Source organism: Tinamus guttatus, unplaced genomic scaffold (assembly GCF_059628265.1).
Source record: "Tinamus guttatus ecotype Peru unplaced genomic scaffold, ASM5962826v1 Tinamus_guttatus_pri_ptg000287l, whole genome shotgun sequence".
In the NCBI taxonomy this organism is placed as follows: domain Eukaryota; kingdom Metazoa; phylum Chordata; class Aves; order Tinamiformes; family Tinamidae; genus Tinamus; species Tinamus guttatus.
The window spans coordinates 6238321-6378974 of NW_028288821.1; the positions used below are offsets into that span (position 1 = coordinate 6238321).

A 140654-nucleotide genomic window follows, 5' to 3' on the forward strand; every position below is an offset into this window, starting at 1 on the left:
CCTAAGCCTTAGAAAAGAAAGAGGCAGTGGTATTTTTTCTTTCTTTTCCATTCTTTATCTTTTAATGTAATGCTTAATTATTTGCATTTTAACTTAATCTAATCCACTGAGTGTCTTGCCAGCAGTAGGCATTGCCCTAAACTGCTGTTTCTCTGACTCTGCTGGTCTCTTCTGGATTCTCTCAAAATTAAGCGACTGAAAAGTAAAAAGCATCAACACAAAACTCTGTTTTAAATATTCAGCTGCCAAGAGGCAGATTCTGAGACTAACAAAAAAAATCAGAACATCTACTGCAAGGTTGCTTTATTATTGGCCGGTTACAGAAACAAGCACCAGGCTCCTCAGCACATCTCTAATGACAGAACCATAAATGCGTATCAGTCACATATGAATCTCTGCAGATGTAGAAAAGATTGCCATCTTCGGGTGGTGCTTAGTCATAGCACTCTTCTTTTCTGATAGAGAAATCATAATCCACACCCTGGCTATAAGGTAGCCAGGAGAGGATGGTTGGAATCCATCTCGGCCTTGAGCTAACCATACTTCTGGGCTGCAGTAATCAGAGTGTGCTTTCTGAGTGCATGTGACCTGTCAGCGCCTTGTTCTATCTTTCTCGTGTGCGTGATCTAAAGCATTTGCTTGTGCCTTAGACCTTTCGGACTTTACAGCTTGGAAATAGAGAAACCTCAAAAAGAAAAAATTAGCTTCATCTCAAAATACTGTTATCTTCTCCTGTTCCTGTAGTCATATGGCTAGCAAGAAATCGTCCAAGGAAAGGGTGAGATTTCTTACTCTGACTCATGTCTTACCTGAAATTAAAATAACTCTGCAATCTTTCTTTACCTGAGAATGCACAAGGCAACTTTTAGGAGATCACTCCTACCCTGAGAACAGTACTCTGAGAGATCACACCTGGATAGGGTAGTTGAAAATGAGTTTGGGAACATGGCACACTGACTAATTTTTCTTGTATATTTAGGGTAGACCAGGACCAATTGGAACTCAAGGACCAATTGGTGCCCCTGGACTTACTGGACCAGAAGGTTTACCAGGAGCGAAGGGTGAAAGAGGAGCAGTGGGCTCCCCTGGACCAGCTGGTCAGAAAGGCGAAAAGGTAGGTTCAACAGAGGCTTTTTATTTCCTTGCAGTTGTTCTATGGGCATGTATATATTTTTGAATGAATAAAGATACTCTTGGCCTATCTGTCAAAAGGTAACAAGAGAAGAGTATTTAAGTAATATCTGTAGAGTTTCCCCTGCTTTTACTTTGAAATGAGAATGCAGTTGCCAAGCTGCTTGGGAGAGTCTGTACCTTGCAGCCGTCCTGGTTGGGTGAGCAACAGCCAGATGAACATTGCTCTTGCTTGTAGAATCTTTTGCTTCACCTGCCCAGAGACAGATGGGTGTTAGTCATAGAATCTATGCTATCATGGGTGATAGCATTTCCACATTTCTAACAGATAACACCAAAATCAATAAATGCAGGTTTTGGAAGAGGCAGATGCTCAGGATAGGAGCTGGCCTCCAACCCTTGAGGTTTATAAACAAATTGTCATTGAGGCAAGTTTTTCTTTTTGCTGCAAGCATTGCTGGTTTTGCACCTCTATTTGAAATAATAAAATCATGGACAGTGTTGGAAGCAGTTTGCATTCACTGAGGAAATGTCTTTCTATTCCATAATTGCAGTTTTTATAGATTGAAATTGATGCATATGCAATACCAACATACAATATTTCTACCTCCTTAGCTCTATACTTAGCAATATACTTCACCTTTCCAATGGCTGTGGTTTATGCTGGGTATTCTGCTCACATGGCCTCTTCTGCTTTTATTTACAAATGTATGTGTATGTACAAAACAGAACCAGCAAAGCAGTATTTTTTTCATTTCAGTATTCATGCCCAGCCGTGGGCAGTCTGAAGCTATCCTCCATATTTCTGGGTGGTGATATCTTGGTACAGACAAAAAAAAACCCGTAAGAATAGCTAAAATTGCTGGTTGATTGGGTGTAACCCTGAGAGTTAAGCTTGTACCAGATTGTTTATTTTCTTGGCACCTTGTTTTTTCCAGATGTAGGAAATTATATTTTTCCTTTAAATTGCCTGATGAAAGCATTCCTGAAACACTCATTTGGCATTCAGTCCCGTTCAGATGCTCAGCTCCTCTCTAACCTCAGGGGTCAGTGAAGATAGAATCTGTGTAACATAGTTTGTTCTTGTTGGTGTTCATAGTTAGTCCAAGACAATAAGTCTTGCTGTAAAAAGCATCTCATGGATGTCTGAAATGTGCAGATTGATAATGGGAAATGTAATGTATACTCTTTATTTTTTTTCCTCAGGGCCCAATGGGAGTTCCTGGGTTTCAAGGCATCAACGGAATTCCGGTGAGTTTACCTATGTAAATATATGAGTATCAGTCACCAGAATCCTAGTCACAACCAAAAGCATGTAAGCACAACAAGACTGTGGCAGCACGTGTAAAATGTGTCTTGCCTGTCTGAAAGGAAATGGCATTTTTTTATTAGTCTACCTGGTGGTTTCACGTTGTTTGGTAGCAGGTTGGGACCCTAGTATGGGATGACAGGAGGCTGAGAAGTATCAGAAGGTAAGCCTGAGCTGCATGGGGATCTACTTCATCTTTGATAAGATTTTTCTTCCAGGATTATGTCTAGAAGACACTTTATCAGAAAATCCTAGACCTAGAGAATTAGGAGGTCAATCAGTTAAAAACAGCAGAGTCTACTGGGTTGAAAGCTACTCGTAATTTATGTTCAACTATCCTATTCTTAAAAGCTGTAGCTTCCTTGATGTCTAGCATGGATCTTTCTTTCCTCAGTATAAGTCTCTTAATACTTACTCATTATGGACATAGAAAGCAAGTTATTCCCCTTTTCTGTGTAGCCGCCTTCTCTGTGATAATTTATCAGGTCTCCAGATACTAGTGCTAGGTAACTCTTTCTCTGATCATCAGTTTGTTTGTTCAGTATTTATTTGTCTGTTTCTTTCTTCAGAACTTGCAAGTTGTAGTGACAGACAGTTGTTTCCTATACCATAGCAAAATTATGTGCCCAGAGTATTATGACCAGCTCCATTTGCTCTGCTTTTCCCCAGTGACTCTTGCAAGGATGTTTTCTGGTCACTTCAGGGGAAGTTTAGCTGCAGCTGCTTTAGAAGCTGCCCCAAACTTTGTCGCTCCCTTGATACCTTTTAGCTGTTTCCACTTTCTCCTTCTTGCATTAGAGCTCTTTTTTTTTTGTTTCTTGATGTCATTTTTCTATCTTCTCTATCTTTTCCCTTCTGTCCATGCTCATGCTCTTTCCTATCTTCCCTACTTCCTCCGCTGATGGAAATCTCCAAGAGTAGAGCAATGTTTTCTGACTTCTTTTCCTATCAGAACCTGAATTGTTTTGATAGACTAGCTGAAAATGCAGTTATCCCTGTGAGTGGGTTTGCTCGAGTCCAGTTCCTTCCTGGCCCTTGTCTTCCCCTCCTCTTATCCTTGCCTGTTTTGTCCTGCTCTACTCCCTTGATGCTATTTTTTTCTTTTCTTTTCCCACCAGCCAGCCCTCCAGCTCTGAAGAGAACAAGCTGTTCCCATAACACTTAATTTATTTGAACACATTCTGGGAACATGCTGTTCTCAGGGTGTTTTTTCAGATGAGGCTCTGGAGAAAGGGGATTCCCAACAATAAGGAGAGGGAAGAGATATGGCAGCAGCCACTGCCAGGTAGTTGGCAGGGGGAGGCTTTCCAAAGAGAGAGTAGTGGGGAGGTGAAGGAAAGGATAAAAGCCTCCTACATATACAGATCTGCTCTGCTTGCTTTATGGTATTCTGCAGGTGGGAAGGAGGCAGATTTTGCTGATTGTGCACAGCAAAATGCTTGCTACCATGGCCCTCCTGTGCCACAGCTGCAGGAAAGGCAAACTAATGCAAATTTGTTTTCATTCTAGATGATGTGATAAATGCCTCCATTCCAGGGTGAAAATAGCAAACACCACTGCTTGAGAAAAATATGACTTTGCTAGCCGCATTTCAGGACAGGGAGTAGTTTATCTTGATTGTGAAATTCATACAAACATACAGACATTATATGAATGTGTGAAATGCTGAACAAAGGAGACAGAACTCGCTTATTCTGATACATGTAAAAGATAAGTAAAAATACATTGGTATCTCTGCACAAGAATCACCAACCCGCTATGAAGAGAGAGTCCTTGGAGCATACAGGTTAGCGTGGGCTGCTCTATTTTATTAATGGCCAGAAGGCTGCAAGGCCATGAGTCAGATGGGAATCCCACTATTGACCTTATGGGAAGTGGTGTACCACAGAGCTCCCCTGGGGAATGCTGGTGGCAAGTAAATCATGTTATTGCAGCTGGCCTGACAAATCCCTTTGACCTAGTAAATACAGCAGCAGCCTGTGTTTATTGCTCGCCTGTCTGCATCACATGTAGAAGAGACCCTCAAATCCTTAGCCCTGTTCAGGAAGTTTATTTTTTCCCCAAAGGAGAACATTCAAGCACACCTCTGGCAAAGGCTGCAAGTGGAGACAGGAGGCGTATATAAGTTCAAGCTATCCTAGGAGGAAATATTTCTATAAGCTGTGAGCCCTTGGCTGCACCACAAAATCTTACACTACATGGCAAGACCAAGTTCTCTATTTTTATGGCTCTCTCGGAGAAGATGCGGGTGCTGTAACAATGCATGAAATGGCTTATGAAATTTGCTTTGTGTTCATCCTTGATTGCATTTATTTCTCTGATTTTAAATGCTTGTTGAGCTCTCCTTTTGGGCTTACTTTTGCGTTGAGCCTTTTTGATTTAGGAAACAGACCCCTCGGGGTCATGATGTTGGTATACAAGCAGGAGTCAGGTAAAGCAAGCTGTTCAAATTGCCTTAGCTGTCTCTTTTTGTAAGGACAGAGAGCACAAGTGATCACTCAAGCCTGTGTTTTAGCTCAGATCTATAAATTTCATAATATAAACTTAATTCTGCCCATAAGTAAAGACTGTAAAAGTCTCTGCCTTGATCAGTTGAGCTGCTTGTGCTGAATTGGCACATCTGCCAAAACAGGAATTAGGGGAGGTGAGAGCAGTGAAACAATTAACCACTGTTTCTCAAATCAAAATAGCTCTTTTGATAAGTGTTTCAAAATTCCAAGGAAAAGCTTCATTAAGGCCAGACCTTGCAACTCTCAGAGAAGTCAGCTGGGGGTGCTCAGTATCTTCTCTGGCCCTTTAAAACAGGACCTCATAAATTCTGATTGCAGATTGGCTGAAAAGTAGGAAATCCTGTGTTTTTTTCCTAAAGCAAAAGAGAGAACATAGGTAATGTGTGTGTATTTGTACGTGCGCTTGTGCCTACATCATGCTTTGACTCAGAACCACAGCCATGGATTTAAGAGGCAGGGTCCTAGACATATTTAATACAGATAAGGAATGGCTGTGGTCAGTGTGAGTTGTACACCCTCCTTGCGAGCTCAGTGTTGCCCTCACACAGTGAGAGGACACCAAAAATCTCTAAGCCGCTTAACTCTGACCCAAACAGCCTCTGGGAGATCTCATCCGAGTCTTTGCTGAGACCTGAGGCCCACCAGCAGCCACTCTGCAGCTTGGGGCAGATATTGGCCCTTCAGCTGGTCAGTTTACCTTGTAACCAAATACCTTGTTCAACATGGCGTCTGTTTCTGTTTGTGTCCTAATCCGAGCAAAAGACTTGGTAGACACTGGCTGTGCTGGCCTCCATGTGCTGTCTCTGCAGGCCTGTCCCATCGGGTGCTTGCTATTCTCTGCTGTGATGTACCCCATGATATGGGAAGGGGGATGGCTGTTGCTTTGTTCCAGCTTTGGGAACCAAATGAAATAATTTCTAGGAAACAAAGACAAGTGACAATAACTTGCTGCTTCAGCCTCCCCATATCACTTACCTGGACCCCGCAAGTCCTGGCTTGCACAGCACATAGGGATATTTCCATAAAGGGCTTCAATTACCCAGGCAGCTGCTGCTATCTAAGCAGCGGTGCCCAATGCTAATGCTTTAGCATGATGTCACTCAGTGTCCTGAGACCCTGCCTAATCTCACATTTGTACATGTCTGGAAGAACTACTTTAACACTGTGGTACAGACCTGCTTTTCATTGGTTTGATTTGCACCTTATTGACTTAAAGCTCATCTGAAAGTGACACTTCTGTCTGCAGAGGTGGACTTTCTCAGTAAGAAACAAAACGGTTCTCAGCTGTGTTGGTTTCCTGTTTTGCCTTGCCTTCACTGCCTGTGCTTGTGCTTGTGCCAGCACAGGGATGGGAGCAGCCAGGAGCATGAGATGGCCCTTCTGGCAGCCTCTGAGACTGCCGATCGCTTTGTGTGTTTACGCAGCCATGGCCCAAGTTGCTCTGCCTCCTTGGGCAAGTCACTCTACTACTTTGTGCCCCCAGCTTCTCATCCGTGAAATGAAGATTATAGCATTCTCACATATTTACAAAGCATTTTAAGATCCTTAGATAAAAGGCTTTACGTTACTGAAAAGTTCTCACTGGATTTGGTCAGACAATGTGCTATTGGCTCAGGCTGAGAAGACCTTTAGCAGCACAAATCTGATTTGTTTTAGGTGTCAGGCATGAAGGACTGCTAACATTCTGCTTTATCCCCATTTTATCCTTGTTTATTTTTACTTTCTTTGTATGAGTCATAGCTTGCTTAATGCCATATCATAAAGACGAATCTTTGGGATCAACCAAAAGTACTTCTGGAATAATTCCAGATCAGGGTGTGAAGAGAAAAAATAATGACAGTTACTAATACTATGTCCATAAATTTCATTGCTCTTCCTGCCACAAAATGCTGCCTTTGAATGCCACAAAGCTTATTTCTGTCAAAAGAAGGATAGAATCAAGAGAAACCCAATAGTCAGGTAGTATGATTGACACTTCTGCCTTTTACCTGCACATACATATATGTTACTGAACCAAAAAAAAAAAAAAAAGGTCAAACTTTGGTCTTTTTCACACCAATATAATGCAAAATAAGACCAGTGAAGTTAATAGAGCTATATCAGGGCAAAATGGATATGAAATCAGAATTCAGTGCATTTTTTTCTACTCTGATTATTAACTGAACATTAAACGTATATATTTTTGAAGACAATCAGTACCTTCTTTAATTCGCTCCTTCTCCCCATTGCTTTGCCTAAGATTTTGAGGCAAGTTTAACATCAGGAGAAAAATTGGTTTTGTTGAACAACCTGGTGCTGGAGCTGCAACATCTGCTGAGCTTTTAAAGGAAAGAATTCACACTGGAGAGGAAGAGAAGTCACTGAAACGTTGACTAAATTGTGTTATAAATGCTCAGTATTGTTGATCCTTCCTTTTTCTTGTTTTAACATGAGCAACTCCCAGTAATGGTGTCGGGAGACTCTCTCCCTGGCATGCTGCTTTACACTGTTGTATGCTGCATAGCTCAGATTGCTGTGGAATGAGTACTGCCCTTTCAGGACCTGCTCGTGCACGAGATACATACTTCATAGAACTATCACTTGGAGAAAAAGATCCTTAAGTGAATCAAGCCAAAGTTTCAGGATTTAGGCTTCAGGGAGGATAAACAATGCTGGCTAAAGAGGCGAGTTTTATTGCAGTTTGCCATGCACCAGACTTAGTGGGAGTTCTCTTTCCTTTGTTTTCATTGCCATGTGGAAGGTACCAGCTCTCTGAGGACAGTACTACTAACAAAATGTGTCCAGTTAGTCATACTCTTTTTTTTTTTTTTTTTTTTCACCTTTACACAGGGTCACCCTGGCCAGCCTGGCCACAGAGGTCTGCCTGGCGTCGACGGCTGCAATGGCACCATCGGGAGTCCTGGCCTTTCTGGATCAGATGGTTTTCCTGGTGTACCTGGGCCACTTGTATGTCCCAAGATCAATATGGTGTTTTGTGGTCGCTAAACCAGGAGTTGCTTTTCTTGCGCTACAGATGGAAAAGCAACTTCCAAATACTTGGGAAGAACCCTAGTAACCACAAGGTTATTAGCATTGTTAGAGCTTAGTATCATTTGCTCACTGAAATTCACTACATAAGTATCAATCTCCAAGGATAAAATAGAGGTCACATTTGTATGTGACCACATCAAAATATACGTGGCACTCCTCTGGCAAAATTCAAGCTAACTAAGAGGCGACCACAATCAAGTCTTTAAGGATCATGAAGTGGCACCTTTCGATTAGCAGATGCTAGTTCAGAAAAACATATTTGATTGTTCATATCTAAAACCTGATCTTACAAGTTATATGCGTAATCCCACACACAGTGGAACTCCTTTTTATGTATGAGGTTCTTTTGCAGCTCCATGAAGAAGAAAGGATAACTGACAGATATGAGTAATGCCATTTCTTTCAACTTTTTAAACTATACTGAAAAAATCTTTATATGTTGTCCAGACTTGAAGCTCATATGATATTGAAACTACCTAAACAGTAAGATCAAATTTAAGTACTGCTTTCTAAAGTAACTGGTTTAATCATACCTACTGGTCAAATGTTTGTTTTGTATTGCATGTAAGACTACATTTTTGGCAATGAAAGCTGCTTAGATCAGCTAAGCGCTCTAAATTAAATTGGCATTAAATTAAATGAAATCACCACAGATAAATTGGATGTGATCATTAAGATTAAAACGAATTGGGTAAATCTAGAAATATAGTGACAGTTTTTACTGAGGATTTGTGAAGCCTATCATTTTTTTCTCCTTGAATATTACTCTAAGTAAAATTGAATTATTTACAGTTTTATAAAAGAGATGTATGTAATCAGAAGGGTTGCAGTATATCAGACAGATTCAAATAGGATCTGGAAAGTTTTTGACACTCTGAAATAAAAGGGAAGTCTAATGTAAATAGGAAAATACAGGAGAAAATATTTGCAGAACCATGTTTTTCTAAAGACTCAGGAAAGTTCTTATAATACCACAGCTCCGTTGAGAAAGCTGCTGCAGTACTTTTGCAGCTTACTGGAGCTGTTAGACTGCCTCATTCTTTATGTTAAACATAATTTATCTCAAAACGGAATATATATTTTTCCAGACATTTTTTTTAACATTTATTTTTAACAGGGTCGTCCAGGTCCTAAAGGTCTTAAAGGAGAACCAATTTTTGCCCAAAGCAGCCTTAAAGGAATGAAGGTAAGACTTGTCATGACCTAGGGGAAAATCCTCATAGGAAAACACTTGGATATCCTGCAGGGCTGATGCTTGAGGTTAGGTTGCTCATGATGGTAGATGTGGATTGCCTGGTTACATCTGAACACAGAGCTGTGAAAAAAAGGCTATAACTTCATTAACAACAACACAGAATACTTTCAAAACTTGGAATTTCTTAGTTCTTGCAGCATCAATATGTCTTGTTCATCCTATAGTGAGATGTAAACATGCATGGGACATTGCTCATCACATTGTATGTGTTTCTAGATGCAGACGTAGCAGCATAAAGGGCCCTCAGCTACATTCAGAGCTTTCCTGTAAGCTGGTATCCTGACATGTGCTAAGCCTCTTGAAGTAACAGCCCCATGAACTCTCAAGTGCTTGCTAAGATTTCTCCTGCTATGAGATCCCAGATGCCTCCCAGTGTTTTCTGTGCTGGAATGGACTAGTAAATAATCAGTTTTATTCTGGATTTAAACATCATATCCTTTCCATAGTGTTCCATCATTTACCATGGTGAAGTAAAGATATTGCTCTTTCAGTTTAATAAGGAACTTGCATTGAAATTTCTGTATCATAGCTGTAATTTTATTTCCTGTATGTGATGCCCACTATGGAAAGATGGTCTTAGTTTACTGTTCAGAACAATTGTGTTTTTGAATATTCTCACATAACAGATTTAGTTCCTTGTTGCTTTGAAATAAACATTCAACAACTTAAAACAGTTTTGATTTTTGCAAGAAGTACTAGATTTAGGATAGAATTATATATGATTCAGTACCTTTGTGGTGTATTTGGCAGCTTATCCTTAAATAATATGGTTGTAATTTCTGTGGAGTTTTGGAATCTCTCCACTGCCCGTTTTAAAAATGGAAGCATATTTCAAAATATTTTCCTTGTATATTTGATCTAATATTAACAAAGAGCATTTTTTATTTACAAAATTTTAACATGATTAATGTTTTTTTTACAACAATGTGTATTTTTCACCAAGATATTTGTAATTTTTAGGGAGAAAATGGTCTTCCTGGGTTGGATGGAATTTCTGTAAGTTTCTTAATTTGAGGAATAATGATTTTAAGGAATATTATATTAAGTAGGATTTTTTTTCTGGTCACTTGAATTATGTAAATTATTTCCTAGTATTAATTCTCAATTTAAATTAGTGGGCCATTTATTTACACATGATACGAGTAGTGTGAATAAATCCAAGTTTTCCAGTAGTATGAGAAGATCTAAATTATGGTAGAGGAAATCTTTTTTTTTTTTTTTTTTGCTAGTACCTATTTTGGTTTTCCTTTTAAAATCGAGTGATTTATCTCTGTAACTTTGACTTTCAAAATAAATCTAAAATTAATCTAATGATATTTAATAGATTATTATAGAATTTAAATTGGGATACCTAATTAGGTGACATTGTTTACATTTTCTGAAACTCAATTTCTCTTTGTCTGGGATTTGATGAGGCAGACCTTAGGTCGCCTGTGTTCTTTGCAATTACTTTCCAATCATTGAGGCATTTGAAGGGACATTGCCCCTGACAATTCATATTATGCAAAAAAAAAAAAAAAACTTTACAAAAATATACAATAGAGAAAACCTCTTAGCCTTGTTATTGTTACCTCCAGCAATTTTTGGAACACCCTAGTATGCTGATTCGGCGGCTTCTAAGTATTGAATCTCTCAAGTACTTTCATAACTCTTTTTTGAAGCCAGTAGATAGAAAAATGCCCAACAGCTCGTCCAAGATACTTGCTATCTCATGTGAACCTCTCAAATGAACAGAATTGATTTTGATTTGGTATACTTCACATGAAAAAAGAAAAGTGGAGGTAGAAGTTAACAGAGATTAGGGACCAGTGGAGTGAAGGTGACAATACTGACTACTGACTGAGAAAAAGAGTTAAAATTTGAAACTTCCTCTTACAGGGACCGAAAGGTCTTCCGGGTCCTATGGGTTCTATAGGCCCTATAGGTTTGCCAGGTTTGCAGGTAAGAAATTTGTTGCACTTGTTGATAGAACAGTTCAAGATGTTAGTGATTTTCCACCCTTTTCTATATTTATGTCATAATAAGGAGCAAGAATGTGTGCGTCTAAAAGGTTTGTGCACAATTGACTTCAAATGTAGAATACTTCAATTGCAAATTTTGAGCTGGTTGCAAGAGTGGAAGTTCCTTTCTAGAGTAGTGGTCAGAGCAACACTTGTGAATGAGAACTGCAGCAAGGCCCTAACATGCCGACCCACGGCACTTGGCTTTACTGTCCTGAGCGCTTCCAAGTCTCAGGAATAAAAAGAATATGCTGAGTTCTGCGTGCTTGGAGCCTTTGTCCTCATGACATGTGCTGATGAGTGGTCTCTTAAAGATACCAGAAAAGACTTTCCACTGGGCAGAGGTAAAAAAACACCTATTTGAAATGTTTGTTGTTTTTAAGTTGAGGCTTACTTTTAATTAGGCACAGTGCCAAAGGAGCATGCTCTCTGTACTAGTTATGAATGTTTAAAGATATGCTTAAAATGTATCACTTGCTTTGATCTGTGAATATGAGGTGAGAATTTGGCTATCGTTCCTATTGTGCACATACAACTTAAGTCAAAAGAAATAAAATCTTGATCTTGTTCACACTTAGGGTCCTATGGGTCCCCCTGGGCCACCAGGTCCAAAAGTAAGTACCTGCCTTTTCTCTTTTCTTTCTCCTTTCCAAACTTCCATGCCCACCCCTCCTCCCCCCACCCCCGCACTTCCAGTCAGGGTTGTGGCCCTAGGTGACAGAGATGCTGTTGCTGTGGCTGTTTGCTCATGACTATTTTTTCCCATAGGGTAACATGGGATTAGGCTTTCAAGGAGAGAAAGGAGAAAAGGTAGGTGAAATGTGGTATGAAATAATACTGCACAGTTCTACATGTGTAGTCTAGATAGTGTTCCATCATAGCTAGGCCCTCCCTGGTAGATGGTTTAATCCTATCATTTTCTTCTTCTACTTTTCTGCTTTTGGACAGAGTGACAGCCCAAATACTGACCATTTTTGCTGGTTCCTTATCTGTTGTTTTACAAAGAAGTGATGGGAGTTTTTCCTGAGCGAAGGGGTTGAAAAAAAATTCACTACAGCTTAGTGTTCCCATAGCCACCCAAACATAAGGTCCTTTGCCTCCTCTAAGATCTCTGTCTTTCAGTTTCTTCTGCTCCTTGCCTTTTTCTACTAACTTACTCTGTTTTTTCAGAATACTCTTTAAGTCAACTGGTATGTAATTTTATAGTTACAACCTCCTAAATGGAGGTCCTGTGTAAGGACTTATGCTAGCATAGTGGGACTTCTTGCAGTTTTCACTTTGGAGCTTGGTTCTGCTGGTGTTAAAATCAATCCTCGGTATTCTGTATCTTCCATATGTAATGAAGGAGAGGAACCTTGTATAAGTCAGGACATTTTCCTGCCTCTCTTGATTTATTAATTAACTTACATTATTTATTTCTTAATATTTTATGTCAATTATGTTCATGTCTGTCTAGCTGTCTCTTGCTTCCTTTACATTCATATTTTGCCTCAAAGTTTCTCTGGAGATTTCTTTGTTTTCAGAGTTTCTCTGTTGATTCAGAAGCAGAACTCCCCCCTGCACCCTCCCCTCCATGTTTTATCTTCAAGGTATAAGGGTATACATATAAGAGTTAAGGGCATATATATATATAAGGGTTAAGGGTATAATTAGAGTGACAATCTTCTGAATCAGAAGCAACTTTTATAGGAAAGCCAAACATGTTCTGTCTGTCTTAAAAGCTGCTTTTCTTGCCTGCAGGGTGATGTAGGACTACCTGGCCCTCCAGGTCCTCCACCATCCACTGGAATACTGGAATTCATGGGTTTCCCAAAAGGGAAGCAAGGGGAAAAGGTTTGTAAATTCAGTTTACCAACCCTCTACAAAGGTTGAATGAAGTTGCTGAACAGTGAGGACTGTTATGTTCCCAAATTACAGTAGTGGTCTGTGAAGCCATGTGGGCCAAGTGGCCCCAAACAATCTGTTGCACATACTAGCTTTTTGCTGAGACATCATATCTGGCATGTAACAAGATGTGAATCAAGTATACGTGCTGCTAAATAAATCACAAGACCTTACTTTAGGAGTTAGAAGCATGATGGGTGATTGGGGCAAATGTTGCTTTTATGAGTACAGTGATTTATTGTGTTTATCTTCCTTTTGACAGGGTGAGCCAGGCCCTCAAGGCTTCCCTGGAGAAGAAGGATTGCCTGGCCTGCCGGTGAGGATGGAGAATTTGCCTTTTAGGATTTGCCCCATAAAGAGTAGACGCTTGGCAGTTTATGGATAGCTCATGGAATGTCTACAGGAACTTCTAGGCACGAGCATACTTTTAAAATCTGATACAAAAGTTCCCAGGATTTCTCCATGAGTATATAAGTTATTGGCTTTTATCCTGGAGACACAAAGAAGGTACTGCTGTTCTGCAGCAATTATTACACAGCAAGACTCATTTCAGTACATTTCATTTGCAGTTTGCAGAGGAAAGCTGCAATACACATAACCTTTATGTAGCCACTTGATGGCAGTGTTTCTTGATTTCTCATAGTGAGCTTCATATATTTTTAAAATCCTATATTTTTCTCCTTATTCTGTTTAAACATACTTATTTGTTAACTAGTCCATTTTAAAATGGTGCACATATAGGTAGACAGACAGAAATGCATGTGCATTATAATGTCAAAGAAAATAATTACTCACAGACTCAGGATTGTGTAGCAATTTTCCTGTATAAATTACAAATAACAACAGTTTATCTATGGATTCCAGGGAGCTACTTCCCAGCTTATAACCTTTGTAAACACCGATTCTTCAATTGAATTTATAGAGTAAATATTTTATGGAACTACTGACCCGTAAGATAAATTGTTTACTGGTTTCTTCAATATACAGATGTACTCAGTAGAATGACGTGCAAGAAAAAGCTGGGCATATTCCATTATATTTAGCTTTATGCCTCACGAGGCCCATTTAAGCTGGCGAGTTTGAATGTACGTGTGAACTTAACCACAAACATTAGATATTTCACGATTGTAACCTGAAATTTGCTTAACTAATGTAACTCTCACCAAAATTAAAGCCGGGTGTTCTATCTCTGGATTTGATACTTCTTACTTCTGAGAAATTATCAAACGTTTCCAAATGTCAAGTGTGAAAATGTTTTCATGTCATCCTTATGCTTTAGAAATGAAAAGGCCTTTAGCCTTCCACTGAGCTGCTTTTAAATGGGGAATGTGAGATGGGCAATGGCAGGACTTTGCTGTTTCTAGCAGGGGGTTACTTGTGTTGTACCATGCTCCAAATGAATGGGATTCATGGGGAGTGGGGAAGACAATGTACTACATATACTAACAGCTCTCTTTGAGATGAGTTTTCTTTCTGGGGCAAAAGAAGTCCAGCAGAATGGGTCAGTTCCCCTAATGCCTCTGTTGTGCTGTTTACATTAACACATGTGTTTGTGCTCATCCTGACTTAGGGCTATTCAATTCCAGACCAGATCACAGATTTAATGTGTTGTTTTTTTTGTTGTTGTTGTTGTTTCCTCCCCCCCCACCCAGGGCTTTGGAGGTGTTGGAGAAAAAGGAGAAAAGGGTGTTCCTGGCTTGCCAGGTGGCAGGGTAGGTAACTTTACAGTCTTTAGTCTTTAAACTTAACTTTTAGTCTTTAAATTCATGTTCTCAAAATAGTTGTATGAAGTGGAAATTTCATCAATGAAGGCATTTCCTTCTGAAGGGATGTAGATACACCAGCCAAAGGTTTTGGCCCCATAGTAGCTAGCGCCATACAGCAACAGAAACAACAAATCACTCTTAGCTCAGTAAAAGGCTCAGACTAAGGTAAGTTGAAAGATGAATACAAGCAAGACAGTCCAAGAAAATCATGCAGAAATAGTAGAGTCTTGATACTGCAAGTCTAGTATTTTTCCAGGTTTTTTGAAGGCTTCCCAGAAAAGGAAGTTTCTAGGCAGTCCAAATAAAGATAGTAGGAGACTTTTCAGAAGCTTTTAGAGAGCTCTTACTCATTGTCAGAACAGGTCAGGAGAAAACACAGGTAGGTGTTTGGAAAAAAAAACAGGCAAGCTGGCAATGTAGACCAACTGGACAGTGAGGGTGGAAATTAACAGCATGTTCAATTACTCACCAGTCGTGGAGAGATTCTTCAGACCATGACAACTCTGCAGAGACCTGATGTTCGTATGCACACGGGGGACCAAGATATTCTGTTTAGCATGTGCACAACAAATAGTCAAGATAGAAAATAATTGCCTGCTTTTTAATTTCATGGCTTTACACTTAAAAACTACCTAGCTAACTTTTCAGGAAGGTAAGACACCAAGACTTACTTAACTTAAAATGCTTAATTAGCAAGACAATGACTAAAGATTGTGTGAGGTGTTTTATCAGTTACTCTGTGGCATTCTTTCAGTGATGTTTGCTAGTGTTTGTAAGGTATATAAAATCAGTGGTAGTGTCTCCTTTTGCAACTTCTATCGTTTCACTCTTTTGGGCCTGATAAAATAAGAATGAACTGAGATGGAAGTTCTGAAAGTTAAGTAATTCTTTTTTTTTTTTTTTTTTCTTTTTTCTTCTCTCTCCTCTCTCTCTATTTTAGGGTTTGCTGGGACTGGATGGATCTGGTGGGATTCCAGGGAGAAAGGTAAAACACTGTTTTGAATTTGACTATGTTTCTACCAATTACAGAAGTCATCTAACTACTTAAGACCTACCGAGTTATTTACCTAGTGATTCCAAGTTCTCTGCTTCACAAGTACAGACTGCCCCGAAAAACTAGTGAAAGCTAGCTAGAAAGTCAGCAATATACAAAAGATTTAAAAATAAGGCTTCCTGCTGCAAAGCTCTTGGAATATTTTGTTTTGTCTGCAGTGCCTGCAGGTCTTAGAGTTCATACTAGATGAGGTTCAATATATTACTCTGTGGAGAACAACAGTTCATTTCTGTGTGGATTTCTGGTCACACACTTGGAGTTTCTGGTGGCCCTGGGAATGCTACAGAGCAAATGAATAGCTGCAGGTTTGGATCTCATAGCATCGTTTTGAATGTTTGGGTGCCAGTGTTTTGTTGGAGGAGGGAAAAAATGAAGGGGATTGTATGAGGGGGCAAGGCAAATAGCGTACTAAGTTCCTCACTCCTCAAGCATCTGCAGTTCTGAAAGCTCCAAGGTGCCCTCCTGAAGTACATGCTCTTATACATGTTCCTAAGTTCTCACTATTTTTACAGCACAAAGGGAGGCCTAAAGGACCTCAAGTATTTTGCAAACTAAAAGAGTATTGACAAATGTATACCTCAAGTTCTCTCTTCCCTTGTCATGTGTTTCACAGCACAGTGAATTCGGTCTGGGATTCAAGTCCAGGCACTGTCAATGTCTCAGCTAATAAGTAGCCACTGCCCTATTGTTTCACTGTATAACAGTGCTCCTGTGTGTCACTTTGCAGGGGCATCCAGGTGTTCCAGGCTACCCTGGACATGATGGAGTAGAAGGCATGAAGGTAACTTCTTGTATGGAAATACTAAAGCACTGCTTTTGTAATGACATTCGCATATAAGCATCATTGCTCCAAATCTTTTTTTTTAAACCTCTGTATCACTATAATTTTTTGTGTTTTTCAGTTCCTCGTTTGCTGTCTTGTTAGGGATGAACATGAATGGTTGCTGAATTGTGAACACAGATATCTTAATGCCTTTGCAACATTCAGTCATGTAACTTCATGACTTATAGTTTTATTTGTAGACTCTCCTGTCTTCTTTATCCCTACACCAACACCGTATTTACTGGAGAGGTGAGGCAGTAGTAGCAGTCGATGGAATTAGGTGGATGTGGAAGATAATTGCTAAGGCTACCTGAAGTCTTGTGTCACTACTTTTCAAGTGTTAACAAGTCTGAGAAGAATGGATCCAACTCACCCCCATATTCCTCATAAGGGAGATATGCAAGAATGAGTCCAACCCATACCCATATTCCTCATGCTGGAGATATGCAATGCACAACAGCCACTTTTGGATATCCAACAGCTTAGACTGCCAGAGACCTGGAAATTGAGTGATCATTGGCCAAAATAGTGGGGTAATATTTTGCTGTGAAAAACTGTGCTTGTAATCTAACACTGAGACCAGTGTATGGTTGGCAGGCATGAGAAATGCAAGTCTGGACAGGCCTTTTCATGCCAAGCACATGGAAAAACTATTCCTGTTTTATGCACACAGCAGTATTCCTGGAAGAAGCAATAAAACGATCACACCCTCAGTAGACTGCATGGTGTTTATATTATAAATTTGATGGAGATTTTGACAATTCTTCTGTCAAAGGATTTAATTCTGTGTTAGAGTGAGAGGCAGAGATGATACTGTGGTTTGTCACAACTCACTTTTTACATATGATTGATTTTATGGAGGAATCCAGCAATTTCCTGGAAGTCCCTGTTACTAAAATTCAGGACCTAAAGGCATTAGGTAACTGCATTGTCGAGTGCTTCAAAACTGTGTTCATTTGTAGCAATTCATTCACTTTTACCACGAGATGAATAAAAAAAATTACCTACCTGATGTGGATCAATATCATAATATATGATAGCTGGTCTCCTGTAATCATGATATGCCCACGTTCATGCTTCCTGTGGAGGTAGCAGGATGCATTCGGAAAATAGATAACAGCAAATACTCTGTTAATCAGCCATTAGTTTCATCCTATAGTAAGAGCTGATAGTTGTGACTGCAGATGATTGTGAATAGCTAAAGAAAGTGAATCCTTCACTGAGACAAAGAATGATGCTTATGTTGGTGAATGACAACAGACATTGCCACGGCAACCCACCTGCTTTCATGACAAGCAATCCTCCCCCTCCCCACCAACTTTGAGATCTATTGGTCTATGAATCTGTTTTCTTCTACAGGGTGAATTAGGTGACATTGGTCCTCCAGGTCCTCCTATCGTTATTGACAGGGAAGGTGTAGTCATTTCAGGTATTTGTTTCTACTTTGTTTTGAAACTATTTTAAAAAACTTTTTCTCATCCAAGTTTTGTTGTTGTTATACCTTACTCCTTCTCCACACTGTGAATTGGGTCTAAGCCATCCCTTGTTCTACTTCTTTTCAGTTCTGTACTGTTGTCATATAGATACATTTGATTTGATGTATTTGACTTCGGGTTTGCAATAAACCTTTCACTTTCAGTTTGCGCAATATGTTTCCAGGCAGAATGACATGTTTAATGTCTGGGGGCTGACTGTAGATGAGCATGGGGATTATATGTCACCTGTGTGTCTTACTTATCTTTACTAAGAAAAAAAATGGCTTCCTTTTGTCTCTTGGAGGTAGGTAATCTGAATGTCCTCCTTTTAATATTTGTCATTCGGTGTGGTAATCTTGCTGAGGAAAAAAGCTTAATGCCACAGCTGCATCAGGCCTGAATGGGAACAGTCTCTGAACCTATAAAAATGAGTAGACAAGTTGTATGTCCTTTCGCTTCTTCCTCCTTTGCATGCCATCAAGCTTGAAAGAATGTCTAGCAGGGGGAAGTTTTCCTGTCATTATTAACAGTAGCAGGTTCACTGCTAGTGGATTTTGCAGCTTTCATTGTCCCTGAGATTCATAGTCACTGGACATGGTTGACTGAACTGTCTGTCATGGGTTTCTTTCCCTTGTTTTTCTGTATTTGACTAATAGGTGCTCCAGGTGACCCTGGCGCTCCAGGAATTCCTGGCCCTCCAGGAGATGAAGGAATCAGTGGTTTACCAGGCCTTCCAGGAGCTCCAGGTTTTCCAGGCCTGGAACAAGGTAAAGTATCTGCTAGCAGTGTCCTTAACAGTCTATCTTCTGTGTGTTTGTTGCAGATAAAATTTCAGGTGGCAGCCTTGATGTGCTGAAGATTTATCTTTATTTGAGCTATTGTCTCTCGTTCAGATAGCTGATTTGCAGTCTGTGTGAGAGACACGGGGAAGGGATGACAGGCAAATCAAGTTTATAGGTTTGGATGGGAGCAGAATTAGTCCCACACAATGAATAGACTTCAGGACTATTCAGGACTTCAGGTGTGACCATTTAGTGCAATGGTGTATACAGAAGGTTGGGTTTTTTTGATTTCCATTTTTAGATGAGTTGATTGACAGAACATTTCTGGAAATGGAACTTCCTAAATAATAGAAATTGGTTTTGACTTTTTTGAATGAATTCTTACACTGGCAGATAGAGCTAACGGCTTGGCTAGATAAAACCACTATAAATGGTTTGTCCCATAAGAGGTCTCACTTGAAGAGGTCTGTTTCAGTCAAATGTCATCTGTGAAATCCTGGCCTGGATCCTAGTAATCTGGACCCTAAAAATTGTTAGGGAAATGAATTTGCTCAGAGGCAATCTCTGAACAGAAAAAAAAAAAAAAAAAAAAAAAGAAAACTAATTAGGATTTAAATACTTCCCCTGTGAAGGCAGTATGTGTACAGTTTGGAGCAGGATGGTGACTCTGGTTAGTAAGTGTTCTTCTGTATGTGTTTGGAAATTGTCCGGGTTAACATAGTTACGGTTCAGACCACAGTGATAAAATCAGAATGTTAAAACCTGGATGCACTTGCTACTGGAGAACTGCTTATTTTGTCCTTGTTGTCTAGATGCAGTGGGCCCTGGAGGATCTCCAGGTATTCCAGGCGTTAAGGGTGAAATAGGAGATCCTGGAAGAGCAACGATTGGTTTACCAGGCAGTCCTGGCAGAGCTGGCTTACCAGGCCTGCCAGGAGCACCAGGATTGCCTGGTCCATCACGTATGTATATTTTTGTATATATTTTTACATGGGTTTCAGGATAAAATCATACAAATAATCATTAATTATTTCTTTGACAGTGAGGATTATTCATCTGTTTCTATTAAAGGCTTAACTCATACCCCATTGTGGTTATGAGTAAGTCTAAGTCTTAAATATATATGTTTAAGACTTTATATATGTATTTATATATTATATTATATATATTTTAAGACTTTATATATGTATTTATATATTATATTATATATATTTATATACATTTATATATATATTTAAGACTTTATATATATAAAGACATAAATATATATATTTAATTTTATATATATATATATATATATATATATATATGTTTAACAGCAGATACTCCTCTGAAGTAAGAAAATAGAACTAACCCTGTTAGAAAGGTGGCCTGAGTCCCAGAGCACAGTTTTGTGGCACAGAGAACTTTGTAGTAGTAGGCTGGTCTCCTAAACACCGAACTAACACTGCCAATCAAACGTGGTATTTCATAGATTTATATTTACTAGTGACCTGCATCTCTGCTTCTTCCAAATGAAGTGCCAGTTCTGTCTGTTCAGTTTTGATTATTTATTAACTAGCAATCATCTAAGTAGGTGGTCTGTAGGGAGGATGTAAACATGAAAACATAGTAATTTAATTTCTCCCAGGGAATGCTGGGTTGCCATGCAGCAAATGGAACTTAATAAACTAACCCAACACTAGTATCCTCAGACATCTCCCATTATCCATCATTATCTGTTTTAATATGATGAAAAACTGAGACAACTCAGATATTCACTTCCAGCAAATATGTAACAGTTGGAGGGGGAAAAAAGGTCGTATAATAAAGCACACAGGGTCGTGGGAGGAAAGTTGAATGGAGCTTGCCATGATATCATGACTTAGATTAAAAAAAAAAAAGAGAGAGAGAAAGAGACAGAGATCCTGCCTTTATGAGTGCCTGGGGTAAATGACCCTAGAAGAACCAATATCAGTAATGTTTTGATTACCAGGTTGTCTTCAACAATACATTGTTCTGTTTTCCTCAGAAAATTAATTATAAATGTAAAGGGGCTAATTTTGTACAAACTCTGTGTTTTAACACTCTGCCATGAACCGAGTTCAGCCTGTCTCATTCTTAAGGGTCAAACTTTCAAAAACATGTCACACTGCAGTAATGGAGCCAATGAGCATGGACTGGGTAAATGATTTTATGGAGAAGAAAGTGTTCCTTTATCAAGAGCTGTTTGCCAGGCAAATCCTGTGTATTCTTTCTTGGAGTCTCTGTGGCTCTTGAAGCTGTTTTTAGCTGATGGCTGCAGTTTGTTTCTGTGGAAGATCAGACACCTGCTGGTCAACACTCCATATTACTGCTGTCACGGGGGAAGGTCTTTCAGCCTTAGTAGTCACAGATTATTTTAGATCGCTTCTCTCTGCTGTATCTATCTTGGCTCACGTTTCATTGGATTTACCAGCATATAAAGACATGTAGAGAATAATCCTACAGTTATAAAGCGAGGGAAGGGGGAAGTCCCCATATCCAGTTTGCCATTTAGTCTGTTTCCTGAGCTGCAGTAACCTGATGCGATGCTGCAAATTCTGTGGAAGGCAGGTGGCCATAGGGATGACTTACTACCATGGCAGCTGCATAGATGGTAACTCCTGTACCAGCAAAATGGGCAGCCACATCCCTTTCCCAGCTTCTTTCCAGAGAAGTCCCCATGCATGTGTGTCTCAGCTTTTCCCTAACAGTGCAATGGGGACAGGCCATGAACTAAGTCATTTGTCTTTCTCTATACACTTGCTTGCAGTTTGCTTAGTTTAGTTCTTTGGGCAGCTGTTGAGTGTTTGAAATAAGTGCAGTGGCAGAGCAGTGGAAATTCATCTGATCATGTAACTTACACAGCCCTGGTCTGATCCAGGGCCATTTCTGCCAGTTGAATAGCTGATACTGTATTATAAATAGTTAATGAACTTGAAAAAAACTTTCTCATGGTGTTTGCTTCTGTTCTTTCCACATATAGGCCCTTCATACCTCCCGGGTACAATCTTGGATGGAAGGCCTGGGACACCAGGGGAGCCTGGACAGAGAGGGCCACCAGGAGCTTTTGGTCCAAAGGGGTACAAAGGTAATTGGCTCTTACTTTAAGAGGGCCTTTAAGCAATCACTGAAAAATATTCAGAAAAATATTTACAGGTAGTTAATATCCTAATGAATGAGGTGGAAATGTATTTATAAGAAATCACATACACCACAACATGGATTAAAGAAGTTTACAGCTGTTATAATTTAGAGATAGTAGCACCCAGCATGGCTTGCAGAATCCTATTTTCTCCTTCCTGCTCAGGCTAATAAGCAAATGAACATCCCATACCTAGATATTTAGTTAAATATTTTGCATGTAAAGCCATAAGGCGTAGCAAGATGTAAAAAAAAAAATCTAACGCCCTGCTTTGCTTTTAGTAATGTGGGCTGGAAGTGACAGAGAAACTTTATTTTACTCTCCTCAGTGCTAAAAATGACAGAATTGGCAGCCAAAAGCAAGATGTATGCAGATTCACTATGCTTTGTGATTGTTTGGATCCATGCTCATTTTCTGTTCCAGGAAATGTAACAATATCCAGCTGAGGGTCATTATAACCTACTATGAGTGGGAGTATGGATCTGCTTTCTCTGACATAAAACCATCTGTTCATAAAACTAGAGAGAGAGACTTCTGTCCGAGAACTCCTCTAAAACCATCTGCTTAGCAGAGTCTGAACCTTTGGGAAGACTTCAAGAAAACTAGCAGGATATGATACCATGTTGAGGATCATACTGCATGTTGCAATGTGCTGCTAGGCATTGTGAAAAACTGAGCCTGGACAGAACCTGAGCTCTGCTTGCTTGCCACCTGCCTCACCTGAGCACAGGAGACAAAATCATTGCAAGCCAGAATGTCTATATCCCAATTAAGTGAAATACTGATTTTGGATCTCTTGAAATTGAAAAGAATATTTGTACCAAAGAAACTGAGTTTGGGGTTTTGACTATGTTTTCCAGGAGATGCAGGTGATTGTGCTTGTGATGGAGGAGCTACAAGAACTGGTCAAAAAGGCATCTCAGGCCTGCCAGGTGCACCAGGAAGCCATGGTGTGCCTGGGATTAAAGGCATCAGAGGAGACCCAGGCACTGTGGGGGCTCCAGGACTGCCAGGCCTGCCGGTAAGGCAGGCAGCATTTACATTGTCATGAACAGAATGAGAAATGCTCATGTGCTCTTTGTTGGTGTTGATCACATTCAAACCAGAACAAATGTTTTCCATGATTTCTTCTACTTGTTTTGGTTAAAAAAAAAAAGGGCAAAAAAAAAAAGAAAATGATTTATGAAAGGAAACTAAAAGTAGAGAAATTACCACCTATTCAAGACTAGGGAAACAGATGGTTTTTAAGTTCTGAGAATTGCATATTAAGCAGTGGAAGGAAAAACAGTAGCAGATTTTCATCCCTGAGCCTTTTGACATGCATGTAATCAACTCACGTTTCTCTTTGAGCAAGGACTTGCTGGGGAAGCAGGTATACAAATGTATGGAAAGAAGATCTGAAACTGAAGAGTGAGATCTATCTATATCTTTGCTAGTAGCTGAAAAAACCACATGCCATAGATGCAGTTTCCTTTTCAGCTGCTGTTTGTGCATTAAAGTTATGAATTGTGTTTTATGAAATAACAACCATATGAAATAGAATTTTCCCAAATGCTAACCATGGCCCATTGGCAGTACTTAGATTTGAAAATCCAAAGCTGAAAAGATACAAGTCTCTGTCTTCAGAGTATCTTTATCAGTGTCAGTAACTGTGGCACACTGAATAGTAAGGGAGAAGGTTAAATACTTGGGCCTTGCTGTACCTTGAGCTGCCAAATGCCCTCCAAGACTGCTATTAGCATAGTTCTATATACCAGGGTTTGGCTGGCCATTATACAGCTATAGTGACTTGATGGAAACATATGGAAATAATTAGATTTCTTTTTCTTTTTTAGTGTAACATATATAAGAGGAAAATATTTTGTAGATTCTTTCTAGCTTCATGTTCATATGCCTGTGTTTTTTGTTTTTTTTTCTCTTTTGTCCTGTAGGCTTCAGCTGGTCAGCAAGGTCTTCCAGGCCCTAAGGGAGAAAAAGGAGAGCCGTCCTATGCAACAGGCAGAGGTGCTCGTGGGGACCGTGGTGCAACAGCACCCAGAGGACCCTCAGGCATCCCCGGAACTCCTGGCAGAGATGGACTTCCAGGCTTGCCAGGCCCTCCAGGCCCTCCAGTAAGTTCAGATTAATTTAACAAGAGTCAGAGTGCTTCAGAATTGCAGTAGGGAGCACAGGCAATAGAAATGCCTGGCTTACTGGTCCTGATTAGCCCTTTGTTAGTCTCTAAGTAGGTAAAAATGCTTTATGGATATGATAGCTAGCTAAGAGAAGGCCTGTGATGGCAGGAACGTAAAAAGACATGGCAGGACAGAGTGATACATGAAGAAGGTCTCCAGTGTGAGGTGACCACCATCATCTCATAGGATAATAATATCCTGTCAACTTTGTCGAAACTAAAGCAATTATAGTGAGAGGTTGCACAAAGAATTGACAATCTGGGGTGGAAGACAAGGGTCCTAAAACTTTCAGTGTTCTCTCTTGGCCTCAGAATACTAACAGCTCTTGTCTATAGGAATTGTTTTTATGACAGTAGTCATTCTTTAGCAGTGATAGAAGACTTCAGTGCTAATAAGGATAGAAAGTGTATTGGTTATGGCCTAGGATATGATATTTTCTTTGCTCTTGTTCAAAGCAAGTTTTGCAGCTCGTCTATAGCACAGCTTCTATGTGCTCTGTAGCATATTTCTGAGCTCCAGGGGACATATCTTTAGCAAACTGTGCTGCTTTCTACAAAGTTTTGCACAAAGTAAAGCTGATGGAGAAGGTCAGAAAGTGAGAGCCATGAATGGTTGAATTTTAAGTACTCATCAGGATGGTTAATGTAGCATTTACGCATACTGGCAGCTAAGTAGTGTTGAGCAAGACACTGTGTTAAAGGAAACCTATTTTGAAAACTTTTGTTCCCTGAAAAGAGGGAACTTGAGGGAGATCAAGATTAATAACTGGCATTCATTTGCCTCTCATTACCCAATCAAAAGATAAACTTACACTAGTGGGGCAGGCATCATCATTGTTTTACATTTTGTTCTAAAGGAAAAGCCACTGTAGGCATAATTGTGTGTCAAGTCTTCAACCAGATAAAGCACACTAGAATCATTTCAATTCAAAAGAAAATATATAGTTTTCAGAGTATATAATGCTTACATTTTGGCAAATACAATATGAAGTATTGTTTCTAGTAGTAACTAGGCTTTCCTGCATTTTGAAATAGTAATGGATGTTTTACAAAGGTTTTCTTCTACCTTCCCAGCCACATCTGAAGCCTGCAGAGAACCATCCAAATCCATGTGTTTGTTACAATGACCGTGGTGTACATTCTTTCCACCTCTTAGATTTTCAGCTGCTTTTTTTTTTTTTTTTCCCCTCCTGTGTACAGGGTGATGGTGGGCTAGGTTTCCCAGGTGAAAAAGGTCTGCCAGGATTACCTGGCTCCAAGGGCCATCATGGAGAGACTGGTTCTCCTGGCGTCGGATATCCAGGTCCTAGTGGAACTCGTGGGCCACCAGGTGACCCAGGGATGGATGGTTTTCCAGGGCAGCCAGGTCTTCCTGGCGCTGCAGGTAGGTGTTGCTAGATCTGCTCTTATTTTTAAAAGATGCAAAGCTGCTACAAGTAAGATTACATTCAACATGCTGTGCTTGTAGCCAGGCCAAAACTCTGCATTAGATGTCGCTCTAAATTAACTGAAATTGCTCTGTGGGCTGGTCGGACCTCACACGTTAGTCCCTGCTTTTTCAGATTGTTCTGGTCAAGAGAGCACAGATAATAAACAGCAGATATTTGAGTGGACTAGTTGCATACTGATAGTGTTGGAGGAAGCTACTCACAGACTATTGCTGGAGAACCACTTTAAAAGTAATTAGAAAAACAGTTAAAATTTAAGTTTTTAAGACACACAGCCCACTTCACCGTCAAGTTAAAAACAGTCACTCACTGGTATTTGGGACTTCTAAATTAGTTTTCAAAACTATTCTTACTGAAATTAAAAGATTTAGAACTGAGTTAGTCTCAGTTGCTTGATCCTTCAGTGTTGGGCTTTTAAAGATGATTTTACCGAAAGCAATATCTTTGCTTTGCAGTTACTGCTAGATTTCAGTAAATTTTCCATGTGACTATTCAGTGTTTTAGATTTGTATTTCTGTCAGTAACAGCAGGCATAATATCATTGCATGTATTTCCCCACTTACAAACTGATGTTTGAGTTTAAAAATGTTGGAGATAAAAACCACTGCAGTATGAGGAGGTTGGCAGAGGAACCTTAAACTCAGAGAGAGGTGAGAGCTAGGCCAGAATAACAGTGGGAAGGTTGTACAAACATGCTGGATGGCATGTTAGCTCACATCGGGTTTTGTAAGGAGGCGAGGAGACAGCTGGCATTAACAGGCCTTTGGAACAGACTACATAAGCTTTTTTTCCAATCCAAGTCACATGCTAAATGATAAAAACTTTGCTAGTTCATAGCTAGGAATGCTTACATCTTTGCTTCGTAAAATGTCTCTTGCAATATCTGTTAAATCTAGATTGCATTGTAAGATAAGTGGAAGTAAAATGCCCTGTGCATGAAAACTCTAGGTATTGTGGAGCACATTGCAAGTCAGCTTACTGTGAATGCTACATCACAGCTTTTCTAACAGTGAGTGACCTTCTGTAGAAGAGCATCTACAGTCACAATATGTAGGAAAGTGTGAAGTCATTAGCCAGTTCAGAGATTTGTGACAAAACTTGTGAATGCAATGTCTCCTCTAAAGGAGGAAATCATTTGTATATATTAAAAAGACCCTTTGATAATAACCTTCATATAATATTAAAGAATTATGTGTGGGTGGCAGAAATAATTCTCATATGGTGCATATAGAAAGGCCTTATTTGAAAATGAGGGGAAAAGTTTTAAAAAGGAACTATGACTTATTGAAGCTATTGTGCCAAAGACTCTGATAATGCCACATAAACTTTATTCCTCTTAAGAAGGGTTGCTAATATTAACAGATTCATCCTATGAGAGGTGGAAGTCATGCAAAGAGCTTTGCAGTTTCTGAATCCTGTTTGTTACTAATAGTCCTGTGGTTATTGCTTAGTCTGACAGACTGTAGAAGAAGCATTTGAAGAAACAGGCAGAAATTACAGTCCTCGCTATTGCACATTTCTCTAGCTAAACCTTGTGGGTGACAAGGGTTTTCTAACACCAACACCTATCTAAACAGTTTCTCTAAACATCTATCAATATTTTGTAAATAAGTATTTTATTTTGCATATGTATATTTATTTTAGAATTTTACACTCTAATATATTGTTTATATAAAGCTAGGGAACATCCTCAGTTTTCCAAATTAGGAACATCCTCTCCTGCAGCCCTCGAAAGCTTTTTGCCAGACCGTAACCTCTCTGAACTGCAGAGCTGCATAGTCCCTAGCACTGCGGGGCCTGGTTATTGAGGGGCAGCTGGGGATATCATGCTATAAGCAGTCCACAGAGCAATTACTGCCCTTTGCAGGTTACAAAGCAAATCAGTAGGAAGGCTGAGATTAGGCAGTCTCCAGGCTCACAGTACATTTTCTTTTCCTTAAAATCAATCCATCTGAGATGTCAACAGGATTTCAAGTACATAGGTTCCCCCACAATTACTTGTGATCTGTTTTTTAAAAAAGCTCTGGGTATGAGGTGTTCTCATGCTGGCTATCTCTCTGAAGGGAGTGTGTGCAATCTGTCTTTTAGGTATCACCTTGCCTTGTGTAGTTCCTGGAGCATATGGCTCACCTGGGACTCCCGGCTTTCCAGGATTGCCAGGTATGCTGACAAACTGTAATGCCTTGGCTGACTGCCAAGAAGCGCCTCTTCCTCAAGGAAGAGAGTATCTGTATGTTAATCCCCTCTGGGTGATGTATGTTCCCCTGGGTTCACTGACAGAAGAGTATTCTTTCTTTTCAAAGGGGCTGGGATTCAACCCTGTGGAGAACCATGCCTGCAGCATTTTTTCCTTTTCAAATAGTTTGTCAACACAAACCCTTTTCCTTTGTGTTCATGTAGCTGATGAAACAATCATGGATTTGAGATGTTAGCTTAAATAGGTACATCCAGTGAGTTTTTCAGCAAGAGAAGTTCTGACCTTGTGTTATGGTGCTATATTTGTGTCTTCTATTATTCTTCGATTAATAGGATTTTTATCCTCAGGTTCCAAAGGCAGCAAAGGCTTTCCTGGCATTCCAGGGCAGCCTGGATTACCTGGATCAAAAGGACAGCTAGGGTCTCCAGGAATAATAGGCTTGCAAGGGGGACCAGGTAAGAGGGAATTTACTGTAGTGCATTTTATTGTCTGATTGATGTCAATACATTCCAGGGCTGCCAGTGTTTTCTGCCCCACAGTGACAGAAGTTGTCTGACATAGAGGACAGAGTAAGAAAACTGTGATAAACATAATGTCTTTGCAGCTTGGGTGCTAGTGAAATAAGGCCTACCTGCACCCTGAAATGTCCATCCTTCATTTTCCCTTTTGCCCTGTCTGCCATCTAGTGAAACCCAGTGCTGAGGCTTATAATACAAGCCTCACAGGTACAAGCTGAAGCTTGTAGTTGCAGCTCCAAGGTGTTACTATACTATTATTTAATTAAAAAAAAAAAAAAGTACTTTGATATTTTGTTTTAAGCTGTTTCATCACTTCCTGTCTCTAGTCATTTTTTTTCTTATTCGAAACAAATATTTTGCAGGTCCCCAAACTTTTTTTCTTGCATGAAAATTGTGAAAAATGTTGCTTTTGTTAGAAATGTTACTGAAAGCAGATATCCCAACCTATTGCTGAGGAACATTTACTCTTTTACTCCCTAAGGCTTCCCTGGGCCTCGAGGAGAGCAGGGGTCACAAGGACTTCCAGGACTGGATGGGACAGATGGGTTGCCTGGCAAGATGGGTGCTTCAGGCTTAGCTGGAACTAAAGGAGCTCCCGGAGACGTGTTTGGTGCTGAGAGTGGAGCTCAGGGAGAACCCGGCAGACCTGGATTCCCAGGTGATAAAGGGCTGCCTGGGGATCTTGGATTTCCAGGACCAAAAGGTAAGGCCTGGTACTGTTTATTTCTGGAAATATCAGACTGTTTTTCTTTTCCCTTCTTTTTAAGATACTGTGCTAGCAGTCCTTTAAGCAGCTCACAGGTAGGGATTTGCTGGCTTTCTGTTAGAATCTAATGCAACTCAAAGGCTTTTATTAAAATGTGCTTTTTAATTAACAGAAACAATTTTGTTTTATGTGTTCTGTAACCTCTTGCCTCTCTGTTCCCAGGGGTAGATGGGAGACCAGGCCTCCTGGGCATTAAAGGCGAACAGGGTAATCCAGGATATACTGGCATCCCTGGATTGCAGGGACCTCCCGGACCTGGAGGTCCTTTTGGCATTAAGGGAAAACCAGGACCCATGGGATCAGTTGGCCTTGTAGGAGCACAAGGTATGTAATGTCTTCATACAAATGCAAGTAGCTGAGCTAAACACTGCAATGTCGAGGAAGTGCAAGAGAGATCTGGCAAGGAGGGAGCTCCTGTCCCTGGTTAGGGTTAACTGAGTGCAGAATCTGGGCCTTTCACCTCCAACTGTTAGACTTCTGCCTAGAAATGACGCACCTGGTCTATAATAATTCCTGTAATAAGGAAGACAGGATAAATGAAATGTCTTGATATTAACATTTCTACTTTTACATGCTGGTTGTATCGTTGATAAATCTTCCTTTTCCATTGTCATGATAATTAATTTCTAATGTGTGAGACTGCTTGAAATACAGCTTAGGCAGATTGGCTACTGGCTTTCTCAGCGCAAGCTTCTTATTCTGTCTTCTGCAGCCATGAGGGTGAAGGCAAAATTACTCCCTTTCTCTTTATGGAGAAAATAAACACTTGATAGAGCAGTATCTCTCAAGCCACATTGACTAAAGTGTTACATGACAGCAGCATATACAAGACTTCAGAACCAAGCAAGGAGAGACCTGGGAATTAGTGAATCATGGTCTGTGAAATAACCCCTTCCTTTTCACAGAAAGACAGTTCTGGAACATAGTGACAACAGACAAATAAATGAAAGCACTAACCCCATTTGAGATGAACATCATCAAATTAATGTCTTAACCTTTTTATTTTAATGTTAATATGTCTTTTGTTTATTATATTACAGTTTTAGGTTGCATGAGATATATGCCTTTTCCCTCAACTGTTTTTAAAAACCTTCAATTGCTAGGATGATAAACTCCAAATGACTAAGATTTTTGCATCTGTATTCTCTCTAAATCATTAATTTCTTTTGTATCCTTGTTCTTTCTGTTTACATATTTTATCTGTTTTTTCCTTCACCATGTTTCTATTTCATTTATCATCAACTCTCCATTTCTGATGTCACACTGTTTGGTTATGGGTTCTTCACATAGGCTGTCAAGGTGAGAAAATGCAGTGTAGCATAAAAGCTCATGGACTAACAACCTAGCTTTCAATGCTACAAGAATTGCATTGACTGTAGGTGATACCCCTTATTATTTCTAATCAAATCAGAAGACAAGGAACCATTGTAGTGAGAATGCTCAGATGGTATCAAAGTTTGAAGCCCAGAAGGAAATCCTTAAATGCATACATCTTAAGTATACATTTTCTTTTTCTTCTTAAATAAAGCAGCTGTTTCACCTTGTACTTAAAATATATTGTGAAGTATAGCTTAAAATGTCTTGGGTACAACAGAGCTCATATATTCAGTACTACTGATAAACATGCCAGAAGCCACTGGCTTTTCTTTCTCTCTTCCTCACTTTGGATCTGAGCATTCTGTTTCCAATGGTTTGAGCATTTAGTTAAAATTTAGTTAAACAGCTACAAATGCACCTAGATACATTTTGAATTGTTCAGGGGAAAAACTGAATGCACATGGTGTTGGTTTTATGACAGCACAATCAGAAGCTTGTTCTATAACTAAGCAATTTGCTTTTGAGAAATAATGTTTTAACTACAGAGGTGGGAAAGAAACTTATTTTAAAAAAGCCTCTCCAACTGATCTCTCTGGTTCAGCCAGAAGATGCGGTAGGTAGTGGAAGTTGGCATTAATGATACTCCCCATCCTGGTTTGTCTACCTGGATGATAAAGGTAAGACATGGTGCTCTACACCTAAGTATCTGGTAAAGGAGACAAAAAAAAAAAAAAAAAAAAAAGGCATCATCATAAGGGGTTTCACTCTTGCTGGTTGTGTAGTGATGTAGGCAGTAACCTTCCTCATAGGTATTTTATTATTAGATGACTAATGCTTTTGCAGTTCTAAACTTTATGCCTTAGTAGGCTGCATGTGCCTTACAGTCCATTTGTCATGTTAAAAACAATGCTGTGCTTAAGGAGTTTGGAGAAAAAAAAAGCCCACAAAAGTCCTCCAGTGTTTGTTTGAGATAGTCTATTAAGTTCTTGCTTATATTTATTCAGGACTTCCTGGAGTCAAAGGACTGGCTGGAGATATAGGTCCACAAGGCCCTGCTGGGATGAAAGGCTTCCCAGGTCCCGATGGTGCTCCAGGCTCTCCTGGGGAACAAGGATTCTCAGGTCCACCTGGACCTTTTGGTCATGATGGACGTCCAGGGTTCTCTGGGCCAAAAGGTATGAGTATCCATATCCATTAGGAGAACATATTATCATGCCCATAAGAAATCTTATCACGTCCGTAAGAAATAACAGTTGGCATAGGTTTTAGTCCCTGCTTGTCAGAAGTGACAAAGTTCCAACACTAGTTGGGGTGCATTTGCTTCACTACTGAGTGTGGATTGTTAATAATGTATTTAACTGCTAGATCATGATTATGGCTGTCTTTATAAGACAAGGATCATGAAAATCAAGGTAGGAAGACTGGAGTATTGAAAAAATGAGGAATGGTGAATGAAAATGAAGAAGTAAAGGGAATATCATGGGCAGGAGAGAATGTAGTCTGAATGAGATGGGAAGTAAATCTTTACAATATGTACAGCCATTCAGCACCCAATACAACAGTTGGTTATTTTGTGTTATTTTGAGGGAGAGTAATAGACCCATGTAATTGGAAGTCATTCTTTTGGAAATCAGTTGAGTTTTGCACTCCAGTGGGAGCAGGACCTTGCTCTTGATGGTAGTGCTGACTGACAGTATCATGAGAGAAGGTCCCCAGCAGCAGTGGTTGTGCTGTGCTTGCATCTTCAAGATTTTTTTTGCCCAGGTTTGGGTGGGTCTCCAGATCCATTTTGCCTTTACCTGGCAGCTAGGTGGATATGCAGAGTACCAGGAGAAACTGATTTTTTCTTTTTTTTCTCATCTTTTCTGTGCAGGTGAGAAAGGATCTCCTGGACTCCTTGGTTTTCCTGGCATGCCAGGCCTGCCTGGTGTCCCTGGGGTGAATGGGTTTAAAGGAACCACTGGCACAGCTGGAGGAAGAGGAAGCCCTGGGATTCTGGGACTCCAAGGTCAAAAAGGTAAGAAACAGCTGAATGAAAATTGCTGCCTATGTAGCAGAGGGGTTAGGAGGCCCTTTTGAAATGTATACATATTTAATGTTTTCTTCTAGACAATGTTTTGTATTTTCCCCTATGAAATACTTTACCTGGTTTCCAAAGGTTCTGGGCATCAGTTGATTATCTGAGACTCTGATATCTGGAGACATGAAAGATGCTCAGTAGTTCTGGTTTTGTCTGCCAGCTTCTAATGTTACACACTTTCTCTGTTAGACAATCTTATTGCATCTGACTTTATTTCTTCAGGTGACAGAGGTGATGTAGGTCCCCCTGGCATCCCTGTTCTTAGGCCTTCAGAACAGGCACTGCAATTCAAAGGAGACAAAGGGGAGCCTGGATTAGCTGGACTTGGAGGATTTCCTGGACCTAGAGGTATTTACTAGCGTTGTAATAAGTTGCCAATATTAGCTATTCAGGAGCTATGCTTACTCTTGGTGAAATGTGGTCTATCATTTTGGCAGAGCCTGTTTTCCATTCTGTCATTCACATTCCAGTAAGGTTTGCGTTTGGCAACTCTGAGTTGTGAGAAAACAGTTGTTGTTTGATGTTTTCCTCTGCGAAGCTAATGCCATTTCCACCTTCTCTTTAAAGGAGCGTGCAAAGTTAATTGGCCAAATGAGCCAAATATCTGTGTTATGAAGTGGAATCATATTCTTGCATGTATTTCTGCAGGTGACAAAGGATTCCCAGGCAGCCATGGACAGCTTGGTCTCCCTGGTCCAACTGGGTTACCAAGCAGAGAGAGTGGTTCTCCTGGTGACCCAGGTTTCCCTGGTCCATCTGGACGTCTTGGACTGCCAGGACAGAAGGGTTCAACTGGCATCATAGGATTCCCAGGAATGCCAGGAGAGAGGGTAAGTATGTCTCATCTTCTCTAAACTTGCTTAGGAAAATCCTGTGCTTCAGTATCAGAGTTGCAGAGGTTGGCAGGGTTTTTTTTCTTATAAAGCTTTCTAATAAATTTGCTTTTGTTTGGTTTATACTAATGAATGACAGTTTGGATAACCTTCCCTCTGTCTTTGCTGTCTGTTATCTCACATGACCCAATCTTGGGACAAGAAGGAACAATAAGCAAAAGCTAGTCTTGGGTTTTTAATTTTAGGGTTCAGATGGCATTGTAGGAACACCTGGATTCCCAGGAACTATTGGCCTTCCTGGCCCAAAGGGTAAGAAATCTTCCACAGTTTTTGTGCACTTTCAGTATACACAGTCCTAAGATTTTTGGCTAAAATTAATGCATAGTCCTCTAGAAATGTATGTTGCTCTCCAGCGACTGTCTCAGAAATAGATGTCTCCCTACTAGATCTTTAATTCAGATGAGACTGGTCCCAAGCCAAGTGCCTAAAGTGCCATGGTCCTTTGAAATCTTGGCCACAACATGATATGAGACATGTCAAGCAGTACAAGAGGCACCTTCTCTGTGATGTGCTTGCATCAGAAGTACAAATGGCAGGATGCTGTGAAATCACCTGTAAATGTTTGTCTTATTACGCCCTGTGTGCATTTGCATCCATTGCTATTTAAAGGCATTTCTAAACTCAGGCACATTATTTACTTTTGTCTTTCTTTACTCCATGGATTTGAAGTGCAGTGAAAGTGTGTTATACTGAGCAGCCCTGAAAGCTACACTCCACAATCGGTTGTGGAATGGCCGCCTTAACCTTTCTTTCTTTATATGTTTTTTTCCTAGGTGACCGGGGAGATTCTGTTGGTGTTCCTGGCAGTGCTGGAGCAAAGGGAGAGCAAGGGGACCCTGGATTTCCAGGTGAAGTAGCCCTTGATAGCTCACTTCAGGAATGCAGAATTCTAGGAATCAAGCTAGGATGGCATTGCCCAGTTTGAGGTGGTTGTTAATCTATACACAGAAACCTTTTAATCCTGTCCTTTAAGTAAGATTTGAGGGGTCTGCGCTCCAGACAGCGCAAATCTGGATGATAATTAACATGTCTTAGAACAGCTCAATTGTAGTGCTGGGTCCCACTTCACTTCTTGGCCAGAAACTTGGTACTGGCAATGGTGTTTGGCATCAGGGAAACCTGGTCTGGATTGTTCCAGACTGTGGTAGAGCTGCAGCCTGAGATTAAAGAGTTTCTCGTCAAGCCTGCCTCCAGTTTCTCTCTAGCATGCTGTATGCTTTCATGCTGTATGCTTTTATCTTTACAGGAGAGAGAGGGAGAGAAGGGCCCAAAGGTGAACCAGGATACCCAGGAAGCACTGGGGTGAATGGACTCAAAGGTGGCCCAGGAGATCTTGGCCAAGAAGGACCAGCAGGTACTGGATTAGGCACTTAAATCCTGCAGTTCGTGCTGTAGAATAGCCTTGTCATTTCATTAACTCTGATCAGCCTGTCTCAACTGAAGCTTAAATGAGAAGATTGGCACTGCATTTTCAATCCTGTGTGTCAATTGTTGGTGAATCCTGCATACTCCAAACTCAAAGGAATTCCTCTTAAAAAAATAAGACTTAAGGAATAGCAGCTTCTATGCAGTTGCCTGTGAACCAGACTGCTCTGAAATTGTCTACTGCAACACTTCAAACCTACCCAGGAGGACAGCTACTAGTGTCTTGGGTTGTGGTGTAAGGAGCAGGCAAATTAAAGTTGAAAGAACAGTGAAAAATTCTATTGTAATATTTTATTTGGAAATCAGTTGATATAATTATTCAGCATGTAAACTGTTCCAGTCTATCACTTGGTGGATGATGGAGAATGTCAATCAGAAGTTGCGGTGTGAGCTGTTCCAGCTTGGGTGCGCTGTACGGCAACATTTTGCTTCTTGTTTTCAGGAATCCCTGGAAATTCTGGACCGAGAGGAATTGCTGGGCCACCAGGACCTCCAGGGCAGCCAGGATCTGCCGGATTCCCTGGAGCTCGTGGAACAGCAGGACCCAAAGGTATATCTGGAGTCTGCACATGGGAGGAAAATTTGGGTCAAAAAAGCAGTGCTTCGGCCAAGTGTATCACAGCAGGCAGGCAGCACACTGTGTGGGCCAGCTGTGCGTGGGAAATTGGCTCAGTTCTTTGCAAAGCTAGTGCAGGCACCAGCTGCTAGAAATGAGCAGAGGAGTGTTTGGAACGGGAGAGGCTATCACTAGATTTGGATCACTAGAGGGTAAAACCAGCGAGAGCAGGATGAAGAGTTTCCATGAATCCCTTCCTGTGAAAGAAGATATTACATGCTATATTCCCCTGGGTGCCAGGCTTCTAACACATGGTGTAGTCTGCATGAAGTATCTTAGTCATTTCACCTAATGAGATTATTTGCTTATTTGTTCACTTACATGAGTGTTCCCAATGTTTCTACAGGATTTCCTGGATTTCCGGGCTTAAATGGTCTGAATGGCTTGCCAGGCACAAAAGGGTCTCCTGGAACACCAGGTAAGAGAGATGTGCAGTGGAAGGGTCGTAGCTGGGGATGTGCATGCAATGGTCCATCGTGAGAACAGCATTCCTCACAAAATTGCTTCATTTTACCCAGTTCTGGATTTATTTAAAATATGAAGAAAAATCAGGATACTGGATGTGTGTGACCATCTTCTTTAATGTCATTAAGAACAGGATGTGGCCCATGAATAGAAGAGTCTTTTCTGGTGCTGGTTCTTCTTGAATTTCTGAACAATAAGTTGCTACTGGAAATCTGATTGGATGAGATCATGAGTCTTCAATTTCTAAAGGATATTTGATTTTAAGGGGACTGCATCAAAGATTGTCTTTGAGTTGAGCCTAAGAATGACATGTATTGCTGTCCATAGCTCTCATATTGCTGTCCATGGCATAGATAGCATAAAATTGCAACAGGATTTTTATGTATGACAGTGGTAGTTTCTTACTGTACAAACAAAAAAAAAATCGAGGATGGTCTTTGCTTACTAGACAAAATAATTTTGGTTTGTAAAATTGAAATGATACCCATGTTTTCTTTATTTCAAACATTGCCTTTCAGAAGGTAATGATTAAGAGTATAGAGATTCTCCACACTTTTCCTACCTGGAGTTGATTAGTATTTGCTCTTACCAGGTGCCATGCTGAACATCTCCCTGCAGCCCTTCCCCGGAGCCTCTGTCCTGCACTGCTCAGGCCTGAGTGTAGTCCTTCTGCTGTTTCAAGATCTTACCATCTTGAAACACAAAGCCCACTAGATTATTTAAAGACCAGAGGCCTGATTCAATGCTCTGCTCTCATGAGAGGCACAGTACACAGAATGGCTGGCAAATCCTGTCATGGGGGAGGGTTATATTCACATCCTTGTGCAAGATGTGAAGCCTTCCCTTGTGGGAAGACTGTAACAGTCGTGTACCTCTCTCTCACCAACTTACAGGTTGTTTAAATTTACTGTTCACAGCCAGAGTAGCACAAGAACTCTTTCTGGTGCTCTACTGAAAACAGCAGAGGGAGTGGTGAATAACTAATTTCATATTTCAGTTCAGTTTGTAGAAGATTTTAACTTACATTAGGCAATTTGAGTAGGCTCTCTTACCTTCTTTAACTATGTGTAATTAGGTCTCAGTGAACCTGGACTGAAAGGTCCTGCAGGTCTCCCAGGTCCAAAGGGTGAAGAAGGTTCTCCAGGCTTTGGCAGAGGAGCTCTTGGATTCCCTGGACCAAAAGGATCATCAGGAGACATGGGTAAATATCAATGTTCTGGAAGCCTCATGGAAGATCAGGGTAGTGGGTTGCCAAGTCAACATAGGTACCAAAGAGCACTCATGAAGTCACAGAGATGGTCAGGTAAATGTTAAATGAGTGATGTAGCTATGAATCTGAGAAACAGATCATTATACAGTGCTTACAGTGTCAGTACTTCTTCCAGACAGCAGAATGTAGTATTTTATGTATTACTTCTTCGCTCCTAGGTAGTGGAGGGTTTTTTATTGCCTGAATCTCTGTATTATTTTCAATATAAATACCAGTCAGCCACCAACAGTTCTGTCCACATCTCCAAGATCATCACAGAGCTCACTTTATATTTCTGATTCTAGGTCCCCCTGGTCCTATAGGATTGCCTGGCTTGCCAGGAACACCTGGAATTTCTCTTCCTTCTGATATACCTGGGAGACCTGGAGATGCAGGCCACCCAGGAATTGATGGAAGTTCAGGTATGGAGAGAGGCATCTTATGGAGCATGGAGTACCTAAGGAAGGTTGATTTCTGTGTTTCCTTTGAAGACCTCTGGGTTGAGGAATGTAGAGTGACATTTTAATCATCTGTGGTGCTCTATATCCAGGATATCTGGCTTGTGTTCCTGCTATTGAATCCTGATTTGGTTCAAGCCTGTTATTAAAGCTCTCTGATCCACATTCATATCATCTACTGTGAGTTTTAAGACAGATACTTATGTCTGGCACATTATGTCTGAATTTGGATCCCAGCTCCATTTGGACAGTTTTATAAGGAGCACCTGCCCTAAGTTTGATACCACGTATAGTTGGGGAGATTTGTTATGATGACTTTGGTGCTCGTTCATTGTCTATAGCCCCATGGAGGAGGTTGGAACTCTAAGACTTTCCTTGGCCTGATGGTAGATTTTAGGCTAGGTACCAGGTGTGACACAGAGCTCAGGCCAGTAATTTGAAGCAAAGGGAACGTAGTCAGAAATATTTAAAGGTTTCTGGGACCTAATTGGATATAAGCAAGTGGGGACCTGGTTTCCTCCCTACTGGAGTAAGACAACCTTGATAATACAGACACCCGAATGGTGTCTGTCACCTAGAATGACAAAATGGGGATAGCAGCAGCATTTGCTTTGCTCAGGAACTGTTTGTGCTAATTATTGCTGTTGTATCTAGGTCTCCCAGGTCCTCCGGGTCCACGAGGGGCCCCTGGCCCAGCTTCTGATCAAGGTGACACAGGCAATCCAGGCTTTGCTGGTGTTCCTGGCTTACGAGGCATTAAGGGCGACATGGGACCTCCTGGTCCAGTTGGGCTCCCTGGAGCATTTGGATTCAAAGGTACTCTGGTCTTGAAAGGGTCTATTTGTGGTTTGTCAGCTGTCATGGTTCCTCCATCTCAGACTTGAAACGCTGTTCCTGCTACCACTGTCGCTGTGTTTCTCAGAGCCCCCAGTTGTGGCTCAGAATCAGGACCCCATGCTCAGCCTCTGAGGTCTTTTGCTGTGTATTTTTGCAGGTATAAGGGGTGAGCCTGGCCTTATGGGGATGCCAGGTAAAGATGGGCCTCCAGGAGACCCTGGTTACCTTGGGCTGAAAGGTGAAACAGGTCTTCGAGGTGAGTACCAGAGGATTTGAATAACTGTACAAATGGTTCATGCTGGGATAAATAATATCCCTTAGTGGGCATATCTGGGGAAATCTTGGGTTCCTAGAGATTGCAATAAATTGATAAGAGCTTGACACAGCACTTACATCAGAACTCAGAATCTTTATTTATTAAGGTAATCTTAATTCAGTATGCTTCTCCTTTGTGTCATTATTGTAATCAAAGATGTGAGTATTCTGGGGAGTGCTTATGCTGTCATTTATACTGTGCAGGTCTCCCTGGCCGGCCAGGAGCTCCAGGTATAACCCCACAGCCAGAAAAAATCACAGCTCCTGCAGGCTTACCTGGTCTGCCAGGGATCGATGGGGTCCCTGGCTTTGATGGAGATCCTGGATTCCAGGGCCCAGTTGGGAAACCAGGTAAAGAGCACCTCATTCAGATCATCCAAAATGCAGGGGGGTTTCTACATGGGGAATGGTACTTTATCAAATCTACTGGGAAGGTTTACAGGTATTTCTAATTATGGAAAATTATTTCATCAAAGTGCATACAATGAGCATGTTTTATTTATTGGAATATGTTGCCTATATTTTCTTCTAGTTTCACAGTGATTTTAATTAGGTATTCTAAATTAGGAGCAGCAGCCTGTACTGTAACCACTATGATACCAGCTTAGGAATAGGCAGATGGAGTGGTCCCAAGGATGATTAACCACTCGGAATGGCTTAGATTGGCAATGAAATACTGTAACCAGAGAAGTGCTGAGAACTTCAGTTTGCACCGTTGCAGTTTATGTTACTTTGCCGGTGACTTCAGTGGTTACAGGATCAGGTCCTGCAGCAGTAGGATCCACTAGGCCCAGTAAATCTCAATGAATCCTTTCCTGGTGCACAATTTAGGTAGTTATTAAATGTTAATATTCTCTTTCATTCATGAAAACTCCAACAGAGAATCCCTCACTTAGCATCAGTCCTTCCCCCTAGATGCTACTCTGGTCCCCATCATGGTGAAGGGAGCTGTACTGGTGCCTGGCTCTCAGTTCTTACAGTGAATAAAAATGCAGGGAGTCAAACCTGAGAGAGTCTTTATTGACACCGCCAGCCAGGTGATCAGGTCGCAGACACTGTGGAACAGTGTGAAGAGGGAAGGTCACTGGGAAGTCTTATTGTGGCCTTTTACACTACTTTTAGTGCTTAATCATTACAAAAGCATTTTGTAATGTAAATATACACCCATATGTTTCCCAATCGCATGTTTCTCTATACTGATATTAGCCTTCCTCGTTACTGACTGCTTGTTAAATGTCCAGCCCTGTGCAATTGCATAACCCATTCTGTCTATATAAACTACTACGGTATTTTTTAATTTACTCATACATTTCCAAACCCTTACTTTATCTATGATCCTTGTTTTTTCCATACCAAACCTTTCTGGTTTGAGATCAAGACAATCTTGAGTGGATTTTAAATGTTCCTAGCCAGGCACCTTCTGTGATCTCCCACTGAAATCTAAGCCTCTGTATTTTTAGCACCCTTCGCTGTCCTGAGATTTTTCAAAGATTTGTCAGTCAAATGCTCATAATTGAATTTTGGGCTGAGGAAAAAGGGGAGAAGAATTCAAGTTAGAGGTTCTAATTTTATGTAACATTAAGACTGAATGTCATCAAAGCCATTTTCTTAGTTTATAAAAGGGTGAAAACAAGCAAAAGGAGTGACTTCAAGTCTTAACCAGGACATAAGGAAGGTAGCCACTTTTCTTCTGCTTGCAGCGGCCCGCAGCAGACTGTTTCCACTGTGGCAGAACTCTTGTGACGCAGAAGTGAGAAGAGTTCCACAGCCATCCCTGTAGCCTTCCCCTGACCTGAGTGCTGCATTTTCACTTGATCATTTGACTAACAGTCAGAACATGTGGATTGCCTGTATTGAGTTAGTTGTGTGTAACTACAGCTGCTCACAACAATTCCTATTCTGATAGTAGGAGTGAAGGCATTAGAATGAGGAGACAATGATGGTAACGATTGTATTTAATTTCAGGTGCAAAAGGTCTGCCAGGCAGATCGGGTTTGAAAGGACGCGATGGTTTAACTGGATCACCTGGCATAGTTGGGGATCCGGGACCTTTGGGTGCTCCAGGACCACAGGGATTTGAAGGTAATTTTATTATTTAGAGAGCACAAATCAAAAAAGGAATCAGTAGAATTCTTTTTGCCCAGTGGTTCTGCAGAGACATTCTGCAGCACTAAAGTAATAATCTTAGGAAGACCAGGGCATGCACATCATCTTCTGTCTTGTACGATCCTGAACATCTGCTGGTTGTAATGCCTTGTGGATGTGGGAGGCATCCTGAAGAGCAGTATGGTATTCACAGTGAACATGGCTATGAGGGTGGGATGGCAGAGGAGAGGCACGAGAGAGTGAAGGTTTGGGTTCTGACGTAGATTTGTTGTACAAGTTTTAACTTGTCAAATAAGTATCACCACCAAGAGCACTACATTGAAAATGAATTCATTAGGTTTGGCTTTGTTTAGTGCTTTGAGATCCTCAGAATTGTTACGCTCTGAGATAGAAGTTACTGCTTGGATACTAGCATTGGGGAAAGACAGAAAATTAAATGAGATCAGTTAGATATTAGGAAAAAACTCTACATGGAAAGAGTAGTGAAGCATTGGAACAGGCTGCCCAAGGAAGTGGTGGAGTCACCGTCCCTGGCATTGTTCAAGAAATGTATAGATGAGGCACTTAGGAACATGGTTTGATAGGCATAGTGTTGGACTTGATGATCTTAAAGGTCTTTTCAAACCATGATGATTCTATGATCCTGTGAAAAGGGGATGAAGTGACTGCTTTTGGAATTAGAAAAGTCTAATCAGTTATATAACAGCTATCAAAACTTGAGCTCTTCACTGTACAGGACTGACTTACAATGACAGCACTGCCAAAGTCAGGTACAGAGCTAGCTGGTGTCCATGCTGCCTGCCTATTACTAAGTCAGGGACTCCTCTTCTGTTTTCTAGGTGTTGCTGGAAAGCCGGGCTCCCTTGGTTTGCCAGGAATGCCTGGTCGGAGCGTGGGCGTTGGATACACTTTGGTGAAGCACAGCCAGTCAGAGCAAATCCCACCATGTCCCATAGGAATGAACAAGCTCTGGGATGGCTACAGCTTATTGTATGTGGAGGGGCAGGAAAAGTCACATAACCAGGATCTTGGTGAGTTGGCAGAATTCTCTTGGGCACAAACAATGCCACAAAATCTTCTTTCTAAAGAACAATCGTTACTGGTACCACAGGCAGTTGTGGAGCACATGGTGGAAGTGTGCTTGGTCAGAGTCTGTAGTATACGCAGTGTTACTTGTACTACGCTCTGCCATTCACATCTAAGTGTTTGCCAGGTGCTTGGATCAACCATTTCATCTCTTCTTGCAGGTTTTGCGGGCTCCTGTTTGCCTCGCTTCAGCACCATGCCCTTTATTTACTGCAACATCAATGAAGTGTGCTATTACGCCAGCCGAAATGACAAGTCCTACTGGCTCTCCACCACGGCACCTATCCCCATGATGCCTGTGGCGAGCATACAGATTGCCCAGTACATCAGTCGGTGCTCGGTGTGTGAAGCACCTTCCCAAGCTGTGGCGGTGCACAGCCAGGATATCACTATCCCACAGTGTCCTGTTGGCTGGCGTAGCCTGTGGATTGGATACTCTTTCCTTATGGTAAGAAAACTATTGCTTATGCAAAGTCAACTTCAAGCATTTCTAGATCTCGTCTTTATTTGGGCTACTGAAATCGATGTCCCTGAATTTGCTTTTAGGAAACTAGAGTGCTATAGCTTCTTGCCTTAATGTGTTTCTTCATCAGCTGCCCTATATAAGCTGAGTTTGTTGCCACTTAGCTTCTCACGTGTACTGTTCATCAGTAACAGTGAAGCAGTAGTTCTTTACTGCCCAAGATATTCACTGTTTTGCAAACCTTTAAATGCAGAAACACTGACTGAGCTTGAGCATGGTCTTAATCCCCTATCTCTGCTGAAATGTTTTCTCCATTACACTCTATGCAAACCAAGTACTGCCTTGTACTTCACCTCTAGCCTGAATTCACCTCAAGGTGTATTTTGGTTCCCTTGTTTTTCTCCTTGCAACAAAGGAACTCAAGGATTTCCCTGTATGACTGCCTGTTCTGTTCCTCTGAAGGCATTTAAATGTACATCTTTCTTTCAGCACACGGCAGCTGGGGCTGAAGGTGGAGGTCAGTCCCTCGTCTCACCTGGCTCTTGCCTGGAGGACTTCCGTGCTACTCCTTTCATTGAATGCAATGGTGCTAGGGGATCATGCCACTACTTTGCAAACAAATACAGCTTCTGGCTGACAACAGTGGAACAGTCACAGCAGTTTCTCAGTGCACCTCCCTCAGAAACTCTGAAAGCAGGACAGCTTCGAACACGGGTCAGCCGTTGCCAAGTGTGTATGAAGAACTTGTAGGAATGAAAGTGCAAAGATCAATAGATGTGTTTACTGTGTAAGTGTTTAGACATCACTGATTTGAGGAAAGATAAATACATAAACTTGTGTGTGGTTGACGAATGAATCAAGATGGCCAGAATCCTACCAAAATCAGGTGTCCACTCCGGGAATTTGACTTCACCACAAGGCGGGAGAAACCAGTTCTCTGAAACCTCTATTTTATGAAACATGGTGCTATGCTTTTACTTTTTATGTTTTGATTTGTTTTCCATTCATGGCTACCTCAGAAAGTCTCTTTGAGTTTCATACTCAGATCGAAGACTAACTATAATGCCCATTATGTGACTCACCTGTCACAGGCACATGTCAATTGTCAACAGAGACTTTTCAAAAGTGATATTTTACTTAGAGTCTTTGCAAAAAGTATTTCGTCTAGTGTAAGGGAATGAAGATTCACTTTTCTACAAAGTACAGACTAGCTAAAATTAATTAAAGCATCACAGGTGACTTAGAAATGCAATGCATTCAGGGTAACTGACTTCTGTAGGAAGACTCAAAGATGAATTTGTTCTGCTTTGCATAATAAGCAGAGGTACCAGCCTTTGGCTCCACTGATATGTGATAAGTAGAGTCATATCCCTTGTCCCTAAAGAGCCACTCCAATTAAAACCGCAGTTTGCGGTGCTGAGTTCAAAGCCTCTGGTGCTCATTGGAGCTTTCAGTTGAAATACATTGTAAGTAAAAGGCCTGCCTCAAGGTCTGTGCTTACCTCCTTGCAGCCACATGATACATGTAATTACATGAGTATCAGCTAGCTTTCTGAGGTAGCCCTGGCACAGTTACTTTGTAATTATCCAAGCTGTGTATATTTAAAAAGTAAGGTCTTTACTAGATAGCATGCAAGCTTTATGCAAACATAGAAACAAGCAGTTTTAGGATGTACATTTTTTTACTTCTAAAATACTTCTAAAATATGTTATATTCTTTTTCGGACTTCAACTCTATTAAGTTTTAAAAAAGAGGAAAAAATGTTTTTTTTCTAATGCACTGTCACATTGTCACACTCCTTTGGGTCATTATCAAAAAGAAGTGCCACTAGTTGTATTTTCCTAGTATATTTTGAAAGAGCCATGAAAAAAGTATGCTAATATCATGAATTAATTCAGTTAAGATGCAGTTGTTATTATCAACTTATATTTCTACAGTGAAGCATATGAAGTTTTTTATAGGAACATTCCAAGACCTTTGAAAAAACAAAAAGTGCCTTGCAAACACACTAGCACCTTTCTTTAGTTCTAGGGGTCACTGTCTATCTAGCAAAGTACTTAAAAGAACATGCTTCTTTGAAGGAGCTAATGTGATGTTTTTACTTTTAACAATTATTTACATGCATAATATAACAGTAACTTCCTGAATCAGGGTTGGTGCTCTGCATGTACTAGACTTGAGCCACAGTGGAGACGAGCAGAGTATCTGTGAAGAGCAATTTAGTCTTTCATTTCTTTCTACTTGCAAAAGATCTTCCATCATCTGCATGTATTTTGCGAATATCTTTAAAGTGTATTAATGCTACAGAGTAACGATGTATTCATGCAGGGCATGGAATCTGCCTTTTAGCTGTCCCTGCACAGAAAGATCATACTGCTTTTACAGCTTGGCTTATGCAAGTGCAACTTTAAATCAGTCGGCACCACTAAGGTCGCTGCTTTCTCAAAATCTGCACAAATAACTGGCTAAAAAAATCACTATAGTTCCTACACTGTGCTTCCTTGGTGCCATCAGAAGAGCTGTCAATCACGTATTACGTTAACAGGGACCTGGAATAATTTTTTTGAACTTGGATACAGGGAAATACAAGTTTATATTCTTTCCAGGAAAAGTTCCCTGAGAATTTCCTTATACATTTCACGTGTTACTCTCCTCTACGGAATTGCTTCTAGTGCAATATCCTGGCTTCCCTGATACTGGTGCACAAACTTCCATAAAGTTCAACAGATTTGGCCTCTTTTCCACCTTGTTCAGATACTGAGTGTGATAAAACTCCCATCTCCAACTACTCTTCCATACAGCCAGAGGGGTCATCTGAATTTCTGGCTAGGAGGGAGGAGCAGTAATTCAACCTGTTACATGAACAACAGGTAAGGAGTAAAGCTGAGAGAAAAAAAAAAAAAAAAGGTAGCTAATCCCTAGAGAGGAGAAAAAAATGACATATTTTGTGAGTGTTTAGTTTCCAAACTGTGGTTAATAAACAGTGATGGCAAACAAGAAGTTACCTGTGGTCTGTTTAACTGTTCTCTTTGTGACCATCCTAGCGCTGGTCAGGAGGTGAGTGAGAGGAGACGGCATTCAGTGTTTCTGGATGTTGTCATTTATTGGTAGACAAAACTTTGTGATTCATTTTCATTACACTAACATGACAAAACTGACCATAATGGGGACTGTTTGATAGTAAATACTTCAGATTGGCTTAAAAGATCTTTGCCTTTAAATCTTTTTAAGTGTTTTCTAATGGCTACTAGAGAGAGAGAGACTGCCTTAGAAATAAAACTGCAAATGTTCTTCTGTTAAGCCTGGAGGATTAAGGCACTTTTACCAAAATAGATCTCAAAAGGCAACAAGTCAGAAGGCAAATGTGTATCTATATATTACATTTTAAGATAACCTGGTTTATATTTATTTCACACAAATGACTTAATAAAATATAGCAGCATACCACCTATGAAAAGCTTAAGAAATTTATTAGATGCACAGATAAAGTGCTGTAACAGAGAAACTTGTGTAAATCTATTTTTAAATAAATAAGGTACAGTTAAACCACTTTTGACTCATTTTAGCTCTGAAAGAAAAATCAAACTAAATATAATTATTTGAATCTTAAGGTCAAGATGAAATATATCATAACTATAGCAGTGGTTGTGATGTACAGCAACTATTTGAGTCTCCTGTTCTTCTTGAAATCTCCCAGAAACAGGAAGGCTATTGCAAAATGTATACATTAGATATAGTTCCTTTTACAGAAACATTTTTGTAATAAAGTGTGTTTGCTCAAATACATGTTAAAATATTTAACAAGGAAACAATTTTCTCCTGATCCAGCCGATCTTTTAAACAAGACAATGTATTTTTCCTATGATGCAACCCACAGGAGGGAACAGAAGTAAACATCCTCCTTAACTCCAGATTGTTTTGCTTTAAAAACTAAACTATTGCATTATTATAGGAGAGCAGGAACTATCCATTTGCGTTATCCCTTTCTCCAAAAACACAGCCTAACAATATACTGTTTTTTGCCTTAATCTGAGGTCCGTTGGTCTTCAAATAAGACACACACTAAAAAGAGATTCCCTTTAAGTGTCTTATTACAAGATCTTTTACTGTCTTTCCATCCAGGGAAGCTCCTGTTAAACTGCCACCGTCAGAGTTTTGGACACTACTAGGCTTTTGTGCTGTGTTACCCATAATTTCAGGCACTTTGGGGCTAGCATGGCTGTTTGCTTTAACTCAATGCAATAATATTACCAATATAGTCAACACACAGAAGAGCCACCATGTTGCCTTCATACACTCAGGATCTCAAATTCTTCTTCTAATTCGAATAGCTTGTCAGTAGATTCAATGAGCTCTGCAAAAAGAACAAACAAAAAGAATTTTTTTTTTCCTGAAAGAAAGAGAAGCATTGAAGTTTCCTTTAAATGAAACTTTTGGGCATGGTGTTTGGTGAGGAGTTTAAAAAAAAAATCTGTGCTACCAATCACATATGGCTGCTTGCAGAACCAATACTCTGTAAAAATAAATCTCATCTCATGCTGACTGCTTGACACTGAGCAAATCATAGTTATTCCACCCAGAATTATTCTTCTATTTCACTAGTGAGGGACACGCTGCTGCACAATTGTATTTTCAAATCAGTACTGTACCTGCTCCTGTTGTTGTCACTTCTGGTTTTGTTGGAGGTATGAAAGGAGGCCAGTGTGGTGGGTGCTTCTGGACTAGCTCAAACATCCGTAGACTCTGTTGTTTCAGAATCTCCTGAGGATGGGATACTCTCTTTTTAAAAGATGCCTCAAAAAACCTTCAAATTCTAAAAGTGTCTGCTTAATTAAAAACATTTTTTTAATTAAAACTCTTTAAAATTATGTATGTTTATCAGAGAACTGAGGCTTTATGCAGAAATATAGTGAAATCCTGTTACACTTTAACTACCTGCCATTATGAATCAGCACTTCATAGATTCTGTAATATAAATTTTTCCATCTCAAGGAAACCTGAAAGACAGATCTTTTCACATTTGCTAGAAGTTATCAGTGTGTTGTAAAACACCACTTTTTTGTTTGCAAACAGGCACCAAAAATATACAACATTTTTAGCCTTTTAAAATCACATGCCTGTGACTCTCTGCTTGTTTGCCACTGGTCAGTGGGAACACAAGAATGATCCATCACCTCCACAAAATGACAGGTTTTGAAGGACAGGTTTTGATCAAGAGAAGCCACATTTCACTTCAATCATATGACTTCAGGTTCTATATCTCAGGGATTTTGAAACCGCTTTACTCAAGATACTGTTACCTATTCAGTGTTCAGTTGGGGTTTTTTGTCAAGGTTTTTTGTCCAATAAATGCATTACAGGTTGAGGCTGACTTTCAAACTTCTCTTGCTTAGTATGCCAACTGCACATGGCAATGACTAATAAACTGCCTGTCTCAAGTGCTTAATCTGTGGCAGAAAGTAGTTCCCCGGATCAGCAGAAGCTGTGGGGATTCTGCATGTAACAGAATCAGATGTTTATAGGACCAAGAACTTATGTTCATAATTAGAACAATAATATATATAACAATTAAAAAGTATCATGAAGCAAAACAATCACTACAAGATAGCAGTTAAAATGTTAAGTAATTTAGTGAGTAGTAAATTTTTTAAGCAAGTTTTACCATTAAAGAAATAGTGTTTAAAAAGCCTTTTTAAGGGTGTATATTTATACCCATTTTCCAGCTGGCAGGGTATGTGGTGTCAAAGTGCCAAATAACCCTCTTTTAGCATTTCGGTGGCTGCTGCACTAATGCATTCCTCTGTATGGCTCATTTAATTAGCAAACAGGGAAAGCTCTAATGAGAATTTTCATTTTATATTAAAAAAAAAAGTTTTATATAAAGCCAATGGAGATAATAAGACTCTATTGTTACCTTTTGTACAAGACTGCACCAATTATCAAAATCACATTCTTCTTTGCAAAAGAAGCCCTGCAAAAAAAAGAATTAGGTACTTTTTAATCTTGTGAGTTATAAATATGTGAAAAAAGTCCCTGCTGTGTGAAACTAGCAAGTGCCTATTTTCACCACTGTTTTGTTAAGAGCTCATATGAACATTAGCATAAGAGCCCAGATATATTGCAGCTCTAGGGAGAGGTCCCAAGAGTGGAACAAGGCCCTGCCAAACTGAAGTTAATGCACAAACACCAATGCCCTTGCGTGCTCCTGCCTGGCGCCACAGCCCGTTCCAACAGCTCAGGGATCAGCAGAAGTCGACACCACCTACAAGATGAACTGCTGCCTATGGCACAACTTCCTGGCGGTGCCTATGTTGTAAATGTGGACTCTTATACTTCAGTATGGTTATGTCTGATCCACTGTGTGCTTCCCATTTTGCAAAATTAAATATTAAGGAAAAGAACACACTTTCCAAAAGGTAATAGTATTAAATAATAACGAGTGGTTGATGAATGAAGGATGCCAGTACCTTATACATTACTTTTAAGATTTAACAATAAAGTTTATAGGAGAGGCTCTCCAGGAACCCATTCAAGGGAAATTGGCATCAGATCAGAACTAGTCTCTTTAAATACAGTTTCCCTGTGACGTATATTGGATGACTTCTACAAATAATTCCATTTAAAATTTTGCTAGTTATGTTATGTAAAAGAAGTAACTTGTCTGGAGTGATCATGCCTAAGTGGTAGTGATAGAATAAAATAAGAAGTATTGATTAAGTTCCATGCTTTGGCTAATAATACCTCCTGCAAAAGGTAAAGGCTGCACAGTAAAGAAATTGAAATATTTCCCCTAAGGTATAACCAGACGGTTCCCTACTTGACCTAAGTTTAAATATCTTATAGTTACTGTATAATTTACCACATTATAGAATTCTAGATTGCAGGAAACTGCTCTGTGATTTTGTTTCTGTTCAAGGAAATGCATTAGTGCCCTTATCAGTATACAGAGATATTACTTTGAAATAAAGTGTAAGTATCTATTCTTGTTTAACACCTACTAAAGCTACTGAAGGATCCAAATTCATGATCTTCATTCTGTGTGGGGCTTGCTGGCAGTGGAAGCTCTGGTCATCAACTGTGCCATTTTCTTCTGAATCCACAAAGCTTTGAGTGGTATGAGGGTCCAAATAGATCAGCTCATTGCCTGCATGGGTAGAATCAGTTTGTTGATTATATTCAGGTGAATTATATGTACTTGGTACAGTGCAATACCAGTTACATTATCATTACAGGCAACATTATTCAGACTTTCTAGGTAGCTGTTCTATAAGAAAATTAGAAAGTTTAGACACAAATTTCTCACAGTGTATTTGGTATAATTTTCTATTGTTAAGTATTACTGGTTTTGGTAGTTCTACCTTTATTGCGTACTTTCCTTTTTCTATGTGAGATTCAATATTTTAAAAAAATAACTTAAATGTTGTAATCCCCAACACTGCACAGATCAAAAAGTACAGGATGGCTACAAGTGAATGCTCTAATTTCATTAGGCATTCAGTCAGAAAATCAATCCAGATTAAAAAAAAAATGCATAACCTTATGGGTCAAACTGGGGTGAGAGCTGAAAAAAGACTGACTCTAGTATTAAATATTACTGTAAGTAATAAAGAAAGACATGCAAGAAGGTAAAAAAGAAACTGCTCTAAGAACCAATTTGAAATACAAGAAAATCATTTGAGAAAACTGAGGCAAAAGAATAAAACAAGAGAAGATTCATTAGGAAGCAATTCAGGATTAGGAATTGTAATAAGATTTTGGTCCTTACCTAAAAATCCTATGAAATAATAGGCATTATTTGGTTTCCCTCCTAATGCTCCTAAAGACTGTGGCATCTTAAAGCATTCCTACATGTTACAAGGGAGGAAAAGGAAATTGTAGTTGATTTGTCCACTGATACTTAGATACCTGAATTGATATGACAATCACAAGCAATTCATTGAGGGAAAAAAATGGAAAAAAAAAAAAAAAAAAAAAAACTTACTTTAAATGCATCGATATATACTGGATTTATGTGATTTATCCCTAGTCGTAGAGGTATAATAAGTAAGAGAGGTTTCCAGCCAGCACAGAACCCTGCTGTGTTCTTGTTTCGGCCAAGAGCACTTCTGTGTAAATGTGTGCTACTGTGGGCAGCACTGCTGCTCTGAGGAGGGGACCAGCACATTTTCTCTGTGGGAACACAAAAGAAATTGATCAGCGCACAAATGAACACAGGGATATTCCTTCTCCCTACTACTGCTCCCTACTCCCTACTCCCTGCTACTTTTTTTGTTGCAACAGAAAAGGAGCAGGGCATGGAATGCAAGTAGTGAGCAGAACTAATCACAGCATATGCTGGCACATGACAGTGAGCTATTAGCTGAACGACTGGGGGCTGAAAATTCAAGGCTAAAGTTACAGCTACTGTTAGCATTATTAATACTGTAAAACTTGGCTTGTTAAGTGTCAGGGAATTAAACGAGAGAGATGATAACATTAGAAACTCCTCAGGAACCTCTTTGTGTGTAATGATGTGAGCAGGAAACTAATATTCTGTGGGACTAAAGCAGAAGTAGGCAGTGGCTAAATATCACTTGTAAACCCACCTCTGTACAACTGAAAACAAAGACTGACCCAGTGTTTCTAAGTGTTGGCATCTGATACTTTCTTTCTCTCTTGCCTGACAAAAGCACATCTCTCAGCAAACTGCATTAAAAACAATTACTTTTATTTCTACATGCTGCAACCTCATTCCACTTCTGGAATAAGTGGTTAAATAGTACAGAGCACACTCAATATTCCCCCAAATTGTATAGTATGCATCACCAAACAGCTGGCCACTGAAAATGCCCACACCACTTTGTTCTAGCTTTACTTTTGGACAAAACTTGATATTGCTTTTTTTTTTTTTCTCTTTTCTTGCCCTTGGAACAAGGAAAGCTAATCCATGCTGGCCTAAAAGTATTTTGTTCGTGTTCAGACATGGGAAAAAAATGTAACAAATCAGAAACTCTTGATTAGAAGACAGACGTTTCACTTACTGATGTCTTCAATGACAACTGTGTTATCCATAGATACATAAACCGCCAATGAATTCCATTCATCAAATAAAGCAAGCTTCCTAGAAAACAGTAAGGTAATAATTATTTTAAAGTATTGAGGACCAAGAGAGTAGCTTTGCACTCAGGACAATTTGATGGCTCTTGAATAAAACCAAACTATTTCTTAAACAGAACATATGTGTTGGATTTTGGGGCATTCCAGTGAAATTAAAAGATAGGTTTAAATATATTTAAAAATATAAATACTAGATATTACCAGGAGGATAGACACCATGTGCAAACTGCTTTGTCCCAACTGCCAATTACATTAACAGCTCAGATATACAATAAAGTTTATTACTTTTTATAGCACTTATGAGCGTCATCAGTGGAAACTTGCACATTGTGTCTAGCACTGCACAAAGAAGGAAAATATGCCCGCTCCAAAACTTTCTATCATTTTCCACATTCTTTTTTGCATAAGAAGTTCCATAAAGTTCAGTGAACTATTTCTGTGCATTCTGGACAGCAGAACAGGGCACTAAAAGCACGATCAGCTGAAGGTTTGGGGCACCTAGCAATTAGACGAGAGATATTATAGCACCGACATGCCTGTCCACGTATGTGAAATCCAGAACTCTGCGGAAGGCAGCTATGCTGCCTAAGCTGCACAGGCAGAGTTAAGTGTCTAAAATAAGCCAGAAAAAAAACGTATATGAAGCCATGAAGAACGTCTCAGCAAACAGAGCAGGAGGCCAGGGCATGTTTTAGCTCCACTGTCTAGAATCTGCACCTGACCCCAAGTTGCAAACACACTGCTGACCACTTGGGACCTGGAGCTGAGGTTAGACACCTCTAAATCATCCTTCAGAGAACTGCACAAAGGCAACCCTATTCTCTTAAATGTAGCCCCCGTCTTCTATACAGCTGCCTTGTTAGGCAGAAGAGCTATTCAGAAAGTGAGAAATGCAATTTCCCTCCTTGGCCTCTCTGGCTTCATTCTCATGTTTCACACCAGCACTCTAATGTGAGGTGTAGCACTCGCCCACTGTGCTACGGTGCTGCAGTCCTCACGCCCGGGGTAACCGCACGCTACACGTTCACGTTCCCACTCTGAGACAAGTGCAGCCCCTTAATGATACCCAGCCTCACCCCAGCTACGCGGTGCAGGGCAAGTATGTTCTGAGAAAGCCAGTAAGATTTGACTTACTTTAGCACTTGAGCAACTGTATTTGGTCCAAACCATTCTCCAATTGATTTCCCCTCTCCAACACCCATCTGCGCTGTTTGTACAAGGGCAAAAGCACACATACAGGCACACACACAGAAAAAAAGACCACAAAGAGTCTGGTAACAATGTATATTAAAGAGTGTTGTCATACAGCAATTGCAAACTCTATTTAGCAATAATTACTTTCTCAATCTATTCTCTTTTCAAGACTTCATGACTGCTAGTTCCTCTAACAAATGAACAGTTTACAAACTGGATAAAAATCACAAATATTAGTCATCTGTATTACAAAATGCAGCTGTAACATACAAGAATGTCTATTTTAGCATTAGAGTTTGGTATCCATGATTTATATACTTTATCAAGAGCTAGTATTTGGCTTTATATCTCAGAGAATAAAACATACGTTTTATTTTACTTTCTACTCATTGGCATGCATTTTCACTTCTATATAAACTTCTATATACTTAATATCACAATTCTAATATTATGAATTAATGTATTATAAAACTAGTAAGTTTCAACATTAGAAATTTCTATGGCAAAACAAAAAGGTCATACGTATTCTTACCCATCTGGTGAATAGAATAACAGCAATCCTTTCTATCTAGAAAGCATCGTAAGATTCTGTGATATTCTTCTGGTTGTTTTTTGTGTTTCTCCCACTGCCAATCTTATGGGAAAAAATTAAAGTGGATTAAAAAATATAATGCTTCCACCACTTTCATCAAAATTGCTGGAGAGCAGTAGAAAACCATATAGTGAGATATCAAAAGATTCATATACAATTTATTCTAGGAAATTATTTATTATTCCTAGAATTCATGTCTTGTCTATTCAAAAGTTCATTCGGTAACAGCACTCACCTCTTCCTAAATGTCTGCAGATCAGTGCTTGTGCCAGCATCATTTGTCCACACCGCAGCATACATCCCCAGCCTGCATCAGATGAAGGACCAGTGCCCCCTGATAAGAAAAGTTCATCACCATATCATAGAATCATAGAATGCTTAAGTTTGGAAGGGACCTCTAGAGATCATCTAGTCCAACCCCTCTGCACACTCAGGGTCACCTAGAGCACGTGGCACAGGACTGCGTCCAAGCGGGTTTGGAAGATCTCCAGAGAAGGAGACTCCACAACCTCTCTGGGCAGCCTGTTCCAGTGCTCTGGCACCCTCAAATAATTTATGTCCTAAAATTCCTGCAAGTCCAACATGAAAATAACATCCACACCATTGCAGCTCTCAGTTTAGACAACACCAGTGTTACTTGATATGACTTGCTCAGGAACAGAAATCATCTTAAATTGACACTGGTAGTTCCCCAAGTTGACAAACACAAGTTGCTTGTATGCTTGATCTTTTCTAGTGAGCTATGCTTGAAACAGGAAAAGGGGTCAGATCGGAAGGTTGAAGAGATTAGACTGTAATTTTGTGTGTATGGTCTTTAAATTGAACGTAGCATCCCACAGAAAGTTTTGGAGCGCTAGAATCCAGCTAGCCAGCTGGCAACCTCCGAGAACTGTCCTATGGATAAAAGGCCCTGCGCAAGACCCTCATTGTTGGTCTAACTTCTAATTTCTAAATTGCACAAGTAATCCTATTTAATTTATTCCTTGTACAGATTACTTGGTTTTCATTCTTAAAGTAACTGTTTACTGCTTGCTACATAAAGACCTGATTATCTACAGATACCATAAATGGGGTTTAAATATGAATACTCAAAACGTTTTAGCATTGTAAAAATCATTTTTTTCAGTGCATGAATCCTGCAATGCAGTTTTAACAAGGCAGCAGTTCTGCAGTATACTCACCAATAGGTGAAAATTTTCTTCTATACGTAAACCAGAGACGAGCACTTACATCCAACAATAACTTAGATTTGTCTGCAACATTTTAAAAAGGAAAGAAACTATTAAAAACTTTCTAAGACTGAAAAAGAATCTAATTTCTTCTATATATTAACTTTCTTCTAGCCATTTTAATACTGAAAAAACTTTTAGAAAGCTAATTAAAGTGAAATTACTAAGGAAGCAATAACTATTAACCAGTGAAGGCTTTTAAAAACGTTTGGAATTAACTACGCTGAGATTGAATGAAACAACTATGAAGAATTATGTCCTCTGGAAAGAATCAGTATAGCAAGTTAAGAAAGCTAAATAATTTCTACATGCAAAGAAATGTGAAATTACACATTACCTCTGAACCCAGTATTATAGCATTTTTAGAAAATGTTAATAATAAATCTAATTATCTCTTTTTAAAAATATAAACTGTCAGAATTCTCTCAAAGGCTCTCAAGAATTCTTTAGGATCTAATTGACTGCATCTTCTCTTAAGTGTGGATCAGACTGACTGACCTTCTAAAGAACCTTCAGCCAACTAGGCCTATCTTCAATACCCCACCTGGCTGACAGCCACTGTCTTTGACATGGGTACAAGACGATGTCCTCAAGGGAAGGGACAGGGCATAGTCAGCGCTTCTCAGGGGAAAGTAACACTAATAAAACTGAATTTTCTACGAGACTTATTCATTTTTTTCTGCAGCAACTGATCACTAGAAATAAGCTGTCTCATGACCAGCCTTTGTCACAAGAGCAATCTCTTTGCACAAACCGCTACAGAAAGTCTTTTGGAAAACTTCTGGTTTCCTATTAGAATTAATATCACTGTTTATATTGTGTTTCTTGTTTACAGAGAAAAACAGATTCCTTTAATGACACATTCAGTGAACCGAAGATACAAGGAGCTGCTGTTGCATGTGAATTTATGAATGCTCTGTGGATTTTACTGAGGAGTTTTCCTTTTAAAGGATACCTGCTTTTAGGTGGTGTTGCCTTCCCAGGATCCAAACTGGCTCATCGGTTTCTGGAAACTCTTCTAAGTAGTCTGATAAAATAGTGATCTGGTTTTCATACCTAGACAAAACTGAACAGGAATACACAAAATTCAAACTCCCTTTTGTCTCAATATTGAGTACTCAGACTGGACTAGCTCTGGCTGAGCTTTTCAGTCTTTAGATCTTCTGAACCATTCTACCAGCTGCATTTACTCATTTCCTTTAATAATGTGTTCTGCCACTGAAATACCTAATGGTTTGTTTGTTTGTTTGTTTGTTTTTTCCGATCCTCAGCAAATTCCAAGAGAATAATATTGCTGACTTGATGTGAAGCATGTGAAAAGTGTTAGCAAGACCCTAGTTTACTTTCCTAAGTGGGAATGTGAAACTCTTCAGAAAACATAAATGTATGAATGTTATTATTCAACTTAGACCTATTTACAGTAAAACTGTAAATGACAGTACAGCAGTTGATGACAGTTCAATCAATTACATAACTAGGGCAGGGTTTGTTGAAAGTGAAACAAGTCTTCAGTTGTAAAAATGCACATAAAATCGTTTAATTCTTTTAAGTAACATAAACTAAGGAAATACGCTGCCAAAGAACCAGAAATTGGATATAAAACCAAATACAACTGTCTTTTACTATTTGACTAAGTGCAAAAATAGACAGTATAAAGAGCACATAAATCAGGAGCTAAATATACAAAAGGCTCCAACTTTTGCTAAAAATATCCACGATGACAACCAAGCAAAATCCAGGCACGCTCCCTTTGGACGGGAGCACCCAGGGCCCCGCGAGCCGGGGCAGCGCCGGCGCCTCCGTGCTGGCTCTAGCCCGGAGAGCGGCAGTCGCCCGGGGAGGGAGGGGAGCGGGGCAGCGCGGCCCCCGGAGCCCGGCGCGGGGACAGAGCTGCGGCCTCTCCCGGGCTGCGGAGCCGCGGGCCCAGGGGTCCCGCAGAGCCGCCGCCGACCCCCTCCCGCCGCTGTCACCCCCGCCCCAACGGCCACAACGGCCGCGCGCGCCGGCCCCTCACCCCCCCTGCCCCGCCGCCGGCCCCGCGCCGCCGGCCCCGCGCCGCCGCCCCTCACCGGACTCCATCCTCCCGCTGTCACCATCCTCCTCCTCCTCGCCCGGCGCGCGGCGCGGGGCGCGCTGGGAGCCGTAGTCCCGCGGGCGCCGCCTCCCGCTGCCCTGCGCGCCGGGCGGACTGCAGATCCCAGCGTGCTGCGGGGCCGCAGGGGACGCGCGGCGCCCATTGGCCGGCACGGGGCAGTGGCGCGACCGCGATTGGCCGGCGGGGAGTCGGTAGCTCCGCCCCTGTCGGTAGGGCGAGGAGGAGGCGGCAAGATGGAGGGCTCCGTGTCGGACGTGGAGGTCTGCAACCTGGCTTACACCGGCCGCCTGGACGAGCTGCGCGACTGCCTGCAGCGCGACCGCGGGCTGGCCACGCGCGCCGACCAGGTGAGCGCGTCGGCCCGGGGCGGCCCTGTTGCGCGTGTCCCCTTCCCAGGCGGGCGCCCGTCGCCTCACGGCACTCTCCCTCCCGCGCAGGACCGTCGCACCGCGCTGCACTGGGCCTGCTCCGCCGGACACAGCGCCGTCGCCGACCTCCTGCTCGGACTCGGCGTGCCCGTGGGCGACAAGGACGACGTGAGTGGCTAATTGTTACTGGCGACGTGGGCGCGGACCGGTCCGCATGGGAAGGGTGTTGGGGCCTCGTGCTTCTCCTCCTGAAACTCCAGGTGGGGATAATCTCTCTTGGGATAACCTCTCTCTGGGTAATGCGTGTCCTGCAGGCTGGCTGGACCCCGCTGCATATCGCGGCCTCGGCGGGCCGGGATGAGATCGTCAAAGCCCTCATCGACAAGGGAGCGCAGGTGAATGCTGTCAACCAGAACGGCTGCACGCCTCTGCACTACGCCGCCTCCAAAAACAAGCAGGAGGTAGGGCTGCCCCCGCGCCCCCGGAGCTGGCGCAGCACTTGTAGGAGGTGCTTGACTATGTTAACCTTCATCCATTCTTTTCCCCTTTTTTTTCTCTTCCTATGTGTTCAGATTGCAATCATGCTTTTAGAGAATGGAGCTAATCCAGATGCAACAGACCATTTTGAATCCACTCCCCTACACAGAGCGGCAGCCAAAGGAAACCTGAAAATGATTCAGATACTTTTGCGGCACAATGCATCTGTTAATATACAGGACTCGGAAGGGAATACTCCTCTGTAAGTTATCTTCGTGTCAATTTTGGTTGCTCTTTAATCTCTCTGAAGCCAAAATTTCATTAGTTCAATCATTACTTCATTTGCAAGCCTTTTTTGATGTTTGTCTCCTTCAGAGCGCTCCATTGCTTCATATCCCTGTATAGCTAAAAAGGATTTGGGGGTATCGTACTTCGTTTCGCAGAAGTGTGTGTGCATACATATTTTGTGTTATCATATCTACTTAAACTTAGAACACCCTTTATAATAACTTGGGTTCATTCATTTGCCACCAGAGGATAGAATACATGCTAATAAGATCAAAATTGGAGGAACTTGGGCTTGCAGGCTGGCCTGTTCAATCTTGTCAGGCAAGAACTAGTTCGGAAAGCTTTTCTTCATTTCTCTGTGGAAAATAAGTTGAAATTTAAATGCAGTTCATGCAGTTTTTCTTGTCATGTTACAAATTGATTTGAACCTTTGGGGATGGAATCTTACGTGTTTTGAAACTGGTGACAGAACTCTTTCTTGTTTACAATGCAATCTATATTTATCTAAAATACAGTTTGATCTTATGGCAAAATCCTAAGACTGATATTATAGAACACATGGTGTACTCAAAATTCTATATCAAATGGAAAAAAAAAGTTTGACATATTTTAGTAATTCTTTATTTCATATTTCTGTTGAACATCATTTGATTTAGTTCGTCTTTTCTAATTCGCACAGATATTACCATTTCCAATTTCACTGTGGATTTTTACTGCTCCTTAGCTTTGCTGACTGCAGAGCAAATCCTAATCTAGATAAATGCTTTAATTTTGTGAAGATAACAGAATAAGAAATATTCTTGAGTTACTTAATAAGAACAAACTGACTGGATAGTAGACTTGGAAATCTGTGGAGAGAGTTGGTTGCATGTCAGTTTTGTTGCTTCGTAAATCTTCTCCCCCCACCCCCAGCATTCATACTGTCATTTTGACAAGGCATGATTATTGCTGTTTTTAAACGTGGACTATTTAATAGTGGTCGTGGGTTTCTTCTTATTATTGCAGTCATTTAGCCTGCGATGAAGAAAGAGTGGATGAGGCAAAGCTGCTGGTGTCTCACGGTGCAAGTATTCACATTGAGAATAAAGAAGAACTGACCCCACTGAAAGTGGCCAAAGGTGGCCTGGGAGCCATACTTAAGCGAATGGTGGAAGGCTAGTGGGGACTTCTCACTTGACTCTTTCCTGTTGCACTTGAGACTGGAAGCTTCGTATTTTCAGTGTTCAATTATGCTGTCATATAAGAGCATTGCCATGATAATAAAACGTGTACCTCGATTTCTTCAACTTTGCTGCCCGAACAGCCACTTGTGACCTGTTTAATTAACAGAAGTACTGCTTTTAAAGTCTTTTTCAGTATCTTGCAGTTTTTTGGTTTACAGTGTGATCTGTATAAATTAGGCTGTTCCTTCTGTTTTCAGAGCCTCATGTAGGATTGTGCCTGTCGAGCAACAGGACCAAAAATGCTTTAACCTCTTAAAACTAGTTTTTATTTGGGAAACCTATTCTAGAGTTGACTTTGCTTTCCCTTAACCCCTGTATTTGCTTATGTTTTTATAGGTACTGATTACTTTCCTTCACATGATTCTAAATTACTCCCTTTATAATATGCTGTTTGCTCAGGTACTTCTAGCTGTGCCTATTTTTACCCTTGTCAGTCTTCTGGACTGAGCTCTGAGTCCTTTACGCTTTTCTCTTGTTATCCGTTCTTACCTTGATTCTGCAAATCTTTAAGTGTATTCATTTAATGGAGCTCTGTGGACTGCCTGCAGAATGCAGATTTAGTTCCGTAGTTACCTCTGCAAAGATTCTGCTGCATAATCATTTGCTCTGGAAACTTTTCAGGAATATGCTTTGCGTTTTATTTTACTTCTTGTTTTTCTTTCTATAAATACCTCGTTCATTGCTATTTGACTCCCGTTGTGTAGTACTGAGACTTCTACATGATTTACCTTTTTATTTAATAGCAGAAGCTTATGTCAATCCTTAGTCGAGCCAAATATTGCTATTAAGCTATGAAAATTAGAGTGTTTTTGACTGATATAAAATTAGATTCATTTATAAACTTTCCTTTCCTTTATGACTTTTACCATAATCTTCCCATGGCTTAACCTGACAGACTCTTAGTCAAAACTTTGTTTCAGTGTTGTAACATTTGTGCAATGCACAGCAAAACTTTTGCAGCAGTTACAGGAGAAATTCACACCTGCAGTCATAGCAAAGCCCCCTCTTTAATCATCTTCCTGTGAATTTTTCATGCTATTAATTTCCATGTTATTAATGCTTTTAAAAATCTATAGTTGGAAGAAACACCTCTTAAGTATCCTAAGTATCCTGAGACACCGTAAGTGTTGCCAAGACAACTGTGGGGAAACTTCTTCTCTGGAAAAGTCATCTTGCTTTTGGGAGGACAGGAAGAGCCTGAGCTCTAGAGCTGAGTTTTCTTGAAGTAGTTAGGAAACTGAAGATGATTTTCTGCAGAAAAGAGTAAGCATCTTGTTTCCAGAATGACAAAAATGTTTTCCTGCTGTTGGTGCATCAGGCAAAGCTGAGATTTAAGGAATAAAGCAGGGTTGTAAGATGACTTCCCATAGAACTCTCCCAAAACTTGTGCATGGGAATAAAATGGGAAGTAAACATCCTTATACATAGGTTCTTAGCACATAATTTGCCAGAAATGATTTTTTCTAACTCTGGTTAGTGGAGTTAACGTTTACAGTGCTTTTAATCACAATCTTGAAAGCTTTCCTGCACTTAGCACTTGTGCATTCACCTCTTGCTTCTGTACTAGTGATTTCCAATTGGTGTGTGTGCAGGTGTTTTATGTTCTGCATCTGTTTTTGTGTTTTATTAAAAATGGGTGTTAAGTTCAGCATTTTAACACTTATCAACAGAGCTGAAAGTGCTTACTACATAAAGAAAGGTCAATACCAAGCATTTCTGTGGGTTTTTGTTTGTTTGTTCTGTTTTGTTTTTTGTTTTTGTGAGTTCAGCTGTTGCTCTGATCTTGGTGAGATCACTTGGGGCACTCATGGACTATATTTTCCCCTTTCTTTAAATGGGTAATGCAGATAAAATTCTGTAGAATAAAAACATTTTTCAAAACAGTCATTGGTGTTATAAAACTTTATTAAACTTACATGTAACAAAACCAGTATTTTCTAAATAACTCTTATGTTTGTGATAGGAGCAAGTCTGCTGAAAAACTGCCATCCATTACACTGTACAGAAACATGTTTATTCATCAGCTGCAAGGAAGGTTTGAAACAGCAGATGACAGTTTCTATAGTCTGACTTGTCTACAAAGGCATGAATGTGATTTACTTCAATAAGCGAGACAAACTTCAAACAAACATCTTAATCAAATGCTTTAAGTCTATCCTAAAAAGCAAAATGCAGGTTTAATTTTGCTGAGAATACCTGAAAACAGGGAAAAAACTTGCCTTTTGAGCTCTGGCCTTGCAAACGTTGCTCAAAGGCACTTGAATGACTGTTACTATTTTTTTTTACATATTATGCAAGCAGTGCTGAAGACTTGAAAAAAGCTGAAGGCAGAATACTGTGTTGATCCTTTCTAGCTTTGGAAATCTCCTTCCCATGGAGATGGTGGCTTGAATGTTGGCATAATGTTTGCTTTCCATATTAATGATCTGTACTCCCTCAGGAGGAAGTAAATGGGCTTGTGTAGCAAAGACTGTAAAAGCATCTGAGGTAAATTCTGAAAAACACTTCTGTATCTTGCACATTCCTGCAGGGTTTTTGAGCTACACGTCATAGATCAATATCAAATTTTATTGTGCCTTGCTAAGGAGATCAGTAAAACGTGAGGAACAGGGCCTCATCACAATAAACTGTTTTACATGAGAAACTTCATAATGAGAGCAAACATCTGCCAGAAAACTTACAGAAATATCTCAGATGTTAAGAAACTTCAAGTAACTGTATTTGGGCTTTTCTGTACTTTCTGCACCACCAGCAGTGTGTGGTGGGGTTTTTTCTTTTTTCTTTTTTGTGTTTTTTTTTTTTTTTTAATAGTATCTATTGCAAGATAGGGGCTGGAAGTGCGGGAGGAACTGTTAGCCACGCACTGCCATTCAGTTCTGTTTCTTTTATGTAGGAGCATTAACATTGCTTTGGCAATTCCCTCTTTTTTTCTTTTTTTTTTTTTTTTAATTCTAGGAATGTCTAAACGAACTGTATAAGGTGTAGAAGGTAACTACTTCTTCACAGGCCACAGGCTTTAGCTTACTAAGCTGTGTAAGGAATGCGTGCAGAGAAATTTTTGGAAGTGAGATTAAAGATGATGATGGCCACATATTGTCTCCCCCTTCATCCAAGATAATACTGTTACAGGGGCCTCAAAATTGGAAAGCTGTCAATGCCATAAAAATATAATTCAGATATATTTATATGTGGAGTTTGTTTTAGAGGAAATAACTACAGCAGTGTTATGAAGAGAATTGTACGTGTTTTCCATGATGGGTCAGAGCGGCAATTACTCAAAATTAGTAACACTACCAGGCAGGCCCAATAATTAGCTCAAATTACTTCATTAGGGAACACCTTTGAAAAGAAATGGCAGGCTAGCAGGAGTAGGCTGTGCTTCCTCTGCTACTGAGCCTAGTTAGAGTTGCAGGACTATCGTGCTTATGAAGTGTAGCACAAGTTGTGTAGTGAGTAAGACAGTTCCCTGGAAATAGATGTAAATTATCTCAAGCAAAAGGGAAGGGAAGAATATAAGCGAATGTGTTACAGCAGGCAGTAGCAATATTTCTTTGTGAGTTCTGAAAGCAGTTGTACCTGCTGAGAAATCTGGTACTATGCATATCTTTTATCAGAAACCTTGTGAGGAATTTATGTTTCCAGCTCCCATATCTGGAAACCAGACAGTCAGGATGCGAAGTGGGTATCCAACTGCTGATTTCATTAAATTGGAGAAAACAGCTGAAACTTGCACTTCTAGAGCTCTGGTGTCTTGGGAACTTTAAAGCCAAGAGGGACACTGTTAACAATGTATAGCCCATGTTAGGCAGCAAAAGAGTAAAGGATTCCAGGATTTTTTTTTTTTTCCAGTGGAATTCAGACATGTGAGATTCCATTGGACCAGGCCTCAAAATTTGTTTCTATCTTCTGATCACATTGATGAAACTTCTATTGATTCCTGAAGTGCAAGATCAGATCTTTGAGCATTGTCAAGTGTCTGTAGCTGCACAGGGAACAAGACATTGGCCAGCCCTGTGTCTGGAGAAGGTTGCTGTGGTTCAGAACTGTGTATGGGTACACACAGCATCACAAATAGTTGATTGGAAAGCTCTTACTTTGTCCAAACCATATTATAAGTATGCCAAAATAGGTTGGATAAGTGGGGATGATAGTGGTTTTAGGCTTATATTTTTATATTACTAAATAACAAATGAAAATTGGTTAAATGTGAAGGTTTGCTAATTGAATGTTTGCTATTCATAAACTGTGTATGTGTAGTGGATTCTTTTCAATGTCTTGCCCAGTGGTTCACAGTACTAATGCAGGTTTAAATTTTGGTCATGCTGCTATGCTAATTCGGTAACTTTTTTTTTTTTTAATAAAGGAATCCCAAAGCCAACAAGAAAAAACGTATTAAAACTCTAGGCTAGTTCCTCTTTTTCCACTTCTTGCTTCTCATTGTTTTCAGGTGCCCCAGATGCTGCTGTTTCCTCAACATTAGGATACTCATTTGTCGCATTGCTTGGTGGAACTGTGGTTGCAGGTATGTTTTCTTCAGTAGGTACCTGAGCGTACTCTGCATTGGGTTGTTTCTGAGTCATTACTCTGCAGGAAGACAGGATGAGGATTGTGATTTCATGTGTTGGTATCCCACCTGTGCTACAATCTTTCAAAAGAATTAGTCTTTATAATAAGGTTTTGCTTAAATGGTAACCCCCATACTGTTATGATTCTCTTACTCTAGTACCTGAAAGCCCTCGCAGCCTATAAAATCACAGTTGCTAAGACACAGATTGACAGTGTGTTAAGTAACAAGATGGATCTGCATCATCAGGTTAGCCGATCCCACTAGAATAAAATAGATTTTGATATGCCTCAGTGCAAGGTTACAGGAGCAGAATGGGAAACTGTATTGGCTGTGGTTGAGAAGTTGTTCAAAAAACAAAATGCTGGTCTTGAACTTTCTGGGAAATTGCTTGCAGATCTGGTATGCCATTCAAATATATAAATAATATAGTGAAGTGAGAAAAGAGCTATGAAAAATAACTGAAATCTAGGAAAATATTTTTAGAATGGATATGAATTCTATTTAGCCTGTCAAAGCAATAATAAATCAACTCTTGGTATTTAAATAGTTTCACATGTACAAAATATCAGATGCTAGTAGATTAATTCAATGCGGTAAGGTTGGTCAGGATCCGAGCATCAAAATGCTGCTGCAGCAGTTGCTACATCGGTTCAATGCAGAAATCAGGTACATGAGTGTTTGGCCACTGGTTTGGATTAACGGAATTCCATGTCAGGAAGACTTAGACCTGAGCTGTGGGGAAATGTCCCAGAGGATGTAATATCTTTTCTGTCCTCAACTGCATGTATTAATTTGTCATTAACATCATGGGGCTAACTCTAGTCTGCATGTAGCACACAAGATTATCCCTGTCCTGATGATGCGGCAGTTTAAAAGATAAGCGAGCAAACAAAACGTGGAGGAGGTCACTTTGCCAGAGCAGGATCACAGTGGACATTCTGGCTCCATTCTGTTTCCTAAACCTCGGCGTCCCCTGCCTTTTGAGATATTTTAGGGTATCAGACCTGTCTTTCAGCTGCCACTTTAGAAGAGCACAGATGTCCCATGTCTTTTGTCACATCTGCCGGTTCAATCTTGGACACCATGTAGTGTTTCTCATAGTACGGAACTCACCAAGGGCTCTGTATTTAAATCCAGTCATGTGCAATCCCAGTATAACTGCTGAGTGAGCCTTTAGCTGCAGTCCCTTTTTTACTTTCTCTGTGTGCCATTAACAGTAACTGTTAAATACTGCTTTTTCTAAGTTGTCTCTTTTCATTATGGTGTTTGAAAATCATTTGTTTGCTATTGTAGATATTGCTAAGTGGTGGCTACATGTAAATATGAATCTAATGGCAATGGCAGCTTCTGTTACATGAGCTACAGTTTAAGTCACACACATAAATAGTCTTTCAAAATTTTATCAAATCCCATGTTACTTATTCCACCATAAACATATACAGTAAATATATTTCAACTTAGTTCTGGTTTATCATCATTGCTTTACAGAAATTAATGTCTTAAAATCAAGCGAACAACTTCTTACTGCATTTCATTACTTGATGACTTCTTTTTCTTTCTCTTTTCCCTCCTGGTTAAGAACCACACAATAACACAAATGATAACACCTGCCACAATTGCTCCAATTAATGCTCCAGCAACAATACCACCCTCTGAATCTGGAACGAAAAAAAAAAAGTATTAGTTGAATTATATAAAAAAAAAAACCCAAGGTATTAATGCAGCAAAACACCATGGGAATTTAGAAGAGAGGTTGTTAGCAGAACGAAGACACTAGGTTCAAAGAACAAAAGCCTAAAATCCAAGAGGGGCCAAGGATTCTCTGGGAGAGAGAGAATTGTGCTCGTATGATCAACAAATGCCATATTTGTGACTGCCATGGTTAAGTGTCCCTGTCAATCTGTTTTGAAATTCAGCTTGCCTGTATGTCCTGATTTCGTGGCCAAGAAGGCCAATGGAATCCTGGGCTGCATTAAGAAGAGCGTCTCCAGCAGGTCGAGGGAAGTGATCCTGCCCCTCTACTCAGCCCTAGTGAGGCCGCATCTGGAGTATTGTGTCCAGTTCTGGGCTCCACAGTACAAGAGGGATGTGGAGCTGCTGGAGAGAGTCCAGCGCAGGGCTACAAGGATGATTAGGGGCCTGGAACATCTGCCCTATGAGGAGAGGCTGAGGGAGCTGGGCCTGTTCAGCCTGGAGAAGAGAAGGCTGAGAGGGGATCTAATCAGTGTCTATAAGTACCTCAAGGGAGGGAGTGCAGAGGACGGGGATGGTCTCTTTTCAGTGGTGGCCACTGATAGGACTAGAGGAAATGGCCGGAAACTGAAACATCAAAAGTTCCACAGGAACTTAAGGAAAAATTTCTTAACAGTGAGGGTGCCAGAGCACTGGAACAGGCTGCCCAGAGAGGTTGTGGTGTCTCCTTCTCTGGAGATCTTCAAAACGCGCTTGGACGCAGTCCTGTGCCACGTGCTCTAGGTGTCCCTGCGTATGCAGGGGGGTTGGACTAGATGATCTCTAGAGGTCCCTTCCAACCCTAAGCATTCTATGATTCTATGATTTTGGCTCAGATGTAAAAAGATGTTCTGACCAGCTAGGAACCTTAAAAAACTACTGTTTCACTAGTACAGCTACTAGCTCTGGTCTGCAGTTTTCATTTTTTAGATGACTGAGTAATTGAGTGACAAGGGCAGGGACACATTTTGTGGCTGGCTATACAATGTATGCTTGGCTCCTGTTAGATTTTACTGGTTACCTGAGCAGTTGGCATGCAGGTGTGCTTGGCCCCTGCCTGACATTCATCAGGATAAGGTATTTTTCCATGATTGCAGTCCATGGTCCCAGCTGCAGTGCCCCAGTCCATGTACTAACCCCATTCACAGTTTGGTTGAGAATTCTGGAGACAACCCACTGAGACTGTTGGCTGGAAGAAATTGCTCTATATTCCCTATCTGTGAGTTCCCACCGAAGGCCTCTGCCGTCACAGCAAAGTTCAGTTCCTACTGTCTGGTGACAAAAGAAGCTGGAGGTGTTAAATGAGGTGCCAGATCTCAGGATGAACCCTGGGCGCATCTGGATGAAAACTACCTAATGCCAATACAGTTCTTGTTTTAAACAATCTGTGTTTTAAAGCTGTTGCAGCATTTTTTTTTCCGCAAACAAGTTGTGACGCACATCAGGTATGTGATAACTTTCATACATTAGACTTACGCTTTATAGTCAGGTCAAGCTCACAGCTACTGTTCCCCAGGGTGTTGCTCGCTATGCAGTGGTAATATCCTGTTTCAAAGGTGGTGAGATTGCCAATGAAAAGAACTCCGGTTTTTGGATCTGTGACAAACAGAGAACATGTACACGGTGACTGTGCGCTGTGCAGGCAACAGATTCTCTTTAGTTAGTAATACTGAGAGCTGTTAAAAGATGAAAAGCAGGACAAGCTAAAAGTTTTTCCTATTACTCATTTATTTGCTTTCAATTGAAAGAGTATAAAAAAAGGCTTACTTTCAATTTGATGTTATTTCAATTGAAATTTTTTAAGAAATTTACTTTCCTTAAAAGTTATTACAGAGAATTTTGTATGTGTTTATTAAAACATGAGAAGTAGACACCTACCCTGCAACCACATATGTCTCTCTGGTGGTTTTAGTATTACTGTCAATATAAACTCATAAATAAAAATGTAATCAGGTACTGAAGTATTTCCAGGATGGAGATCAGCAGTTGTATGGCAAATTGAGTCATTCTGAGAATAAATGCAGTCATAATCTCAAGTGAAGGGAGGTGCAAAGGCATAATATTTTCTCCCATTTTAATGATTTAAGGTAATGTTATAGATGAGACTTTAACATGCATAAAACAGACCTCCCCAAAATCCTGTGTTTGTGACAGCTGTCATGCAATCTGAGTAGTGAAGATACCGATTAGTGATGTTGAGCATCAAAAGAAGTTTTGACTACCCTGTATGGTACAAAGGATTTGAAATCAGTGGCTGATGCTGTTAAACTGCAGATCTTGACTATTACCGGGTAGTCCTTATTTACATACCAAATTGCTCAGTCACGGGTTTGAGGGTGTCCTCATCTAATCGGTACCAGCGGTAAGTGGGCCGAGGCAGTCCTACTTCGCTGTGGCACGAAAGAGAGATAAGATGGCCCTTCTCAGGGGTTCCTTCTACTTTGCAAAAAGGCTTTGATGGCTTCACTGTAAAATAACAAGAGAGAGAATAGATATCATAAGAACACAGGGAGGCTGAGGCTTCCACATCAATTTCTGTTCTTGTGCTGCTGGAAGTGAAAAATTAAGCCCCGGTTACAGAGTTCCATTTCAGAACAAAGTCTTGTTTGTGGATCTGAGAAAATGTTCTCCATAAAGGTTTAAGCAATTTTAAATAAATATATACACATACATATAATATATATACATACACATATATATGGTCCAAGATACATTTTTATTATCTTTTCTTGCATCTGCATTGTAAATGCTATTATGATAATGGGGAGATGCTAGATTGGAAGATTATCAATTATTTTAATTATAATGGGCCAATCACTATTTATCATAGATCATTTTCTGCCACATATGTGGCAGTGCCTTTCTTCAGAGGTAAAAGGCATTTTCCACATAAAGAGAGAGAATCAAGGCCTTATTCTTCAGTATCTTGCAGTAATGATATCAGCTGTGAATATGACCCAGTTTTGTGTGAGTGAACAACCTTTCTTGGGTTTGCCGTGAAAAAGAGATTACAATCTCTTACTTAACTGTTTTAAGAATTACTCTTCTTTTGGGGATTTTAGCTGAGAATTAATATTTATGTTTTGACAATGTGACTTTTCAGGGGGTGTATTTATACATCTCTCTTTTTAATCCCTGGCAGATGGACAAATGATATTACTGGAATCACTTCCTCATACCCTTTTGACCTGTCGCTCTGACCAGGTATGAATTCTTTATTTAAATACAGTGATTGGATGGATTTAATACAAACATTCATTTTCATTTGCAAGTAAACTATTTCATTCCACTCTTTTCATATATTTTGCTTGGTCTTCTCATGGTTGAACTATTGCTTTTTTCCACCCTACTCTGTACTACGTCTAAAACAGGCTAAGCTTTTGCAGTGTCTAGAAAGTAGGAGTGAGCCAAAATTCTTGGACTGTACTGCAGCCTGTCCCTCCGTTTACTGTGATCTTCGTGCAGGTCCGTTACCTACCAGGAGTGTCAGTAAATTTTTGGTCTTTGCTGGGATTGGGTTATGCTAGATGTAATGGCTCTAGAGAGTAACTGATGCTCCCAACTAAGACTTTTCAATCAGATACCAATTTGTGATGTTGACCATCAAAGAGGAAGAAAAGTTTTGACTATCCTATAGAGCACAAAGAATTTGAAATCAGTGGCTGATACTGTTAAACTGCAGGTTTTGACTATTATCTGCCACTTTAAAGCCACTTTGTGTGTGTGTGTCCTAGTGATGTTGAGTAGTTCCAGCTATGCGCTCCCGTGAGGTAGCTGTAGGTACCAAAGTGAATCTAAACATAGATTGTCATAGGACAAATAGGTGTGATTGCTAAAATCAGGTAGGGTTTGCTTTGTCTGGAAGCTAGAGGGCACCATGAGCCCTGTTTCCCATCAGAGGGCCTTTGGAAAAGGTTTTCTCCGTGTTGACTTATTTCTCTGCTTTATGGGTCTTGTGCATCAGAGCTGTATTAATTTCTCTAGTCCTACATATTTCGAGGTTTGAATTTGTTATTTTATAATAAAACAAGAATACTGCAATGACACAAGACAGAAGAAAAGCACATACCCAGCACATTGACAATCATTGATTTTTGACTCTGTCCAGCATCTTGTAGACTGAGAACTTCACAGGTGTAAGAACCAGTTTCTGAGGGCTGCATGTTGGAGATTGTTATTGAGGCATTCCCTGGATTTGTTGCGGCTGTGATCCTGTTCTGAAATCCTGAAGAGGAATGACCCTGTCCTCCTGAAGAATAATAAATCTGTGACACAAAATCAATTGTAAGATTGATAACAAAGGATTCAGTTGCCACTTTTTTTTTGTCATAACTGGCATAGTTGAGTTTGAAAAAGCTGAGCAAACTGAGCAAGTCCCTGTCTTGCCCCTTTACCCCAAAACGTTGAGATAAAAAAATGGATATATTTAAATATATGTTTCTATTGGTTCTTAGAGGACAGGGATTTTTTAACAGTGTAAAGGACAGTAACTAAGCAGATACTCCAAGTGCCTTTGAAAAAACAAAGGGTGAGACCATTAACTGTCATATAACAAATCTGTGTAATAATGCCAAGTCATGCGTAATTAACATTGGCACTAATTGAAGACTAGATAGTTTGTGATATATTAATAATCAACTCAATAGAAGCATAGGACTAGGGTGGACCTGGCAGTGCATGAAGTGGGTGGCTGCAGAGCTTTCCAAATACAGAAGCTAGCAAACAGAGAAGTGAAAGGAATCCCCAAGACATAGTAGGCCTAAGCAAACAAGGCATCTTATCTGTTTGAAGTAAATTTGGAAGCAATAAAAATGCTGCACAAGAGCACCAGCAGAATCATCACACATGCAGTTAAAGCAACCATGCTCTTCTCCTTGTTTGTGTAATCAGAATCAGAGCCAGTGTCATGGACATCTTGTGGTTTTTCCTGATTTCTACTGGAGATAGAAGAGCTGTTGGCCTTCCTGCTTTGATGGGCACCTGTTCGGGGTCATGAATAAAAGCCTGTCTCTGCAGAATACCATATTTCATCACAGATAAAAATTCACAAGTCTACACTGACTGCTTTCTCTGACTTCAGTAGCACTATTTCTGATTAGCAGCATTGTGAGAGTAGAATTTGTTCACTTAATACATAACTACCTTATAAGCCCAAGCCTGCTGTCTGTTGGCACAAAGGACAGGTAGAACTGAGATCACTGTGGAGACTGGCTAATAGTTTGAGACTTGGGACTTGAGTCTGCTTACAAGCTGTGATAGCTCCCTTGCTGTAGGGATGTATCTGAATAGGTCTCAAAGAGTATGTATACATTTCTGCTATGAAACTGAGATCTGAAAGAACAAGTTAGTGTGCAAAACTATGGAATGCTAATTACTTTTCTCAGACGTTTTACAATATTATCTCAAATGTGACTCAAATCATAGTATTTGGGATAGGCAAAATGATCCCCAGTTCCTACATGCACAAACTCCATCACCTAGGAAAAGTGACCAGTTCCAGCATATTCAGTGATTTTTCCATCCTGGGTGGGGAGTGGTAACCGTATGGAATTACAGGTTGAGACCCAGCTACGTCTACTGCCTTTCCTACTGACAGAGTTTCAGAATCAGTGATATAAATATACTTATTGAGGGCTAACTGACAGTTTGTTTTTAATGCAATAGTCAGAAAACATTTGTAGAAAAAAAAAAAAACTTCACAAATGGGAATGAAATGTTATTCAATTTCTATTGGTTTCAAAATTTCCTTTTGGACTGAGTTTCCTCCCTTTAGGGACACTGCAAATCCCCAGGCAAGAAGTATAATTTGCTTTACTTTGCAAATCAGCTGATTGCACCAAGAATGTTCATTCTTAACTCCAGTTATCCACCCTGATACAGTGTTGACTGAAGTCTTTAAGCAATGTTATCTAAAAGCCTTTGTTAGCTTAAGTTGAGCTACACCCCAGCACTGCCAGAGCACAGCTGGTTTATGCAATGATAAGGTTTTGAAATGAAGGGCAGAACCTGGTGCACAGAAGCTCCAGTACTGCAGCCTGGCCCTGTCTCAAGTGCAATGGCATCTGCTTTCCAGGCAGACTTTGCTTTTCCCTACGCCATGGTTGCAAACACTGGATCCAGCTGATGCAGAGACGAATGTCAGAGCTACACAGCTACAGCACAAATGCCTGAGAAGATGGTGTTGCGCCGAGGATGTGTAAGGGGTCTAATGTTAGCACAGTGACAGACTAGGTCAGAAACTCTGCAAACCAGCTGGAGAGGCTCTCCAGTTTCCATTTTTTTTTTTTGGCATTCAACTACCTTAAATTTTGTTGTTGGTATATATATTTTAAAAGTGCATATATACATTGCCATCATCTGCAGATAAACCTCTATTGCAAAACTAGTGTTTGGATGCCCACCCTTATATTCCACAAGTGCATGGGGCTGTTCAAAACAAGGAACTTGTTTAATACTCTCTCTCATGAAAAGGGATATATTGAAGTCTCTAACTTATATGCCAGTAATTACAAAAGTGTGCCAGCTGTACTTGCCTCATTCTGCAGGTATCCTAGTATAAGCAACAGCAAAATTTCATACACTGTTTTCTACAAGAATCTGAAGTTACAAAAACTGATGTCTGACTTCAGCGTCCTTTACACTGAGGTTGCTCTGTAGCTCTCAGTGCTGATAGTCTAGATATGCATCTCCTCTCAGTCCAATGTCCATTGTATGGATGAGTAATGGACATTACATATGAGTAATGTCCATTTGGGTGGGGACGAGCTGCCATCAGCTATTCACACTAATGTGAAATTAAGTATAGTGGCTCAAATGAACTCATACTGACTTCCAGCAGCTTAAGAGGGGAGGCAGATCCCTTATATTCTGCTAAAAGGCCTTATTACTGAAAAGGGGGCTAATTTCTACTCTGCATCTACCTCAGAGGGATTCGGGATTGATGCACTGAGTGCCAACTCAGCGTACATCTCTGCATGTTCCTCGGATACAGGCCTGGCATTGCAGTGAGTTTTAGATGCAGTCAAGATGTGCCAGTAAACAAAATAGAAGAGCAAGCGTGCCGCCTGGATGCGGTTTACTTGGTCTGGAGTCAGGGTAAATTATGTATCTCGGCCTTGTATAATGCTCCGAAAAATGAATTCCGTGTGTTCTTTCTTTCTGTTTGAATGTACGCAGAGAAAATATGTTGCGTACACTGTTAAATTTGAGACAGCTGTCAGTATTACATAGAATACTTGTTCTATTTATTTAAACAAAGTCTTTGTGCTTTTTTTCATATATATATATGTATATAAAAATACATACTATGAGCGTATAATTGCAGTGGAACATCGTAAGGAAATGCATTCATATCCTCTGCAGGCTCCAGGCTATTCTCTATTCTTCTGCTACTGTATGATACTTATCTCTCTGGCTCTGGAGTTTATTGCCTAAAGGAAGGTGGTAAATACCACAAGGGCTGAATAATGTGATTAATTACTGAGTATGTGTCTTGTCCCAGAGGTATGACTGGATTGTGTACACAGGAAATTTCATTTAGGAGGAATACGTTTCACTGAACTGGCTGTGAATTCATAGCCTGTTTGCAACAATATCCTGAAAACAGATATTTTAAAACTTTGTGTAGAGGATTATTTCTATACTATCTTTGAAAAATGCACACTTGTACTTTACAAAAAGCTGAAATTAGTATCCTTGCAAAAATGTTTATATTCGATTCAATAGTCAAAAGGCTATTTTCTGTTGAAAATGTAGACCTTTTTTTTTTTTTTTTTTTTTTTTTTTAGCAACTGACAACTATTGTCCCCTACCAGAAACACAAATTTCATTGACATTTCTTTCAATTTTACCGAAAATATCCCTAAGATACTTATATGGGCTAACTGTAAATTTGATCAGACTTTTGCTGGAGGCATTTTCAATTAGATATAATAAATCTATTTTAAGTCTAGTATCTTGAAAGAAATCTGCCATACTTTTCTGAAAATATACACCTTATGTCCTCAAGCAAATCAGTAGCAGCTCTAATGAAGTTGTTGATTTACCAGTGTAAAAACCATGTTAAGGACACAGTAATGGCTACAACTTCTCATTACCAACTAGCTTTGCTCATGCAAGCTTTTCTATAATGATGCCTTTCACATTTCAGGGGAGCAGGTGTCTGGGATGACTAATCAAATAACTGATAAAAAAAAAAAACCCTGCCATGCTATCACTCCTAAAATGTTGATCCTAATAATTCCCAATCTCATACACTCATTTCTAGAAAACAGACAAGTTGCCCATAAAGCGTCCCTCTGACTCGAGAAGGAGCTGTATGAAATCACAGGCCTGTTGCTTCTCCTTCCCCCGACCATGGGAAAGCTGCTCTCCTTCTTGTGTTATTATGAGAACAATATTTGCCTGGGATTTTCAGAAGTTTCCAGAGGTTTGGCAGAGAATAAGAAATCCACCTGCAGGTTTTCCTTATACAGCTTCTCACTCATGGAAAGTTCTTCTTTCATGGAGGATGACAGGGACATATGAAAAAGCAGGCAGTAAAATAGAAGAGACATCCCTCCATCTGCTTCTTCTGCCTTCTTGGGACAGGGCTATGTGTCTTTTGAATGTCTTTGGAGGGACTAATACATAATTTCCAGGTCGGTGTCTCTCCTATCCCCATCTCCTGTTGTTGTTACATTGCTGTTTAGCCTCATACATCTGGATATAAAATCTGTAAAATGAGATGTATTTGGAGATGAGTTTCATAATGTTTGACAACCTCCACGGTTGTGTGAAATTCTTGTTTGGGGACGTGACTCCTTCTTGAATACCTGTCTTCCCTCCTCCAGCCCCTTCTCACTTTCCTCCACTGGCAGTCGCAGAGCTGCAGCATCCTGTCTAGAGAGATTTCTGCAGGCTGATGCATTCACCATCTGAGTCTGATCCACAGTGTGAATTGTCCCGCAGAGCTGCACAGCTCAGGCTTTCAGAGGGCCCCACTATTGAGCATTAGCTGTTTGACGTTTTCTCAAACTAATAGAAAAATAACTATGAAAGGATAACGATAAATGCAAATGGGAATGCTAACAGCTTTACTAGTTTGATAACATCTCTTCCTGAATTCTGAGTACAGGTAGAATTTATAAAATAATGACAAGGGAAAGAATGTGTGTACATCCCTCCCTGAAACATCTTCTTGTCTAATTAGAGAGCAAATGCAGCACAGTGAAAGTGTTAATTAAAGCCTAAAGCCTGGTTTTGAAGTCAGCCAGATAAGGAAGCAAATGCTCCCACATGCCTTGGTTTCTGTGGCTTGTGAAATGTGGCTGAGTCTGGCCTCAGCTGCCTTTTTTTCACCTGGGGCTTCTTTTCACCCATTTTTGTTGAAACTGCTCTGCCAGACTATAGCAGGAAAATTTATGCCCTGCAGTACTGGCACTGGGATTTTTGCATGGGCAATTGAAGATGTTAATAATGACTAGAAGCCTCTTGTCGCCGTTGAGCATCAGTGGAAGGAGAAAAGGAAGGAGTCAGAAGCTTTTAGAGAACTAATCATTTCAGCAGCTTCCTGTGCAATCTGCTTCTGAGGATCAGCTCTTTTGCGTTCTCACTGTATCATCCTTGCGGCCGGACTATTAGTGAGTAATTTCTACAGCACATCAAGCAGAAACTGTCTTTCTTGATACATTTGGTAAAGCTGCTCCGTAGTAGTTATTGCTAGACCTTTACTTGAGATATACCCTACTTAGTGCGGAGACAAGAATCCCACTAAAATCAAGGTTTGGAATGGCTCGGACAGTGGTCAGCTCGCAGCTAAGAGGAAACCAATGTGGAGTCACCTTTGGTTTTCTCTGTATCCATCACATATCAAAATGCTCTATTCTAGAAACAGGATCCAGGATGAGTATTTTTTTGCATGTAAATATCTACCCTCAAAAATTGGGTTACTCAGACTTGCTCACATCCAGACCCAGAGGCTGCTGATGTGGGGACATGCCCTTCAGATACCCTTTGGGGAGAAATGCCAAAAGCTTCAAGCGTTCAGCCACCTAGAAGAGCTGTGCGAAAGGACAGCAGCTACATTCAAATAATTTTGATTGTGGAAAATGCAATAAAATATAGGGCAAGATAAAAATTCCGATTCAATTCATTTCAGTCTATGTGCTTGTTTTAGGATTTTAATCCAGAACAAGATTTCATTTCTCATAGCAGTATAAATCTAGCAGAAGCTATTTAGCTCTTTTTTTTTCCCTTAAGATAGTGGGTATTGTTTTTCTTACCTTGTATGTCCAGCTACATCTTCCCCGCGCATCTGTCACATACACCATCTTTTGACATTGACTGACTGACTTTTCATCCATACTGTGAATATAGGCACACGGGGAATGCTGTATTTGAGTAGAAATGCGCTCGTCTGAGAGTTGAATGAAACTTTAAATGTTCCCCCAAAGCCAAGAGCCCGCTCTGCACAGCTCCCCTGAAGTGAGGGCATGGTGCCTCATGTTCAGGGGAGTTGCAGAAGATGTCTCAAGCCCTCAGAAAGAGCATGAGGATGCAGTGCAATCTTACTTTCAAGTTTTATCTAAAGTGAAACAAACTAAGACAATGATGTAATATTTGCCCCAAACACACCAGCTCCAACCTGATCGCTTTCTGCTCTTTTCCACTTTCCTTGCATCCTCGCTCTTGTCTGCTTCGGCATAACAGTGTATTTGATTATCTGCAGACCAGTGCTAGGAGATTCCAACAGGCAATGGATAGTAATTCCCTGCTCAGCGTGTACTGGGATCTCTGGAAAGCTTGGCCATTACTGTTATCATGTGTGGAGACATTTGTTCTTCCATTGATTTTTAGGAGAACCCTGCACTGTCTCACAGGACTGGGTGGCCCGTGGCCTTGTCCTGTGGCAGGCAGCAGAGCTGTGCTGGTTTGGGGACTGCTGGTAATCTGGATTGATCAAGCTCAGAGTTCCAGGTGAAAGGAGCAGAGGGCTGTGCTCAGGTCACTTTCTTCATCTCTTTTCAGACTAAGTTCCCCACCATGAGCTGTTCCTTAGGACTCGCGTTGTCTCCCCCCTTCCTGAGCTGTAGAGCACAAGATGGCTCCTTCCCATGAAGATTTTGGAAAGTGGTCAGGTCTTAAAGCCTGGTTAGAAAGATCCAACTGTCCTTCTCTTTGGGGAAGAGCTGCATGTGGCCCTTGTTCACTGGAAAACACACACAAGACCCTCCTTCCCTCTGGAAGCTGGGTGATACTTGCTTGGTAGTATAGCTAGGGGGAAAATGCAGGGCTCCTTCAGGATGAAAGCTACTTTATAAATTAAATAGAAGATATTATTGCTGTTGCATACTGTTAACACTCTTTCCCTTCCAGCTGTCCATCAGTGGCTTTACTAAAGCAGTGTCAATATCACCATATGCAAATATTTCAAGCCTGCTTTTTTTAGAAAACATTTTTGTGACAGGCCTGTCAATAATTAGGTTCTCTTACAAATTATAGTAGTTGATTTCCTTGACTTGTCTAGCATTTAATCTAAAACTTCTATCGGGAATCCTGCCCAGGCGTATTTTGGCCGGCCGCATAGCCGTGGGGTATTTCCCTTGCTGTCACTGGCGTCGCCAGCCGGGCTCTGCCCAGTGTGGGGAGCCGTGTTCAGCTTTGCAAGGCTGCAGCAGCCTCCTGAGCCCTCTGCTGTGTGCCTTACACTCCAGTCAGCCAAGCGACTCACGGTGAATAAAATGAAGCACGGATGTAAATCTTGGTAGGGCTTGGGACTCCAGCTTACGAACCAAGCCAGGATGAGATGCATTGCGGTACCTGGCAGGAAACAAGTAACTACTTTTTGCCTCAGTTTGTCCGTAGGTAAAATGGGGATTGTTCAGTATTTGGAAAGTTCTCAAGATCCTTGGCTGGGAATTGTTATTTAAAAATAAAATATGCTAATTGAAAAGACATATTGCTAGGGAGTAAATGGGAAGAAGGAAAGACTACGCATGGCGTCCTACTTTCCATTTGCTGATATTTACAATATTTATTTCAGATAAGGGAAATGGAGAAACTTCTCAGGAAGAGAAGTTAGGCTCCAGTTAGTGGAGATGTGCTACACACACGTATGCACACACCGTATCTAGCTGCATGGAGTGCAAACTGCTGCCTCACGCCTCATCACCCGCTCTGCAAACAGCGGCTCTGTGGTATTTTGTCTTCTCCCTTGTAACTGTCAGTGCTGAGCACCTGCCCCAGCACTGTGCAAGGTGGGCACAGCAGCCGAGGATCTGAAAACACCAGAACAAACAGCAAAGAGCACCCGCCAGCTGCACAAAACCAGGGCTGGAAATGGGTGCTGCATCTGGCCTGCGAACTGCCATGCCTGACCTTGAAGCAAGGTAAATACTGTTACTGAAAACTCCAGGGCATTAAATTAATGCTAGCACCTCCTCTGATTGTCATCTTATTAGTTTCACTCAAGTCAGGATCGTAGCTGAGCTGACATATTTCAAAGCACTGCAAAATCTATACTGTAAGTCCTGTGACACTTTTTAGAACGGGTACCTATGGCCTCCATGCTTGTTACATTTTATGTCTTAAAATCTAGTAATTTAAGGCTCAACTTCAGTAGTGCTTCGGCTTAAAGCATTTTAATGACATAAGTAGGCCTTAATTAATCCTAATAGCTTGCACTCTTGTTTTCTGTCTCTGTGGAGAAAAAGGGCTGTATTGCCAATTCTGTAAATAAATGTTTTTTATTAAAAGCAAGATTTTTCTCTATTATAGGGAATATCTCCTCCTTAATCATATTGCTGCAGTCATACCTATCACCTGAATAACAGCTCATTGAGACAGGTGGAATAAGTATTTCTTGCTTTTTTTTTTAATCTAAGTTTCATCCTCTCTTCAAAATACTTGGCAGAAAACATTATACATTTAGCTGTTGAAAAAAGGGCAAACTATGAACAAAACTAGAATTTTCAACCAATCTTTTCAGGGAAATATAGGCTATTTGTAAGACAATATCTATGTATTTACATTATTTTAGGAAAAATATCTAATAAAATTAAATAATTTTCATTACACCTGAAAGGCAAGCTACTGTTTGGTATTTAGAAGACTTACTTTTATTCAATTCAGATGTTTTTGTCAGCTAATCAGTATGTTAGATATATTTTTGATTTGCCATTTTAATATACTTTAGACAATGTGAGCCATAGCAGGCGGTCTCCAGCACTGCCATGCATTTTTAGGCCTGGATTTTCTACTTGGAATAAAATAGGAAACTTCAGCTTCATGCCAAAGAACCAAGACAAGGCCAGGTTTATAGGGAGAGAGATGCTTTTTGGTTAGAGCTCCTGGCAGAAAAAACAGACATGCTTTCACCCGCTCCGTCCCTTCTGAAGCCCAGAAAAGCCACTCGCCTGGAATGGAAATAGCAACCTCCGATTGCTCTGTATTTAAAGAGAGGTTGGATATCCGGTTTCATGTTCAGCCATATTGAATAATTTCCTCACATGGCTGTTTTCCACAGGCAGGCCCTGGCCTTCCTTAGTGTTTGTATGAACGCGGTTAGTTTTGCTGTGAAGGGATTCCACGTGGTGAGGAGTTGCCGTGCTGGAAGCAGATGAGGGCTATGTGATAGGGGGGCTGTGGGGCTTTATTCAATGAAAACACGACCCATCCATTACAAATGCCTGCGTGTTGTGGTGAGCAAGTCAATTTAGCATGAAATGAGTTTCACGTGGCAGTTTTCCCCCCATAGGGTTTACTGCAGCCCTCCCGGGCACAACCTTCCCATTGGCCTCTGTGGGAGCTGTAGCTGAGGGCGAGTGCTGAAAGGATTGATCCATAGCGTTTCCCTGACATTTAGTTAGTCCTTGCTGAAAATACTCTGAACCACCCATGGTGTTTTCAGCTTACAATCCTCACAGGGTGTTCTCTCATCACTGGTCACAATTTACAAATAGTTTTCCCCTCCTGGATCTCTTGGTTCTCCCTCCAAGCTGTCTTGCAACTGCAACTTGCTCTGTCTGCTCATCGGTCTTGGTTGTAAACAGAAAATATATTTTATTTACTCCCTTGCATCATGGAAAATTTGATGCCAGTAAAACGGAGAGAGCCTAAGCAAATCTGTAGAAGATAGGCTTGATCCTCTCCCAACCTGAATGAGTGATTAGAATTTATGATACAACACAGTGGACCAAAATTAGTCATATTATACTATATGTGTAAGAATAATAGTATAATTACATTATACTATGTACAACTTAACTAGAAAATCTGAAGCTACCACCCTTTCATGAATATTTCACTATGAAAATAGTTTTGACTTGAAAAAGCCAACTATATGAGTAATGACTCTTCATACAATTAGTCAGGCAAGGCGTCTGTGTATCAGGCCGGCATTCAGTTAGAGTCAGGTCCGGGGTGGGCCCACAGTGTGCACTTATCAGGGATACAGTCCTTAGCAAGGGCTCAGATATGCTGCACTTGGGTGAGCCTTCAATCTGTTAAATTGATATTTCTAACATTTTGGCTGTTTCTGTCTGATGCCGAAGACATTTTGTATTGTACATTCTGCAAATTACAGTCTCATCCTACCATGATTTATAAACCAAATCAAAGGTGTGAATCTGTGACTGACAGCAAACCTTCTAATGTAATATCATTAGGAAGTTCTTATCCTGACAGGAGTATCATCCGTGTGGAGCACACCGCTGGTGTAAGTTATTCTGATTTGTTTATACCAATTCTCAGGGTAACGTCAAGCAGAAGCTTGAGCTTTCCAAAGAAAAGTGTTAGCTGCAAGGTGGAAACTAGGAGAGAAAAGGGAGGGATGGCCTATCTGAACAGTGCCAGTCAGCACTAGGGCGTTGAAAAAAATCACAGTCATCTTGAAGGATGTAGTAGCACTTCTAATCAGCATTTCTCCTTCCAGAGGAAGGGTGGTGCTGATTGCTCAGCACCTTTCAGGCCTGCTGACATGGTCTGCATATTGCTCTTGAGGCGAGATTCAGGGATTTGATTCACCACAAAAAACATGGGATGAACTGATATCTCTTCAAATCTGGGCACTGCAGTGAGTACGTTCTATAGGAGGTTGCACAGCCCATCCTGACTTCTCCCAGGTAGGACCGGGCTGCTCTTTGCAGCCCCAGGCACCACTTCAAGGCACGTAGCTCTGGAGTGCTTGGTGCCCCTCAGAGCACAGTGCCGTGTCTGTGCTAAGCTCCATCCTACTAGGTGGTACAGATATATATGTGGTATATATCTGTACTTGATATATAGTTGTTCTGCTGCCGCAGTGCTATCCGTGAGGATGCTACAAGCCCTGATGCAAGTTTGCTGTGGCTGCTTTCCTGGCAGAACACATTTCTGGAGAGTCTGTTGTTACCTACTGTCCCTGTCACTGAGCTGTGCGATGTCGATGGTAATGGCTGAGCCAGGGAGCTCTTATTTCACCCTTAAATGGGGATTGTAGTGTCAAGGCAAGACTGTTTTACCCGGAAAGTGATCCTGGCAATAGAGGAGTTATCTCTGGGGCAAGAGAAAAAGGAGCTGGTCTGGGAGCCAGAGCACGAGCATGGGTTTTGGGTACCTGCTCTTTGCTGCACTCCAAGTTTCCTGCCTAACTTGGAGCAAGGTATCTAAGCACCTAGATCCTCTGGTAGATGTGGCTGTACCTTCCCATAAGTTTCTGTAAGAGTTCAGGCATGCCAGGAGCCAAGATACTTTGTGCATCTGGCCCTTAATTTCATCGTCCCTTGTCTTTAAGGTAGGAATATCAATGTTACCTGCCTCCCAGGTTTGTAGTAAGGAAAATTCTATTAAATGTAACAATATTCTTGGCAAAGGTAATATAAAACAGGCCCTTATAAGGACTTAAGGGATGTATTAAATATATCTTCATATCAATAATAAATAAATATCTTACTAAATGCAGTTCGCTCTCTTTGGCACTGTAAAAACTCCACTGAATTAAGACGTTTCCCTGCGGCTCATAGCCCGTGAACGTGCAGAGGAGAGTTGCGTTGCTGCCTGCCGTGACATTCACCGTCTGCTGTGGAATGGTCACCACGATGCTGCTGACACCGAGACCTGCCAAAACGAGGATAGGGGAGAAGCATCAGCAGGGCTGCCCCATCAGCTGGGCTGAGCTTCCTCACACCCGGCCTTGGGAGAGAAACCTGTACGTGTCCAGCGCTGCTCTGTTCAGAACGGCTGGCCTTGGGCTTTGTGTGGAAATTTCAGTGATAACAAACTGGGAGTGAGTAAAAGCTAACAAAGAAATAAATCTCCAAGAACTCCTGACCCCTTAAAACAAATAAGATTTCAAAAAAGAGAGACCCTAAAAGATACTTGTTCTTACCTGCAGAGACTTGTATTTCTCACTAAGAGACTGCAGCCAAACCAGACCTTCATTCCACACTCCTAGTGAGCTTCTGAACTTCACATTCTCATTTGCGCTGTCTCTAACCTTCTTTTACACCTTTCTCGCCCTCTTTTTTCACAGCTATCCTTCTGAGGTCTCATCTTCTCTACCATCTGCTGCAGCCAGCTACTTACATTCCTGTATCCCATCTCTGAGTTATCAATGCTGCCATGTTCCCCCAGCCTGGGATCCTGCAGCTTTCCCTGTTTTCCTTTGCCATTCACTTTGCTTTTGCTTAGGCTTCTTAGTGCTCATATGCCCAAGTCTTTCACTTCTGATGCCTCTGTATCGCAAATCTCAAGCTAAACTTTTGGAACTGCTTTTACTGTGTAGGTTATGAGAAATTTGAGGGAAATCTGATCCACCCTTTCTAGCGTGCTCTGAACAAAAAGGGAGCAAACACATAATGCTCTGATCGGTCCTGCCTACAGAGCCATGTTAATGACAGGAATTGTGCATTAGTCCCTTTCTGTTCTCCACTGATGTTAATTGAATTGGTGACATGACTCAGTGAAAGTCCGAATTTCAGGCTTTTGCTGGAGTGTTGAGTCCAGTTTTAAAGCTACCATCGAAAGATGCTGAAGGTGAAAATATTTCATGTTGGAAAATATAAGTCTTTTGGAACTTTCTGTGGTGAAATATAACAATAACTGAGACGACAACGTCATACTAGGTAACTTCCTGTGGATGGATGAACGACAGAGGCAAGACATGCAAAATGTTCTTATCGTAATGGAATATCTGTGCCTCTTAAGGCACTGCCTTTGAGAGCTTCAGCAGAACTTTCAGTAACATCAAAAAGAGTCTTTTGCTCGGATTATCAACCATATGAGAGGAAACATTGTTTACAAAAGAAATATCAATTATTTCATTTTAAGCATTTTCATTGTAATCATTTGAACCCTGTAAATATTCCAGATTCATCGGCTCCTAGAACATGTAAATCTATGTCTTTGGGGCAGAAGCCTGTTTTCCTTGTTTTATGGCTCAAATATTAGAAGAAGGGAATAACCCACTTTTCATGACTGTGGTGGCTAGGCTGAGAGCTAGTGAGCTCAAACTGCAGCAAGTAAGCTTCAAGATACACATAAAATTAGTCTCCTGAGAATGGCTGCGTGCTGGTGTGATTTCGTGTTGATTTGCCTTGGAAAGAAAGATCTCAGCGCTGTTGGAGGTCTTGCCTGTCCTGTGAGTTCACAGTAGCTTACTCCGTCCTGTTAATACAATATCCCTGTGATACTATTGCAGGTGTTGCTCTTCACTCTTCTCCTCAACTTTAACAGTCATTGCTGCCAGAGGATGATAGTTTCTTGCCACGATAGTACTTCCAGGTTTACTGGAAGTATTTGTTTTCTGTTCTTCATTGAAATAAAGCTGTGAGTGCAATGATATTCTACTAAAATATTCATTTTTCAGTCATTTGCACCATATATTTCCTTCATCTTTCTATGTTTCTGAAGACAGGAATGCCATAGAGCCTGAACATTGCAAGCTTTCCCCATGGAAAATAATTTTAGTGTAAGTGACTCCACAAAACAGGCTAGTTACCGTGAAGCCGTATATTGGAATCAAATACGTTTAGTTGGAATAGGCATAGTTTTGCTCAGCTGTAGTGAAACTGTAAAAGTGTCTTTGCCCATCAAGGCTGTTGAACGCTCTCACTAGCAGTAAGGAAGTGCTTTTGGCTACACAGGGAGCAGACTGGATCCGCCTGCCCATTCCTGCACTGATGAAGCTAGTGGGAGTTTTGCTTTGCATTTAATTCACTATTTGCAGCTTCAGACTAATAATCCCATCTCATACATATTGTCCTGTTGACTTAAAGGAGAGAAAGTGTATGACTAGGAAATAGCTTAGGGAAAAAGTTAATTTGAACAGGACTTAACCTGTTGCTAAAAATAGTTGATATATCTCCTCATTCTTCGATATTACCATAAGGCTGATGCTTGCTACAGGGAAAGTTACTGCAGGTTTTTAATGCTAGCAGAGTAAATATGAATTTAGTTTTAGTAAATATGAATTTTGCTGCAAAATCCCCAGTTTGTGGTTCCCCTCAGTATGGGTGCAGTGTTAGTCTTAAATCCAGAACTTTAAAATTAGAGGTTGCTGTTTGTCAAATATCTGTACTAACACTGAATTCCTTTTCATTTCTAAGGCAAAAAGCTATGGGTTTTGTGTATGTGTATGTGAGAGACAGAGAGATCATGCAAACCACAGGAACAACTGCTTAAAATATTTCTAAGAAATTCCGAACAGAAAATTCCCTCTCGAAGAGAAAGTGTGGAAACCAACTTCCATTTTCTTTAGCGACTACAGAGTCCATTCACCTTGTACCATTAGACTTAAAATTCCTATTTCTGTTCATATTAGAAAGGACAGAGAAATGTCCTTGAAAGAATGAATAATGTATAATCACCACAAATCCTTGATTTATATGATCTGCCTTATGCCATCTAAATGCTCGCTTCCACAGTGTGTTATGTCCTTGCTTAACTTCATTGAAATCCAATAGATTATTTTCATGCTAATATTTCCCTGATTTTTGATGAGAGACATCACATCAGAAGGCACCATCACCAAGGCATCATTTCCCATGCTTATTATCAAAAAAAACCCAAAAGTGAGAAAGCATAACCTTGAAACTTGCAAAACAGTTTAGGTCTAGGCATGAGCTCTTTGCCTCTTCCTGGCTTTAGAGCAAAGCATTAATTTACTGTAAGCAAAGCTCAAACCATATTCCTGAGCAAAAAACGCATCAGTGAGGGATCTTCATTTCCGTGAGATGGTATAGCATTATAGCCATAATTTTCATTCCCTCTAGAAATAAACATTGAATGTTCTTCTGGTTTGCCAGTCAGGTTTGCCTGCTCCCTATTTTTGACCCGTTTCTCGAGTAAGTTTGTTTTCTTACCTGCAAGAGTTGTTAGAATGAGGAGTACCTTCAGCATTGTTGCAAACATCTCGAAATGTGGAAAGAAAATGGACTAGATGCTGCTTCTGACTTAGCTGCTTCTGACTTTGACTACAACTCAACTATTGGTTTTTTTTTTAAGTAGGTTTTTGTTTTCCTTATCAGGCATGTATCAACACGTCAGTAAGCTTTTTCATTCTCTTTATCACATGTGTGCTTTTCTCCAAGTAGTGGTTTGACTGTTCAGCTGAAACCATTTTGTGGGGTGTGAGTAACTGAAGGTTTTGTTAATAATAAACCTTGGAATCAGAGAAATCTGGATTCTCTCACCTCTAGCTAGGCTATATTTGCCTGTCCTACTGCTTCCAGTAAATACAACTAAAGTATTTGTGTCAATCTGATTACCAGTGTTGGAGTCAGGCCTAGCATGAATAAGGAATAATCTTTATTTCCTATTAATTCTTTTGTTTTCTTTTTTAAAATGGGCATGTGGAGATAACTGTTAGTAGATTTCTATTTTAAAGTATATTTAGTAGATTTATGTTTTAAAGTATATTTCTCATGAGCTTTATACAGAATGATTGCATCGAACTCTTCAATGTCTTGAAGTATCTGTACTGAACTCCCTCGTAAGATAAACATACTATAATGCACATGGGAAACTTTCTCATCTAAACTCATGAAACAATCAGTTTTATTCAGTTTTAATCCATGTAGCTGGATGCTATTAATACAAAAAATACAATGTGAATTTATTGATTTTTATTGAAATGCTAATATCTGATTTATTTTATGGAAAAGTAGTGAGTGAAGTTTAGGGCTTGGAATACTAATTCTGGTCTTGCCTACTGTAGGAAAAAGTGTGGTAAAAACAGGGAATGTTTTTCTTATGATAACTTACAGGAGATTAGTTTGTCTTTAATGAATGCAAAAGACCTTCTGTACATCAGTGAAGCTCATTAGGAACCAAAGGTCCCCAGCTTCATGTAGGACCCAACTTTGCTTTCCTTATTCTGTGTCATTATAATGAGGTGCTCCAGCTAGAGCTGGAGAGCTGAGAGTAGCTGGCTGAGCACGTGCAGTGGTGTATGAGTAGCTGAAGGGCAGTGTTGCTTTTCAGGAGTGCGCCTGTATCTACGAACAACATCATGAAAATGGTCTTTTTCTCTGCCTGGCGAAAAGATGAGCCTAGCTCAAAGCTGATGATCAGTCTCTCTAGTGGCAGGCAAGCAGGCCCTCCTTCCCTGGCTGGGTTTGTCAGGGAGCTCGGGAAGACCTTTTGGATAGGAGGCTCAACACCTGGCCATATGCAATGGGAAGGGAGAGGAATTTCTAGGCTCGTGCTCACCTCCAATGTGATGTGGTGGTTGGTTCTTCAAAAAAAACATGGTGAGTTGCTACTTGGGTCAGTTAATGTTGAGTTCAGGTAAAGGACTTAAGTGGACATTATTCTGTGTCTGGTATTTCGGTGGATAGCAAATGCCCAGATAATCTCTGGGTGGGTGTCAGGGTTTGATAGCAGCATATGAACCATCTCCAAAAGCAGCCTGCAGAGCATTAATCCTTGTGAAAACCAGCAGTTCACAAGAAGATGCAAAAAATGTTGCCATCCCCATCTGCAGGTCATCACACACCTGCATGGTGCTGTATCTTTACCACAGTATCAGTGTGTACTCTAATTCCCTCTCATTTATCAACTCTGAAATCCTTTCTCTGTTTGATACTTAGGGCATCCTTAGCCCATATATATTGTCTCTCTTCTGTTCATGTTTCGTTATTTTAGTGCTTTGGAAGATCACAGAACTACATTCCTAGAGGGCGAAATGCTCAGTTTGACCAAAGAGTAGGTCACACAATTCTTCACTAGCATGGACCCACTTAAGCCTGAAACGCTGGGCTGAGGTTCCCGATTATGGAGTGGGTGTTTCTTGTAGTGGATGATTACAATCATCAGTCCTGTTTTATGAAAACTGTCAAAGACCAGTAGGATTAACTTTTGACTATTAAAAGCCTGGGGCTAATTTCACACCAGCAAGCCAGAAGTGTGTCTCTTAATGCTGATCTTCCAAGCCATCCAAGGTTATTCTTCTATGAAGGTGATAGATGGTACCTGTTGCTTGCTATTACATTTCTAGCTCATTGCTCCTAGAGAGCAGCACTGAAGTCACCTTAGAAAGAGAACTAAACTCAGAAAGCAAAATCTGGTTTATCCTGGATTGATGATGAATAGAGTTAGGCATGACAAGGATGCTCTAGCTTACTCTGCAGTCCTGCAACCTTCAGGAAGATGGGGGAAGAGCCCAGCGACACCAGCAGCAGTCGCTTTGCCCCAGGTGGAGCGGGAACTCTTATCTCCAGATAAAACAGCAGAGGCCGGTACCAGGAACTGTATGTTAACAGACGTTGTGACTCAAATGTATGTACACCCAAGCACGGTCAGGCAGGTTCCCGTCCAAACAACTCCCTTGTATTCGCTCTATAAATAGAGGTGGCCCATAAGCACCCTCCAAAGCTGCATTGCCCGGGCAAGCGCTTCGGTGATACTTAGAGGTTGCTTCTGTCTGCTTGAAACCTAATTAAAAGACTTCCTGTGCAAGTCCACATTTAACGTGACTAAGCTTGGCAGCACCTAAAGCTCTTTGTGTTTCTGAAGTACACTAAATGTGTGATTGTTCAAAAGACACCAAACCCAAGGGCCAAGTGCTTTTCTTGCCTGAGGCACGCGTACGGTGTTGCTGAAGAGTAGCACCTACAGCTGGCTGCGTGACGGGTGAGGAGGACAGCTTTTGGAGGGTACTTTGGTTTTGTATCAATCACTACTTTATACATCAGTGTTAGTCAGGCCGGGTTTGCCAGCACTGCTCTCCCAGGCAGGCTGTGAAGCAAGGCTGCCTTGGACAGCCCTGAAGTGTGAGCGGTCCCTGAGTCCCTCCCGCACAGCCTTCTGCTTCCTGGCTTCTGCTTGGCAGGAGCCACAGGCTTTGCAAGCCAGACAGAGGCAGGATTCATGGGCAACAAAAGGGACTGAGCTCCTGCCCCTGCACAATGTCCCACAATCCCAGTCTCACAGGCCCAGCACAAAGTCACACAAATCCATCCCAGTCATGTAACCCACCTCCAGGACCGCAGCTGCATTCACCACCTCGCAAATACCTCTGCCATGCTCGCAGTAGGAATTATTGCAGCAATTATTGCTGTCCACAACTACCCGTAGAGAAACACTTGTAAGGTCTGTTCGTGGAGACATCTCATGCAAGTTTTAGGGAAAATGAGCTATCACATTCCCCTCTGTCTTGCAGAGGGCTGCAAGCCTGAGGCTTGTGTGTCCCTCCAGCTGTGAACAAGCAGGCAGCCGAGCCAGATGCAAGCCCAAACCAAACAGGGGCTTTTTCATCAAAGAAAACCAGCAGCGTTAACAAATACAAGGTTTGTCCTGGCAGACAACGTTCACCTTCAAAAGGGAACAAAAGGAAAGGAAAGCAGCGTGGCACTGAAAAGCGCAAGAATAACTTAGAAGTGGAAACAAAGCGACTCGCAGCAGGCCAGAGCCTTAATGATGTGCAATAAAGGTTGCCTGAAAAAAGCTAAGAACATTTCCTTCTCTTGTGGAGACGGTTGCATCCTTGCAAAAACTGCAGGTGCAAAATGCTACCCAGCTGCAAAACTACAGTTTTGTACTGCCATCATGGCATTTGTATATCTGAGATGGTCTCCCCACCGGCAGGTAAACGGTGCGTCGAGAGGGTGACGCAGGCTGAAGAACAACTTTCTGGCACAAAGGATCTGCATGAAAGGGACCCATTTGCATGTAGTGGCTCAGGTGCAGAAACTGGGGCAGGCTCTCGACCGAAAGATACATCACAGTGAATGATCCCGTCTCTGTAGTGTTTGCTGTTTCCTCAGATCGGTGCATAACCTGCTTGCTGCATGTGACTAACTCTGCTTGTTAGGCCCTTTTTTTTTTATCTTGTTCTTTCTCCTGTATTTTTAAAACTGAAATTAACTTGTCAAAACAACATGGAAAACTCGCAGTGGAGAACTATGGATTGAACGGTCTGTCAATGCTACCAGAAGGAAGGGTCTTTTTCCTAATCATCTTTGGCATTTGCACATGTCAAGAATTTCAGAAACTGTTCAGTGATACTCTTCCTTGAGTTTGGCAGTACTTGTTGTAGATATTTAAAATGGAACATGCCTTTGGCTTAGAAGGACGTATAGCTAAATATTTTATGAGACATCTCCATGCCTAAACAAGTACAATAATGTAGTTTTAGGGTTACCCGGCCAAATTAAAGCTAGCATAAAATGGATGCAGTTGCATTGTACTCTGTGATTTCCACCTGCTTCTACCATCTCTGAAATAGAGTTTTAGCTTGAGAGATGTTAAAGCTCTCCATGCAAGACAGGAGCTAGTCCTGGGGCTGAAGTTTGGTGGAAATGCAGTTGTGCTCCCACAGCAGCCTCAGCACTGTTCTTTACACAGCTGCAACAGAACTTCATGTGCCAGCTCTGCTACTGGCCATCAGCTTCCCGCTGCTGCTCCATCCCAGCACTGGCAAAGCGGTAGGAGGCTTAGTTTGCCTTGGGAGACTCTCAATTCTCCAGAATTGGACTGGACTACCCCTCAGAAATGCTGCAGTACATTGAGGTGAACAAACTCATGTGTGGACCAACTGAGAACTTTGGCTTGCTTACTGCTTGTAGTGAAATAATATTGCTTGCCTCGGTGTTTTTAATTCTCCTGAGAAGAATGCTTTGATGATTCCAATCCTGCTTTGTTAATCATCTCATTCTGATTGTTTTAATTATTCTATTTACACCAAGTGTGACAGTGCAACAGTATCACCGAGCAAAGGGTCAGCTATGCAGAATAAAAAACTACGCAGATGATCAGCTGAGATAAACCTGCGCACATTTTTAGTGAGGTCTTTGAGTTGCTTGTGGTGGGCAACGCAAGCACCTTATTCATCAACAGCTCTGGCAGCCCAGCAGATGTGTTACGCTGTGTATTAGTAGTTCAGATTCTTTGGAAGTATTTATTCTTCAGTGATCATGTTGGCAGTAAGTTTGTAAATTGTAGGGAATTAATGGAAAATGAAACTGTCAGCAGCCCATATGTCATGGGAGCAGCTGGGAAAATGATCCATCGGATGACTTAATCTGAAAAACACATACATCTTAATGGCACAGAGGGTGTAACCTTTGAAGAATGACCGTATAATCCAGTTGTACACAGCAGTCTGATTGAAATGATCTGGTAAAAGCGGTGGGACAGCCCAGCCTGGCCCAGCCATATCCCTGGTGCGCCTTCATGAGCAGCAGCAGGGTTTTGCAGTTTTGGTGCAGAAATCCAGGACTGTAGCTGAGGCTTCCAGGTCAAAGATGTGAAACTGCTTCTGGGTGGCCTTTCCTGGGTTAATCAGTAGGTTAAATGAAGCATTCTTGGAGCCCATTTGAAACTTGGAAAAGCTTCCAGTTCTGCAAGCAGACATCCCCCGGGAAGAACAAATGGCTAAAAATCTGGCTCACTGACTTGTTTTATCTGCACCCCTGATGCTGTTGGTATTGAATTGGTGCTAGCTCTTCATTGTTCCACCGAAATGCAGGTTAGCAGGAATGCTGCACACAGCACCAGTCATAGTCACCATCTTTGCATCTCTATGAAATGTTGTTTCTTGTGTACTGTGGTTTCGGGGAGTCGGGATACCCCCCAGTCAATCCCTGACCTGCAACAAATGGATCAGGGTGCTTGTACCTTGCTAGCAGTGATTACAGGTAACGAAAATGGTTTTGTGGGGTTGCAAGACCCTGCCCTTGCGAGGAGTGGTTTGAGTCCCACAGCAATAGCGAGACTGCTGCTAACACTCTGCTTAGAAGAGACCTAAGATGTGTCAGTACTGTCAAATTTCATAATTTCTTGTGAGCTGTGTAATAGTGTTTATCTTTAAACTGCTGGCGCTGGGGGAGAAAGAAACAATGACATGAAATGTCAGTTTACATTCTCTTTAAGGAAGGGATGTTTCTATCATTTTCATTGAATGGAATAATCTTAAAAACCTTACGTCCCAAATCTACTGTAACAGAACAAAAAACAGAAGACAAATTAGGTATCTAATTTTTGTTTAAAAGACAGTTACCTTTTAATATATTGTGCATGGTTTTGAATATTTTTAGTTGGCCCTCATTAAGCACACAGCTACCATGAATATTCCGTAATATGACTCTAGGATGGCTTAATACAGAAGAGCAACCTTTTGCAATTTGGATTTGAAAGCCAACCAGGACAATCCCCCTTCCTGTTTTTTCTACTTAAACATTGTAGCAATAATTTAAATAATAGCCATATCTTATAATTATTTGATAATTTTTAGAACTGAATTTGTTTGAACATCTCAGTCTCTCTGGCAGTTAATACCTCCTTTTCTGCAGTGCAAAACCTTTGTCCACATTAGTGACTGTAAGCCTCATCGTATCCTTTTGGGACAGGAATACACACAGGGATCATCTCCTCCTTGCTTGGCTTGGCAGAGGCAGTAAGAGAAAACAGGAGGGATTCCTGTTCTGTGGTAGGGGCACAGAAAAAAAAAGAGATCTCCTCATCTTTAGCACTAAAAAAAATATATCTTCAAACTAGTGGTACTTATTTATATATATATATATATATATATTTCTTCTCTGCTGTAAATTTATATTGAGACAGTAAATGCCAAATGCATTTTATCCTTTAAAATTCTGGTTTCAAGCAGTTCTGAAACCCATTAGCTTTTGAAAAAAAATCGTGGAGCTATCAGTTCTCACACTGATGTTTGGCAGTTTAGTATTTCTTGCAAGACGAAGATTTATTTCTGCTACTTAAAACCCACAGGGAAAATGCAGAATTTTAGTCTAAAATGAGTGTATTATTACGGGAAGGAACCCAGTTAGAAAATACTAGCTTTTACAGCACGCAAAGACTGTGCCCATCTCTAGAAAAGCTAACCCCAAGGATGTTGCATAAACTCGTTGTGCCGATGATACACAGACTGAGATGCTGAACTGTGCATGCAGTGACTTTATTCTGAAACGTGTTAACGCGTGTGCACCACTAAGTAGGGAGGAAGAAGCGATCGTGGGGCTGGCGGTGCTGTGGACCGCAGCGTCGGTGCGCTGGGCCCGGTGCTGCGGCACAGTCGCGTGTTGCTAAGCAGCGTGTCCGACTCGATTTCCCATTTTATGTAAATGAGCACACATGGGAATTTTAGTTATGAGCAAAGCCTGCTTCAGCTCCTGTCCAGGCAGGACGGTAGGGATGAGGTTGGCAGAGCCCAGCTCTCCGTGAGCAGGTACCCGGCCTTGGCAGCTGGCGTCCAAGCTTTCTCACCAGAGAGAGGATTTTTAACTATTTCTTTATTCCAGCATGCTGTAAACTAAATTTTAACAGCCACAAACCAAACTGAGAACCATTTTGTGACAAGACAGTGGGCAGTGAGTGGCATCTAAAAGCTCTGTGTCCTTTTCTTGGTGCTCCTACTATTTTTAGCACTGCTGAACGTAGCAAATGTAGCTGCAGAGGAAAGGTACAGAGATCCCTTGGAGTAACAAATATCTCCAGCGATTCTGTCACACTTCCGCATTTGAGTTCCCCTTGCAGTGCATCACAAATCTTGTTGCAGCCTTTTGAAAGTCACAGCTAAAAATACTGAAAACGCTCTAGGCTTGGAGTGGTTGGAGTTGCTGCACATGGGCCGTGGAGGAGTTGCCAGCCGATGGCAAGAGATGCTTGGTGGCTGCCAAGGGTGGGCAGCAATCCGCGTCCCCCAGAAGAAGCAGAAAATCTCACCGCGTTTCAGGCTAAATAGCCCAAACCTTAGGCATGAATGAGCAGTGTGTCACAGGATCCAGCTCATGCAAGCTCAAATAGAGATCAGTAAGTCCACTTTTCCCCAGCTCTGCCTGCTGTTTTGGTGGTTTATGTAGCTTCTGCTGGTTGTTCTCTTAAGGACATGAAAAAAAAAAAACAAAAGTTGAGAAAAGCGTTGGAGTAGCTGGGTGTAGTAATAATGTGCATTTCTTGTTTTTATGAGCTGCTGTAAAGTCGTTCCCATGTGGCTGTGTTTACTCACTTGCCAGTCACATTATTCTCTGTAAGTGATCAGGACCAGCCAGAAACAAAGCCTTTACTGAACTGTAGCTCCTTCTTCCACTTATTGCAGAATAACTGGCTTTTCAGCACCCAGAAATTCAAATTCATAGTGATGCCTGGAGGATTTGTATATACTGTGGCTTCTGAAGTTTATTGCATGCTGCAGGGTTGTTATTTTATTTTATTGTTTTATTGTTCATTATAGGGAGCAGGCTATAATAGCTTGGGTTTAAGGCAGCTGACAAAAAATGTGAAAGCAGTGGGTAGAAATCTAAGCTATATTTTACACTGTTGAATCATCACATCAAGTATTTCTTCCCACAGTTGACAAATCCAGTTTGCACTGATTAATTTGGTGCCAAAACTCCAAAATGGACTCTGAGCATCCAAGCCAAGACAGAATAATAATATCCTGCCTTTACTCCCTGAGCTCCAAGTACTTTCATGCTATTGCCATTGGCTGAAGCTGAAATACAGAAAAGTTAAGTAATTTCTGCGGCACTGCATGAATGTAATGGTAGGGTCATGAACAAGACTCGGGCTATTTGCCTTCGAAACCTTCACTCGAGGCTTATCGTAGCTACCGAGCTCACCGGAGTGACTCTGCTTTACTACGGCTGGAAATCAGTGTTTACAGTGGGAAAGCAAATACTCCAAGCGCAAATATTCTCATGTTCTGAAGTCTTATCGCCCCTCTTAAAAAAAAAAAAAAAAAAAAAAAAAAGAGAGAGAGAGAGAGAAAATCAATCCCATTGTACAGAGGCTGTGCCTTGAGGACTGCCAAGGAAATGGCAGCATTTTATAGAGGACAAACTAGCGAGTTTTGTCACCTGGGTGAAACTCGTGGATGAGTCAGTGCTTTGGTTGATGAAAAGTGGGGTAAGTTGCTTCACCATGTGCCCTCTGTTTTCAGCTCAGGTGCTGCTCAAGGGAGCCCCTATGTTGAGACACCAACAGCATATGCAGCTCTGATCTTCAGGGCGTTCCGGGTTTTGATTGGCACTGAAATTTTAGGGTTTTTTCCCAAGGTATGTGTGCATATCACTAAATGTTGGTGTGCGGCAAGTTCTGGAGCTGGTGGTGACGAGGAGGCCCGTGGAGATGCTCCAGCCCCAACTCTCCCCCGCGCTCCCCTCCACCCCATCTGCCCCAAACCCCTTCCCTCCCTCCCTCCCTCCACCCCCTGCTCCGAGATCCAGGCCGGGTTTTCCGCGGCGCTGCCTCCCGGACCGGGCCGGCGGGGCCCCGCCCGCCTCCATGCTTGGCCCCGCCCCCAGGCGCGGCCCCGCCCCGAGCGGCGTCTCGCTCCGCCCCCGTGGTCCCGGCAGGCCCCGCCCCCGCCGCGCCGCGCGCTGCCCGCGGGACAGGTAAGGGCCGGGCCGGGGGCTCTGCGGGGGGACCGGGGCGGTTCGGGCAGCGGCGGGGGCGACACCGAGCCCGGCGCGACCCCCGGTGCCGGCGAGGAGCGCCCCGGCCCGGCACAGCCCCGCAGGGCTCTGGCACCGCCGCGAGCCTTGTCTGAGCCCAGCCCGAGCCCCACGCGCCGCCGGTGGGCGCGTGCCCGCACTACCGTGGAGGCCACGTGCCACGGCGAGGTGGCCAACGTGGGCATGCATAAAGGTGAGGTGGACAAGGCGAGTTGGACAAGGTGGTGGTGTGTCAACGTGAGGTGTGCACCAGGGCAAGGTGGGCAAGGCGCACTAAGGTGAGGAGGCCAAGACAAGGTGGCCAAGGTGATGATGTGCCAAGTCAAGGCAGCCATGCACCAAGGCGAGTTGACCAAGATGAGATGGACATGGTGACAGCGTGCCAAGGGGAGGTGAACAAGGTAGCCATGTGCCCAGGTGAGGTGGGGGCCATGCACCCTGCTGGCCCTGCTGCTGTCCAGGCCCTGCCCCACCACAGACCACCACCACCAGCCTCTGCCCTGCCACCCCTGAGTGGTCCCAGAAGATGCCAGAGCAGCCGTGCAGCTGGGTAGAGGAGAAAGCCCATCTGCCTCGGGAGCTCTGCTGAAGATGAGTGCTCCTTGTGCCTGCAGCCCCAGCCACCATTCCCTAGGAGTGCCCTGTGCTACTGCTTCCCTCTTGGTGTTGCAGGGTGAAAACCTGCAGCTTGAAGGATCACTTGCTGGTGACTCCTGCCCTTCTGTGTATGTGTCTGTTGGTCCTCTCTCCATCCTGCTCTTGCTTCCTTGCTCAGCTTGTTGTGACTGGTGTTGGCATAGCTACATGGGCAGCGTTGATTCACTTTGCAGCTCCCTTATGTGATTGATGCTGTTACATGAGCTACAGTGCCCTGTGCCTGCTGCTTCTTGGTTTATTATGGCTTTTTTTTACGTTCCTTATTGGATAAGTTTTAAATAAAGCAGTTTGCAACTATGGTTTTCCTCCCCACTGCGCCTTAGACCTCTCCTCACAGCAACCATGGATTGTCACATCTCTGCAGAGGCCCCAGTTATGGTTAGGACCACCAGGATCTAATGCAGCCACTGCTGTGACACTTTTGTGAGTATGTCAGCTGCGATGCCGGCCACGCGTGGCGGGTGAGAGATTAAGTCTGCCTTGGCTGTGCCACTCTGAATCCTCCATGGATTCTTGGAGGTTTCCCTGAATTTGGGGGCCTTTCCACTCCTCTCCTCTTCCCAGTCCTGCTCTGCTGTTGGCAGGATATCTAAGCAGCTCTGTGTGGGCAACCTTACCGTGTTTCCGCTCTCTTGCACTGCTCTGTAATTGAAGTGCAAACTTGTTTTTCCTCCTAAACTAATAGATCATGTCCCTGTAGGGAGCCTGCATTGCTGGAAAGTGGCCGCCCTCAGCCACAGGGTGGCACAGTGTGGACAAAGCGCTCCTTGTACAGCACGGCCACCTGGCATTCAGATCAATAGCTTATCTGCACTTCAAACATGGTAGGGGGGCAGCAGTAGTAAATGCCTGCCACAAAGTGAGTAAAGGGCTGTGCTGGGGGTGGCAGTGGCTGCAAACCCGTGGGGAGAAGTTGGTGCTCTTCAGCAACCGTTGAATCAAAATCAAGCTATGTTTTTGCAAAGCAAACCTAAAGGAGCAATTCATCTTGGAGGGGAGAAAAGAGCAGGGAGCAGGACAGCAGTTCCCCGGAGTTTGCCCCAGAGGATGTTGTACCCAGCTGGCAACTGCTCTGGTTTGTTTTTATATGTGCAAACTCGAGCTTGAATAAGCTCTCCTCATTTCCGAGCGCTCAGCGTGGGCTGCTGCATTCGTGCAGCTGCAGGCCGAGCTTAGGGCTGCGGTGCAGAGTGGCAGTCGAGCAGCAGCCTTGCAGACCATTAGGCTTGCACAGAGTTGCAGTTACTGCTGCTCAGATAAAAAGCTCCTAAACCTTGGTGAGCTTTAGCACCCAGGAATGAGGCAACACCGTTTCACAGTACTGGCAGGCCTGTTATTTTTATGCATAGAGCCTCTTTCCCACCGCCCTGCGAGGTTTGTTAGTACCCGTGGAGATGCACAGATGGAAGAAGCACCTTGTCTGCCCAAGAAAAGGGTACCGGATGATCATCTTAGGCTGATTTTATTTTTAGGGTTGTGATTAAATTGGTACAATCTGTGTCTGAAATTTTCACTTTAGTTTACCTAAACTTTTTATTGAGCTTTAGCTTGAGCTAAGCTAAATGACGGTCAGTGGCCACACACAGCCTTGTGCTGGTTTAAGTACTTCTGTCTATAACCAGGCCTGTTGTTAATGACCCTATGGTAGCTTTCACATATGGAGAAAACCTCGTGGGTGAACTGTGCTTTTGTGGTGAAATTAGTATGGCATCAGATTTTTATTATTATTCTTTCGAATTTGGATGGGCCACTTCTGGGAATGAGTATTAATCTCCCTAGCTGTGGGTATGTTGTATACCAGCCTTCTCTGGGAGGCCTGAAACACAGAGACATTTCACACAACACCAAGCATTGTAGAGGGTAGAGAGTGGGATCAAGGGCTTGTTTTTGCTTATTGTAGGTAACAAGTGTTGCCAGAAATATCTTCCACTCAAGTCATCCAACTCCTAGAGCAAATGAAATGGCTTCACTGGAAAGCTGTATTATTCCTGCAAGAAAAGTGGCCAATTTGTTAAAAATTATTTCCATGTATGAATTTGTTTTCTCGTGGAAAAAAAGTCCCTGAGTGAAGATGAAGCCATAGCTAATGGGATTACTCTCTATGGTTTTTCCATTTGCTGTATCTCAAAATGGCAGAAACAACTTTAGAATTGGAGCATAGGCATTGGAGCATGCCTTTACTTAAACTGGACCAGTCTACATCAATCCAGTGCCTGGAAATTAAAGAAGGGAGACGGCTCCTAAATCAGGTGTTGGCAGAGCTTCATTTTTTTCCCCTTTTACAATGTGAGGGGTGAGCCCAGGCTCTGGATGTAGTTCCTCCGTGTTTCAGCATCAAAAACTAGAAATTGCAGGACAGGGGATTCTTTGTTATGAAGTTTCCGAAGCTTCCCTTCTCCCAGATGCAGTAGGGACACGTGCCTTCCAAATGTGTCTTTTTAAACAATGGCAAGATGTACCCCACTGTTTTACAGTTACCTTCCTTCTGTTCTTTAAGTTACTTCAGCATCACCCAGTTGTGGCTGAGGCTTAAAAATAATCACTGACGCAGAAGGAAAGAATCCCGCAGTATCCGAAGTTTCCTGCACAAACAACCCTTGCTTCCCGTGGGCTTTAGCAGTGCGCTCTGCCTCCCTCTGCTCAGCAGGCAGAGGGGTGCAAAAATATTTGTCCCCACCTATTCTTGGCCTCTGAGCTGCTGCCATGTTATGTGAAGAAATTAAAGAAATTTATTTTATTTTTTTTCAACAAAAATGGCTTCTGACTGTGAGGTCCTGCACTTGGCACCGAGTCCCGCTTGCTGGGAGCGCTCGGAGGGGTGAGTCAGCCCCCGGCCCCACTGGAAGTTCATGAAGCGCCGGGGTTTAGCTGCTGCGCGCTTTAGTAGCAAGAGGGATGTAACGCACCCGCGGCTGCCAGGCAGGTGTTGTGAGCCCAGGGTCACTGGGGCAGAACAAGCAGGGTCAGGAAAGCGATTTATGGCCTCTCACAAATGGAGGGAACATGGGGAAATCATGCTTGAAAGGAAGCAAAGTTGAGGTCAGCAAATATTTTTCAGGGTCAGAAATAAAAGCCAGGAGTTAGCATGGTGGTTGCTTTTTTCTTCATCTTCCAATCCTTCACTTTCTTTATTTGAACATGGCTGAAACTTACTTTTTTATTTTTTTAAAATTTATTTTCTATTGAAAGGTTGAATGTTATGAGTTCGAGTGAGTGAAAAACAGGGACAGGGAGATGAGATGATTTGTCTAAATTCATAATCTTCACCTGCTGTGGCCTGCTTTAAATTCCTCACTTGCATCTATCTTTTAATTATTTTTTGCTTTTTTCAAGTCTCAGCTGTCTCTACAGCTGAGAAGATGCCATCAGGAGTAACACCTGCAGCATTTGGCTCCTTAAAAAAGGACTGCAGACAGGACAGTTAGGCTCTGCAGGGGTGCTGGAACATGACTGCTCTCCCATACTTGGTATGGACAAGAGGGTGATTCTTTAATGGAAATATCAGTGAAACAGAAATGCGGCAGTGCAGTGAGAGAAGCTGAAAACCAGTTCAGCTAAGGAGTGGTGACAAAGGCTTCTTGCAAATCATTAACAGAGAATTGCAAGGAGGTGAAAACAGTGGGTTTTTTTGTTAATTTGTTTTTTGTTTTATTTTGTTTTTGTTCTATCTCCCTTATTTTAGAATGCAAGTCTGATCTCTGCAGAGCCTGTGCCCCGGCCCACAGCGAGGGGCACCGTGGTCATGGTGTGAACGTGCTGCCTTCCAGACTTGCCAAAACCCTTGTGTGGGCCAGGGCCGAGCGGAGGCTGTATGATAGTCATAGCAAGTTGTCTAAACTGGTGGCATCCTCCCCTGCAGCTGGGACACTGCCACCCATGTGGCCCATGGGATATTAGAGGTTTGCTCAATGTCCCAGGTTTTATGCTTGTTTATTTGTGTTCTGGCAATCTGCAGAATTACAGTGAGCTACATCCTGCAAGATGTGCAAATAGTCTCCACCTCTGAAGTAAACAAAAGTCTCAAATATTTAAATTGAAGTGTTGGATTACTGGTTTATCACCAGTAAAAAGCTTTTATTGATCTTGCAGAGTTTTGAGTCATGCTTTTCCTCTGGTGGGACTTCTTTTTTAGTGATACTGGCTCTATGAATTAATGTCAGTCGTAGTCAAGACTGAGAAGCTCAGTCTTTTGTTTACCCTAGGTAGGATGATTCATTTAAATAGAAATGGATAACAGGAACTATATCATATGCAATGCAAATTTCACCCCTGCAACTCCTTGCTAGAAGGAAAAGGGAAAGGTGCGATGCAGGTGGTTACTCAGGTGACAGTCACACTGGGTTATGGTAGAAGTGTGTAAGGGATAAAAATCCTTCTGCATCATCCTTTACGTAAGGAAACTGAAGCCTTAACAAGCCCTTTTGTAAAAGTGTGGATCTGGTGCCTTCTTCAGCAGCAATGGTGTTTCTGAGGGTAAGTTCACGTAAGCAGAGCTCACCCACTTGCAATGTGGTCAATAAAGCATTGCCCCTGTTAGGCTCTCCCCACATACACTAAAGAGAGGAGGCTTTCTGCTTAGTATTGAGTTGTTGCTTCAAAACACCTTCTAGCAGGTGCTGTCTTGCTCTGATAAATTCCTGTGAGCATAAGAGCATCTTATTGTCATTTTAAATCTGTGGATATCATTAATTAAAGATACTCAGAGGGAGGAGTAAATAAAGATTTTAACAAAACAGCTGGGATTTGCTGTTGTTCTGGATATTATTAGCAAGTATAATCTGAGACAATGGCTGAAATGGAGGAAAAACGCCCAAGGCACTCCTGATAACAGAGCAGTGTCTCTTGCTCTGATATTGTCAAGGCTGCGGTTCACATGGGAGTGAAAAGCCGTGGATAGGGCCAGCCTACCAAAGCTGCTTGCTTCTGTCTTCAGTGAAAGGTATTCGTCCTTACCTCTATCTGGAAAGGACAGCTTGTGTCACAAACAGCCCTCTCTGCATAGAGCAAGCCATGTAAAGTCTGTGATAGATGAGCCTGAGTTAATAATTTGCTGCAAGTTTTCCTCTTGACAATGAGTGACCCCAACAGTTGCATCATTCACAAAACCGCCTGGGAAAGGTGAAGTGTTGCTGTGATTTGGCCTTGACTTTCCCTCCGCGATGGTAACATGCCTCTCTCTGCGGCCTGCTCTGGGAGGCCGCAGTTGCCTGCTTCCTTTGAAGATACTCTTCTTCACACCAGAATACTCTTCACCTTTCCTTTATCCATTCATGACAGTGAGGGGGCAGCTACAAGCACACAGGGACAGAGAGAAGATTAGTGGCGTGACCAAGAACACGAGCAGAATATACCTAGAGAGGGATTTCAGCTGTTCACCTAGATGGTTTTCCAGCAGACAGTGGTGGGCTGACTTAGCAGCACCTGCGTTCTGCAGCTCTGAAGGTTGTGTGCTCGCTGCTATCCAGCAGTTGGATACTTTGAGAGGGATGTTTGTAGGTTTATGCAATGCTGTTTCTACCTGTATTGTTGCACTGTTAGTTTTTTTTCCATGTGAAAGGGTAGGCATTTTCATCAGAAGATCTTCCAAAGTCCAAGTAAGTCTCAGTTTTGCATGTGATCCTCATGCATCTGGCTTTCTTCTGTTCGAGTTGTAAAACAGTGATAGCAATATGACTGAGAATGTCATGGTCCTGACAACAGAGGAAATAACATGGGGGGAAGCATGGAGCTGGCCCTTGCAGCGTGCCACAGAGAGAGGCACAAGGCTCGTCACGGGCTGCACACGTATGGCTCTTTTGCCATTGAGTGGCAGTATATAGCAGTATAGCAGTATATGGGAACTACAGCATGGCCATGGTGCCAGGACCATGTTCATCACTATGAACACAGTGCTCCTTCTGTTTTTGTCTTGCCCTGCAGGGGCTGTGCTGGCTGATGTGGGTGCTGGGGAACGTCCATATATTGTAAAACAGACGGAGGTTATTACTTGCATTGTGATGGGATAAGTGGTAAAAAGGTATGGAGTGAAACAGGCAGCCTTGCCTTCATGTCACTCTTTCCATCTGACTGTGAATAGCCTGGTGAGAACAGTGTTATCTGTTCCGGGTTTTGTTATATTGGATGGGGATGTTTTCATATCTTTATTACATGGACCTATGTGCAGCTCCAGCTGTCAACAGGTGAGGTGGATCTGGAGGGTCCTACCTTGCCCTAGGAGATCAAATTAAGGAGTTAAATAATCTGTCATATCACCTGGGTCTGGTTTACCGAATTGGTGGATTTAAGTTCCTAAATTCATCCTCTTCCTTTGCATGTAAAGCAGCATCTAGTCAGTGAGATCTGCTGGGGCCCTGGTGTGTGTTAGTAACCTGTGCGCATCCCAGCGTTGAGAGGACGTGCAGCATTCAGAAGGAATGGTGCACGCGGAGAGATCCCACCGGGGACCGGAGCGCCCTGTACGAAGTCTGGCCACAGTTCATGTCTAGGCAGTTGACAGCCAAGGCACTGATCTGAGCATTAGCATAGTTCTGTTCTGTGCTAGACTGAGTTAAATCTCCCAGAAATGTAATGAAAATGCAACACAAAAAGGGGGTGCTCAAGGAGCTGCTGCCCTTACTGAAAGGGGCTGTGTTTCATGCCTACACAAACATTTATTTTTTTCCCAGGGAAAATATCGGAAAAGGAGTTACCTTTTAAAAAAAATAAACAGCAACAAAACCCTAAAACTGGAACAATATTCTTCTCCACTATAAAGAAAAGAAAAATAACCTGAAGGTAGAAGATATATTAAGGCAAGAGATATGTAACAAATAGCCTTTTTTTCTTGAAAAAAAAATCTGCAGTTGAACTATTTACTTTGGAGAGTGGCTCCAGCGCCACCTCTTTCCAAGCTGTTGGTCTCAGGTACCTCTGTGATCCAGGACCCCACTCAGCCCCCACTTGGGAGCACCCACCCACTTGGGAGCAGGTGGAGTGGTCGACAGGGCTCATCCAGCTGCCTTTGACTGCCAATTATATTTGTACCTATTTCAGTAAGATAACATATGTCACGGTGAGAGAAGAAGGCCATTTGAAAGAAGCAGCTTTTATTATTTTTCTCATTTTCTCTTAGATTGATAAATAAATATGAGCCTCTACTGAAAATGTTTTCTCAAATAATTTCAGCCCACATGTCATGGTTTTGTTAAAAATAAATAAAAGTTTTAGAAAAGCAAATATTGAGAGGAATGTGTCCTTGGATACCTTTGAAATTTTCTCTAAATCTGTCATTGCAGAAGTAAGATTGTGCCTGAGAGGCAGAAGGAGTAGATGGCAGGAACCAAAAGTGAAACTCTGCAGTTGCATTTCCAAGCTGAAGGAAATGTGGGTTTAAACGGGAGAAATTCATCAAGATTTTTTATTGTCATTTCAGTTTCAACTGTTCTATAATGATAGAACATACTGATAAATGCACTATTTCTCAGATGATAAAAGCTATAATAGCAGTATGGCAAGTGCAGCAACGGTTGCCTCTAAGAAATGTGAAGTGTCCTTTCCTCCAAAAATTATTTTGCAATAATTGCAGAGTTTTAATGATAATGTTTATTATTTCTTAGTATTTAGCCCTTGTATTTTGTGGTTTGTAGTGTTTCTTTTTAAGCATGAAGGTCGGATACTTAATCTTTCTTTGGCATGTTAGAGTGTTGTAAAAAAGGTGGATGTTTGGAGTGTACTCTCCTCAACATGGCATAAATCTGCAAGGTGCTTTACAACAAACAAAGTTCAGGAGAAATGTTTGTGCTCAGATTTGCCAGTTCAAGGAAGATTTCTGTCATGTGGAGACAGTCCAAAGAAGAGCGACAAAATGATGGAAAGCACAGCTGAGGAAGAGCTGAAGGAGCTGGAGTTGTTACACCTAGGTAGGACTGGAGAAAGATCCTGTGAGCCTGGAACTAGGCAGAGAGGGCTGCAGAGAAGAATGGTGCGGGCAGACTAGGCAGACAGCGACTTGGGTGACACAGGCCTTGACGCTAGGGAGGGGACTAGCTGGCCTTCAAATGATGTTTGCCATGAAAACTGTGATTTATTTGTTTTTAACGACCTGCTCCCAAGGCTGTGGCTCTCAGAGAAAAAGCCAAGTGTGATGAAACCTTCAGTCAGGTGAGACAGGGCCAGGAAACACTGGGAAAATCCCATCTGGAGAGCCAGAAACTGCTCACCTGGACTTGGACAGAAAATCTCCTCTCTCGGAGGTGTGTTGTATGGCTGGGAGAGAGGAAGAGGAGGAGAGGCAGAGCTGCTCTTCCTCCACGCCCCACAGCCTCTGGCCATTTTTGATGCCTGTTGAAATGCTGCATGATCTGCACCCAAATACCAGAGTTGTGGTACATACAGCAAAGCTGTGGACATGTTAGGAAAGAGCCTCTGCTACTTTTTAGCCTAAAATGCAGTGACAGTGCTTGCAGATTGCTGTTTGGATCACTGTTTTCCGATTGCTTTAAGAAGACAGGCTGCTTATCCTTGGCCTCATTCAGAGCAGGAAGAAGTGGAGAAAAGAAGCAGGGAGATAAAAAGAAGGCAAGTGATTTCATAATTTATATGCATAATTTGCTTGCAGCAGGCTGAGGCAACCGTTTGCCTGTTAGGAAGAAAATGGCTAAAATAAAGTATTTTCACAGTTAGGTTAATACTGTGTAAGGAACTGTAGGAGACAGGGAGAAAAGTAGGGCAGCTTGTTTTGGAACTTGTTCTGAAGAGCAAATAAAAACCCCCAATGTACACACTCGGTTACCATATGTCGTGCTTATCATAAAAGGCATCTCAGTGCTATTTCTTTGTAGGGATGCTTGAATGACACGGAAGCAGCCTGCGCCGCTGAGGAAAACGCCTGCCAGGGGTTCTGGGGCTGCCGTTTGCGAGACGTCCTTCGTGCCTAGCGAGGCAGCGAAAGCGGGTGGCCAGCTCGCTCCTTCCCCAGCTTGCCTGCTTGATTGATGTTGGCTCCCAAATTGCTGCAGCCGTGCCTGAAGAAAAGCAAAGGAGCCTAATTTTTCTGCAAGAATTTTCCTGGCACGGGAAGGCATGTGGTGTGCAGAAATGTGCCAGGGAAGAGCCGCTTAGTGCCTGGAAGTGCAAGCTCAGATGTGAGCACAACTCCCATCCAAGCCATGCTGTTGTGAAGTCCTTTTTTTTTTTTTTTTTTTTTTTTCCAGCCTCCTCTCACTCAGCACACGAGGCAGTCTGTGCTGGAGGCTCCCATGGCAGTGCTGTAGGCTGCGCTGGACTAGTCGCTGCTCTGTCATTGCTTCAGCTGTCTGAAGAGCTCTGAAGGGAAGATGTTGGACTTAAGCTTCCTGACCGAGGAGGAGTATGAGAAGCTGATGAAGGTTCTGCAGAGGGATGCAGAGCTGAAGAAGAAGGACGGAGATCGCATCAGGTGAGAGAGCACTCAGCAGCAGCAGGCTCTGAGCTCCCAGTGCTTGAAGCAGATTCCGCAGCTTCTTTTAGAGAGAAGGAGTGTGTGTGTGTCTGTGTGTGCCTGTGTGTCTGTGCATGTGCAGGGAGAGGTGCAGCCTGCGGCAGTGCTGTCTCTTTGTGCTCACACCTGAAGGGTGTTTTTAGTTACCCTCCTGCTTTTTCAGCCATCCTGCTGTTGCTGCCATCCACTCTCTGCAAGACTGTGGGGCTAGACTCTCCTTCTAGTTAATGAGTAGCTCTGAGAGAGTGAAGGGGCATCCACCCATTCCCAGCTCTGGGGAGGAACAGGCTGATTTCTGAGTGCTCGAGGTCAGAGTAGAGGAGTAGCTGCTACCTTTTTTTCCTCAACAGGTAGCATAGAAGTCCCTTAGAGTGTTTTTTAAATGAGACTTTCCATTCCTGTCTCTTCTGAGGATCTCTGTGGTGCTCTTTGGTGTGGGTCCATTGGGATCAGCTGCTGGGCAGGGAGAGGCTACAGCATCTGCTGGGGGCTTTGCAGGAGCCGCCGCAGAGCCGGGAAGAGCTCTCGGCTTCGCCACCGGGCTCCCCGGCGCTCGGTCTGGCTGAGCTGCGTTGCTTGTTGCTGCTGTCACTTTTTAAATGCCAGCTAGCGGAGCATCTGGGCTGACAGGGTGCGCCAGGCTTAGGAAGCTGGCGCTGAGCTCCCCGCTGGGAGAGAGGAGAGGAGAGGAGAGGAGCTCCATTAGTGCAGGTGGCTCGGTGTCTGTTCACCACAGCGGAGGATGCGAGTCTGTGACTTGCTGTTGAGCCAGAAAAGAGCAAGTGCCGACGTGAGAGCTGCTCGGGATTGGAAGGGACCTGATGCCTTTGCAGCAGGCTCTGGGGAGTCTGCGTGTAGGGGTCAGGGCTAGAGAGCCCCAGAACTGGGAGTGACACAGGAGCAACTTGGGCTTGAGGTGTATGTGTCTGCAGCCTCTTCTGTCTCCCCAGATAGTGACATAAATGACCATCCGTTTATTTTGCTTATTTTCTTTTTTTTTTCCTCCTGAAATGCATCAAAAATTCTGTGGTGGAGGTTTGCAGCGAAAACCATGTTTAAATGTTTTCAGTTTTGTTTGCTTCTTTAGAAGCTACGGCACAAAAGACTTTTGTTTGGGAATGACATGAATTAGATCCTAAGCAATGGGTCTCTTGCCATTAGTATGGTTAAACCCGGTAAGACTTTTGGTGCAAATGCAAAGGTGTCCATCATGAATTCCGCTGGAGCCATCAACAGGTACCAGCTGGGGTAAACCCCATCAATGGCCTTACACTGATCAGGTGTCAGCAAAATTAAAATATGCTTCTAAATCTCCTCTGGGTCTTTAAGGACTCTCTGTTACTTGGATTTTTAACCCCTTCTTCCTGCTGGTATTCAGGCTGAGGTGGTTGATTCCTTGGGTCTGCCAGGCAGTGGTGGAGGCAGTGCCAGCTGCAAGGAGCTAATTCTGCAAACTTCTGTGTCAAAACAAAATAACTGGAGGCAACTTAAAAGTACAGGCTAGCGAAAAGAGCACTGACAGGTTTAGGTGCCAAAAACCAGCCCTGGGTGTGCCCAAGCCAGTTACAGTAAGAGAAGCTGTGTTCAGGAAGGAGAGCTAACTGTTTGTGTGCCAAAACCCACATGGCAGGAGGGAGAGGAGGAATGTCTAGGGAGAAGGCTACAGGGACAGACCCATCCCCAAAAAAACGTAATTATTTTGATGGATTACATAAGATATGGTCTAACAGTTTTTGCTGCTCAGCAAGAGATGAATAGACAAATAAAGAGAGCAGTGTAGGATCTGTAAACAGCCTCACCCCTCTCCAGACCCTCAGGGCTACAGAACAAATGGACAAATCTCATTGCCAGGTGGCTCCATTAGGAATTTGCAAAGTTTGGAAAAGCTGAAAGCCTGTGTTTACAAGGTGTTGTTTCCTTTCCAAATAAAGCATGAATCAGCTCTCATTTTAAAGCAGTTTTGGCCCTTGTGATTGCAAAAAAAATATTCCCTGGGTCCTTTGTGGTAGTAGGCAGTTGAGCTGTATGTACAGTAGTCATAAAGGTAGGTCAAGGAAGTTGAAACCCCGGAGACTTTTCAAGGTTTAATATTCTTAATCGACTTTTAGGCGGATTCAGGGCTCCATCAAGGATGAAAAGAAGAAGAAATTCGTGACTGGTGAATGGTTTTCAGAAGTGAAGGCGAAACGATTTCAAGAAGACTTAGAGGGGTCAGATCTGCTTCGGGCATCAATTAGAAAGAAGAAGGGCAAACTGGAAAGTAAGTATGTTAGTGTGCACCTTAACAAAACAAACTGATGGACTGAAGAATAGTTGTCAGATATGTAGGCCTCCCTATGCAGGGAGCCGTTGTATGTTGCAATGAGAGGATTCTCGGCTGAGCTTTCAATACCAAAAGAAAGCCAACTGATTATCCAAATAAAAGTCCAAGGAAAAAATAACAATGCAGTAGAGGTAAATCTTGTATACTAGCATCATGCAGTAGGTACCTTCTCCCCAGCTCAGTTTCTTTCTTCCAAAATGTCTGTTTATAAGGGGGTGCTGGAATCATTTCTTGCTGAAGCTGCCTGAGATCCTAGGGAAAGAGATGATTTGAGACCATTTCTGGCATCAAACTGACACATTTGGGTCAAAGACCCCTAATTCCTAGACTGCTCTGATAAAAGCAAGACAGCTGTCTGTGCTCACCACCTCGCTTTGAGGGCAGGACCCAGGACATCGGGGTCAGTCACATCTCTACAAAGGCACCATGGTGCCTCTCTTGGGCAGGAATTTTCCCTCTCCAAGAAGGGAACATTGGTACAATGGTGAATGCCTGGCTTTTCTATAAGGAAAAAACTCATAGGCACAAAACACAATAAATCAGTTTTGGTGGCTCAGTGTTGTGAAAAGAAGAAAAAAGCCCTGTGTGAAATGAGCAGAACTGTGCTTTGAGTCCAAATGTAGCCAACCTGGAGCAGGTGCTTTGTGCAAAACATAACTGGGGATGATTCACATCATGAACATGAAGGCAGATCAGCTGACTTGCAGCAGGACTTTGGGACTGTATCCTTATCTCACACAACCTCCAGATTGCCCCTTTGTCAGGGTGGGTAATCACAGATACTGAGACATGCCTGGGAAGTTACTGACTGCTGCTGCTGTGGGGAAGCGAGGCTTTGATAGACAGCTCTAAGCAGTCTGCCATGGTCCTTAATGTTGTAACTGACCTCTGCTCCATTGGGGTAAAGTCAGGGTTATCTTCCATCTGTTCAAAGCTCAAATGTCATCTCCATCCTGCTCACTCCAGCCCAGTTCCCTGGGTCCAGCTACATTTCCTGCTGTGGAGCTGCAGCAATAAAGATTGCTCCTTCATTTGCTCAGCTTCCTTGGCCAGTATCTCTCTGTAACACTAGTTTCCTCCCCTCTCTAAAGCCCCAATTTAGTTGACCCCTCTTAACTCCACATTACTCAAAGCTAAATACTTGCTAGGGTCTTCAACACCTAAGAAGTGTTTTCTTCTTTTTTTGTTTATTTCTGACAGCTCACATGACTGAGGATAGATTCAGTGGAGTCTTAGATACAGAACCACCACATTGTATTTCACACAAAGTTGCTTTTATCCTTATATTATTATTTTAGGAATTTATTTTATTAATAAATTTGCTATTTCATCATCCTTCCGGAATGTGAAAACATGTAAGCCTTTTCCAGCTTGACAGAGTAGACTGGCCATTTCTGCAGTGGTTGCTCTGCCTTTTGAGGATGTGCTTTTATGCCTGCACTCTCTTTGCATGAAGAGACAGATTTATATTTGCATGAAGAGATGGCAGCCTCTTTGCCACTGAAAGGACATCAAGTCAGGTTAATGGCCTTGCCTCTGCAACCCAGCTAATGAATTCAGCGACGAAGTAGATTCAATTTTGTGCCGTGCCAGTAGCATCAGCTTGCTTTGCGTGCAGCCCATTTCAGTGGAATAAAATTTGAAGTACTTTTGGTTTTAGATTTAACTTCTACTAATGTTTACATGAGATTCAGCCTCAGGTTATCCTTTAAAATAATCTCCTTAGTAATATTGCATTAATATACAAATTATGTCTTTGCTTATATACTTTGGAAACTTGGCTGTTTTAAAAAGAACGAAGCAAATGTTACTAAATTGCTATAGCAACTTAGCCCTCTTTTTTCCTTTTCATCTTTTTCTCTTTTTTTTTAATTTCCCTTTGTTTATTTTCAGCCTTATTTTGTTAAATCACGGACATAGCGTGATTTCTTTTTTTTCGTCCTCTTAGTGTTGCTGTTTTTCTTCTGGAACAATTAGGTTCATCAGCGTCCTGTCAAGCTTTCAAGGTGACAAAGCGGTGCACATTCATCTAACATGAGGTGCACGTTCATGCCTATTTTCAAGAGTGCTAGGAAGTGTGTGAATCACCTAAAGTATTACACCAGCTGTGGCTATGCACACACATGCACATGCACATGCATATATATGTGTGTGTATTTATATATATGCATATATACAAGTTAAACTGGTTAAACCACTACTAATTTCCAGAGGAATTTGACTCTTATTCTGTCTCATCCTAAAGCTAGCAAAGGCATTTTACTTATCTTGGTGGGTGACATAGTACTAATAAGCCATTTGTTTGTGATTAAGTCCAACGTAGCTACGTTAGTGCTGAAGCAGTTTGGATGGGGGTGATTCGGAGGAGAGGAGCTGAGCACCTCTTGGTGCCTCTTGCTCAGTCGTGAAGTGGAAGCTCTGAGGGGAAACTGTCAGGAGAAAACAAATGCCGTGCGATGCCTGTAGATGCAAGAGAAGAGAGGAGTGTGCTCTTTAGTGGTCAAGCTCTTTTTAACCCTGACGGGCAGAGCGAAAACATGGGAGCCCCCTTTGGTGGTTCTGATTTCAGACCAGTTGCCTGCTGGCATCTCGCGCCTCAGGCTTGGGGCAGGCGTGGAGGACGTAGCTGGCTGTACCGAGGAACGCCCTGCAGCGCGATTCCCAGGCCTGCGCCTGGCGGGTCCTGCCCACACGTCCCATCAGCTGCGACACGGCTTGTCTGTCCCCAAACAATGTCCCCTTGTGCTCTCTGCACAGCAGCGTTCGTACGGACAAAGTACAGCCCCAAAATGTGCTGTGTAAAAAATGGTAGCCAGCTCTGAGCAAGGCCAACCGTGCGCCTCCTTCTTCTACCGCCGGCCAGGCAAGGCCGCGGGGCCGTGCGTGAGAGAGACCCTTGGGGCGTTTCTCTAACCCGATGTGCAGAGAGGCCCCGGGCAGGATGGGGTGGCTCTTGATGGTGCAGCCTGCCTCTAGCATCAATCTGCTCTTGGGTTTGGTGCAGTTTGCCGAACAGATAACAAGGCTATATTGCTTATTGTTGTATATTGTTTTAAGCCTCCGATTCCATTGTATAATGAAATCTAGGCTAAAAAGATTTGGCAGATTTTGTAACAGGTAAATTTACTCTTTAAAATAGACATAGCTACATGTGAACAAATATGTGCTAACCTTGTGTGTTTTGTTGACCAGACTGAGCTAAATTTTTCATCACTGTTTGAGGGTTTAATCCTTCTGTTTTTTACAGTAGCAAGAAAGTGTGTTTGCCAGGTAAATGTCTAATGCAACTTTTTACCCAGGCAGGTTGTTCTAAAAGTTGCCATCTTCTATTGTTTTTTCTTTAGTATCTGAGAGTGCTCAGAAGATGTAGCTGAGCCCCGTGCCAGGAAAAATAGCAGGGATCTCCTCATTAACTGTATTAGCCTCCTCCTTTGTTTGCCAAGATCGGATGACTTTGAGTCAAAACAGGAAATAGCTGAATTTAAATCCTGGAACGGATTAACTTTATTGACAGCCACAGCAGTGTCCTGCTAAGGTTTCTTAGGATGACAGCTCCTGTCATCAGTCTGGCATGAACTAGCTCTGCTCGGACTCGTAGGTCCATGGGACCTGGAGGAATTTTTCCTCACGGGAATTGCAGGGGACACTGCCCCGGTGCTGCCCATCTGCAGGGCCAAAGGCAGACTCCCATCAGCAGCCCCGCGTTAGTTCCCCAGGGCTTGTGATGGTGAGAATCATTTGAGGAGTCCTCACTTTCACCAAGTAAGACACTGTGGCTATTGCAAGCTCACTTATGTGTCATTTCTCGGTTGTCCCTGCTGTGTAACAGATGAGCCTAACGAGTGTGTCCGGAGCAGTCTGGATGGCAGAGCAGCCGCGAGTCCTCCCGTCCCGGAGCGTGCTGCCGGCGCAGGAGAGGAGAGGTAACCCTGGCCCCGTGCTGCCCCGGCTGCTCTGTCGGGCCCTGGCTGCTCCTCTCGCTTCTAAGGAAAACTGACTGTGACCCTGGTCTTTTAAATGAGTTTCCAAGACCATATTAGTAAAATGTGATATAAGATATTTTTTAAATCCTTTTTCCAGGAATTGTCAGAATCTCCCTGAATAACTAAGTGGTAATGTGCTTATCCCAGAAAGATTTTTCCTGCATGATTTGATAAGGGATTAGTAAAATGGAAGCTGTCGCTAACGTCAGGATATTCTAGGTAGCTTTTCAAAGTAATTATGATTTTTATTTGTTTAATTTTTGCCATGGGGCAATGCTAACAAAATGAACTGCTTTAGGAAACTGGTCATTTCCTGCCAGCACTGACCACTGTGTCCAGCATTCAGCACTCTGCTTGAAGGCTTGCTAGGATTTCAAGTTATGCTGACTATGCAGAAACACCCAGTAAAAGCACCTCAGCGAGCAGATCAGTAATCTCACTCAAACTTACAGGCTGTGGAGAAGCCATTAAAATATACACATTTACATTTACTGTGGCTTCCATCTCATTTGCATTTTTTTGTCAGCAAAATGAGATTTGTTCCTCGCAGGCAACAATTGCCCCAAGTAACTGTTAAATGGGGGCCTTCACAGTGCTTCCAGACCTCATGCAGCTGAGGAGAGGGGCTTCTTTAACAGATATGCAGCCTCAGCTTGCCCAGGATGCTCCCGCTTTCCCAGTACAGCAGTTTTCCTTTCATTTCAGTTTTGTTTATACTCTGAAAAGCTTACTTTATTTTCCTCAGTCAAGCTTAAACACGAAGCGTTCCTATGTCAAATCCCACCAGTCACATGACTGCTTTTATCCCTCTGGAGAGCAGCCACCACTGGACTCTTCCCAAGAAGATAGAACTAGCCAGATAAACTACTTGTGGTATTTGTTTCTTCTATTTGTATACCAAGTAGTTTGCAATCAACCTGTATTCCAAGCATGATCATCTATACCATGCTGTGGTTTTGGGCTAACTGTTGTCATTGTAATTACTCCTGCTGTTTATAAATTCTGAGTCAATGTGGCTGAGCCTTCGGCCTGCACGGGGAAGGGTAGAGCCACCAACATGATCCTTCTCGGGCCAGAGTCTGCAAGGTGGCGTCTCCCTTCTGTGTAACTTTGGGCCCTTTTAGCACTGCCACATCCCATGTTTTCCTGGCAATTTTCGCACAAAAAGGGAAAGTCTGAATAAACCCAAAAGTTTGCACTGTTATTTTCATTGAGCAACTTCTTTATTGACTGCAGTGGGAGACTGGTCCTTAGTCTAAGTTCAGAACATTTAATGTGTTCTCAGGTCATTCCAAAGATATGAAAAAAATAAATGAAGGCACCGCTCTGGCCAGCCAGAGTATGTGGGCTTGGTCAGTAGGTGGAAGTGGCAGCATAACTGAGCAGGGCGGACCCCTCATTGAAGACTACCAGATCACCTGGGCAAAGGATGCCCTCAGAGCGTGTCCTACACCAGTCTCTTTGCTGAAGTGTTTCTTGTCTTCCACAGATCCAATGGGTTCACATTTGATACTGCAGAGGAGCCTAAAATTTTGCCAAAAGCAAAGCCAAGACGTCCTGTCCTGCTGTATGCCTCACAGAAGGTAGTATAGCTGTGGCCTCTGCATTTTGTTTTGTTAATCCTTGGAACTTCACGCAATCTGGGTCTGTTGGCAGGGGCTTCAGAGACTGTGTGCCTTGGTGTCTGTGCTCAAATAAGATATATTTTTCCCATCTTGCCAGTTTATACACACTGATAGGATTTATTTTCCATTCAGAGATCCAGTATAGTTGATGTCTCTTCCTCAGAGAGTGACACTGGAGCAAATCCATTTGTGGCTGCAACAGACAGCTTGCCTTTGTCTCGGAAAGGTAAGGTTCAGTGAGCCATATGAGTTTTTATTATTCAGCATCAGACACCAAGAGACAAGATGCTTTTTTGTGTGTACAGTGAAGAACGAACATTTCTTCCCTTCCCCATAAGAAGGAGTTGGGTTTGGTTGGGGTTTTTTCCAAATGAAAAGGGGCTTGGAGGGAAAATACTGGTAGTTTCTGGAAACTGTTTCCCTTTGAGAAGCTGTAGCATAAACCTCCTGGAAAAAAAAATTACTATGTGATGCTATGCGATAGGTTGTGAACATCTGTTGTTGTTGTAGGTCATGGAGTATCTCCATTGCCTGCCAATCTTTCAGAGGATGCTGTGCCTCAGCCTGGCAGTTCATCTGGAGGAGATGCAGTTAATGGAGCCACTGGCACCACAGCAGTGGCAAAAACTTCGCCTGAAGAAATGTATGGTCCCAGCAAGATACCAGTTAAGAAGAAACCAAGCAGAACTTTCCCCAGATCAGAACAGTTCGTGAATCATGTGGGCCCAGCTGAAGGCAGCCCCACCAAGAAGGAGCTGCTGGTAAGCCCCAAACCACTCAGTGCAGAGGGAGAAAACAGCCGGACTGTGAAGCAGGGCACGAACTACACAATCTCTTCCATGAGTAATAGAGAGGAGGATATTGGCTTAGATCGTGAACACTTCAAGAACTTGAAGAACTTTTGGGAGAAGGCAGCAGACTCCATGGCAGGGGGAAATGTTTCTGAGGACTCGGTGGAGGCAAGCAGCAGGCAGGTCAGGCTGAGTCGCTCGCTCTCTGTCCAGTCCAGCCAAAGCCAGGACAGTGAAGAAAAATCTGTCATCTCTACCAGAACAAGAACTCCTTATAAAAGGACAATAACTTTGTCTTCTAGTGAGGAAGAACCAAGCTGCACAGCCCCTGCACGAAAGGGCTCCATTTCCTTTGGTCCTAAATCCACGTATGCCAAGAGCAAAGGCACACTGGTTGCAAGAAATAACTCGCTGAATGAAAGCAGTGGGAAGCTGCCTGTGCCAGAAGAAGAGAAGGCAGCACAGCGCTGCTCAAAGAAATCCAGACTGCCTGTGCGGGTGCCTTCCATCAAAATAGAGTCGCCTACCAAAGAAGCGCCTGGCAGCACGTTTGAGCCGGAGACGCCCACGGATGAGTTTATCGTGGCAGAAGAGCACAAGCATCAAGTGGATTCACTGGTGAGCAGGGTGCAGATACTGATCGAGCCCACGCTTGCAGATGACGAGAAAGATGATCAAAAGGAGCGAAGGTCTGATTCGGGCACTCAAAACAACATGGAAATAAATGGAGAGATACCTGAGGAAAAAATGTGTGAGTCTCCAGACAATCCAACAGCCAGTGAACCAGCTGGAAAAAGAGAAGTCGTGCAGGGAATGGACTCAACTGTTTACTCAGGTACCAATGGCTATAACTATACTCTGTGAAATCCCAATGAACGTCTTCCCTAAGTCTGTTTTCCTCCCTCTCCCTTTTGCATTTTGCACATTTTCTCCATTTCTATGTTTTTTTGAGCAAAGTTAGCATGTATGGAATTCGTTTAGCAAACAGCTCTGAAAATAAAGCCTTCTGCTTAGCTCAGTGCAAGCGTTGACGAGCGTAGTGCTATCCAGTTCCCTTGCCTTCCTCCCTCCCTCATGGTGACTCCTCTGCACCCTTGCCTGGCAGCTCCTCAGCTCAGGACAGCTCTCTCTTTCCTTAGCCTTATTTGCAGCAGCTCATTTGAACTCATATTATTTCGCTAACTGGGAAGTCTGTATTTTCTTCAAATATAGGGCTAGAGGGATTCTTTGTGGTAGTAAAAAATAAGTTATTTGCATGGCTTATTGACACAAATAACAGAAATAGAATGTTTTTAAACAAATATGTTGGCCGTTAAGCTACTTTGATACCCTGCATGCTTATTCTAAAATCATCAGTGTTTGATTGAAAACCTGGGCCTGTGGGTGCTCCACAAGTAAATTTGGCCCAAAATGGACTGAACAAACCATCCGATCTTTCTGAGCTCTGACACCATGTTCCCAGCCCTGATGGGATCAATAGTATCAGGACTTTATTAGCCTCTTTCTTTGGTTTTGACAAATTCTTGTGGTGATTGTTAATATGAAAAAAAGTCGTTAACTGTGGTTTGTTTTAAACGTGGCCCCTGTTTGCCCAGTCCTGTTCGCTACGAAGCAAATACCTGGGGGAAGAGCTCCATACCTCCAGTTTCAAAATTTCCTGTCCTCCAAGAACAGGGTATGGTGCGTTTGAGAGGATTTTCGATAGGCTCATCTGTTTTTCGTTTTTAATAGCGCATTTCCTGGCTTATTTGCTGCTCCCCATAACATCTTCATGAAAGTCCTGAGTTGCACTCTAGACAACACAAGTATTTCCTTTATAAACTAGATCATTGTTATATTTCTCCAGTTTCTTGCATTATTTTTGCATTCATTTCAGGATGATATTAGCAGGTGGCTGTGTTGCATTGGAAAATGCAAGTGCTGGTCTGTTTGGGGGGCTGGGTTAATCTACCGTTTGCATTTTCCATCATAGAGTGAAGAGCTTTTTATGAGGAGAGACATGACGAGATTTGAAAGCAGCCCTGTGTAATGTAACTGTGATGTGTTGGAAGCAGAGCAAGCAAGCCAGCACACACAGACACACACACACACACACACAGACACTCGCACACACTTGTTGATGCACTGCCTGTTTGTGCTTATTTACCATGTTGATTTGGATTTTCCGGTATTGCAGAGAAAGATGGAGATCGTTCTCCCGCTGCTCAGGCATTGGCCCGAGCAAACAACATTAATCTCGCAAAGAGCATGGTGAACATCTACACAACCACAGAGAGTGAGTAACATCTTTCTTTCTGCTTTTTGGTTTGCATTCCCTGGAGGTAATATATTATGTCTGAGTTCTGCATCCCAGATGCTTCTGTGCTTGTACCAGGCAAGGAAAGTGACATATTGTTTCATCATCAAATTAGAGAGCTTATAGTGCCTGAGATTAAATTCAGAGCCAGGAAATTGCAGCTAGATAGATGGTATGTATGTTACACAGTGTGTGCAGGAACAAGCAGGAGGGCTTCAAAAACTTGGCAAAAAGCTTGTCCCTGTCTCTTCTCTTCCCTGCTGGTGTGCTGGGACCAAGCTGTATGGCAGCCTGCTCAGCAAGTCCATCAGGCGTGCCAGAACCCAAGAGAGGTTAAACAGAAGGCAAACCAAAAAGCAGCAGCAAATCTCAAGAAACTGGTGGCCAGGAAACCTGTCTACACCACCGAGCAGCCCAAGGAAGCAGCAGTAAGGGAGAGGGCCTGGAAAAGGCAGCAGCAGTTCAGTGCCTCCATCTCCCCACAGACAATCAGGATTTTATGCTCTCTTTATTAAGGCTTATTTAGAATGCCAAACTTCACCCTGGAAAACTCACCTCTACTGCATTGTGCTTACTGGTTTACAGTTTAACATATAATCTGCAGAGAGGGCAAATTTAATATTTTGCTGAGGTTTAGAAATAAAAATACTGAATAGACATCTTTGCTATCAAAGGAGCTTTGGGCATCCCTGAGTATTGAATGCTCCGTCAGCATGGCTAATGTTAAGCAGGTGTATATATGTAAATGGGTATTTATCTAAATACATCATCTAAAAACAAAACAGTTATTTTGGAATGAGGTTTGTCATGAAGAAGGTAGAGATGGAAAAAATAGGTTTTAGTTAGCCATTTAAGCAGTCCAGTAGCCTTCTTTCTAATCCGACACATTCCTGAATCTTTCACACTTTTTTTCTCTTAGACAGTCTCTTGCCCAGTTCTTTGTCTGCCTAGCAAAATACTTGGGATGTGTATGCAATGCTGGAATTGTAGGTATAAGTATTTCGTAGCTCTTTTGTGTGGGTAATATTGTATAGAAGAAGTGATGAAATGAAAATGTCAGCATGTTTTGTTTCTTTGACAGGGAGAGAGCTCTGTATGTTTTCATTCTAAATTAAATCTACACAGATAAAAGGCTTCAAACAAATTCCATCTCTAAGCTAATAGGCATATTAAATTAGCCACTAGAGGGAGAGTATACATTCCCACACAGTGAATGGAAACAATTTGAAAATAGCTTTAACATTTTAGCTAGCAGTTCTTGTCTTGGGGAGGGTTGAGCTTCAGAGGCCAAAAATAGAGATGGGGCGAATATATGGTACTCTGGTGCCTTCAACAAGCTGTTTTTCCTTCTTTGTGCTCTTAAACAAGAAGGAGACTTTCTTATATTTTAATTCTTCTGACAAAATATCTTGTTGCCTTTTTTGTTTGTTTGTGCCTGCAGCATACAATAAACCTCATTTGATACCCCATCAGTTTCTTGAACCTGAAAGAGTGAAAGAGCTGAGCAGATCCTCTCCTCTCCTGCTCTCTGAGGTAGGATTGAAATCATAATTTGCTAAAATAATAATCACAGCATCCCCTGAGTGTCCGTCAGCTGCAAGAAAATGCTTCCCGTAGACACCAGCAGTGCTCGCTCCAGAGCATGTCTCATTTATGTCATAAATAACTGAGGGAAAAAAAAAGAAAAAACAACTCAATAATCCAGGCCAACACTTCTATCCTGTAGCAGTTTTAGTGTTTCCCTCTGCCTCAAGCCACACCATTACATGCTCTTCCCAAGAGCCTGGGCGACTGCATTCAGGTCTGCTTGGAGTCAGTAAATGACGACGTTCGCTCTGCCGGTCAGAGGGAGAGTCTTGAGGGAGGCTGCCTGCACTCCCCTCCGCTCTCCTAACCCGCCTTGTGTTTAATGGGGCTCTGCTGAGCTGTCGTTTTCCCTCTGTTAGTGTTTCAAAGTGCTCATACTGCAGAGCTTTAAGGTGCCTGTTGTTTTCTGAGCAGACTGAATCAGACACGGCTTCAGAAATCAGCTTCCAGTTTAACAAGCACAAAAAGACGCCTAGCATTGGCAGCCACTCCTCCGACATGGCATCTGTCTCCTCGGTAGGTACCTAATGAGTGCACCTCGCTGGAAAGGGTTTCTTTTGCTGTTGGATGTGGTGATGCTGCATTGAAGCTGATACCAATGTAGCCTCCAAAGTATTCTGTTGATTTCTGCATGGTACATTATTAAAAGAATGATGGTGATTAATTACTACTTTGTGTTGGCAACTTTGGGGGCATATGATTCCTTCTGGATGTCTGGAGAGTCTGGGAGCATTAAATGAGCCTTTTGTGTCCGTAGTCACATGTTCCTGATTACCTCATGCTAGATTCTCTGTTGGGGTGAATATCTTAATGGGATGGTAAATGTAACTCCAAGGACCGAGAGGAGATATTTAGTAGGTTCTTGTAGCTTAAAATAGAACAAAATTAAGAACTAAAGGAAGTAGGGAAGACAGAGAAGAATTAGGTTAATTACCAGAGAAGTTTTCTGATAGAATGACCCTAACTGTATCATAGAAACATGCCAAGAAGGTTAATTATTTGCTCTGCAAAAGGTAGACCTTTTATGTTTGCCCATCAGGAATGATGAGTGATTGCTGCAATGGAAAGTTTTCTCGTCGTTCTGAACCAGTATATTCTTTCTGCTTCATCACTTTCTACCAGTGAAGGATTTAATACTTGAAAAAAGGAGCACAGGACCTATGGGCAAATTTTGTTCAGGGAAAGCATTGACTCTTGGGTGCTTAATTTCTATTTACTACCTGCAGAAACCTCATTTTTATCTACATCTGTGGTTAGCAACCACACAGAGGCAATTGTATCTGGTGGGAGACTGGCTGTTCAGAACAGGGACATTATTTAATTCTGTTTTGTACAGCTTTGTGCACATTGTGAGCAAACAACAGGATAGTAAGAGTCAGCTTTTCAAGTATTTCTAATGTTTTTATTAGCCTAATTTAAAAACTTTGAATTAGGAAACTGTATCTACCAGAATTAAGCAGTTTATGTAAAGATACTTCAAGTTTACTCTTTTAAAAGTTACTCTTTTAATGATAGGGCTGGGTCAGAATATCAGCCATTTGTACTGTAAGGGTGCCAAAGGGAAATGACTTGTGTGGTCCCCTCTCCCGCCCCCCCATTATATTTGACTCGGTTGCCTAATGCTTTGGGATTAGGGGTGAAAATCTTATGTGTTGGTCAAGCATTCAGGAGAACAGACACTAACTGCTTCTTAAACCTGGTCTAGGATAGCACATCCCAATGCAATCCCTCATATCCTGTTCTCATTCTCATAAATCCTGGTCTCCCAACCCTTGCTCACACGAGTGCAGCTGCAGATCCAGACCGTTACTATGCCAAGAGCACGGTCCTGCTAAGGAACAGAGTTTGCAGGCTGGTTTTCTGGGAATGCACTTTTCAGACCAACATCTTGGTCCAGAAACAAAGTCAGGAGGCTGTCTGTTTCAGCAGCTCTAACCTTGCTTTTCCCGCGCAGGTGAGCGGCAGCGTGCTCAGCGTGTACAGCGGCGATTTTGGGAGTGTGGATGCCCAAGGTACCGTTGAGTTTGCTCTAGACTACGATGAGAAGAACCGGGAGTTCCAGATTCATGTATCCCAGTGCAAGGACCTAGCTGTTGTGGATGAGAAGAAAGGCAGATCTGATCCGTGAGTGACACTTTCCTTGGATGCCTTGTGACTTTTAAACTGCAGAATTTTATGTTCTGGAATATTCTTTTTTTCTTGTGTTTTGGCATTCATGATTTCCAGCCTGCCTTAGATTTCTGCTGTCTCCCCCAGCTTGCTGCTGGGACTTTTCTAGCTGATGCCATTGGCATCAGTAAAAATGTTGCTGCAAATTAAAATCTAAATATGACTGAGAAAGCTTTGATCGCTACAAAGATGGCTTCAGTTATCACAATAACATGTGTTTTCTTCATCCATGTGAACCTTGGTCTCCCTGTGGCAAATGCATTTCAGTAACACCTCTGGAGATGCAGACACATGTCGATGCAGAAAGAAAGCCCTGGAAATGCCATTAGGTGACACAGTGGCAGTTAAACAGAGGTTAGCAATCTCTAGTTTGGTGAGGAAGAGAAGCTCAAATTTGAATCTTGAAGAAAGGAGACTTATTATCAGATTCCTTGAGATGTTCCTCTGCTTCCCTCCCCTCTTACTTCACCCTGATTTTGAAGGCAGAGAGATGCTGTGTTATGAACATTTATGAAAACAGATAAATGGCCATACTTAAATCTTTGCATACTTAAAGTCTAGCTGCTTTGCAGATTGGCTGGAGAGCTGCCTATTCTGAATGTTGGTAGAATCCATGCATCTCCAGTGAGATTTACATATTCACATGCACACCAAGTTAACACCCTTAATTAGTTTTGGCTCCAGAGAGTCAACTCTGGGTCTTTTGTTCTCATAAATTCCATGTCACCATTCTGAAATCTCCCTTGCTTATTAGAGCGTGGTGATACTGAAGAGTATGCAGCTAGAGCTTGTTTTCTTTTACAGGTATGTCAAAACTTATCTGCTTCCAGACAAAGCTAGAATGGGTAAGAGGAAAACCTCTGTGAAGAAGAGAACAGTGAATCCCATTTACAATGAGGTGTTGAGGGTAAGCACAAATACATGCTGGAAAAAAATAGTGTGGCAGTAGACATCTGTACCAGACCAGTTTGGGCAAGTGTCTATCTTTTTGGCAGGGTTCCTTCACTTGCCTCCTGCTAACGCTGCAGTACAGCTTTGGGGTTGTGATGCTGGTGGTGAGGGAAAGAGTGAACTTTTTCTAGACAGTGAGGAAGAGCTGGGCCTGCGCAGCTCCCCAGTGCCACCTGCTTGGTGTGCGACTGGTCAGTGGCCACAACTAAATCCCACTGTCTATCTGAGGAAGATAGGCCTACTGCTTACTGTTGAACACATTCATCAGGGTGGGGGGAACTGGAACTAATTTAAGGGAGTGCAGAGATGGTGTGTTTGGCTGTGTGGAAGGTGGATGTGAGTTTTTGTGCTGTTGTACTAACTTGTCCACTAAACACTGTGGTCAGGCAGTGAGCGGCCAGGGACTCCTCCCTGGGAAGAAGCTTGAAACACCATCTCTGAGGTCTGGGGAGGAGAAGCTGGAATGGAGGGGAATAGCCAAAAAGTGGATATGGGCTGTTTCTGGAAATTAGGAATCAGAGATTGTGACAGACTGCAGAATCCTAAGAAGAAAAGAACCAGAGAGAAATATGACTTCTGAACTAGTTCTGAACTACTGGAAAATCAGTATTTTATACTTGCTAACTTGACTGATGTTTTCAGTTCTTTTATTGGAGTGTGAAAACAAGCAAACCAAATCAGGCAGGAGTTACCTTGCTGTGTGTTAAAAGCAGGAGACGATTGTTGCCAGTGCTTCTAATAACTAGACTTTCCACAAGCTCCTGTGATAGCAGAAGCTTCAGACAGTGATGTTTCAGGTTTCACTAAAGGGGAAAAAAAATCCCCAAACTCACTGCCTTCAGAACAGTGTCAGAAAGTCCTCTGAACTCACAGCTCTAAGTGTGAGTATATGGGTGCTAAAGGCTCAGAAGCAGAGGGCAAATAAAAGAAAATCCCTAAATATATTACTTGAAGTCCTACATTATGAGTCAGGCTCAGAACTTTTGATACCTGGCCTTCAGGGTTTGTTTGGTTTTGAATTCTGGAATACAGTACCAGAATTGCATGGGATTGAAGGAACTTCTTAATGATCATGTGATAGTCTCTGCCATTTACTTCTACCTTCCCTGGCTTGCAGTTGTAAGGGAGGAGACTATTAAGACAGATCTTTTATTCTGTGATCCTATTCATCAAAGCATAGAGAATTATTTAACGATGTCAAGACCAATGTTAATAAGTCTTAAAAGAGTAATTGCTTTCATCTTAAGAAGAAAAGAGCACTAGGTTCCCCTGTGCTTGGCAGAAGAGCTTTATTAGGTGGGGGGTGGTATCGCTGCAGCCCTTAAAAGAGATGTTCAGAGTAGGGCCAATCCCTAAGAGCATTGGAAAGAGTTTGTACCTCTCCATCAGTCACAGATAATTCAAGCTTTTGAATAGTTTATTTCCAATTCTGAAGACAATTAGTGAAAATTTTAATTTTGAAGCAAAAACATATGTGTTTGAACAGCCTGGCTTCTCTTTCTTGCTCTAGTATAAAATAGAGAAAATGGTGTTGCTGATCCAAAAGCTAAATCTCTCTGTTTGGCACAACGACCCTCTGGGACGTAATAGTTTCTTGGGAGAGATCGAAGTAGACTTGGCCAGCTGGGACTGGAGCAACAGGAAACTCAACTGGTACATGCTGAAGCCTCGGGTGAGTGCAGCCCTGCTGCAGTCCTGCTTCCTAGCCCAACCACAAAGCCCTGGCTACTTGGACAGTGCTGTGTTAGCTCAGGGCTTGTCCTGCTGAGCCCAAACTGCCCCTAGGAGAAAGCCCTGTGGATGGCTGCTTTGCAGTGCACCGTGGCAGTGAATTCCCTGCATGAAGGGAAGACTCTGCTGAGGTCTTTGAGGTGGACCCAAACAGTCTGAATTACACCCAGGGGAGTAAAACACCCCCCCAGGACCTTGCCATGCTAGTCCAATATTTGCAGTGCTCTGAATATAGACCTTGGGTCTCATTTTGTGACCGCTCTCTGGGGATAATCAGATTCATTAATGTGATCTGACACTAATCAACAGGAACACTGACATGACTCTGCCTCTCTGTCTAGTCACTCAAAGATTATTCCTTAAAAAACAGACAGCAGAGTACTAGGTGATGCAATTGGACGTGACTTGAGAGGTAAATATTCAGGTGCCAGGTTTCATAAAGCCTTTACAGCACCTTGCATGCTTCTGGGTTCTGAGGTCTGATCTGAGATCCCTTTTCAGAAAATGAAGGACGTCTGGCTTTTGGGACTAAGATGCTTAGTTTTCTGGACACAAGCTGGACACATCTGGAAGGGCAATCTTGTTCTGAATCCTCAGGCTTTTGATTTCGAGGGACAGGTTGAAAACAAAACCACAAAGTAAGGTGCCTTGAGAATGGGCTGTCTCAGCCATGCAAGATCGGAGCTTATCTGTTTGTGCCCCTAAATTGAACTCAAAAACTACTTGCCCTGTGGTGTTAACACAAGCCCTTGTTTAGTTGGTCATAACTGTTTCTGTTTCAGAGTCTTTCTGCCATTAATGGTGTTGATCATCGAGGAGTGATGAATTTGTCTATTAAGTATGTCCCACCAGGAAGTCTAGGTAAAATATATTTCATAAATGAAGAATAAGTATTGCCTGTTTATAGGCATGCTGCTTGCAATGCCTTTTCTCTCTAAGGGCTGTCTAAAAACTAATCTCCTTAGAGCAACACCTTAGAGATCAGCAAAGTGGCACAACCACTGGTGCTCCGTAGCACCATCTGCAGACTGTATATGTTTTGCAAATCTGGATTTTTGGGGGAGACTGGGAGAAAAGAGGAAGGGTTCAACAACCTTAACCTCAGCAGCTGTTACGATCACCACAGGCAATGCTGTGATGTGAAAGCAGCAACATGCAGGCCCTGTTATCATGGGGCAGGCCTGAGCCTGAGTTTGCTTGGCAGTTCTTCTCCTTTGCTGCTTCACAGCAGCACTGGCCTCTACAGCTGCATGAGTGGAGGGCTGGCAGTAAGAATATGGGAGCCAGGCAGAGGAGTGCAGAGCTCCCAAAGAAGTGAGTGCACAGAGAGGTCATGTTTCTGCTCCCTCAGATCCCCGGGGAGGAAGCCTGTCTTCTTCCTAGTGACTGTAAGGACAGGCATGAGAGTTTGTCTCTTCTAAATGGCAGGTCCCAAGAATCCCCCCTCTGGCGAAGTTCACATTTGGATCAAAGATGTGAAGGACCTGCTGCAGTTGCGTCCTTCTGGAGTTGACTCCTTTGTGAAATGGTAAGTGCATGAGCATGGGCAGGTCTTCATGTTGGCTTTGCCTCTCTAGGGAGAGGTTGGATGTATGAAGCAGTGAGTTTTCTTCTCTTTTCTCAGGCTCACTTAGCAATGCTTCCATACTGTAAAGCCTACATGTTGCCTTGTGTTCTGTAGGGATGGAGAATTGCCCTAATTATTCACTTAGGCCCAAATTAGGAAAATACTTGCTGTGATAAAGCTCTTGGTCAACTGATGTCTGTGACTCACTAAGTGATTTTGCCTCAATATCTTACTGGAAGTAATATGGGGGTGCTGTGCCTCAGCCCAGTGTGCTCATGTGAAATTGTGCGTGTTACTGTGGTACAGACTTGTGTGCAAAGTTTGGGAATGTGTTAGGGATTCACCGGGACGGACATATAGGCAGTCAGAGGCAGCCTTGGTCTTCTCCAGCATTCAGTGTGTGGATGTTATCTCTCAGGCTGCGGAGAAGTTCTGCCTATTTGAACGTGTTGCAAATATTCCAGAAAATTAAAAGCCTTGTACCTTTCTGAAAACACTTACTTAAAAACTGGATTACTTTTGCAAAAACTTATTTGGTCAAGGACTTTTGAACATTTCCCATTCAACCTACAGAGACTTAACTGTGTTTTGAGACCCACTTCCTTATTTTACAACTGAAACAGGTTTAGCCCCATGTTTAGAATTTTGTAGGAACAATTCAAACAGTGGTATTTTGTACTACATGCTCTATTATTTTCTCTTGTCGAAGCTATGTGCTTCCAGACACCAGTAAGAAGAGTTACCAGAAGACCCGAGTTATAAAAAGAGACACAAACCCAGTTTTCAATCACACTATTGTGTATGATGGATTTCACACAGAGGATCTAAAGGATGCTTGTGTTGAACTGACTGTGTGGGATCATGAAAAGCTAACCAACCATTTCCTTGGAGGAATCAGGCTGGGCCTTGGGACAGGTAAGCAATTTTCTTTATATTTTAAATGGGTGCTGTTACCATATTGATAAGCCACATGATATAGTGGTAAGTTGTAGATCATCTGCAGTGCATGGAAAGTCTCGATATTGATGTCGGTCTTGATGCTTTTACCATAGATGTTGATCTGGGATGAAGCAGACCCAGTACTGTCATGGTAACCCCCTGTTCTGGCAATTTCTGCCAATATCAACTCCCAGATCTGGCAAGAATGTAAGCCTTAGGTCCAGAAGATGATGGCCGAGAGCTTTATGGCTGTTATCCTTCCCAAAGAGGCTGTGTTACTCACTATTATATTACTGCTTCTCTGAGTGAAGAGTGTTCACAGAAGAAAATGAAGACATTTAATGCCATGTGGGACAGCACCACCTGGTGACTCTGTTCATGTCACTTCCTCCCTTGAAAGGCTTTAGTAGGAGGGCTAACTACTACTTGAAAAACGGGGCTAGATATTTGATCTGGTAGAGAGGCAACACTGAGACTGCAGAAAATGGAAGTAAAGTACAAATTGGAAAAGGGGATTTTATTTTTGGTGCTGAAAGACCTTGGCTGAGGTGCCCTTTGCTTCACTAGGAGACAGTCTCTGTCTCCTTATAGCATGAAGTTCCAGTTCAGAGGAGGACTTAGACCAGTGCTTAGCTTGAAGAGTTTAGTGAGATTACTCACTCCTGAAGATGGGAAAATATCCAGTATTTTTAAACCTCAGTTATAAAGATCAAGTGGGACCATCTCTCATTGTCCAGCTGGCAGTCGTGGAGGTTTGTCCTTGTCTAAATGTCCTATCGTCGCTTTCACTGTAGCCCATATCAAGGCTTTGACAGGTTGCATGTTCAACTTTGCATTTTTGTAAGTGGGTTATCTAAAGAACTCTTAAACTAGGTGTATTTATTATTAAGCAAAAGAGATGAAACATTCAGATTTCAGGGGGTTGTGATAAAGGATTACTGTCCCGTGAGGGTATGTGGGAAAGGCCTGTAGTAGCTGGAAGGTGTCACTTGCTGATGCACTGAAGTTTATTGGCTTTGCTTTTATGTTTCCTGTTTTCAATCTCTAGCATGTCACCAGGAATGTTGTGAACTATCCAATGTGAAACGGCAACAGGAATAAGCTTATAAACCAGATATAAAAATACCAACCCCAAGATTAGCTATGAATCAAATTTAGACCTTTATCTAGTTGACAAGTAGTAGACTCATGGGAAAAAAATGGCTGAATAATCAAGTTGGAATTAAATGTGCACACTTTTACAATATCATATAAATAAATGAAATGTAGAACAAAATAATTTTGACAGAACCTCTCTGTCCGCAACAAAATCTCTTAAGGGGAAATCTCTTAAGGGCTTTTAGACCTTCTTTACCACTCTGAAAGAAGCAAGGAAGAGCTTCAGCCTCATATTACTTTTTCCTGGCAGACTACATTTAAACTTCTTGTGATTTGGGGCTTTTCCAGTAGACTTCATTCTGAACTCTCCTGTAAAATGGAGGTCCTTAGCAGCAGAACAAGAGGTGGTTAGGGTGCACCTTGCTGAGCACTACTTAGCACTTTTTAGGCTATGGCCCTACCTGCAGCAGTCATGTCCCTTTGAGTATTTTTGTATAAAAAGTAAAAACTCCATGTGCTGCTCCCAACATTACTGTCTCCTTATTCCCCCTAAGGTTTGAGCTATGGCATCTCTGTGGACTGGATGGACTCCACGCAAGAGGAGGTGGCCTTTTGGCAGGAGATGATGTCAGCTGCCAATGAATGGATCGATGGATTGCTGCCACTGCGCTCGCTGGCAGGGAGGAGAAAGCTGAAATAACCCCCATCTGTGCTCCGGAAAGGCTGAACATGTTGGTTAGAATTAACTTCTTGCACAGAGGTGATGGAGACCATCTGTGAGCCAGACAAGTGTCAGGTTAATTAGGAAACTGATGGACAGCACTTTGGTCATGTTAAGTGCTGATTTGCCAATGGAGAACCTAGAAGATGCTAGACTGACGCTATGCTTGATTTTGATCAAGAAGGAACTTTTTGTTTGCCTTTTTATTTAATCGTTTATAATCAGTATCTTTGAATTCCATTAAGCTCTGGGAACACTGACAGGGAAGAGCAGGTATAGATATTATTATTTTTTTACTGTTTCATGTGCCTTTTTTTTCTCCTGTGCAGAGATGTAGCTGTACTAAAGTTGCAGCATGGTATTATTCATACTCCCCTGTGAGTGGTACACTTTGTACTTGATGTAGGATTGCTCCAAGTCACCAGCCAGCACTGTCTGAGAATGGAAGCTTTCCATTTGTCACTGGTGATAATGCATCTGTAACGTGAGCAAAATTGAGATCCAAGGTGAATCTAAAGAAAGAACTATTTGAAACAGAAAATGAAGCAATCTGAGGAGGATAACAATGAGAAATTCAATGTATTAATTCCTTTCTGCTCTTCTATGAAAGAGAGAAGTTGTGGTCCTGTAGCTAGTGGGATTTTGCAGCTAAGGCCTGTTTTCCTAGCTTTCCCACAGGCTTCCTCAGTGACCTCAGGCAAGTTCCTCAATTAAAGGGCAGTTTCAGTGCAATATAAACTAACACACTTGCCCAAATGTAAAGTATGATTACAATACTGATGTGCCAGACAGCACCTCTGAAATGCCTTGTGTGCAAAACATTTCACTATGAAAAGATGATGTAGGAAACAGTCTCATGTTAGCCTGGCACAGCGGATCAGGAAGGGAAGGTCTAAGCTATGCGGGAGCCCAGGAGATTGTGGCAGAGGTAGCAGGGAGTGAATCATGCAAAGTGGAGCTAACAGAGCTACAAGGACTGGGGTTTCTGCTGACCCTCACAGATCTCATTGCCCTTCTGGTCTTCCCTTCACTCGCTGGTCAGTTGGAATTATATTTTTTTTGGCAGTAGTTTGCAAAATTTTTGCATCTGACAAGTTAACAGTGACAGAGTTGCATTATGAAATGCACCTCTGTAATTTCTTCTTTAAATGTACATATTGTGATTAAATAGAATGTTTTTCCTTAGTCATCCGCCCATCTCCTTATACCTATCTTTAGCTTGGTCTGAGTAACAAAGAAGCAAGCAAGAGAGGTGTTAGATGTTGTCATGTCAAAATGAGCTTTTTTTAATCTCAAGGGTAAGTGATATATTGTGGAGCAACATTTTTTGTAGCTATCTGACCTTAGATTTTGGTTCTGTGAATATTTTGATATTCTTCTTTAATGTATTGATTTTATTTTTTATCCAAAATGCATCAGAAATCTTCAGCTTAGCAAAGATGGTTGTAAAAAAAAATGAATGTGTGATAAACATAACAAGACTTTTTTTTTTTTTTTTTGTGAAATGAAGATGTTTGGAAGATAATCGGCAGCTCTTGGAGGGAGAAAAATAAAGAAGATATTTTTGTGATGGGGAAAAAAATATATTCTTTAGTATGTACCAATTCTAGTACTAAAAGCACTAAGAGAACTGTCTGTAGAACAACAGAGTTAAATAATGACTAACCTATTACACAACATGAAATAAATAGCTTATCAACCCAAAGACGCTTTGTATTGGCTCCAATCTGGCATGTTTTAGTCAACAAGGTTTGGTCATTTATTACCCCCATGGGATAATACTGCAAATTGGGATAAAAAGCAATATCGGGCCTCAGGTGAGAGTTTTTAATTAGCTTTACCCATTTAGGTGCTGAACATGTGGATACTTATACATATAGCTTGACTCCTATGAGGAGCGCTGCTCATCCGAGTGTGTGTTTGCTATAATGAAGCTGGCTCAGGGCTCTCCCCAGCCCGGGGACTTCAGCCACGGCCGTGACATGTGAGGGGTCTCTGCAGGGTCGGACAGATCTTGCCTTGGGAGGGTCCTGCTCAGCTCCTCCTCATGGCAAAACTGGAGCTCCTGCCTGCTCCTCCTCCTCGCGTGCAGCTTTAGCACCTGCGACCGAGCTTTTGCCAAGGCTACTGTTGCCATCAGTGGAGCTGGGAACGTTTGTGGTAGTGTTTCAGAAAATTAACATCTACTTTAGTTAGAGGTGCAAATAAAGGGAGGGAAATGGAGCCAGGAGGCCAGTTTCTTCCCTTAGTTGCTTGTGTGGACTTGGCCCGAGACTTTGTGAACAGAGTATTTTTGCATTCAGATTCTGTTGAGGATGTTGGTTAATCTTTCAGCAGCTTGTTTACTTAAATTAAGCCCTAATTAACTTAAGAAGCTTTCTTTGGCATTTAATAGTTTATCAGAGTAAAAGATTACACTGCCAAATCACATTCACATTTGTAACTGAGTTGTATTTGAGGTGATAAAACTTGAGATGCCACATGTGTCACTTAATATTTAAAAGCACTTTATCAGGAAAAAAAAAAAAAGGCACTTTATTGTCAATGCCATGAGGAGAGCTGGAAGAGCTCGTGGATATCGGGTGCCTGGCATGAGCGTGGCCCAACCAGGGAGGCCCGTGGGAACTGCATGTGGTCCTGATGCCAGCGGCAGCTCCCGGGCAGAGGTCCCTGCCGCCACCAACGCAGCCCTGGGGCCAGTTCGGGCATTTATAGTATGTGGTCCATGTGCGTTCAGAATTGTTCATGTTGCAAGTATCAGAAACCATCAAAAATAGTTTAGAACTGTGACCAAAGAAAAGAAAGTATTGCTGACTCTTGAATAATATCCAGCGGATGTCTCAGAGGAGACAGGAAAAGAAGTGGCTGAATTAATTATCTACTACTAAATATTTGCTCAGCTCTATCCTTCACCAACAGTGAAGGTGAAGAAAATGTAAGTACTGTAGAAATTCAGGGAGAAAAGTACTAGAACTGCTAGCTAAATAAATCCATGTATTATCATCATTTAATGAAATAAAATTGCTGTATTTTTGCAGGCTTGCTAAATTAACTGGAAAGAAAATGTATTGAATAAACCAGTGTATGAATAAAAGTGAATAAACAAACACACTTTGGTTCCTGATAACTAAGAGTGTGTGTATTCAGCATTTGGTTGTTTTTTTTGTTGTTGTTGTTTGTTTGTTTTGGCTGTTTTGCACTCTAGCATCTTTCACTGCCTCATACTTTATTTCTTAACTGCCCGCTTTGCATCCCCCAGGTGCTCTAGTGGCCTGTGGGCCCTGTTCCAGGAGCCGCCCGAAAGGGGCTGCGACGCTCGCGGGAGGACGCCGGGGAGCTCCCGTCGAAGCTGCTGCCAGGTGGGTGAGCCCCAGGTTGCTGCCAGCTCGCGGGAAAGCGCCTGCAGAGGAAGCCCCTTCCCGGCAAGCAGCAAACCTCCTTCTCTAGGGGCTGCGACAGGAGTAGGTGCTTTCTGAAGCAGGCAGATGCTTCTTTCAAAGCTGTAAGCTCATCCTGTGGAAGGGCTTGTCTCTGGGCTGTGGCAGTCCAGCCTCTAGTGTGTGCTGGAATCACGTAGACCAGCTCTCCTCTAACATCACCTGGCTCTAAAGACACTTCTCCTGCTCTATTTCCAGATTTTGTTTTGCAAGGCTGCAGTTAGGATATAGCAAATTACTTGGCATCCTCTGTTTTACAGAATGGAAAATACACAGTAACACAAAGCCATAGAGCCATATCCTCTGCAAAACCCCCAAGCCCTCCACAATTAGTCCTCAGCAGGCACTGCAGCTTCTGATTGAAAAAACTGGTGTTTCCAGGTGTGGGCCGAAACAAAGACAAGTGCACCTTGCCTTGACTCCCTGTTACAGATTTGTCTGTACTGCCACTAAACTCAAGAATGCCACGAAGTCACACATGTAGCAACCCCTAATGGCGTCCTGCTCACGGTTAACAGTCACAAGTAGCGCTTCAGCTCTCACGGAGCAGTTGGAGCTCCGGTCTCAGAGGGGAAACCAAGGCCCTGCTTTCTGGCAGCTCAGTGGGTAGCTCTGCCACCCACTCTGTAGGAAGAGAAATGGCAATAACCTCTTTTCCTTTCCTCCTAGCTCTCCCATTCACCATAACTAATTACCCTGATTGTAATGGCTGTTATTTGCTCTAAGCAGATCCTGTTCCTCTTCCTGGGAAGATGTGAATAGCTACAGCTGTAATAGTCCTAGTGGAGGGAATATTGCTCTTAAGATGTCCCTGCTTCTCTTTGTTGGCTCCAGAAAGAGCTGAAACACTTCTAGAGAGTTTAGAAGAGATATTTAGGTAACGTGTTCCTATATTAATGGGACCACTAATATAAAGCCAGCATCATTCAGACATGACTCTATCTGCAAGGCATGTGTCTGCCTTACTGAACACGGTGTGACGTGGGGGACAGTGACGCCTCTGCGGGAGGTCTGATTCATGTGCTCGGAGCTACCTCGTGGTGCTAGACACCACTGCTCGATATAGAGAGGTCAGAGCTTGGAGTGAGGGGGTCAGACAGGTTTCCCAGGAACAGAAGCTGTCCTTGGCTGCCAGTCTGCCACTGAAGCTCACCACGCTTAAGGGTATCTGAGCCGAGCCAAAAGCCAGAGAGGGACAGAAGCAGCCCCAGTGTCTCCTGGCCCCATGCCAGTCTGTGCTTCCGCATGCCTCTGCGTTTGGAGGCTGTAGAGCTGTCACCTCGGCACAGAGCAGCCCTAAATTACCCTCCCAGCCCTAATTACTCCTCTGACAGCAGGGCTGTCAGCTCCTGAGCGAGTCGTGGTGCCCGTGGCTTTCTGCTTGTCTGCATCGCCCTGACAAACTGCGGGCAGCATCGAAACAATCTACATTAATGCCTGCCCTCTGTTGCTGGGTTTTACAGCAGCATGCCCCAGCTAGCACTTTATGTATGCACTTCCCTGTCAATAGTATAATCTGTCTGGGCATCGCATCTCCCAGACATGCCTAATTTAACAGGGATTTTCTTTGGACCCTAGATAATACATCACTTGCTACGCGTAGTCGGCCAGCCCCATTGTCACCGCTTGCCTTGCCCCGATGTGAGGCCTGCACCATGCCATGGGTCTCCGCAGTTTCAGGGTACACACTCACAGGGTGCCGGCAGAAAGAAGCTCTCCCACGATCTCATTTTCTCCCTCCTCCCCAGTTGCTGCCAATTAACAGTGTGGCTGCTTTGTCTTGCAGCTTGTGTTCCGTATACACATGTCCGGATATGAAAATACTACCTGCAAGTGGGATCCCATGTGTTTACCTGTGGGGAAGCTGTCTCTGGCTACTTCAGGAAAGCCATGGCTTTCCCTGGAGTCACTAAGGCACCATCCCACCCTCCCGGGGTACCAGAGGTGCTCAGGGAGCCACCTTGCCAGCAGTCGCTCTGCTTTCCATAGCCCCTAAAATCACCCCAAAGTAGCACTCAAGGCAGAATCACCTTGACTTTTAGAGAGGCTTTAAAAGCCTTGCACCCACTTCACATCATGGAGAGAGAGGGATGGGGGACCAGTGTGTGAGGGAAAAACCAAGAGGAGACACCACAATTTTCTGTGGGCCTGAAGCGCTCGGACATGGAGGCAAAGGCTCCCCACAGGGCCTCTCTGGCAATGATCACTGCTTCCTGTGCCCATAATGCGGGTTTATGGGTCTGATACTGTTCTCCAGTTGCTTTGCTGGTTTATGCTCCAGTGCGGAGCGACATTCACTGGTTTATTTTCTTTAATAAATACACTCCGTTTTAAACGGTGCTAGATGTAACCCCTTGCAAATTTAAACCCCAAGACTAGGGATGCTGTAGGGGAGCAGCGCAGACCTAGGTGAATGCCCCAGGATGCGCCCACCGCTCTGAGCATTCCGCGCCCTTCCCGAGCAGGACGTGCGGGATCCAACCCCCCCCCGCCGCAGCCCGGGAAGCTCCTCGGGAAGCTGCGGGGCGCGGAGCCCCGCCCCGGCGCTGGCGGTGGCGCGTTTCGGGGGCGCCGCTCTTCGAGGCAGTGCGGCAGCGCGCGGCGCGGCCGCCATTGCCTCCCGGCGCCTCCCTCTCTGCGCGCGGCGCTCGCGCAGGGGCAGGAGCAGCCGCGCTCGGCGCCCGCCGCGGCCCTCGCGGCGCTCCCGGGGCTCGGCCCGTGCGCGCGGGCGGGAAGGGCAGCGGCGGCGCCACAAGATGGAGGCGGCGTGAGCGCGCGCGGAGACACCCCCCCCCCCCGCCAGCGGCGCCCCCTGCCGGGCGGGCGGCCGCTCCTCCGCCCCCGCGGCGCCCCCTGCCGGGCGGGCGGCCCCGCGCGTGCGCGGCGCGCGCTCGGCGGGGCGGAGCGGGGCCGGCGGGCGGCGGCGGCGGCGGCGGCGGCGGCCGCGGCGGGGCCGGGCCGGGCATGGGCGGCGCGGGGCGGCGGCGGCGCTGACGGAGCGGCGGCGGCAGCATGGAGGCCATCTGGCTCTACCAGTTCCGCCTCATCGTCATCGGCGACTCCACGGTGGGCAAGTCGTGCCTCATCCGGCGCTTCACCGAGGGCCGCTTCGCCCAGATCTCCGACCCCACCGTGGGCGTGGACTTCTTCTCGCGCCTCGTGGAGATCGAGCCGGGCAAGCGCATCAAGCTGCAGATCTGGGACACGGCCGGGCAGGAGCGGTTCCGGTGAGGGCGCGGCCTGCGCGGGGCCTGCGGCCCGGCCCGGCCCGGGGGGCTGCGGCAGGGCCCGCGCGAGACAAAGAGGGGCCGATGCCCGCGGCTGCCTCCGCCTCCCCGCGGGGCGCCGGGGGGGGTGGGCACGGGAGGGCGACAAGTGACCCCCATGGTGGGGACACCCCCTCTTGCTGCGTGCGGTGGCCGCGGTTCCCGCGCCCTGCGCTCCGGCTGCGTCGGGCCGGCCTGGCGTGTCCGCGTGCCGCGGGCTTCGGAACCTCCGTCCTGCTTGCCCTGCAGGGAGCAGAAGCCCTTGGCTGGCTACGATTCCCTGCGCGTCCCACCGGGCGGGGGGCCCTGGGGCGATGGAGGCTGCTTATCTTGGTGATGCTGCGGAGCCCACCGGCTCCCGGCTCGTGCGAGCGGTGAGCGGTGACAAGGACAGAGTGGCCGAGCCTGCCAAAGTGTGAGGGATGCTCAAATACACATTGAAACGCCCTTGCCAAAGCATGGGCTTAAAGTCAGTGAGTAAAAGGATAGCAGGAAAGTGAGCAAGCCCCATCACCCTTGTGGTGTACTGTACAACACGACTAGGTCAGGCAAAAAATCCCCTCTGTATTTCTTCCTTCCACGGCACCATTAGCATGATGAGAAGTCATGCCCATACAGATCAATTTTACAATGCTGTAAATGTTTTTAACTGTAGAAGCACTTGGGCTTCTCTTGCATGTTTTCCTTGGCAAAAGGCAACATGCAGGGAGTTATTAATGAAATAAGCTGAAGCCCCTCAGGCTCATGGGCACAGGCAGGAAACACAGTGGTGCGTGTGCTCTGCAGCATCCTCAAACTTTTTTGTTGTAGCTTGGAGAGGCGCTTTTTGACGGTGCTCCCTATTTGGAGCCCTGCGTTTCCCATCTGCTCTGCAGCAGTTTGACAGCTGTCTCACGAGGAAGGCAGCGGTGTCAGGAGTCCTGAGACACCTTGCTGGCATCCTCTGGTTTGCGCTGTGCTGTTTTATTCTTCCTGACCCCTGTTGTGAGCTCTTTCACTCTGCATAAAAGAGAAGCAATTTCCTTGCAGGCAAGCTTAAATTATAGTTAAGCATGTACTTGTTTTGCTAGATTAAATACGTGCTCTTTCGGGGCAGATTTGAGGCTGTTTTGGAGCGGTAGGAGAACAGGGTCCAATTCTTCCCGGATCTGGCAAGTTTTCGTGCCCTGATTGCTCTACTCGCGTGTCTCAAACGTGATGTTGTGTAACGCTAAGCAGAGCAGGAGCAAGCGCAGCCCGCACGTGTGGCGCTGTGACCGCCGCCTCCTCAAGAGCCTCCCGGGCTGCAAGGGAGGACTCCAGCGAGCAGCACAGGAGCCCCCAGCACAAGAGCTCCCCCTCCACCAGCGAGTACCTAGCAGAGCAGAGGAGGGTTCCCAGAAGGAGGCAAAGGCTTTGCTAAAACTTGCTGGGAATAGGTGTGCGCCCCTGTGCTGCTCGGCCTGCCCGCCGTAGCGGTCACGTGTGGCGGCAGGGAGGGCGCGATGAGGCGGGTGCCGGTCGGGCCAAGGCAGTGGGCGGTGAAGGACAGCGTGTGCGGCTCACCAGCCATGCCCAGGGAGGAGAGCAGGCTGTGGAAAAGCCTTTCAGAAAAGGCACCAAGACCTTCACCTAGTTTTACCTCACCGCAGCACTCAGCTCAGATCCTGGCGTGTATTTCAGAGGTACCCGAGGCTTCGCTCGTGCTGGCAAGAGGAGCCAAGCTGATGCACAAGGGAGAAGCAGAAACTCCCGTGGCAGCGTGGGGTGAACGCAAGCACCGATATCTGTTTGCAGCGGGCACAGTAGTGAAAGGCAGATCCAATTCCCTCAGTGCCAAATGTGCAGAGTTACTGTTGTCCCCGAGCCAGATAGCTGGGAGAGGAGGAGCACTCATCCATATGCACACGGTGTATCTCTTGCCCCTCTCCTGGCCTTCCTCAGGGTTTGCCTGTGGGTGTTCCTCCATCACGCAGTGCCCTACTGATGCTCTTTGAGACAGCGAAATGAGAACTTCAGTTACTACTTTTTGAGGCAGTTTCTCCAGATGCACAAACACTGCAAGACCGACTAACCCCTAAAAAGAGTCTTGCATGAGCAAAAAGTATTGGTTCCCAACTTAGAAATGGTGCAGTGCTTATATTTCCAAGCAAGGCCCCAGTATAAAATCCTCCAGAGACTGAAATCAATCAGTGCTTCTGAATTTAGAACTAATCCATGACTTTGCGCTTAGCAAGACTGCAATTTTACAGCTTTTTGGCTTTTCCAGATGTAGAAGGCCCTGAACTCTGCTGAGCCTGCCTTCTGCAGACCCGGCTCTCAGCTCATTTCACTTGCTCTTTCGGGTTGTCTTAAAAAAATCCACCCTTGCTCGAAAGATTTTATCCAATTCCCATCCGGAAGATGTCTTGTGGAAGATGCTGTCCAATTTGCAGCCAGTGGCTTGGGGGATTTTGCTTAATGTTTGGCAGGAAGGTGATCAGCAGCAACACAAATACCCCATAGAAGCTGTTGCCTCCTTTGGTGTTAGGCGGGCGCTAGGCCCAGCTTTGCCTGGTGTGCGTGTTCGTGAGCGGGGAGGGGGGCTGCTCTCGCTGTGACAACTGGGGTAGTGGGAGCGTCGCAGGGAGTGGGTGGACGGAGCTGTGGGCTCCATCAGCACCTGCTGCGGGAGCCGACAACTCCAGGCTCTGCCTTCCAACTTCGTAATCTCCCTCTTTGCATTTTACAGGTACCTCTCAAACAGAATGTGCTTGGGGCCAGAGGAAAAAAAAAAACTTTTATTTTGTTACAGTGCTTCTAAACCAATGGGTTTGTCAAGATGGTCAAAGCATTTACCTGGGAAGGGCTGCATATTCTTAACAGTAAAGGGCATATGGAAGTCTATACTAGAAAAAAAAATGAGACCAAAAATGTTGGGGCACTGAGAGGGATTTTGAACAGAGCAGTGATAAACCACTGGGACAGTTACCTAAGGCAGAGACACCATTGCCTGAAGTCTTCAATCCAAAATTAGCTGTCTTGCTGAAAGAGAAGTTAGAGCACAAACAGAAGCAGTAAGACATTACTGAATGAAATTCTCTCACTTGTATTGTGCAGGGTGTGCTCTAGCTGCAACATTTGGATTAAGAAAAAAAATCAAAACAAGCAGGCAAAAAATATGCAAAGTTCACTCTGCGCTTCCTCCCAAATAGCTGTAACTCAAACTTCTCCTGTGGCTCCTTCCTTTCTAGGTCCATAACCAGAGCCTACTACAGGAACTCGGTTGGCGGCCTCCTCCTCTTTGACATTACAAACCGCAGGTCCTTCCAGAACGTCCACGAGTGGCTGGAGGAGACAAAAGTGCACGTGCAGCCCTACCAGATTGTCTTTGTTTTGGTAGGTCACAAGTGCGACCTCGACACCCAGCGGCAGGTCACGCGGCACGAGGCTGAGAAACTGGCTGCTGCATATGGTATGAAGTACATTGAGACCTCAGCGCGGGATGCCATTAATGTGGAGAAGGCCTTCACTGATCTGACTCGAGATATATATGAGCTTGTTAAAAGGGGGGACATTTCAATCCAGGAGGGATGGGAAGGGGTGAAGAGCGGGTTTGTCCCAAACGTAGTGCACTCTTCGGAAGAAGTGGTGAAATCAGATAGGCGATGCTTGTGCTGATCTCCTCTAGTGAGAAGAGTGGTGATGAACTCTACTAACCACCTGTATTCTATTAAGTGAACTCAGCGTGACAGAAGGGAGAGTAACCCTCCCATTGCGAACAGCCTCCCATGTTGCTTTGGACACCAGGAGAACAGACCCAGGGAAGAAATGTTCTGTTCCAAATAACCTTTCAGAACTGGGAGCGACAACCCAACTGAGCATGAGTGAGAGGGTGCATGTGTATGTTGTAAGGAGCCAGGAAGCAGCAAGGAGGGGGAGCAAGAGCGAGTGCGCGCAGCAGCTCCCCGTGAGGCGGCACACGCCAGGGACCTGCGCGATGTCCTCTTTTAAGTAAAGCTATAGCTCCATGCTGTCTAGTGAGGCCACAGAGAAGATTGTTTAATAGCATGACACGCTGGCAGAGAGGGCAAGAAAGAAAGAAAGAGGACAGCCTGGTTTGTGGCAGCTGTTTTGTTTTTTTATTACCAAGAATATTTAGCGGCAGCAGAAATATTTCTTCATAAGGCCAGTGCCACAGAGAGTTTACTGAAAGGTATAAAAGGGTATACATACTTCTGAATTTTCTTTTTTTATGTTCTTGAACCTAGTTCAATATACTAAAGGCTATTATGAGGGATTTAAAGGGGAAAATACTAGTTAGTTAATTGGTAATTGAAATTTAAATTAACCCCCCCCCCATTGCGTTTTCCTTGCTGTGCTGAACTGGAATTTTAAGTGGCAGCTGTGCCTCCAGTAATTATTTGGTGAATATTTAAGTATTAACTGTCTAGATGAATAACTTGAATATAGCCAGAGTTCAGGGCTAGCCAGTAGAGTTAAGTGATCAGGAGCACGAAGTCCTCATACTCTGCATCTTAAGGCTAGGGTGTTGCAGCCAGGCAGGACACACCAGAAGTTCTGCCATCTGTGTGTCACTGACCCTCTCAGGTGTCTACCAGCCAAGGCCCCAAGGAGAAATGGAAAGGAGAGGAGGAAAAAAAAAAAAAAAAAAAAAAAAAAGTAAAGCTTAACTCAGGTGCACCAGCCATCCTCAAAGGTGAGATATGCTTTTAAAGATGTTAAATATCATGGAAAGCAGCAGCTTCCATCAGTGCATTCTGCTGTTAAAAGTGTCATTTTCTTTCTTGACATCGGTGGAAGAAGAGCTCTAGAATGAGGAAGGAGGAGCACAGAACAGAAGTGGCTGAGCGGGTGAGAAGGAAAGCCACGAGAGGCACAATAAGAGGAAAATTTGTTTTCCTCCATGGTGTGTTTTTTGACAAGGAAGATTCTGTTCAAGGTTGGTCATCATGGGTGGGTAGCTGAGTTACAAAGGCTCTGCAGAGGGGCCACCATTCGAGCTCTGCTTATGCTTAGCTTTCACTCAAGCTTTTGAAGTGCATCAGGGTGACCCTGCCCTGGAACAAACCTGGGAAGTTTAACCTATGGAACAAACAAACCCAGGACAGTGCCATTCAGTCGCGCTTGCAAGCTGTCACCCCAGACTGCTTGGGGGAGGGCGCAGGTGAGCCCCAAATAGGAGCTGGTGCTCGGGCTCAGGCCTTCGAGTGGGTAAGAGTGCAACACTTGCTGCTGTAAGCTACACTGTCCAAGAACTGTTTTCCTGGTTGCTATGGAGTGGTCCAGTTCTCTGTGTTCCCATGGTTTGCAGCACCTGCATGGATCTTTTTGGACAAGAGCTGGGGTTTCCATAGTGGAGCTGTTAAAGCAAACAAACAAAAAACCCAAGTTTTGTTTTCTAAGTTTAGGAACTAGTCTCAGTTTCTGGACTGTGTGGGCAAGCTGTGGAGTTGTACCTGCTGGGAGGGCATTGATAGCAAAGCAGAGCCAGGAAGGAGTGGCAACAGTCCAGCATGTTTTGGGAAGCTTGTCACCACCAAGCACCCGTATTTAAATCTGAAACTGGCTATAAACACATTGAAAACCCCTATACTAATGCCCATCAAATTCCAGGCAGAATTAGTGGTGGTTGGGTTGAGTGTCCTAAAGATACCAAAAAAAAAAAAAAAAACTTTTTACAAAAAAAAAAAAAATCTCTTTCTAGGTAAGCAGAGCTGGAGAAGATTGATGCAGAGAGAGCCACGAGAGCTTGGCTACCGTGGGCTCTCTGCCTGCACCTTCTGCTGCTGCCAGCGGAGAGCACACGGTCTCTTCGAATCAGGACCATTAGTCTTGTTTTGACTAATGCAAGGACAAACAGGTAGAAAAGGGTCAGTTCCTTTACTCCTTGAATGAAAGGTAGGCAAACAACCACTTCAACCTCTCAGGGTGCAGCTCTGCTCAGGAGGTGTCTCTTGGATTGCCCAGCTGAAGGCAGACACCTAAGAGCTGAGCTTGAGTGATACATTAAAGACAGTAAAACTTTTGGATCTAGCCACGTTTTAGCAATACCAACGTTTCATAAGCCTGGCCAGTGGGTGGGGGGAGGAGGGGAGGGCCCAGGTTCTATCCTGTGTGCTATAAAGACTACCAATACTTTGTTTCATGGGTTTGGGACATTCCCCGTTTCCTGCTCTGAGAGAATTTCTGGCACGCCTAAATGAGTAAGTGCATCCAGGCCAGGCCTTAAGAGTAACTCTTGAATTTATAATATAAGTTTCGTAATTCTAAACTGGAACAGTACAGAAGGAAATGTATGCAGTTTGAACTACTTAGATGTAATAAATCGTTATATTAAATGATAGAGAAATCATATACATCTTTTTCTAACTCCTTCCATTTTCTAGACAGCTTATTTAAAAATACAGGAAATGTAGATTCATCTGTACAAAATTTTGGATGTTTTTTTAAGATGAAGAACTTACAGGCTATGCTAAGAATTCTTTTCTAACAACTGGTTTTAATGCTTTGACTTCTAGCGCAAGAGGGATTTAGGGAAGTCAGAAGGTGACACCTTTCACAGGATAAAGGTCAGGAGCTCTTTTACTCTAGGACAAAAAAAAAAAAACAAGAAAAAAGAAAAGATTTTAAAAAGCTAACTTTGTGGTCTTTACCACACATTTAAAAACACTCTGCATGTTAGATGACTGAAATTGCTCAGAACCTCCAGAGTACAACTCTACTATACGCCTTTCCTTGCTTTCTGTTATGCACTGTAATGAAATGTGAAAATAATGCTGTATTTAGCTGTATGTGATTGAAAATATGCTTGTATTTTGCATAATGGTTACTGTGTGATTGATAATGTGAAATTCAAAACTTGTAAAGAAACTTTGGTGTTTTCTTCCCCGCTCCCCGTTCTTTATCAGTAGCCCCCTAGTGCCTGTACTACAGCAACCTTAACTTGACATGGACTAGCTCAACAATAAACAGCAGATGCTCTTTGCAACAGTATCCGCTGTCCCTTTTTCCTGGCAGGGCTCGCTGCTCAGAGCCTCAGCCCAACCGCCCTTCTCACAGTGTCGCAGGAGCAGTGCAGCCTCTGCACACTGACCTCTTGTTCTTTCAGTCATGAAGATTGAACTGTGAAGACAGATCAGCACTGCACAGAGATCCACCATCTGCAGGCTTGTTCTTGTCCACTTTGTCTTTCTTGATATCCAGTAATACCAGGCTTGTGTAATTATAAAATTGCCATCTCTCCCCACCTGCCCCCCGTGCTTCAAACCCAGGTACCTTTTGAACCTACTGGCCAATTCCAGCTCTGCTGCTCATGCTCTAACACAAAGCATTAGGTCACTGGTAATCATGGGCAGCACTTTTGCCCGCACATAGGTGCTTAACTCATCATTTCATTGTGCACAACAAAGAGAGGCAATCTCTGCCTTAGGATGAGCCAGGGCAAGGGGGAGAGCAGGCTTTAGCCTGCTGGGAATCTCGTTCATCCAAACAGAAAAGGGCGAGAGACCAGCACACATCTGCAGCTGCCTTTCCCTTTGTTGCTGGTACTGTTAAAGTGAAGGAGGAAGCTGCAGTTTGGGCAGTCCCAGCTTCAGCCTAGTAGAGCTTGTGCAGATGCCTGTTACCTAACAATACATTAGCTGCTAGGTACATTCATAATTGCTCTGCTGAAATCAGAGACACTGCAACAAACGGTATCATCCTGCAGAAGAGGTATGGAAGAGCCAAACCCAAGGAAAACCTAAGTGAATTCACAGGAGAGACACTTCCCTA

General features: G+C 42.7%; 6 protein-coding genes across 10 annotated transcripts; 4 read left to right on the forward strand and 2 right to left on the reverse strand.

Moving 5' to 3' along the window:
* The first annotated feature begins 748 nt into the window (after window positions 1-748).
* On the forward strand, window positions 749-43555 carry COL4A6 (collagen type IV alpha 6 chain). Its single transcript, XM_088527637.1, has 43 exons — window positions 749-778; window positions 980-1114; window positions 2338-2382; window positions 7780-7896; window positions 9098-9166; window positions 10196-10231; window positions 11114-11176; window positions 11814-11849; window positions 12004-12045; window positions 12976-13068; window positions 13382-13435; window positions 14772-14831; window positions 15826-15870; window positions 16667-16720; window positions 18122-18191; window positions 18894-19004; window positions 19832-19981; window positions 22006-22110; window positions 23025-23185; window positions 24096-24275; window positions 25538-25721; window positions 27874-27945; window positions 28330-28437; window positions 28982-29203; window positions 29429-29590; window positions 31588-31758; window positions 32457-32600; window positions 32886-33011; window positions 33312-33493; window positions 33742-33805; window positions 34330-34404; window positions 34803-34910; window positions 35424-35531; window positions 35944-36015; window positions 37138-37263; window positions 37617-37733; window positions 38424-38585; window positions 38764-38862; window positions 39126-39272; window positions 40887-41003; window positions 41867-42058; window positions 42275-42561; window positions 43066-43555. Exons 1-43 carry the CDS (start codon window positions 749-751, stop codon window positions 43324-43326), a joined length of 4962 nt encoding a protein of 1653 aa, XP_088383763.1. The 3' UTR covers window positions 43327-43555.
* A 2315-nt stretch (window positions 43556-45870) lies between these two features.
* ATG4A (autophagy related 4A cysteine peptidase) lies at window positions 45871-56787 on the reverse strand. Of its 3 annotated transcripts, none has more exons than XM_088527552.1 (13): window positions 56757-56787; window positions 55643-55714; window positions 54640-54711; window positions 53694-53792; window positions 53399-53500; window positions 52807-52879; window positions 51597-51676; window positions 50558-50745; window positions 50342-50420; window positions 49575-49720; window positions 48491-48547; window positions 47226-47337; window positions 45871-46930 (listed from the first exon to the last, which is right to left on the reverse strand). In XM_088527552.1, the coding sequence occupies exons 1-13, from the start codon at window positions 56764-56766 to the stop codon at window positions 46866-46868; spliced, it is 1155 nt and encodes a 384-aa protein (XP_088383678.1). In that variant the 5' UTR covers window positions 56767-56787; the 3' UTR covers window positions 45871-46865. The 3 variants fall into 3 exon arrangements, with proteins under 3 accessions (XP_088383678.1, XP_088383677.1, XP_088383679.1); XM_088527551.1 differs by having other exon boundaries at window positions 55643-55753; XM_088527553.1 differs by lacking the exons at window positions 54640-54711; window positions 55643-55714; window positions 56757-56787 and having other exon boundaries at window positions 52807-52874; window positions 53694-53715.
* A 209-nt stretch (window positions 56788-56996) lies between these two features.
* PSMD10 (proteasome 26S subunit, non-ATPase 10) lies at window positions 56997-59975 on the forward strand. The gene is made up of 5 exons (XM_088527554.1): window positions 56997-57129; window positions 57220-57318; window positions 57465-57611; window positions 57723-57889; window positions 58921-59975. The coding sequence occupies exons 1-5, from the start codon at window positions 57016-57018 to the stop codon at window positions 59072-59074; spliced, it is 681 nt and encodes a 226-aa protein (XP_088383680.1). The 5' UTR covers window positions 56997-57015; the 3' UTR covers window positions 59075-59975.
* A 3512-nt stretch (window positions 59976-63487) lies between these two features.
* Window positions 63488-84801, reverse strand: VSIG1 (V-set and immunoglobulin domain containing 1). Of its 2 annotated transcripts, XM_088527582.1 has the most exons (8): window positions 84753-84801; window positions 81344-81507; window positions 75699-75806; window positions 69506-69701; window positions 67747-67902; window positions 66913-67032; window positions 65231-65363; window positions 63488-63722 (listed from the first exon to the last, which is right to left on the reverse strand). In XM_088527582.1, the coding sequence occupies exons 1-8, from the start codon at window positions 84799-84801 to the stop codon at window positions 63539-63541; spliced, it is 1110 nt and encodes a 369-aa protein (XP_088383708.1). In that variant the 3' UTR covers window positions 63488-63538. The 2 variants fall into 2 exon arrangements, with proteins under 2 accessions (XP_088383708.1, XP_010211016.1); XM_010212714.2 differs by lacking the exon at window positions 75699-75806.
* A 19126-nt stretch (window positions 84802-103927) lies between these two features.
* Window positions 103928-127031, forward strand: LOC104565963 (synaptotagmin-like protein 2). Its single transcript, XM_010212705.2, has 16 exons — window positions 103928-104373; window positions 106524-106675; window positions 110568-110661; window positions 112211-112304; window positions 112479-112572; window positions 112857-113972; window positions 115314-115412; window positions 116875-116966; window positions 117435-117536; window positions 118975-119144; window positions 119994-120096; window positions 121651-121812; window positions 122654-122732; window positions 123300-123399; window positions 124148-124353; window positions 126030-127031. Exons 1-16 carry the CDS (start codon window positions 104273-104275, stop codon window positions 126173-126175), a joined length of 2910 nt encoding a protein of 969 aa, XP_010211007.2. The 5' UTR covers window positions 103928-104272; the 3' UTR covers window positions 126176-127031.
* Window positions 127032-132581: 5550 nt separating this feature from the next.
* Window positions 132582-138805, forward strand: RAB39B (RAB39B, member RAS oncogene family). Of its 2 annotated transcripts, XR_015913539.1 has the most exons (4): window positions 132582-132860; window positions 136112-136332; window positions 137469-137824; window positions 138591-138805. XR_015913539.1 is itself a non-coding variant. In XM_088527555.1 (2 exons), the coding sequence occupies exons 1-2, from the start codon at window positions 132646-132648 to the stop codon at window positions 136536-136538; spliced, it is 642 nt and encodes a 213-aa protein (XP_088383681.1). In that variant the 5' UTR covers window positions 132582-132645; the 3' UTR covers window positions 136539-136692. The 2 variants fall into 2 exon arrangements, 1 of the variants encoding a protein (XP_088383681.1); XM_088527555.1 differs by lacking the exons at window positions 137469-137824; window positions 138591-138805 and having other exon boundaries at window positions 136112-136692.
* The last annotated feature ends 1849 nt before the right edge of the window (window positions 138806-140654 follow it).

What these genes read in the sequence shown, in the direction of transcription:
- ATG4A (XM_088527551.1), bottom strand. An exon ending in TATATATCGATGCATTTAAA is followed by an intron (nt 50,421 to 50,557) that starts GTAAGTTTTTTT and finishes TGTAACATGTAG; the next exon opens with GAATGCTTTAAGATGCCACA. An exon ending in TTATTTCATAGGATTTTTAG is followed by an intron (nt 49,721 to 50,341) that starts GTAAGGACCAAA and finishes CTACCCATGCAG; the next exon opens with GCAATGAGCTGATCTATTTG.
- LOC104565963 (XM_010212705.2), top strand. Translation starts at nt 104,273, where the DNA reads ATGTTGGACTTAAGCTTCCTGACCGAGGAGGAGTATGAGAAGCTGATG. An exon ending in CTCCTCTCCTGCTCTCTGAG is followed by an intron (nt 116,967 to 117,434) that starts GTAGGATTGAAA and finishes TTTTCTGAGCAG; the next exon opens with ACTGAATCAGACACGGCTTC. An exon ending in CAGGCTGGGCCTTGGGACAG is followed by an intron (nt 124,354 to 126,029) that starts GTAAGCAATTTT and finishes ATTCCCCCTAAG; the next exon opens with GTTTGAGCTATGGCATCTCT.
- VSIG1 (XM_088527582.1), bottom strand. Translation starts at nt 84,801, where the DNA reads ATGTTTGCAACAATGCTGAAGGTACTCCTCATTCTAACAACTCTTGCA. An exon ending in ACCCGTGACTGAGCAATTTG is followed by an intron (nt 67,033 to 67,746) that starts GTATGTAAATAA and finishes TGTTTGTCACAG; the next exon opens with ATCCAAAAACCGGAGTTCTT. An exon ending in TCATCAAGTAATGAAATGCA is followed by an intron (nt 63,723 to 65,230) that starts GTAAGAAGTTGT and finishes GTCTTCCTGCAG; the next exon opens with AGTAATGACTCAGAAACAAC.
- PSMD10 (XM_088527554.1), top strand. Translation starts at nt 57,016, where the DNA reads ATGGAGGGCTCCGTGTCGGACGTGGAGGTCTGCAACCTGGCTTACACC. An exon ending in CCGTGGGCGACAAGGACGAC is followed by an intron (nt 57,319 to 57,464) that starts GTGAGTGGCTAA and finishes CGTGTCCTGCAG; the next exon opens with GCTGGCTGGACCCCGCTGCA. An exon ending in TCGGAAGGGAATACTCCTCT is followed by an intron (nt 57,890 to 58,920) that starts GTAAGTTATCTT and finishes TTATTATTGCAG; the next exon opens with TCATTTAGCCTGCGATGAAG.
- COL4A6 (XM_088527637.1), top strand. Translation starts at nt 749, where the DNA reads ATGGCTAGCAAGAAATCGTCCAAGGAAAGG. An exon ending in TGGCCTTGTAGGAGCACAAG is followed by an intron (nt 29,591 to 31,587) that starts GTATGTAATGTC and finishes ATATTTATTCAG; the next exon opens with GACTTCCTGGAGTCAAAGGA. An exon ending in CAGGAATGCCAGGAGAGAGG is followed by an intron (nt 33,494 to 33,741) that starts GTAAGTATGTCT and finishes TTTTAATTTTAG; the next exon opens with GGTTCAGATGGCATTGTAGG.
- RAB39B (XM_088527555.1), top strand. Translation starts at nt 132,646, where the DNA reads ATGGAGGCCATCTGGCTCTACCAGTTCCGCCTCATCGTCATCGGCGAC. An exon ending in GCCGGGCAGGAGCGGTTCCG is followed by an intron (nt 132,861 to 136,111) that starts GTGAGGGCGCGG and finishes CTTCCTTTCTAG; the next exon opens with GTCCATAACCAGAGCCTACT.